General features: G+C 41.4%; 3 protein-coding genes and 1 long non-coding RNA gene across 8 annotated transcripts; 3 read left to right on the forward strand and 1 right to left on the reverse strand.

The window, feature by feature from the left end:
• Positions 1 to 2,202: 2,202 nt before the first annotated feature.
• On the reverse strand, positions 2,203 to 66,499 carry STIL (STIL centriolar assembly protein). Of its 4 annotated transcripts, none has more exons than XM_082616162.1 (19): positions 66,484 to 66,499; positions 66,054 to 66,157; positions 55,509 to 56,010; positions 53,354 to 53,440; positions 49,886 to 49,993; positions 47,735 to 47,847; positions 47,228 to 47,415; positions 46,027 to 46,274; positions 43,413 to 43,496; positions 41,790 to 41,876; positions 35,757 to 35,907; positions 32,929 to 33,038; positions 26,801 to 26,903; positions 24,440 to 25,408; positions 19,109 to 19,274; positions 17,695 to 17,926; positions 13,108 to 13,321; positions 11,355 to 11,605; positions 2,203 to 3,626 (listed from the first exon to the last, which is right to left on the reverse strand). In XM_082616162.1, the coding sequence occupies exons 4-19, from the start codon at positions 53,395 to 53,397 to the stop codon at positions 2,837 to 2,839; spliced, it is 3,858 nt and encodes a 1,285-aa protein (XP_082472288.1). In that variant the 5' UTR covers positions 53,398 to 53,440; positions 55,509 to 56,010; positions 66,054 to 66,157; positions 66,484 to 66,499; the 3' UTR covers positions 2,203 to 2,836. The 4 variants fall into 4 exon arrangements, with proteins under 4 accessions (XP_082472288.1, XP_082472287.1, XP_082472286.1 ...); XM_082616161.1 differs by having other exon boundaries at positions 13,108 to 13,318; positions 26,789 to 26,903; XM_082616160.1 differs by having other exon boundaries at positions 26,789 to 26,903.
• Positions 66,500 to 66,809: 310 nt separating this feature from the next.
• Positions 66,810 to 100,887, forward strand: CMPK1 (cytidine/uridine monophosphate kinase 1). Its single transcript, XM_082615895.1, has 6 exons — positions 66,810 to 67,132; positions 93,106 to 93,252; positions 96,982 to 97,134; positions 98,386 to 98,462; positions 98,706 to 98,802; positions 99,810 to 100,887. Exons 1-6 carry the CDS (start codon positions 66,962 to 66,964, stop codon positions 99,849 to 99,851), a joined length of 687 nt encoding a protein of 228 aa, XP_082472021.1. The 5' UTR covers positions 66,810 to 66,961; the 3' UTR covers positions 99,852 to 100,887.
• Positions 67,144 to 90,565, forward strand: LOC309801261. 2 transcript variants are annotated; one of them, XR_014293549.1, is made up of 3 exons: positions 67,144 to 67,488; positions 87,504 to 87,626; positions 90,357 to 90,565. It is a non-coding gene; the product is annotated as an uncharacterized lncRNA (long non-coding RNA). The 2 variants fall into 2 exon arrangements; XR_014293550.1 differs by lacking the exon at positions 67,144 to 67,488 and adding an exon at positions 80,912 to 81,917.
• Positions 100,888 to 130,993: 30,106 nt separating the features above from the next.
• On the forward strand, positions 130,994 to 131,947 carry FOXE3 (forkhead box E3; the record flags this gene model as incomplete). Its single annotated transcript, XM_082614506.1, has 1 exon — positions 130,994 to 131,947. The coding sequence occupies one exon, from the start codon at positions 130,994 to 130,996 to the stop codon at positions 131,945 to 131,947; it is 954 nt and encodes a 317-aa protein (XP_082470632.1).
• Between the last annotated feature and the right edge of the window lie 12,232 nt (positions 131,948 to 144,179).

The following is a 144,179-nucleotide window of genomic DNA, read 5'->3' on the forward strand; positions in this document are numbered from 1 at the left end:
AACTATGAGGATGACAATCACCAGCTGGGCTCAGCCAGGAGGCGTAAATGAACTAAGGAATATGAAGTGCTCTGCACAGCGCCCTGTGAGCATGTAGTTAAGTCTTAAAAGATGGAAGGTATCGTGATTACACTGTTGTGGCTCCTCATAGTCCGAATCACTTGTTTTGGCTTTTCATCATACACTGTCTCATACTGTTGTGCCACTGTTTCCAGTGTGTATCTGTTTTCCCTAGAGCCTTTACAGCTGGCAAAGGCAAGACTTATGTCTAACATGTCTACATCCACTTCTCTGGAGCTTATTTAGCACAGGCAGGGAAAGGCAGAGGACAAGTGAGCATAGAGTAATTAACCATCAAGGGGCTCAGAGGTTGAGTGAAGGGACATTTGATGAAGGGGGTGGAGGTGCCGACTGGCCAGGACCTAGACTAATAGGTTTCTTTCCCAGGTAATAGAAGCTCCATCACCTCCTTATTCCATTTGACGTAGCGCCCACATATCTATAAACAGTATTCTGTGGGACTGGATGAAAGAAATTCAGACAAATGTCACTTGAGAGGCAATCATCTCCAAAGTCTTTTCATCCAACTTTTCCCGTATTAATGCTTTTTCCAAAGATGCTGAAAAGCTATAGTAGATACTAATTTGTCAAATAACTTCCAGAGTGAGTTCTCTTCTTAGAGAATTTCTAGAGAGGCTTCAGTGATGGTCCCTCTTCTCTGGATGTTAGTAGGAGACATGTTTTGTTGAATTAATCTGCAGTCTAAATTCAGTCTCCAAAACTGCTTAAGTGTCTTATCAGAGGCCTTGAATTAGATGTGCTAACAGCAGTGATGGAATTAAAGCCTTGGGTTCAGTTTTTATTGCTAAAAAAGAAAAAGCCTAAAAAGCCTTGGGTTCAGTTTTTATTGCTCAGATAGAGAGCTTCTTGTTTGATGTGAAAATTACAGGATTCCCAGAGATAATGGTATAGTTAATGAGGCTGTCAGTGAGTCAGCATTCTCTCAGTTTTTTAAATAATATGCAATATAAATTGTACTTACACTCACTTCTTGGGTGAAACACTGAGGGCTAAAGTTAAACCGAACACACTTGAAGTGGCGATGACAATTCCATTACTTAAAAATTTACTCCAGTGAAACCTATAAGTGGATTTTAAAAATATTTATTAAAATAACCGAAGCCCCAGACATTGCCTATGGGAACAAAGGTAAACACAGAAAATCACCATCAGTGACATTTCTATATCTTGATTTTAACCTGAAAGAGCAATGTAACAGGGAAGTGTACACTAACTGGTGCCTGGCTCCAGTGGGGAACAGCAGAGAGCATCATGTTGCCATACTTTGGCCAGCTAAGTATAAATTGTTTCATCAGATTATTACCTTAGAAGGCCCCAGCTGGGTATTTAGAGACCCAAGGTCCATTTCTTTCCAGTTTACATATCAAATTTTGATATAAGGCAATGACGTCTTCTTAATTTAACTTCAGAAGAAGAGCTTTCTCAAGTGAATGAGGACTTTTTCATTTACATTCAGAAATAACAATTTAAAACTTATTTTTTAAGAAGGTGAGGAAAGGAAGCAACTACTGATGCACTAAACAAGTTGGATGGATCTCAAGGATATTATGCTGAGTGAAAACCAATTTCAAGAAATTACATACTATGATTCCATTTATATTAGCATTCTCAAAATGACAAAACTTCAGTGATAGACAACAGATCATTGGTTGTCAGGAGTTAGTGTTGGAAGGAGGCTGTATTTTAAAAGAGTAGAACTGGGGAGTTTCTTTGTGATGATGGGACAGTTCTGTATGCTGATTGTGGTGGTGGTTATGCAAATCTATAAGTGATAAAATTTCATAGTTATACACCAAAAAGTAAATAAATGAGTGCAGCAACTTGTGAAACCTGAAAAGTCTGTGGTTTAGTTACTAATATTGTACCCAATGTCAATTGCTTGGTTTTGACCATTTACTATGGTTATATATTATCATTGGGGGTTGCTGGATAAAGGGTACACCTGAACTCTCTGTATCATTTTTGTAATTTGGGGGGAGTCTAAAAAGTTTTTTTTTTTAAAGTGGAGAAGGATATGCTACAGCAGAGGACAAAGGAAAGCAGTCAATCTAGACATTTTTATTAAGTTCCATTAAAAAATATTAAAACATCTGAAAAACTCACAAAGTTTATAAAACACACTCATACTCAATAATTTTATTATGTGATAGCTAGTGCTATATGTTGAAAATGTTACATTAACATCAACCCACAAGAGTGCAAAAGTTTTACTTCCACGGTACTTAACAAATATGCATCTTAAGACAACATCTATACTCCTTGTATAAAAGATCTTAAGTTACTTTTAAAAATAAAACTTTCCCCTTAAATTCAATAAGGGCTGATTTAGCTAATTTACTCAGGGTCATGATAACTTTATATTCTTTTGGTGATACTGGGTAGATGCAAAATGCTAGGAAAACAGACTTACTTTTCAAAATGTACAGTATAAAAGAGCAATTCAGATTCATAGCTGGATAGCATCTGCTTATCTAAATTTGTTGAAATAACTGATCTCAGGATTTGTTTAAAAAAAAAAAAATCCAGTGATGCTGAACGCCACTATTTGAACAAAGGGCACTTAGCCCTCCTAATAGCCAGCCATCTCATAGACAATCAGGTCATTTGTTCAGCTCTTTGCCATCAGCTGTTACCAAGAAACAGAGTGATGCCTAGAATGACTAGGAATTCCAAAACTATCAAAAGGCTCTGGCTTCCATAAGTATCTTCAGGAGACATCTCATCCTCGTATCAGGAGGGCGGGGGAATTAAAAGTTTAAAATAGTTTTGGCAACTGTCTGAGACGCTTCACATCTAAGAAGGTGCCTACTGAATTCATACTATTCATTTGCTTTAAAGTATCAGAAGGTTTCAAACTTTCAGGAAAAATCGGAGCGTCCCTTACATTTTCTTTCTCAGGATGTTGGGTGAACTCTGCTTTTCCAGTTCGGAGTTTCACTGCAGGACTTGATTTAAGGTTCTTTAATATGAAATCTGGGTTTTCATTCAACTGTGGTGTTGCTTTTGGCTGAACAACTTCATTTGTAATATTTCTCAATACTGGCATATCTGTGTGGATGCCCATGGAGTCATAGTTACAACAAGTAGTTATCTCACAAGCATTCCTAGAAGGCTCTTTCTGACAATCAAGTTGTTCAGCTATGCATGTAAGGTTTTGATTCACTAAATGTTCACTCTTGGTATCTGTATTGTTTGGAGGCTCCTCTTCATCTTCACTATTGTCACTGCTTTGAATCAGTCCATATCTCTTCATGTATTTTTTGGTTGCAAATGACATGTTGTTTGGTGAAATTAAACTAAGGCCCACTGTGTTTCTGTCTGTATTAATATGTAGAAGACTAAAAGATGGGTCACAGTTATTTTGGTTTGATCGAGTGAGAGAGAGTTGTGACAGCTGATTTTCATTTAAATATTTCAGAGCTATAGCATTTGCCTCCATGCTCAAATCCACACCGTTGGGGCTTAAGCCACTCATACCAACATTACCAAATGACATGCAGTTTAATCCAGAGATCACTGCTTCAGGGCTGATGCATGCCAACACACTGAAAGACAGAACAGAGCAGGCCATCATTTATCTTATTCTGAGTACTAAACAGTGTAAATATAAATATGTTCCATTCTATGAAGGTAACAGTAAGTCTTCAGCTTTAAGCTTGATGGTGCTTTTTATCTGAGAGCTCAGACATCTAAGTCTTGATGATCCAGATACATTCAAGGGGTAACTATGATAACCTAGAAGGTAATCCATGATGCAAAGACTGAAAGTGGAACACAAATTAATTTTCCTAAATTTATATCAGTTATGGTTTTAAGACCAAATATAAGACCCGAAAATGTAAAGCTTTTTAATATTGGTAAAATAAAACAAAAATAAAATCAAACAGAAAACACATCTGATAATAACATTACAAGATTTGGTGAGTAGCTCAGAATATTACATTGTTCATAGTTGAAGAGATTCCATTTGTAATGAATGAAAAATATCAATCAGTCTCTGGATATGGACATGTATGCGTGTGTGTGTGTGTGTATACACCAATTTTCTTTTGTTAGATATAATCCTCACTCACTTTGGTTGGTTTATCTCATTAACAGTAATCAATTGACTTGTCTTTTCCTGTATATCACATATACAGTAATAGCTGCTAACTTTTATCGATGCCTTATTATGTGCCAGGCACTCTGATAAACATTCAGTGCCTCATTTAATCCTTGCAGAAACCTTTCTCTGGGAGGTTGTCCCTATCAGGTATTTCAACCTTATTCTCCATTACAACAATTCACATTTCCCTTCCCCTACTTTTCTGTTTTCTCCTCGGCATTTATGGCTACCTATATACTTAACTCACATTTTTTATTGTCTAGCTCCCTCATGAAAATCCATGAGGGCAAGGGATTTTTTGTCTCTTTCCCCCACTACTGCAGTATCCTTGGTGCCTGGAACAGTGCCTGGCACAGGGTAGATTCAATAAATATTTACTGAATGAATAAAATAGGTATTATTATCTTTATTTTACAGTTGAGAAAACTAAGGAATAGAGATTTTAACTAATTTCCCTAAGTTGAACAGCTAGTAACCGGCAAGCTGAGCCCAGGTCTGCCTTACTCTCTGGGGCTCTATAACCACTGTTTCACTATACTGTATTCAGCAATTTGTATTTTGCTATCAGTTTTTCTATTCCCTAAAAATCAGAGTCCTCTGTGTACTATTATATTATATATAATATATATATAATATACAATATATTATATTATTACTATATTCTAGTCAAAGAATATGCTATGACTTTCCATACCATCCAACGAAGAAATTCAGCTGTTTTATACATGCCAGCCACTGCCTGCATCCCTACCCTCACAAAGCCCAAATAACTATCAGGTATTTTTATTCTCACAAGTACCTGAAATTTTGAAGAAACTATTTTCAACCATCAATATCCCCTAAAACCAGTGATGTCATTACCAAACAATGGAAGAATGTGCTTAATAATGCTGTTCTTTATAACTACCTTGGAATTCTTCCTCAACCTTCTTGGTATTTACTGCTTTGGAGACTGTCTTAATAAGATGGAAGAGACAGTACCAATCTATCTAGATATTATTCTTTTATGATATATTCATAGTGCTAATATCTTCTGAATATAAAGTCATTTTTCTACTTTCTTTGCCTATTTCCTCAAAATTATAAGCAATTTGCATATTAAATCAAACTTGTACATATTAAAAATATATAATATCTATAGATAATATTAATGTAAATAATATGAAAAGGCAAATAAAAACTTCTAATTCAAAATGTTAAATATTAAGAAAAAGTAGATCTAATTTGAATTAGATCTTTTTTTTAAAACCATTTTTAAAAATTGAAGTATAGCTAATTTACAATGTTGTGTTAGTTTCAGGTGTACAGCAAAGTGATTCAGTTATTTATATATATATTCTTTTTCAGTCTTTTCCATTATACGTTATCATAAGATATTGAATATAGTTCCCTGAGCTGTACAGTAGGTCCTTGTTGTTTATCTATTTTATATGCAGTAATATGTATACGTTAATCCCAAACTCCTAAACTCCTAATTTATCTCCTCCCCCCATCCCCTTTGGTAACCATAAGTTTATTTTCTATGTCTGTGAGTCTATTTCTGTTTTATAAGTAAGTTCATTTCTATCATTTTTTTTAGATTCCACATATAGGTGATATCATACGATATTTGTTTTTCTCTGTCTTACTTCACTTAATACAACAACCTCTAAGTCCATCCATGTTGCTACAAATGGCATTATTTCATTCTTTTTTTATGGCTGAGGAATAACAGATCTTTTATAGAATGGTTAGAAGATCTATATAAATCCATGAAACAATCAATATCCGTTCAAAAGGTTCTTCAGGTTTCATTGTCTAACACAGCTAGCTAGTTTCGATTTGGGGTCTGGAGGAAACACCATTACTTTGAAAACAAAACAAATCAATAATACTCAGAACAAATGCATATAGACACTAGGGTAATTAAGATGAAAAGCAAAAGTAGGCCATTCCACTAATCAAATTCTAAAAGCCTTGATCACAGATATACTATATTAGAATCTCATTAGATATGCAGTCACAAAAGGATGATGAGAGTCTATTTATGTTTAAATATGAGTCACATGCCAACAATTAAGGGAATTATTCCAACTTACTTAAAGATGAAAACCAACCCTGACTATTGTCCTGTTTGAATCCCGATTAGTTACCTCCTACTTATCCTACATAGGGTTTTCAACTAGAGAAAACATACCATTTTCAAGTAGAGAGCAAGGAAATAACTAGAGAGACTGCTAAGGATCTGTTTTGAATTCAAAAGGTCACTCCAATTGGGAATATGCCTGTAGAGGCTGCTGCCAGTCCTCCATCTTCCCTACAATTTCTAGGTATGTATGGGACCTTCTTTCATTGTTTTCCTGTTTTTGGACCTTCTTAATCTGCAGTGTTATGGAACAGGAAAGCAGAAAGGAAATCTTCCTTCCCCTGTCTCAGCTACTCTTCTGGCTGGAAGATATGCTCCTGCAGTCCAGAACTGGAACATGAAATAAGTTTTCACATAGGTACAATGACAAAGGTAGCTGGTTTATAGAACTAGGACAACAACAGGCATTACAAGGATTATAAAGATGACTTTTCTGGAATACCAAACTATAATTTATACACTATTTCTATAGGAAAAATGTGTCTTAAATTCTAAACAACTGCCTTATGAACTTGCAGCATACCAACTATATTATACCAATTTGTGTTAAAAGATAACAACACAAGGCCATAAATACTGACAATAAGTATTACAGAGGTACTTATAAAAATAAGGCATTCATTGTAAACTTCAGTGATGACCCGAGTAGTTTGGATTTCCTTCCTTTATCAATCCATGAAGACCCACCAAATGTGGTAGAGGCAATGAGGATTCACAGATAGATAAAACTCATAATCTTGCTGGAAAGTCTATCACAAGAACTTGCTATATAATTTATTAGAAACAAGGTACTCTGAGAGTACAAAACAGCAATATTCTGGTGAGGGGTCCCAGAAACATTGACAAAGGAGGTGACGTCTGAGTTCAGCTTTGAAGGATAAGGATTCTGGCAAGCAGAAAGATAAAAAAGAGCATCCCAGGTAAAACTAACAGCAAGGAACTTTGCAAATGCCAAAGATAGGTAAACTGGAATTTCGTAGAGAGTGGTAGGAGATTATACTAAAAAAACTAAGTTCAAGACAAACTGTGAAACAATGTGAATTAATTAGGTAGGCTTTAGATAGTCTTATGCTTGGAATCTCCTCTCAGCCTAAGACTACTGACAACAAAATATGACTTATATGTGTTAGAGAAATAGTTTCAGTGCAGTCTCATTTTCAATCACAATGATATATAGAACCCATTAATAATGCATAAAATATAAATTAAAGATAATTTAAGAATTTTTGGTCTAAATTAGCACAGATCTTTAAAATGGTCAATTTTAATATAGGGTAATTATAATACAGTATGAAAATATGCTAGGTACCTCTCCTATGTGCTTCCATGATATACTATATCCTTCCTTTTCATAGCAGGTATCAGAGTATTTTGTAATTGACTATTTATTTGTGCATCTTCTCCACTGAACTATAAGATCTATGAGGGAAAGATGTCTTTCCTAGGTTATCTTGTATACCATGATATTTCTCATAGCTGGCTCACAGTAGCAGCTCATTATATATTTATTGAAGTAAAATGAGTAAAAGTATTGGTGAACTACTAATACATATAGCTGGTAGAAAGGTAAAAATCTTACTCTTTCAGAAAGCAATGTAGTGACGGCCTTAAAATTTTCCTACCATTTGACTTAGTCTTTCCACTTCTGAGACTTTATTCTAAGGAAATAATCCTAAACCTAAAAAATGCAATCTTTGCAAAAGGATGTTTATCATAGCAATATTTAAAATAGTAAGACACTGAAAACAATTTGACTCAGTTCTGACAAAAGGGGAAGGGTTAAGTAAACAAATACTATGCCCTACTTACTGGTTTATTAGTTCCCCATTAAAGACGATGCTTAGAAGATGTTACAACAACTTTGAAAACATGATTATTTTCCAGTGTAAAACCAAAAACACTTTTTTGGGAGGGTATATACAGTATGGTCAAAACACAAAGCAGCAAAATATACACCACCGTTAAGACCCCACCAAAAAATTAAACAAGCAATAAGCATAGAGCAAAATAGTAAAAAAACCAAAACCAAACAAAAAAACTATGGACTTTGGAGTTAGAAGAATAGGTTTAAAATTACAGGTGTGGGGGCTTCCCTGGTGGTGCAGTGGTTGAGAGTCCGCCTGCCGATGCAGGGGACACGGGTTCGTGCCACGGTCCGGGAAGATCCCACATGCCGCAGAGCGGCTAGGCCCGTGAGCCATGGCCGCTGAGCCTGCATGTCCGGAGCCTGTGCTCTGCAACGGGAGAAGCCACAAGAGTGAGAGGCCCGCATACCGCAAAAAAAAAAAAAAAATTACAGGTGTGGGGTCTTGAGTAAATTGGTACTTAATTTCCTCATCTATAACACATGTATAATAATAGTATCTATCACATAGATTATTGCAAGGATTAACTGAAATAATGTTGTATAAAACTTCAGCACAGTTCCTCATACATTATGAGCACTCAGTAAATGGTTGCTGTTAAAATTATTTTAGAAAAATAAAAGGAAATACAAAAGCAAAATTTTTAATAATAAATGAAGTTGGTTGGTATGAATATGTTTTGTTTTGGTTTTTTTGGCCTCGCGGCTTGTGGGATCTTAGTTCCCCGACCAGGGATCGAACCCAGGTCCTCAGCAGGGAAAGCATATAGTATTAACCACTGGACCACCAGGGAATTCCCCTGAATATGGGTTTTTCCTTGTCTACTTTTCTAAATTTTCCAAGGTTTCCAAAATAAACTTATATTACTTTGACAATGGAAACAAAACAAATATCAAACTCTATTTCCAAAGCTCTACAATATTTTACACAATTTATAACATAAAGCTTTTTAAAAAAATGTTTTCATGTGAAGATACAGCTATGTCATTGTAAAATTTTAGCCAGTTTACCCCTCTATGGAAATGATTAATTTAATATATTGTTTTGAACTGAAAACAATTATTTTCACATCAGCTTTTACTTCCTTGAGAAAATCATCTTACATGAAACTAAAATCCTATCTATGAATATATATCTATGGATTTTTCAACTTATAGGTAATTGAATTTTAAAAATGGGAACAGCCCACAATATTAAATGAAAATGTCTATTTTGTAATGGTAAGTAAAGAAAAATAAACAAAATTATATATATAGTAAAACAGCAACTATGTTTCCTAATTTTCTTTGGGTGTTATTAGTTCAGATGATATTTTCTTCACTTTGTAAAATTCCAACCCTGAGCATGTATTATTTTTATAGCATAAATTTATAATATAAACTGTCATTTAAATAAAAAGCAGAAGAATGTGACTACTCCACACATCAAAAGGCTTTACTTTCCATTTCATTATAGGCATTTAAAAACAGAATCAAGACATTAAGACATTAAAACAGGGTGGCCACTATGAAGAAATACATTACTTAAAAACTATTCCCTACAGGCAGCCATACCAAAACGTAAGGGTTCCACACAGATAGCAGGGTGATTTATGCATTTTAACAGATGTATATAGCCTCTATCCCAAGAGTATTAAAATAAAACCTTCAAAAATTCTACACTTATTCCTACCCTGCTGGTAGGCATACAAACTAGTAAAACTATTTTGGTGGGCAATGGCAACATCTATCAAAACTTCAGATGCACATATCCTTTGATCCTGCCTATTTCTAGGAATTTATCCTACAAAGACACTTGTACAAGTATATGTAGAATGATGTTCATTTAGCATTGTGTGAGATAAGAAATAAGAGATTCAGCCTAAAAATCCATTAATAGAGAACTCAGGTTCACTATATTTATAGTACATAGGCACAACAGAATATTATGCAGCTGTTTAAATGCATGAGAAATAACTGCATATACCTATAAAGAAAAGTACCTAAGATATAACGTTAAGCAAAAAACCCAAATTGCAACACTTATCACACAGATACATACTTGAACATGCCTAGAGCATTTCTAGAAGAATACCAAAGAAACAGTTAAGAGAAATAACCTAGGAGGAGTCAGACTGAGGAGTCTGGGAAGTGGGGGCTTTTGCATTCTATCTGATATTCTTGCATGTTATTTGATATTTTTTTAAATCATGAAATTGTATTACTTTTGTAACTAGAAAATCAGATCAAAAATAATAGAAAGCACACTAGCCTTAATAACATAATTTCCAGATCTTATCCTCTTTAAAAACAAGTATGTGTTGAGGTGATCTTTGATGAAGAGGAATCTAAACAGAACATGGCCAGTTGGAATTGGTGAGCAATAAGTAAGGTTCATATAACTATATTCTTCAAAACACATTTCTACAAAAAGGAATATTTTTTTAAAGGAAATAATCTTTTTAAAAAATGTATGTATTTTTGGCTGCATTGGGTCTTCGTTGCTGCGCACAGGCTTTCTCTCTAGTTGCTGCGAGAGGGGGCTACTCTTCATTGCGGTGCATGGGCTTCTCATTGCAGTGGCTTCTCTTGTTGCAGAGCATGGGCCCTAGGCATGCAGGCTTCGGTAGTTGTAGCACACAGGCTCAGTAGTTGTGGCTCGCGGGCTCTAGAGCGCAGGCTCAGTAGTTGTGGCGCATGGGCTTAGCTGCTCCGCGGCATGTGGGATCTTCTCGGTCCAGGGCTCGAACCTGTGTCCCCTGCATTGCCAGGCGGATTCTTAACCACTGCGCCACCAGGGGAGTCCCACAAAAAGGAATGTTTTTGCCTTTTAGATGGCACAACTGCATTAACTGTACATCCAGTAGCTGGCGCAGACCCCATCACCTCTGGGAAAACTTTTCCAGACATCAAAAATGAGCAAAAGCTCATTTCTCTTTCTATAAGACTCCCAGAGCATTTTGTTGGCATCTTTACCCAGGAGATATCCCCCAATATCCCTCAAATTACTTAGGTATATAACCTTCTCCTCTACTAGAAAAATCTAAAGGGTAGAAACGATCTCTTATATTTATCATATAGTAGACCCTGAAAAAAGGATAAGCCAATTGAATTGAGTGGCAAGCTTATACCTTTTCTCATGAAACAGCTGCAATACATTAAAATTTTTCTTTATCTTTTAAAACAAATTTTAAACTTACCTGGCATGATCCACTTTATGTACATTTTTCTTCACTTTAGTAGGAGAATCAATTTTTACTCCAAGGCTTCTTAGTTGCTTAAGGGTTGCATTAAGAACACAATCTTTGTCCACCGGTCCTGAATCATGTTTTTTTTTTTTAGTATGGTAAACATTCTGCATTCTGGTGCATTCGTGACTGATAATTACTGCTTTGGTAGATGGCTGTTCAGTTTCCTTGCAGGAGTTATTCAATAGGTGGTTCCCTTGACCCTGATGAAAAAAGAAAAAGGACATATTTGAAAAATCACTATTAAGAGTCTTAGGAAACAAAAATGCAAATAATAGTGGTAAGTAATGCCAGAGAAGAACAAAATATTATCCTGCTAAATTCTACAAAATATCAGATACATTTGCCAAGTTTTATGGGGTTCTTATAAAAGAAGCCCATCCTAATGAATGAATGACTTCATCAGATCCTACAGAAAACTTAGAATGTTTGTTCAGAATTTGTTCATTTTAAAACCAAAAGATTTAAAATCATTTGAGTAATATTTCAAGTTTTTTTTTTTTTTTTTTTTTGGGTTCGCGGGCCTCTCACTGTTGTGGCCTCTCCCGTCGCGGAGCACAGGCTCCGGACGTACAGGCTCAGCGGCCATGGCTCACGGGCCCAGCCGCTCCGAGGCATGTGGGATCTTCCCGGACTGGGGCACGAACCCGTGTCCCCTGCATCGGCAGGTGGACTCTCAACCACTGTGCCACCAGGGAAGCCCTATTTCAAGTATTTTTAAGGATTTATAGTAAATTCTTTATAAACAAGTTTAAAATCATGCCTTCATTTGAAAAATGATGTTTCAGAGTTATAAGTTTGATCTTTATGTTACTTTGAGAATTTGACTCCTCTCTTTTCTCGCTTTGAATGAGAATGACCTGTGATCCTATCTCTGCCTTCCTGACATTAAATCATATTTCATTCCCTTGAACACACGGCTGCTAGCACCAGCCTAGGACCTAGCAGGAAAATAACAAATACGTGTTAACTCATGAATACTTAGGGCCCTATGAAGTATGTTTAATTAGCCTTCAATTATAAATGGAGAAATCAAATGTTCCAAAGTGTACAATTGGTAAGTGACAGCCACGGTCATTCGACCTTCAAGTCCCAGTTTACATTCTAGCTTTTCCAAGATGACTGTTTTCTCCAACCAGAATTACCCCTTTTTATTGTGTGTTGCCTTTGCTTACAGCACTTCTCAGCCTGTACTATAGTTATTTGTTACTGGTATCCATGGGTTATTTCCCCTAGGTTTTCAAAGGCAGAGACGGTCATATTCATCTGTATATTATCCACTTAGTTCATTTTCTTAGACTAAGCTAAGTATTCAATAAAAATCTGCTTATCTGAACTAAAGTCAGTAAATATTATCATAAATATTCTACTACTTTCCAATTTTCAAGTTTCTTGCAAACTCTCGCTTATTTTTCTGGTACTAACTTTAGTTTGAATTTGGCATAATGTCAACATATTTTTAAAATAAGATATTTTTTTCGCTGGCTATCTAAGTATCTGATGACTGGCATGCTTACAATGAGTTACTGAATTTAGGTTATCATAATTTATGAAAAGCTAAAAGAAATAAGTGATATATCATTAATTTGGGGAAAATCTTTTTATATCAAGGTCCCAATCAGTTTAAGGATAGGAAAGGCTTAACTCGCATACCCTAGACTAAATAACCATCTCACAAAAGATGAAAAGCTTTACATTTTCTTACCAACACATCCTGGAATAGTTTCTGGTTATCTGATGGTTGATGAGGCAAGGGTTGCATTACTTGCTCAGGTTTGGGTTCCCCTGATGTTACAGAGCTATTAGTGGCAACCTCTGTTGGTCCACTTTGGAAGCACATGCTTACACTCTCTGCCAGCAGAGGATTTGGAAAGAATACAGGCACATCAGGTTCTTTTCTCACAAGTGGAGAAGAGCTGCTTGAAAGGACATATATAAAGTAAGTGTTAGTTATCAAGGTATCTTTAATGTATATTTGAAGTGCAGTAACTTTGGGAGAATGGGGTAAGACTCGGCAGCATTCTGGTTTGTACCGTCAGCTCTTAGTGATACTAGATAAGCATTTTATCTTTATAGGCTGTATATAAATGGTTAAGATGGTAAATTCTATGTTATTTTGTTTTACAACAACAAAAAAAAAAACAAGCAAAAACCTTAAAAGGTTTATTAAAACAAACACAATTCCTTATACTGTCAAAGCTCTGAAATTTGGTAGTCAACTTGGCTTTTCAGCCAATCTCTTTCAATGCCTCCTGTTTTATTTTATTTTCTGAACAAACTGGATTACTAACAGTACTCTGAATTCTGCCCATAAATTTTGTCTACAACAGAACAGTTCTCAATCTTGGCTACATATCAATATCACTTGTAAAGTTTTAAAAAATACAACTGTTTGGACTTCTCCCTTCAGAGATTCTGAATTGGTGAAGGGCCCAAATTTACCTGTATTTTCAAGTGCCATTGAGCCAAGACTTACTGTTCTAATGCCTTTAAATTGGCACACTCTCATCAAAATCCTATCTACTGTTCGAGGGACATTTTAAAACTTTGCTTCCTCTATGATGTTCTAAAACCTTAACTGGGTATGTCCTCTTGCTTCTTTCAACCCCCATTAGCACTTCCTTTTATCTCTTAGGTCACATATATTCTCATTTATAATATAGTTTGTTCATTGTGTCTGGGGCAAATTTCTTAATCTCTCTGGGCCTCAGTTTCCTCATTCATCTAATGGGAAAAATGATATCCACCTCCCTGGGTTGAAAACATGAGACAGGATTAAAGGAGATACAAAGTACCTAGCATAGTACCAGATAAACATAATGGGTGGTCCGTAATTGCTAGTTCTCTTCATCTCCTGCTGCTATCCCCTTGCTTCCTAAATATCACATTGAACCTTTATCTTCAACCATGTTAACTAATTTCACTTTAGTGAAAATACCAAAACTCAAATGTAGAAGCAGAAATCCAGCCTTTAGAGATTTTATGGCTTTTTGGGAAAGTACTTGTACTGAGCAGGATTTTTATCATGCAAACATTTGCAAAAGCACTTTATTTTTAAGGAGAGTCCATGTCAGTTACTGAGTTTGCCTTATTTTACCTTTAGCTAAATGATGACAATAATTAGGTACTAATTCTGGTACTATTCTATGTGCTTTAAATATATTAACTCATCTAATCTTTACAACAATGCTGAGATAGGTACTACTTTCACTGTCTCCATTTATAGACAGGAAAACAGAGTCATCCAGACATTATGAGACCTGCCCATGGTCACACTGCTGTGATTCAAATCCAGGCAGTTTGGCACCATGCTCTTAATCACTCTACTATATTGTATTTTCAAGAATTTAAAAATATGTGTCTTGGTGTCTAACCTACCAAACAAAAATAAAAGCTAAAAAAGAAGACAAGAACCAAAACATTAAAGATTTCAAATTTAAAAAAATTGTTTAAAGATGATTCTAATATGGCAAGTATTAGTAGGTATGTCCAAAGCACAACTTCTCAAAAAAAAAAAAGCAAACTTGTGTCAAAAGAAATATCATCAAAAAAAAAATAAACATCTACCACTCTTCCCTGGGAAAAAGCAACCAATTACCATATATGCTGCAAGCCAAAAAAATTATCTTTCACAAACTGCTTTAACATTAGACTGATTCAGCAAGACATCCAAAGGGGGCAGGGAACCCAGGTGGCCAGGTGCCATGTATGAATACTTAGCACTGGGAACCACAGCATGAATCAGACCAGATGTTTGGGAAGAATCTCCTAAAGAAGCACCAAAACCACCATATACAACACTGGAGATACTATTTAATCCAAGTCGTATATTATGCTGAACAAAGATCAGATTTACATCTGTTATATGTTGGAATCAACAGAGTTAGTTAATTGCCCTGAAAAAGAAATTAACTGCATTCTATCAATGAACTCAGATCTGTTTCCGAAGTTAAAAACCACAATGGCTTGGAGATTTTTTTTTTTGATGTGGATCATTTTTAAAGTCTTTGTTGAATTTGTTACAACATTGCTTCTGTTTTATGTTTTGTTTTTTTGTCCATGAGGCATGTGGGATCTTAGCTCCCCAACCAGGGATCAAACCCACACTCCCTATATTGGAAGGCAAAGTCTTAACAAGTGGACTGTCAGGGAAGTCCCTGGACTGGAGACTTTTTAAAGTTCTGACTTAAAAACTATTTCAGGGGTAAAACCTCCTAATTCCTGATAGTCTACAGTTTACAGAAGTTAGGGAGAATAAATAAGGATAACCACAGTTCATGCCTCTCTGTTCTCAGTTTCTATAATTATTCCAAATAAAATGTGGACTTATTTTGGGGCTCACCTCAAATTGCTCTTCCTATCACTGAACGTTTATGAAGGAGTGAACATGGGGAACCAGACACTGGGTCAAGTCCTAAAGATACAGAAATGAGTAGGATCCCTATCCTGTAGGAATTCAGTCTAGTCAGGGAGACACATATACAGATCTTTTTAATACACTTGTGGTACATATTATGAGTACTTAATTGAATTGTAAGCTTAAGACATATACTCTACTGAGCAAAGCAGATAAATATTTCTAGTTTTCTGGAGGGGTGTATTTATTGTTTTAATCATTATTGTAATCAGAATAATTTAAAATGTCAAATATTATCAAAAGGCTTATAATTTTAAAAAGTAATCAACTGCCTGCCCCATGCCACCCCCACCACTGAATTCACCTCTTTTAAAACTGTTTCATGTGATATTACCCTGTAGTGTTTTAACCTACATTATTGCTCTACCTTTAACATTTATTCTACACCTGATCCCTTCCACCACAGTCAATTCCAAGGCACCTTCACCTCACTTGGTCTTTAGTGTATTAACGAGTCTCCCTACTTCCACCCTTAATCCTCATCAGTTCACTTGCCACAAAACAGCTAGAATGGCCTTTAAAAAATGAAAATCATATCATACCAGTCCATCATTTAAAATCCTCCCTGGTTCTAATGAACACAAAATAAATTCAGAACTCCTTTTTACAACCTACAAAGCCCTACATAATTTGGTTCCTGCCTGTTATCTCTGACCATATTTCCTGTGCTCTCTCAGTCACTAAGTTCAGCCACAATGGCTTTCCTGCTTGTTTCTGGAACTCTCAAGCTCAGGCACACCTCAGGGTCTACACTTGCCATTTCCTCCACCTGGAACACTCTGCCAGATATTGTCATGGTTGGCTTCTTCTCATCATTCAAGCCACTGCTCAAATGTTACCCCCTCAGGGAAGGCTTCTTTCACCACCCTAATTAATAATGCCCCCTCACTCCCATGCCACTATCCCAGTTACACTCCACTTGGTCACCCTGGTTTATTTTCTTCAGGCAGTTGTCATTATATGAAATTATATGATTTCCTGCTGATGTGGTTACTGTTTGTCTCTACAACTCATGGAAATTCCATGATGTCAGAAGCTTTGTCTGACCTACTGCTCAATCTCTAGGGCCTAGTTCTGTGGCAGCACATACCAGAAACTCAAAGAATATTTGTTGAATTTATTTCCAAATTTGCTAAGGATCTAAATTACTTCACAATCCTTATTTTTTAAATGAAAATTTCATAATGAAAAATTTCAGACACAAGAGAGAATAGTTTAACAAATCACTATGTACCATCACTTTTTAAAATTACCTACTCAGTCTATCTTACTTCAACTATACCCCTAGCCATGTCATCCCCACCAGCTCATTCTGAAGTATATCTCAGGTAACAGGTTGTATCTCTCAGAAATAAAGACTTAGTTATACATATATAATTGCAATATGGTAAATCTTTAAAAATTTACAAAATTCAGGACCCCAGCTCCAACTGGGATCTAGTGTTATCAGAATCTCTACAGTGAGGCCTGAGCATATATATTTTTGAAATTTTCTTCAAATGTTCTGATTCAGCCAGACTGTTTTACACATCCAATGACTGACATCTGGGAATGGTTCTAGAAGGCTCAGAATTATCTGTTACAGGGAATTCCCTGATGGTCCAGTGGTTAGGACTCCTCGATTCCACTGAAGGCAGCACAGGTTCAATCCCTGGTCAGGGAACTACCATGCCACGCAATGCGGCCAAAAAAGAAAATTCAAAAAAAAAAAAAGAAAAGAAAAGAATTGTCTGTTACATAGGAATCACATTAGGAAAGACACCAATGAAAATACTTTTAGAAAACAAACAGTTTCTGAGTTAGAGTACCAGAAGGATATTAGAATTTAAAAAGAAAAAAATAGGTAAGATGAATACTGAATCAAAGAGATCTTACTTGGATATAGAAAGTTGCTGATTAAATTCTTCTTCCACAGCAATGTTGCTCTCTTCAAAACTGGGAATATCAACAGCTTTTAATGAAGATGCACTACCAGGAGTACTTGTGACTTCATTATTAATATCAACAGAAAAATTCATGTCCTCACTGGAAATCTTGGTATCATCTTGTCTCAGCTGAGATTCAGGCTCTTGATCATCACCTGCCGCATTCCAAAACAAGCTGGCACCTAGACGTTAGATGAGTTAACAGATACTGAAACAAACATTCACTTATAAAAATAATTCTCTGACAAACCTTTGTTAAGTAACACTAGCTATATTAGTTTAACACAATTACCCAGAACTGTTTTCAGATTATATTTTCTCGAGGTAAGTGAAAGGTGAAAAGAGAGAAAACTGGGGTACAAAGGGAAAGAGGACATTCTGGGCCCTACCTCTTCAAGAGGTGTGGCTCTCAAATGATGTGTTTTACCTATCAAGGTTCTGAATATGATTTGGGGTGTATGTGTGTTTTGAAAACTGCTGTTCTGAAAAACAGGAGAAAATATATAAAATGCAAATCCCTAGGCTCTCTGATTTTGATTCTTAAATACAATATTTATGATACTATATTAGAGATGTATCAGACATACATAATATCAGGCAAGTATTTAAAAATCAAATGTCGGGACTTCCCTGGTGGCGCAGTGGTTAAGAATCCACCTGCCAATGTAGGGGACACGGGTTTAAGCCCTGGTCCGGGAAGATCCCACATGCCGTGGAGCAACTAAGCCTGTGTGCCACAACTACTGAGCCCGCGTGCCACAACTACTGAAGCTCGTGCGCCTAGAGCCCGTGCTCCACAACGAGAAACCACCACAATGAGAAGCCTGCACACCGCAACGAAGAGTAGCCCCCGCTCACCGAAGCTAGAGAAAGCCCGCGTGCTGCAACAAAGACCCAACAAAGCCAAAAAAAAAAAGGCCTTCTATTTTGCTTACCAAATGAAGTAGACATGGCTTTGTGAAAGATGCAGTAAAGGCTCTCCATGACATAGTAATGTGTAGAGTACTAGACAACTCAGAACCCTGTGTTTTCCCACTGAGCCCTATTTTCTCTACCATCTGTTCTGCCATCTCTCAATTCCACCAACAAAGATTCTACATTCCCTTCAAAGCCCAGGATCAATAACACTTGCAGATGAAACCTTCCCTGATCCCTCAAACCACAGATGACTTCTCTCATTAGAACTGGGGGTTCATCTTGAGAAAGCAGCAAAAACAAACAATATATTATGTTATATGGTTTCCAATCTGTTTTCAGGTATAGTTTTCAGAAAGAGTAAAATTACACAAAGACTTAAGTTATACTCTCATCACCTTGGTTTTGACATTATGTGTACCATGTACAAATTAAAAAAATGAAATTACCTGTGCTCACAGCAATGCTTACACTTTTCCTCATGTGCAAAGCAGGGGGAGACTGGGCTTCCATGGAAACCAACTCCATTTGTCTGGCAGCTTGCACTGTGTCTTCAACAGTGGTTGTCTTAGGGGAACAGGGCTGCAGAGACTGTGCTTCCAACAAACGCTGAATCTGTATCAATTAAAAACATACTTTACACTGACAGTGAAGTAATCAACCAAACTGGCATAAGAGTTTAAAAATGAATTACAAAGTGCCCCCGTTATAAATAACTGACTTTTAACTATATTTTCTCACATTTCAACTAGATTATACCATAAAACTTATTCAATGTTGAACATCATTGTCATTAGTTATTAAGAACTTAAGTGGGCTACCAATAAATTTAAAAGTAAAAACATATAGGTGTTTAGATTAGCATTCATAAATTGACACTCACTTAGAAAAACCTTAATGTTAACACTTCAAACAAACATTTTATTCCTATTTCACTTACAAACCAAAAGTAAGATAGGAGGCATACTCTAACTCCATATACCAAATTTGAACAATTTTTTACACAAGATTCACCTTATAAAAGTTAACCAGAATTGCCTGCATTTGGTCATGCTGAAACTGGAAATATTAATAACAGTCTCTAACACTGAGTGCTTCCTGTTTACAAGACACTACAATAAGAGCTCTTATGTATGATTTTTACAATGATCCCATGAAGAATGTACTACTATTAGGCACACCTTACACAGAAAAAAACTTGAGGCACTAAAAATAAAGTTACTTGCCCAGGTCACATAACTAACAAGTAGCAAAGCTGAAGTTCAAACACCAAAAGCTTCCCCTCCTCCTTTTAAAATTGAGATGTAATTCACATACCATAAAACTTATCCCTTTAAAGTATACAATTCCATGGTTTTTAGGATATTCACAAAGTCTGCATCCATCACCACTATCTAACTCTACAATATTTTCATCAACCCCCGAAAAATCTCTGTACTCACTAGCTGTCACTCTCCATGGCCCCAGAGCCTAGCCTTTGGCAGCAACTAATCTACTTTCTGTCTCTGTAGATTTGCCTATTCTGGACATTTGATATAAATGAAACCAAACAATATGCGGCCTTACATCTTGCTTCTTTCACTTAGCATAACGTGTTCCAAGTTCATCTGTGCTGTAGTACCTATCAGTACTTCATTCCTTTTGATGACTGAAATATTCCATTGTATAGATAATGTCACACTGTGTTCATCTATTCATCAGTTGATGGACTGATTATTTCATCCTTGGCTATTATAAATAATGTTGCTATGAACATGTGTACACAAGTTTTTGTGTGAACATATTTTTTCATTTCCCCTGGATATACACCTAGGAGTGGAAAAGCCTCCCTTTTTAAACACTGTAATTTTCTATTTCCCTGTAAGTTATACTGTTGTGTTCAACTCATTAACTTTAGTAGATTAACTTTATTAATATAGGAAAATAAGTATTATCAATAATTGTTGAGATCAGCAGAAATACGACCTGCATTAATAATACGAAGTGGCATATGTACTTATAGTGGTTTGGAGCATGGGCTTTAGTGTCATGAGGACATAAGTTTAAATCCTACTCTGCTACCTTTTGGAAAAGCTATTTAGCTACTATGAGCTTCAACATTACCTAAAACTAAGGTTGTTATGAGGACTAAGAGATAAACAAAATAACTGTAATTTGTTGAGTGTTTACTATAGCCTCATCCTACAGTAAGCACTTTATCTAGACAGGTGTGTGTGTGTGTGAAAATATATACATATACATATAAATTCATTTAACCATCAAATCTATATATAATACCAATCAGTGCTCCCAATTTACAGCTGAGAAAAGTGAGGTTTAAAGAGACTGCCTAGGAAGTACTCGATAAGAGATTTATTATAAAGCTATAGAGATTAAACTGAATGGTAATAGTGCTGGAATAGACAGGCAAATCAACGGGGAACACAGTACAGAAACAGATACAAACACATGATACTTTCATTATACAATAAAAAATGCATTTCTAAATCATTAACAAAAAGATATATTATTAAGTAAATATATGGAGTCAGTCATCTAAGGATTAAAAATAAAAAAATCTTTTATCTCATATACCAAAATAAAGCAACAAATATAATCCTGGGGGCGTGGTGGTAATGAAGACTAAATTTTTTATGATCTTAAAGGAATGAGGCTCTTCTAAACACAATACAAAACCCAAAAAGAAAATGACTGATAAATTTAATTATGTCTAAGCTGGAATATTCTGTACAAATGATTAAAACACAAAACACTTAAGACAAACTGTAAGAAATACCACATACAGATGATAAAGAACCAATTTCCTCAATATACAATAAGCTCTCATAAATTGATTAGAAAAGGACTTAATAGAAAAATGGGTAAATAACACAGAGACTTTATAGAAAGAAAATACAAATGGCCAATAAACAATAAAATGATCACTCATAATAATACAATGCAAATCAAAACAGTTTCTATTAATAAAGACTGATAATAATTTAAGAGTAGATATGTCCAGTATTGGAGACATGGGAACATTTTTGAAGTATTAAATTGGTATAGCCTTTCTGGTGGCCTTTTTCACTCATTCAAGTTACAAAATATGTATTAAACAACTGTTTTAAGTGAAGTACTATTCAAGGTGCTAAAGAATACAGTGATGAATCTTTTAAGCTCCCTGCCTAGAGCTCCCTAGAGACAAAAAACTAATACATGTAATTAAGGCCTGACTGAATGATGAGAAAGAGCTAGCCATTAGTAGAATTAGAAGAATGTTTCAGGCAAAGGGGACTAGAAGCTTAAGCACATAAAGTGGAAAGATGTTTGTGTTTTTGAAGAACAAAAAGCATACCACTGAAGCTGAAGTGTAGTCAACATGGAAGACAGTGGCAAGAGATGAGCGAGGAGAGGGAGACAGAAGCTGAACCCAAAGGGTTTTGAGGGTCAAGGTAAGAAATTTTGATTTTATTTTAATTGCAATGGAAAACCATTGTGTTTTAAACAGGATCCCTAAGATCTGACTTGGGCTTTAAAAAGATGGCTCTCATGTTTCCAACTGCAGGAAAACATGAGGGAACAGTACTGGAAGCAGCATGTATGGAGAAGAGAAAATGATGGTTTGAATTAGGGTGGTAGCAGGAAAGATGGTAAAGAACATTAAGTTCAGGATACAGCTAGAAAAGTAAAAGCCTTGGTGTTTAGGCATAGGATTTTGGCCTGAGCAGCAGGATGAGAAGTGATGTCATTAACTGAGATAATAACAATAATGAAAATAATAGTAATAGTTAACATTTACTGAGCACTATATGCCAGGCACTATTCTTGGCCCCTACCTAGTAACTCATTCAGCCCTTAGAACTCCATACACTTATGTATATTCCTCTTTTGTGGATGAGAAAACTTAAGTCAGACACATAAAGTAACTTGCCCAAGACTGTATAACTTATGTCACACCAAAATTGGATTAGAACCCAAGGAGCCCACTCTCTTAAACCACTACACCAAAATAAGACTTTGAATATTAGAAGAGGAGCAAGTTTGGGTACCTTTGAACATTTAAATATGTGTTCCCTTTGACTTCAAAATTTTACTTCTAGAGATCTATGCCACAGTGGTACATGCATATATACAGGAAGATACAAGCATAAGGGTGTTCACGGCTGCACTGTTTGCAAAAGCAGAAACTTCAAACTGCTGAAATAATTGATAAGAGACCAATTAGACAATTTCTTGTACATAACAAGGGAATCCTATGCAGAATAAGATAGTTCTATAGAAACGTATATAGAAAATGTTATGATACTCTTAAAAAATTTAAATAGGGACTTCCCTGGCAGTCCAGTGGTTAAGACTTTGCCTTCCAATGCAGGGGGTACAGGTTTGATCCCTGGTCAGGGAGCTAAGATCCCACATGCCTCTTGGCCAAAAAACCAAAACATAAAACAGAAGCAATACTGTAACAAATTCAATAAAGACTTTAAAAATTGTCCACATCAAAAAATCTTAAAAAAAAAAGTTAAAAAAAAATTTTAATAAGATGTTACCTTAAAAGTTTTAAAAAATATGTTAGCAAAATACTATGTGAATTTATCATAGAAGCATTTTCTGCATCATCTTTTGTGTTCTCCAAGTATAATGACTCATAATCTACACCAGAGCCAGTAGTCTATAATTTACATTTTAAGTATATAAATCCCAAGTACTAAGATTTCTAAATAGCTTAGAAGACCTTTTTAGCTGCTATATCTTTTTTTAAAAAAAAAACAAGACCAAAAAGAAAGAAAGAAAAATTTCTTTTCAATGTGAAATATTTACTCACATTAAAAATTCTGCCAAATGTTTATAATCATTTGTTAAAATCCAACTTACATTTTACAATTTCAGAGGATATACCTGGGTTTAAAAAAAAACAGCAAAGCTGAATTTTTCTTGGGTGTCTTATCTAAAGCATTTAAAGCAGAATTTGAAAAACGTCATTGTCTTGTTTTTGCAAAATGCAAACACTATGACCCTAATTTTATAAAAGATTAAAAAAAAATCACACATGTATATATGTCCATTTTACATATATTAGTATAGTTATAGGGTCATGGAAAAAACTATGAAAGAATCTATTTCAGGTTGTTTCCATTGGTACTAGGGGGAAAGGAAGGAGTGGGGGGTTTGCGGTAGGTATGTGGAAGAAGGGTGTCAGTTAGCAAAGAAAGAAAAAGACACAATACAATGAAGACTAAACTGTGCAAGGATATAATTAAAAGACTAAGAACTTTGTCATAAAGGCCTGAAGAAAGAAAGCATTTCAGAATAAAATGAGTAGAACAAGCCTAGTATAGATACACAGAGGCACTACATATACTCTGTAAAGGTACACTGGCTAAAGGTTAGTTTACACACTATAGGGTTGACAAACTAGAGAGTATCAGAACCTATTGTGCAGGCTTTATATTTAGTTGTATCTAAAGTTTAGTAAATTAGACTTCTCATTAGAGGCAAAAAGTGAAAGAAAAATACAGTTATGTTGTAGGTTAGGATATGCACAAGACAGAGAAGAGAGGACTTGCTTTCTAGGCCTAGTTCTACTCCTAACTAGCAATGTGTCATTGGGTAAATTATTTTTTCTCTCTAATCCTCATTTTACTTACCTGTAAACAAGAGGGACTAGAATTCAGTTTCCAAGGTCTCTTCTAGCTCTGACATTCTACAGTTCTACTCCATAAACTATAATTACTGAAGAGTTGCCAGTTATTTTTTCAAAACCCTATTAATACCAAGAATTTAACAGAAGAAAGCTAGCAAACCTGTGCCTGAAGTAGTCGCAGCTGTCTGTCTTGCTCTGTGACGAACCTATACGCATCCGGAGATAGTCCCATCATTCCATTATCTGACCCAGTCTTGGGTGTGTGCACACATACTGCACAAGGCCATGGGTTACATGAGTCCACGTGTGGAGGTAGTCTTGCCACAGGCAATGGTTCTACATTGCTGTGGGAAGAACAACCCCCCATGTTTCCCTGAGGTCTCAAGGCTACAGGACTACTTGAGGAACAGAATGCATTATGATACTGAGCTGGACATCCACTTGGATGAAGTAATGAATGTTTTTGAAGGGCTTCAGACTGGAGGTCTTGAATGGATCCTACTGTATTCATTCCTTGCCAAGAATTTATTGGACTATATTGAATACGGCCATGATCCTGAAAACAACTGCAAACATTTGTGGAATAGTAAGATGGTGGGGGGGGAGTAGGTATCTGAAATTCCATCGGTCTTCCTGAATTATGGGGTGAAAAAACAAAATTGTGTGGGTGGGACTGTGGGGCAAAGGAAGACTGCCTGGAATTAAATGTGGAGGATCTTACAGGATACTCTTCTTTGTGTACATTTCCAGCAGAAACTGTTTGAAGCTTTTCAGATGCCTCAGGAGATGGTCCATTAAAAGAAGACGGTTTAACACTGCTCCTGATATGGGGGTTCCCTTTCTTACAGGCAGATGGCTGTCTTACTTTGCAGTGTCTCAAAGGAGCAGTGTCCTGATTTAATTGATTTGGTAGCCCTCTCAAGGAAGGCTCTCCAGCTTCAGCTTCTGGGTTGTGTTTCTCATCATAAAGCTGGGGTTGCAACGATTCAAAGTGTTCAGAAGGGTTAATCAACAAAGGAGGATTTTCATTATTCACCATTTCCAATGGGTTAGGTACAGGGTTTGATTCTATGAAGTTGCCATCCAATACAAGTGAAAGTTCAGGAACTGATGGCTGGATCTTAGAAACCTGTAAGTGGGAAAGACATTAAAGAGGAAAAAGTACCTTTTAGGATAATGATATATGCTTCATTTTCCTTTGATTAGTATTTTCCAAATTACATCCAGTTATTTATTAAAAAGTGTTTACTCTTTATTTAGACAGTTTACAAATATTTTCTGGGCATCTATGTGCTACTACTAGAAATGCAACTGTGAACAAAATAAATAAGGTCCTTGCCCTCACAAACTTATGTAACAATGAAACTCCTTTCATTGGAACACTGATTAATGTTGCTTAGGTCACAGAACACAATATGGGAAGCTATGTTATAACAGACTTTTTTTACCCTCTCTGCAGAAAAAATTATCAGACCTGATGCTTCAACACATCTAGTAAAGAATAATATTTCTGCATCTTAAATAAGGGTCTTCCAATAAGTATTCAGAATATTCTACTAAGTGAAATTATTCACTGCTATTTTACTGATACCAACTAAAAGAGTTGGAAGAGAGCCAAAAAGAATAAAATACTAGCTGCGGCAAATTTGGTTATAATTTAATATTGATTTTAAAAAGCCTTTCTCATTCCTTTTTCTTCTAGTAAGTAATTAGGACACAACAATTCTAAAATAACCCACTAGCTGGCCTCAATAAAAAAATTATGACAGGTTATTAGCAATCTCCAAAAGGAAGTAGAATGTTTTCTCAGAATATGGTAATAAGAAACAATGTTGAGCTCTGGTTAATGTACAGAATGTTGAGTTTATATGGGTTAAAAGCACCAGATTCTGAAACTAAACCTCCTAAATCACTAGGTTTACCAAATCCCAAACTTCCTGATTTCCAGCTTTACTACTTAATAGTTATGTAATCCTAGGCAGGTAACTTAACCAATCTGTTCCTCAGTTTTCTCTGGGAATAATAATTATATATACTTATTACAATATGTGTACATATTCATATATATTATTACATATAATAATTATATGTACCTGTGAGGAATATATTATCTCTTTATATATAGTCAAAGCCATATACATATAGGTAGCTATAGATATCTTAGAATGAACTTAAGGAAGTTTTAGGTAATATTATTGAGTGCTTTAACATGAAGAGACTTTTAGGTTTCTAATCACAAAGGTGAGGGCCTCCCTGGTGGCGCAGTGGTTGAGAGTCCGCCTGCCGATGCAGGGGATACGGGTTCGTGCCCCGGTCTGGGAGGATCCCATATGCCGCGGAGCGGCTGGGCCCGTGAGCCATGGCCGCTGGGCCTGCGCGTCCGGAGCCTGTGCTCCGCAACGGGAGAGGCCACAACAGTGAGAGGCCCGCGTACCGCAAAAATAAAAAAAAAAAAAAAAAAAAAAAAAAAAAAAATAATCACAAAGGTGAGTTCTAAGATCAGTGGTACCTTCTGACTCACTGGATGAGGACTAGGAATTGGTCTTGGAGAAACATCTTCATCTTCAACACCAGAGTCATGATCACTTATTGGCATTTTCCCTGGAGGTAACTTTTGAGAAGACCTAAAGAACAGAGTGGAGAAAATATAAGTCTTCAGTAATTTAGTTTTCATTTGTTCTTTCTTTCTGAAGCTGAATAAAGTCCTTTAATAAGCCACAATAGTAACTGGATCATTTAATTTAGTATCTGACAACCAAAAATTATTTTATTTTTTTAGGCCAGTGCCAGATGATCAGGAAAGCTGAGCCAGTCAGACTCATGCTTAATAATCTACCCTCTTCTCCTAATCATGGCAAGTTTAACCCAGTTATTCTTTTTAAATTTATTTTTAATTGAAGTATAGTTGAATTATAATGTTGTGTTAATTACTGCTGTACATCAAAGTGACTCAGTTATCTATATATATATACATACATATATACACACACACACACGCACGTGTGCACACATACATTCTTTTCCATATTCTTTTCCATTATAGTTTATCACAGGATACTGAATGTATTTCCCTGTGCTATACACAGTAGGATCTTGTTGTTTATCCATTCTATACTTACCAGTTTGCAGTGATAATCCCAAACTTCCAACCCAACCTTCTCCTGCCCCCCTCCCCCTTGGCAACAAGAAGTCTGTGCTCTATGTCCCTGATTCTGTTTCTGTTTCACAGATAGGTTCATCTGTGTCATATTTTAGATTCCACATATAAGTGGCATCATATGGTATTTGTCTTTCTCTTTCTGACTTACTTCACTTAGTATGATAATCTCTAGTTGTATCCATAACCCAGTTAATCTTAATGTCATAATAAAGCAATAGTTACTGAGCATTTTCTGATTAACCACTTGGGGGAGTATAGAAATTAATAAGATACAGAGCTTGCCACCAAAAATTTATTATCTGATAAGAGAGATGTATACTCACTGTATTAAACATACTGCATTAAACACTCACTGTGTTAGAAAGAAAAATCAAGTAAGGAATTACATTCTCCTATGTACGTATATCTGTGATGGTAAAATACTCTGAGACATTAATTGAAATACCTCCTTCCATTTAGTCAGTTGAAGTTATTGTGTCACAGGTGTCATGTCCCAATAGAACACAGAAAAATGTTAAGTGCTGGTACTGAGTTTCAAAAGCTGAAATTAGAGTTTAAGACAAATTTGAAAGACTATATGCATCCAGTTTTTTTCCATCCTAAACTAAATGAAATCTCAATAAGATGAGGTAGGGAAGACAAAGAAAAGCCAGAAGGAAGCTAAGAGAGCTTAGATATTAATGGAATTCCTAAGAAAGGGTCCTGTCTCCTTAGCAGAACAACAGAAACCCCCAGGTAGATATGGAAGATTTGACAGCAGAATAGACCTTAGTCCCAAACCCTGACAGTCTGTAGATGCAAACACAGAGTTCTTTCTGTGCCGAGGTGCTGCAATGAAACAATCTCACAAAGCTCTCCCCCCACACCCAAGAAGAACATGGAGAATACAGAATGATATTCCATATGCCTCAGTGCAGCATGGACATGACCCAGAGAGCCAGTGACGTGAATAGGGTAAGGAGGTCGCAGCAGGATCCTGCACAAACCAACTGCCAAAAACCAGATGCAAATGAAAACACCTCAGGGACTTCCCTGGTGGCGCAGTGGTAAGACTCCACTCCACGCTCCCAATGCAGGGGGCCTGGGTTCGATCCCTGGTCAGGGAACTAGATCCCACATGTATGCCTCAACTAAGGAGCCAGCAAGCGCCAACTAAAGAGCCCGCAAGCCAGAACTAAGGAGTCTGCCTGCTGCAACTAAGACCTGGTGCAACCAAAGAAAGAAAGAAAAAAAGAAAGAAAGAAAGAAAGAAAGAAAACACCTCAGCAGATGGCTGAGTGGTGTGGATGGGTGATAATCATTACCCCACATCACCAGTAGTGGCAGAGCATTAGTCCCCTCTAAATTACACATAACCTCAGAAGAAAACAGGATAAACAGACCTTGAATTAACTGAAATTTGGCTTCTATAACTGAGCAAAATGAATAGGGGCTCAAAGTAGAAATTAACTTCAATTACTTTTTTTTTTCTGGCTGTGGCACCACGCGGCTTGTGGGATCTTAGTTCTCCAACCAGGGATCAAACCCAGGCCTCAGCAGTGAAAGCACACTGTCCTAACCACTGGACCGCCAGGGAATTCCCTCAATTATTTTTAAAAAGAAAAAAAGTAGGGGACTTCTCTGGTGATCGAGTGGTTAAGACTCTGCACTTCCAATGCAGGGGAATCGGGCTCGATCCCTGGTTGGGGAACTAAGATCCCACATGCTGCACCAAAAAAAAGAGAAAAGAATAAAAACAAAAAGTTACATTTTTGGTACACCTGAGTTTGTGGCAAGGAATTAATATTTGCTACATACTTACTTATGATATACATATACAAATATACACATAGATACACACATATAAAATTTCCCAACGCTGAGCAATAAGATCCATTTCTGAGGGACTTCCCTGGCCATCCAGTGGTTAAGACTCTGCGCTTCCACTATAGGGGGTGCAGGTTCAATCCCTGGTCAGGGAACTAAGATCCCACATGCTGCGTGGCACAGCCAAAAAAACACAAAAAACAAAAAACAAAATATATCAATTTCTGAGCTTTTTTAGCACCTAAGACAAAAAAACCCCTTAATGTTGTATAATTTTAATACCAGTTATCTGGGTGAGATAAACATTTTATTAAAATTAGAAGCTAAAAATAACTGATCCTTATCAAAGGTTTGGTCAGAGTTGAAAATAGACACGGCCGGACTTCCCTGGTGGTGCAGTGGTTAAGAATCCGCCTGCCAATTCAGGGGACACGGGTTCGAGCCCTGGTCCCAGAAGATCCCACATGCCGCGGAGCAGCTAAGCCTGTGTACCACAACTACAAAGCCTGCGCTCTAGAGCCCGTGCTCGGCCACAACAGAAGCCACCGCAATGAAGAGTACCCCCCACTCACTGCAACCAGAGAAAGCCCATGCACAGCAATGAAGACCCAATGCAGCCAAACATAAATAAGTAAATAAATAAATTTAAAAAAAGAAAATAGACACGGTTTTTCAACAATGTTAAAGAAATTGCAAGTGTCCCCTTAATTTGGCTTTTTCTTCCATAAACATTCAATAAAATCTTGAATAAAACCTTAAAACTTAAGACAATGAAGGTGGTCCTGCAAGTCTATAACAATATAGTTTTCTGCTGATGTAACCTGTTTCAAAAATAACTTAAGGGCTTCCCTGGTGGCGCACTGGTTGGGAATCTGCCTGCTAATGCAGCGGACACAGGTTCGAGCCCCGGTCCAGGAGGATCCCACATGCCACGGAGCGGCTGGGCCCGTGAGCCATGGCCACTGAGCCTGCGCATCCGGAGCCTGTGCTCCGCAATGGGAGAGGCCACAACAATGAGAGGCCCGCGTACTGCAAAAAAAAAAAAAAAAAAAAAAAAAAAAAAAAAAAGGTCAAGCTAGGGACTTCCCTGTGGTCCAGTGGTTAAGACTCAGTGCTCCCAATGCTGGGGGCACGAGTCTGATCGCTGTTCGGGGAATTAAGATCTCGCATGCCAGGTGGCGTGAGATTTATCTCACCTAGAGAGGCCGCGATAGTGAGAGGCCCACGCACCACGATGAAGAGTGGCCCCCGCTTGCCACAACTAGAGAAAGCCCTCGCACAGAAACGAAGACCCAACACAGCGAAAATAAATAAATAGACTCCTACCCTCAACATCTTCTTAAAAAAAATAAAAATAAAAATAACTTAAAATGCCCAAAGATAGAGTATACCTCAGACATCTTTCTAATCCCCAGAACCTGTGAATATGTTAGTGTAAAAGGAAAAAGGGAGTTTGCAGATGTGATTGATTAAGTATCTTGAGATGTGGAGGCTCAATGTAATCACAATGGTCCTTATAAGATGGAGGCAAGATGGTCAGGCAGAGAAGGAGATATGAGGAGGATAGAAGAAGTCAGAGAGAGATTTGAAGATGCTATGCTGCTAGCTTTGAAGATGGAGTAAGACAAGGAATGCAGGTGGCCTCTAGAAGCTGGAAAAAGGAATATGGATTCACCACTAAAGCTTCCAAAAGGAATGCAGCCCTACCATCACTTTGATTTTAGCCCCAAAGATCCATTTTGGACTCCTGACCCCCAGAACTAGAAGATAATAACTCTGTATTGTTTGAAGTCACTTAAGTTTGTGGTACTTTGTTAGAATAGCAATAGGAAACCAATATGAATAAAGTCATAATTCCCATTTTACAGATGGGATAGTGATGTTTACAACCAAGACTTGAACAAATATATGTCTTACACCATAACCTGAACTCACAACTATTATGTTATGTAGCCTCTATAAATAGTTGGCATAGCTGGCATTTATTTTAAAACTGTATCATAGTTAACTTCCACCTACAGAATCAAGTGTTTAGGACAGATGAATGAATGCTATTAAAAAAAGGTCAAGGGCTTCCCTGGTGGCGCAGTGGTTAAGAGTCCACCTGCTGATGCAGGGGACACGGGTTCGTGCCCCGGTCCGGGAGGATCCCACATGCCGTGGAGCGGCTGGGCCCGTGAGCCATGGCCACTGAGCCTGCGCGTCCGGAGCCTGTGCTCCGCAACGGGAGAGGCCACAACAATGAGAGGCCCGCGTACCGCAAAAAAAAAAAAAAAAAAAAAAGTCAAGCTAGGGACTTCCCTGGTGGTCCAGTGGTTAAGAGTCAGTACTTCCAATGCAGAGGGCACGGGTCTGATCGCTGTGCGGGGAATTAAGATCTCGCGTGCCAGGTGGCGCGGCCAAAAAAAAAAAGGTGAAGCTATTTTCTCAATAATTGCAATAATCTATAATGAATGTTATATCTGCTTGTTTCTCATGCAAGATACTAAACAGATAGTATTAAAGAGGCCCAAAGATAGGTTAAGGTTATAATCAAAAAGTTGAGAAAAGGACAAATCAGTTTTAAGTGCATGTTAAAAATAACAATAGTTTCTGAGCTACAGACTCAAAGAATAAACCAGCATTCCAAAGTGAGGTTATTAAATACTTGGTAAATATTAACTTAAATTAATGGACCTCTCAAATAATACAGAGAGTTCAACACTCCATTACTGAACTATAAATTCCATGAGGAAAGGGATCGTGTCTGCATCTGTTTTTAATACCACTATATCCCCAGCTCTTAGCACATTATCAGGCACATAGTAAAATAAATGAGAAAGCTGGAATAGGGATATGAAGGGTTAATTTTATGTGTCAACTTGGCTAGGCCACAGTAGCCAGATTTTTGGTCATACATTATTCTAGATGTTTCTGTGAAGGTGTTTTTAAGATGAGATTAACATTTAAATCGGTAGACTCTGAGTAAAGCATATATAATCCTCCATAATGTGGGTGGGTCTCATCCAATCAGCTGAATGCCTTAATAGAACAAAGACTGACCTCCCCAAGAGGAGGGAATTCTGCCAGCTGACCACCTTTGGACTCTAACTGCAACTTTTCTCAGGCTGCCAGCCTACCCTGCAGATTTTGGCCCTGACAAGCCTCCCCAGCTGCACAAATCAATTTCTTAAAACACATCTCTCTGTTTCTCTGGAGAACCCTAATACAAAGGGAATATCTACTTTACCATAAAAGGTATATATGGACTCAAAAATTCACAACCATTATTTAATATTCTCCAAGTGCATTTGCTTTAAAAGGTTTCTTTTTTAGGTAGAGGAGTTATTTTTTATAGTAGTTTATCTGATAGGCCTAGGTTTAATACTACAAGGAAGGGAAGAACAGAAGGCAAACTAAACAAAAACAGGATGCTTCTTCTTAAACAAGATAATGTCTTGACAAATACTTCTGTTCCCCTATGTAATAAATCAACTCAAATGAGAACCATATTAGAGTTGTCACTTCATTAAAATTATCATCCAACTTCTGAGTATGAAGGAATGCATTTAAAGCAAGGATACCTATGGTATAAGATTTACACATAGTTTCCTCAGAAATAATTAGGGAGTTACTTTAATTACTCACCAAAAAACTAATAAAATTAATTTTAAAAGTACACATGATAATAAAATATCTTTTACCTCTTAATTGAAAGATTCTTGGAAACTTTGTTAAAAAACTCTCTTTCTGCATTCTGGCCTTCAGCACTCAGTTCAAAATAGACTGGGTTTTTGTCAGAAGGTTCAACATTCTGAAATAAAGTAGGTCATACTTTGAGATGTGACTTACATAAACACCAGATAATTCTATTTAGATGACAAGTAGCTCTGAAACACTGGGGGAAAGGCGACTTCTGATTTCTGTAACTATAATCTTTTTTAAAAAAATCATTCTTTCAACTGAGATATAATTGACATATGACATAATACTTTCAGGTGAACATAATGATTCAATATTTGAATATACTGTGAAACACACACTACAATAAATCTAGTTAACCATCCATCACCATGCAGAATGATAAATTTTTTCTTATAAGAACTTTCAAGGACTTCCCTGGTGGCACAGTAGTTGGGAATCTGTCTGCCAATGCAGGGGACACGGGTTCGACCCCTGGTCCCGGGGGTATCCCACATGCTGCGGAGCAACTGGGCCCATGCGCCATAGCTACTGAAGCTACTGTGCTCTGAAGCCCGTGAGCCACAGCTTCTGGGACCGTGTGCCACAACTGCTGGAGCCTGTGCACCTGGAGCCTGAGCTCTGCAATGGGAGAGGCCACCACAATGAGAGGCCTGCACACCGCAACGAGGAGTGGCCCCCGCTTGCCGCAACTAGAGAGCCTGCGCACAGCAACGAATACCCAACGCATCCAAAAAGTAAATAAAATAAATTAAAAAAGAGGAACTTTCAAAATACAATATAGTATTATTAACTATACTCACCATGCTGTATATTACATCCCCATTACTTATTTACTTTATAACTGGAAGTTTGTACCTTTTGACCACCTTTGGCTATTTCGGCCACCCTCAACCCCCCCCCCCACCTCTTGCAAACCACCAATCTGTTCTCTGTGTCTGTGAGTTCAATGAAATGTTTTGTTGTTGTTGTTTAAATATTGCACATATAAGTGACATATGGTATTTGTCTTTCTCTGTTTTATCTATTTCACTTAGCACAATGCCCTCAAGGTCCATCTACGTTGTCACAAATGGCAGCATTTCCTTCCATTTTTTACAGCTGAATATTTTCCCATTATATTAATATAATATGATATAATATAATATAATATAAGATAAATTACATTTTCTTTATCCATTCACCCAACCATGGACACTTAGGTTGCTTTAATATCTTGGCTATTGTAAATAGTGCTGAAATTAACATGGTGGTACACATATCTTTTTGAATTAGTGTTCTTGTTTCCTTTGGATAAATACCCAGAAGTGGAATTGCTGAATCATATGGTTCTATTTTTATGCAACCTTTTTAAAAAACTATCCGTCTCTCTACTACATAAATCAAAGTAAAAACCTAATTACCTTTACTATGTAACTTACTCAATAACCAGGGATTCAGTTAAAATAGTAACTTTAGGGCTTCCCTGGTGGTGCAGTGGTTGAGAGTCTGCCTGCCGATGCAGGGGACACGGGTTCGTGCCCCAGTACGGGAAGATCCCACATGCCACAGAGCGGCTAGGCCTGTGAGCCATGGCTGCTGAGCCTGCGTGTCCGGAGCCTGTGCTCTGCAACAGGAGAGGCCACAACAGTGAGAGGCCCACATACCATAAAAAAAAAAAAAAAAAAGTAACTTTAAACTGAGCATACAATCTGAAGAATAAAATGAGTGAACGATATATGTCTCTAAAATGGAAATAGACCTCATTTAAGATGATTATGTGTATAATTAAAATACAAAAACTTGATTCATGAATCAATACAACCTATAAATGAAATTAAAGGCACAAAATAAGATCTGAGTGGTAACACATGGTTATTTAGGGATAGTAAAAAATTTTTTTTAATTAATTTATTTATTTTTGGCTGCGTTGGGTCTTCGTTGCTGCACGTGGGCTTTCTCTAGTTGCAGCAAGCGGGGGCTACTCCTTGTTGCAGTGCACAGGCTTCTCACTGCGATGGCTTCTCTTGCTGCGGAGCATGGGCTCTAGGCACGTGGGCTTCAGTAGATGCGGCACATGGGCTCAGTAGTTGTGGCTCACTGTGTCTAGAGCACAGGCTCAGTTGTTGCGCACGGGCTTAGTTGCTCCGCAGCATGTGCGATATTCTGGGACCAGGGCTTGAACCCATGTCCCCTGCATTGGCAGGTGGATTCTTAACCAATGAGCGACCAGGGAAGCCCGAGATAGTCAATATTTTTGTAAAAAAAAAAAAAAAGCAGAATTATTGTTTATTTTTGGCCTTAGAATGTTTTTACATAATGACACTTACGGTTTCAAAGATCTACTTTTTCTGTGACCATCACCTAAATGTACTGGGTTGGCCAAAAAGTTCTTTCAGGTTTTTCCATAAGATCTTACAGAAAAACCCGAACGAATTTTTTTGCCAGTCATATTAATCTATTCTGATTCCTAGGGTTATATATTATAGACATTGACTTTTAAGTATGAGAAACCATTTGTTATACCCATACATTTAAAAATTAACAGTCAGGACAAAGAAAACACTAAGATCACAAATTAACTCTCAATATCATAAAATGATACAACATATACATTAAATTCTTGATATAGTCCTCAAAGGTTTTAGGAAAACATGAGAAAGTTACTCTGTAGATAACATTTGATCCTGCATTAGAATTTGGTTCTGGAGGTATGGCCTAAAATTTACAAAACAAAATTAACCATAAATGAATAAAGTTAATATTCAGTAAGATTGATTATAAATAAAGCCTAATAATTTGAGTACAACCCTGAATAGTCATAAGTGTGCTAGGTAATCAAATCACTTACTTTGAAAAGATGTAATGTTTCCTTACTAGTTAGTAGCTGGAAGCGAAGGTCAGATAACCTGCCATCACAAGGGAGGCATTCATAAAACTCAGGATCCTTATGTGTCACAGAATAGAGAACTATAATGAAATTTCCAGATTCTGAAAAAACCCTGGATAAAAAAATGCCATTTAATTAAAATTTACTGAGAATAACAAGAGTACACTCAAAGAATTCTATGTGAGTCTCTCAATCTAGTTAATAGACTAACTAAACAGTCCAATTTTTGGAAGAAAACTGAGGGGCAAGTTTATGCTTACTTTTCCCTGACCAGGGATCAAACCCATGCTCCCTTTAATGGAAGCGTGGAGCCTAACCACTGGACTACCAGGGAATTCCCTATGCTTACTTTTTAATGTTACTAATTTTTAATTTTTAAAATACATTTATTATGGAATACATATTCCTTGTAAATACTTCAAACAAAAACAGGAATGTATAAAATAGAAAACCATCCCACTCCACTCTCCAGTTTACCGTATTTACTTACAGAATTTTCCCCTAGGCATATGCAAACATTTTATACCATTTAACAAAAACAAGGGGCCTCCCTGGTGGCGCAGTGGTTGAGAGTCCGCCTGCCGATGCAGGGGATACAGGTTCGTGCCCCGGTCTGGGAGGATCCCATATGCCGCGGAGCGGCTGGGCCCGTGAGCCATGGCCGCTGGGCCTGCGCATCCGGAGCCTGTGCTCCGCAACGGGAGAGGCCACAACAGTGAGAGGCCCGCATACCGCAAAAAGAAAAAAAACAAAAAAAACAAAAAAAAACAAGGTATTATACACACTATTTCCATTTGTTCCTTTTTTTTTTTTTTGAGGGAAAAGAGAAATAATATTTAATTAAAAGCACACAACGTGATTACTGGTATATTTCTAAACCACATATTCAATAGGTCTGTGATATAGTTTTTTTTTAAATTATTTTTTATTGGAGTATAGTTGCTTTACAATATTGTGTTAGTTTCTGCTGTACAGCAGAGTGAATCAGTTATACATATACGTATATCCCCTTTTTTAGATTTCCTACCCACTTAGGTCACCACAGAGCACTGAGTAGAATTCCCTGTGCTCTACAGTAGGTTCTCATTAGTTATCTATTTTATACATAGTAGTGTATACATGTCAATCCCAATCTCCAATTCATCCCACCCTCTCCTTCCCCCCTTGGTATCTTTAAGTTTGTTCTCTACAACTGTGTCTCTATTTCTGCTTTGCAAATAAGTTCATCTGTACCATTTTTCTAGATTCCACATATAAGCGATATTATACAATATTTGTTTTTCTCTTTCTGACTTAACTTCACTCTGTATGACAGTTTCCAGGTCCATCCACATCTCTGCAAATGGCACTACTTCGTTCCTTTTTATGGCTGAGTAATAGTCCATTGTATATATGTACCACATCTTCTTTATCCATTCATCTGTCGATGGACATTTAGGTTGCTTCCATGTCCTGGCTATTGTAAATACTGCTGCAATGAACACTGGGGTGCATGTATCTTTTTGAATTATGACCTTCTTCAGGTATATGCCCAGGAGTGGGATTGCTGGGTCATATGGTAGTTCTATTTTTAGTTCTTTAAGGAACCTCCATACTGTTCTCCATAGTGGCTGTACCAATTTACATTCCCACCAATAGTGTAGGAGGGTTCCCTTTTCTCCACACCGTCTCCAGCATTTATTGTTTGTAGATTTTTTGATGATGGCCATTCTGACTGGTGTGAGGTGATACCTCATGGTAGTTGTGATTTGCATTTCTCTAATAATTAGTGATGTTGAGCATCTTTTCATGTGCCTCTTGGCCATCTGTATGTCTTCTTTGGAGAGATGTCTATTTAGGTCTTCTGCCCATTTTCTGATTGTTTGGGTTTTTTTGTTATTGAGCTGCATGAACTGTTTGTATATTTTGGAGATTAATCCCTGGTCAGTTGCTTCATCAGCAAATATTTTCTCCCATTCTGAGGGTTGTCTTTTGGTCTTGTTTATGGTTTCCTTTGCTGTGCAAAAGCTTTAAAGTTTTATTAGGTCCCATTTGTTTATTTTTGTTTTTATTTTCATCACTCTAGGAGGTGGGTCAAAAAAGCTCTTGCTGTGATTTATGTCAAGGAGTGTTTTGCTTATGTTTTTTCCTCTAACAGTTTAATAGTGTCCATCCTTACACTTAGGTCTTTAATCCATTTTGAGTTTGTTTTTGTGTATGGTGTTAGGGAGTGTTCTAATTTCACTCCTTTACATGTAGCTGTCCAGTTTTCCCAGCACAACTTACTGAAAAGACTGTCTTTTCTCCATTATATATTCTTGCCTTCTTTGTCATAGATTAGGTGACCATAGGTGCATGGGTTTATCTCTGGGCTTTCTATCCTGTTCCATTGATCTATATTTCTGTTTTTGTGCCACTACCATACTGTCTTGATTACTGTAGCTTTGTAGTATAGTCTGAAGTCAGGGAGCCTGATTTCTCCAGCTCTTTTTCTTTCTCAAGATTGCCTTTGCTATTCGGGGTCTTCTGTGTTTCCATATCAATTGTACAATTTTTTGTTCTAATTCTGTGAAAAATGCCATTGGTAATTTGATAGGGATTGTACTGAATCTGTAGATTGCTGTGGGTAGTATAGCCATCTTCACAATATTGATTCTTCCAGTCCAAGAACATGGTATATATCTCTCCATCTGTTTCATCTTTGATTTCTTTCATCAGTATCTTACAGTTTTCTGAGTACAGGTTTTTTACCTCCTTAGGTAGGTTTATTCCTAGGTATCTTATTCTTTTTGTTGCAATGGTAAATGGGATTGTTTCCTTAATTGTATTTGCTATTTATTATTTGACAATCTTGGATTTCTTTCCATGTCACTATTCTATATTATACCTTAGACCTCCTTATTCTTTTTTAGTGACTATCCAGTATTACAATTTATAGATGTGCTATTATTGATTCACCTAGACTTCTAAAAGTGTATATTTTATTCACAATATTTCACTACTATAAACACTGATAAAATGAACAGTCATTTTATTATTCACTACATGACTGAACAAATATCTGTAATGTAATCAAGAGTCCTTAAAATACACACCAAAACCCACTATTTAAAAATACTTTTAGTAGTTGTCTCTACTTTGTAAAATGTTGAATGAAGGATAATTTGGGGATATATTACACTATTAACAAAACAAAGCAGTGAGGGTTTAGGAGGCAGAATGCCTATTCTGCTCAATTCCTCTCTCTAGGGTCAGACAAGACCACTGATCAGAATGCTGTGAAGTACTAACCTAAGCTATGCTAAGCAGTGCTGATGCCTCCCTGGTTAAAGGCTGGCAGTAATTAAAGAGTCCAGGTATCAAAGAAATTCCCTAACGCTTCATATTAACAGAGAGAGCTTCAAAACTAACTTCACCAAGCATTTACTATCAATAAATAATTAAAGCAAGACCAGTCACTGATAATAAAACTTAATATTACTAATATGCTAAAATGAATAATTAATTTCTCTTTTATTGCAAATAAAACTAACTATATTATATAATTAAAATAAAATGTAAAAAGTAGAACTGTAGCTTCTGGAGAAAAAACAAGAGATTTTCATTTCAATAAAAATCCTTTCTAAGCAAAATAGAAAAAAAAATGGATAAATCGGACTTTAAAAAAAGCCTGGGAAAAAATATTAACCAAAATGATATGAAATGACAATCTGGGGGAAATAAATTTTTGCCACATATCTATACCAATACAAATACATATACGTATGTACACACGCACATTTTTATAACATATTTATATACACATATATAAAATCTTTGCAGCATATAACACACATATTTTAAGAAATATATACTTCTCTGTATACTTTACATATTATATAAATGTATATATACAGAGAGTGAAAAAGAAAAAGAGAGCTCTTACAAAGCAATGTGAAAAAGATACACAACCCAATAGAGTAATGGCAAGAGACATGATTAGGAGGTTCCCAGAAGATGAGATTATAAAACATCAGATTTGCAAAGATCAAAAGCCTAATAATGGGGGCATCCCTGGTGGCGCAGTGGTTAAGGATCTGCCTGCCAGTGCAGGGGGCATGGGTTCGATCCCTGGTCCGGGGAGATCCCACATGCCATGGAGCAACTAAGCCTGTGCGCCACAATTACTGAGCCTGCACTCTAGAGCCTGCGAGCCACAACTACTGAGCTCACACCCCACAACTACTGAAGCCTCCGCACCTAGAGCCCGTGCTCTGCAACAAGAGAAGCCACTGCAATGAGAAGCCTGCGCACTGCAGTGAAGAGTAGCCCCGGCTCCCCACAACTAGAGAAAGCCCACACGCCCCAACAAAGACCCAACGCAGCCAAAAATTAAAAAAAAAAAAAAAAAAAAAAGTCTAATAATGGTCTTCCAGTTACCTCTCTGAGGTCTTATTGTTTTTCCCTTCCCTCACTCCTCTCCAGCCATGTTACTTCCTTGCTATTCCTTGAAGATGCAAGGTGATCTTTCACCCACAGCACTGTACCCATCATCCTGTGATACTGCCCCAGACAGCCACATGGCTTATTCCCCCATCTCAAGTCTTTGCCTGCCTGACTGCCCTATTTAAAACTGCAACCGTACCTGCTACTACCATAGACACAACATCCACCTCCCCTGCTTATTTTTCTCCACAGCACTCATCACCTTGTAAAATACTCTTTATTTTACTTATTTTTTCTGTTTACTGCCTATCTCTGCAGGGTCTTTATTTTGTTTACTGTTTATTGCCAATATCATGAATAGTGCTTGGTACATAGTAGGTGCTCAACAAATACTTGTTCCACAGTGTTAGTGAGGGGATGGAGAAAACAGGCACTCTCAAACACTGTTGGAAAGATTATAAACTGATAGTCTTTGAAGCACAAATTGGCAATATCTACCAAAATTTAAAATTATTTACTATTTGACCCAGAAAAACCACTTTTAGGAATTTATTCCACAAATATACTAATATATACAACAAAGATGTATACACAAAGTTGTCCGCAAGCAAAAGGAGTAGTTTTTAAAATATAGTATATATTATTTACTATTCAGTTGTAAAATATGTGTATTAAATCTGCATGTGCAAAGATTTAGTAATGATTTCCAAGGTATAATGATATAAAGAAAAAAGCAACAGAGAAAAGGTAGAACAGTTTGATCCCATTTGTGATTTAACTTTTACAGACCAGGGAAGGGTGTTATTTGTTTATGCATTGGTATTTCAAGAAGGAAGCACAAGATACTCCTTTAACAGTGATTGTCTCTGGGGATAGGGTCTGGGGAAATGGGGTGGAAGAGACATTTTTATTATGTATCTTTATATATGTCTGATTTTTTGCCATGTACTTATACTGCCTTTTCATTAAAGTTTTTTTTAAAAAGTGTATTATAGCCACCAAAGCAGACAGAAACAGACTCTGGAATTTTCATTTAATAGATGAAGAAAGTAAGAGGCAAATAATGGTATCATGTACAAAATAACAAAATTAAATGAGGAGTTGAGGTTAGAAATAAAGTTTCCCTATTAGTTCCAATGTTTGTGCTTTAGTTCCAAGAACATTAAACTTCATCTCAAATGTTTCTTAAGGTACTATCAGTAGCACAGGGTAACAATAAAACACTTGAAACAAATTGAAACTCATTTTCAGTCCCTTCAATGAAAATTAATCTCTTCTTTATAAAATAGGATGCTAGAGTAGATGATCCCTAGGGTTTTTTTTCCACTCATAAAAAGTATGTCTTTTGTGTTACAGTACTGTCATTAGGCAAGGGAATTCCTTCATATTTCCAAGTATAGCACAATGTCACCTTTTTTGTCTGGTTTTATTCCCATTTAATATAATGCTTGACTTCCTTAGTGTGCCTGTTCTTCTGGTTTCTAAGTATTATAAAAGGTTAAGGCATTGCATGAACTTTAAATAACACCAGTAAAACATGAATGAAGGTAAAGATCAAAATAAAACCCTACAGAAAAAAATATCACTTACCTTTCTTGAATAGAAGAACTGAACATGTATCGCAAGCAGCAAGCCCACACCTGAGGACTATAGATATGTATAATTCCAGACAGCCAGCTAAAACAAAAAATAGAAATTAAAAACTATAGTCACTTTACAAATTAGTACTTAACATTCTTTAGATTATGTTCTTCTCAAGGTAATGTGGCAGAAATTCTTGGCATTCACTGGGAACAGATTAAAGGGCTCATAAATAAGCAATCTATGAACATTAAACCATGCTGATAATTAAGAGAGAGACTATAGATATACCTATAACCATAGACAGATTCAGAGACAGAGCACCACTTTCTGTCCTCTTTCACTGAAATGATGGTAAAACTGTGGGAAAGAAAATGGTTAACAATAGAGGTGAAAGCAGAAATCAATTAGAATCAATTAGTCTGCACTAGAAAGAATAGGCTGAATTAGGGGAGAAAGAAGTTAGCAGCCTAAAACCATAGAGTTATTGAGAGGATTTAAGTCTATAATTATACAGGTAGGCTGAAAAACAGAAAACTCTTTTTAAAAATTTTTTTTTTATTATTTTTTTAAGTATTTATTTATTTATTTTGGCTGCACTGGCTCTTAGTTGCAGCATGCAAACTCTTAGTTGTGGCATGCATGCAGAATCTAGCTTCCCGACCAGGGATTGAACCCCGGCCCCCTGCATTGGGAGCACAGAGTCTTACCCACTGGACCACCAGGGAAGTCTCAGAAAACTCTTAATAGATATTCACTTAGCAGCGATAACACACAGCCACTACCAGGACCAGAGCAAAAAGACTGTAAGGAGATTTCATGGTCCACAGAACATTTCTGTACTCTCATTTTTTAAGTCTGTGCATACTGTTCCCACATATGGGTTCCCTTCCCAGTCAATCCTCCCTTCTATTATCTACACACTTAAAGGTCCAGATCAAGTTTGCCTTCTCTAAGAAAACGTCCCCTATCATCTCTCTTGCAAACAGTAATAGTGCTCACTGTCTAAATTGTTTATTTCATAGTAAATCATATACTTTCTACTATTTATCTTTCTATGTGGGAATATTTGAATATTTTATCGCCTCACCTTTAATTATTAATTCCTTGAGGAGCTTTAAATCCCAACACAGTATGAAACATAATACTATGTATAGGGTAAGCACTCAATAAATACCGAATTAATATAAATTTCTGACTGAATAATCTATCTAAATGTCATTAACCACCAACTCGAAAAGAGATCGCCATAAACACTAAAGAGAATTTCTGCAAAATTGCCTGGCAGTGAATTTTAAACAGTGTTATCCTGAGTCCTGAGTTCTTCAAGGTGCCTTAAGGACAGGGGTAGTGAATAAGGTTAAAGAAACAGGGCTCTAAGGCTTCAACTTCAACCAGAAGAATTCAGCTTTGTTTTATATACTGGAATTCTTCCTAAGATTGGACAAAAATCTTGTTTTAACTGATTCAGCTGTTAAAATAAGAAAGCTTAAGCACCATTGGCATTTATGGTTTTATAAGGTGATCCAAGTATTAATGACATATTCATAGTACAAATGATTCACATGCTTATAATATACATTTGAATACATATATGGCTGAAAAGGTTTTCATAAGTAATGCAATACTTACATTCCCACTAATGGGAGAGAATAAACCTTGGGATCAGATTCCAGCAAAAGTAACAATTTGCGTGTCTCATCCATGGTAAGATATCTAAACAGAAGACATTCATGTAAAAACAATTGGAAATACGCACTTTTACCTAAAAGAGATAATCTGAGTGCTAAAGAAGTATATTTTAGGCAGAGGAGAGGATTCAAATGAATAATTTCTCTTACATACACATGCATACAAAGAAAACAGTTCAAAGTGTAGAAAAAGATTCTAGTAATTATGAGGATGACATGGAAGAGATTTAATATCTTAAAATTTCTATGTATTCAAATGGTCATTGAAGATTACATACCTTTTGAAAAAGTTTGCTCTAAAAGTATCAATTTTTTTAATCAAAAGTATTAAAATCAAGGCTAACAATTTCAGAACCAAATAGGTTTCCCTGGGAGAAATGAATTTCCTGTTGCTGGAAGTATTCAAGCATGCAGGTGACTTGACAAGATTGCAACAGATGTGACTTCTCACTGAAGGAGGCTGAAGTAGGTGAGGGATATTCAATCTGCCATGTACTATACTCCTCCAACTGCTATCAAAGAATTTTGCAACCATCATGATAGAACCCCAAAGCTCACTTTTCCCTAAAAGGACATTATACTACATTTATACTTCGTTAATATAATATGCTTATTACTGACAATACGTTTTAAGAATATGATAAGTACAGTACAACTGTCAAGAGTTTACTGTTATGGCTTTAAAACACAAAAGTAAAAACAATGCCATTTGTGATATAAAGTCTTAATAGTATCACTGGGTATACATTTTATTGCTATAATCACCCTAAAACACAAAGATGATGAATTTATCAAGCCATGCGACAAGATGATTAAGCCTGAGTTGGCACGAGATTTATGTATCAACAATGACACTTACACCTGCTTTGAGAGCTCTTCTGCCTTGACAACCTGATAAACCAGCTTAGGCTTTCCATGATTTTCCCAGACAATTTGGACACACCTTCCTGCTTTCCCTGCACTATATATAAAACCCTATTACGTTTATCCACATCGTGTTTACATGATAATATACTTAGTGGACAGTAAGTATGTTTTTTTAATCTATTTAATGCCAGTGTATAACACAATACTATTCCACAATGGATCCTAATAAATATTAGGGTAAACAAGTGAATGTGGTCAAAGAAAAAGGCAAACGTCATAAATTAAATAATTCTAGGTAGAAAGGGGCAAGAGGAATAGGTGATTAGATAGAATATTGAACATCCTGGGTTACTACTGGCATGCCAAGGGGTCACAAAGGAATAATTCAAAGAAAGGTAAATTCATGCTTCACTAGATGACACAGGTACTAAGGAAAATAAATTTTTTGGTTAATTTTAACACAAATTTCTATGTACCAATTGAGAAGTATTTTATTACTCCAAGAGAATTAAATGTTCAATTTAATTCAAACACTTTTTAATCACTATCACCGTCGACCATTCCATGATTTTGGAATATAGCAACGCTTTTGCTTTTGTGCCACCCCAACCAGAAAGGTGCTCTGATCAGCATGTGGGAACTTTCTTGCTGTTCCAGGGACCCTCTGAAAAGAAAATCCTTTTTCTTATCCTCTTCTGAAGAGGCATTTTTGGTAGACAAGACCTTAAGTTGAGTTTACCTTGCCAAACATTTCCAGCTCTAGAGACCTAACAGGAACTAGGGTGGAGTCAGTGGGAAAGGAAGCCAGAAGTGAATTGCTTAGACTTTAAAGCAGTTGGTGCTTACATTGTCTGACTTAGCTCAGTAGACAATGGATAAAGAAAGTGGATGAGGATTCAGGGAAGCAGCCCTGCTGAGGATCAGAAAGCAAGCAATTTGGCTTACATTTCCTAAGAAACTAAGAGTGTTAATAGGAAGCTAGAGAGAATGCTGCTTCAGCTATGTGAGGAAACTCCACCCTCAAGTGGTTGACAATTTGGTAAGCAAGAGTATCATACATTATAATTTAATAATCTCCATTATCTGCAGTGCTCATTATTCACAAGTAAAACTGCATATTATAGGGCTTCTCTGGTGGCGCAGTGGTTAAGAATCTGCCCGCCAATGAAAGGGACACGGGTTCGAGCTCTGGCCCGAGAAGATCCCACATGCCGCAGAGCAACTAAGCCCGTGCACCACAACTACTAAGCCTGAGCTCTAGAGCCTGCAAGCCACAACTACTGAAGCCTGCGTGCCTAGAGCCCATGCTCCGCAACGAGGAGCCACGACAATGAGAAGCCCGCGTACCGCAACGAGGAGTAGCCCCTGCTCACCACAACTAGAGAAAGCCCGTGCACAGCAGTGAAGACCCAACACAGCCAATAAATAAATAAATAAATAAATAAATAAATTATTTTAAAACCCCTGCATATTATAAATAATTCTCCAGCCTCCATTAGGCTCATTATCAGAAAACCATATTCAGCAAAAATTAACAATTTTTTCACCTTCCTTGGTTATTTATCTAGCTGCCACAGATCTCAGGCATGTAAACTGACCAAACAATTATTTCATATTATGTGAATAACATGAAAATATACTAATGTGATGAATATTTAAAATTTTGGATGAATAGGTCTTTTACTTACCCATATTTATAGGTACCTTGAACTTGAGAAATATTCAGATTACTGCTCAAGTTTCTTGCCAGAGCTGTTGGAATAATGGGGATGGGCTTCACAGGTGTGCATTTAAAGGTATTTGCTAGAGTTACTGCTGCCCAATCCAAGTCAAAATCCACAGTGTCCAAACTCTCCCTGGAAGTGATATGAGCTCTTAGGGAAAGCAGTTTACCACAATCCAAGGAATCTTTGCTACACACATGATGCTGCAGAGCCTGAGGAATCAATATTATACAATTATTTTAAAGCTTTGAAATTTGTCCTTATCTCTGAAGGTTTTGTTTCATATATCTTACATTAACAAAATTAAACAATTTCTGATTTGCAACATTTCAATTCTCTTATTTCTTCCATGTGACCAAAAGGTTACATGAATAATTATGTTAAAGCAAAAAAGATTTATATACCAAGCTCCATCACATATTTCCAACCTACATGTCCCAGCAGCATTTTAAACTCTTACTGGAGAATGTCGCTTTCAATAAATATTTATTACGTGGGTAAAAATGGACATAAATTAACTTTGACTCAGTCTCAGCGAATCTAAGGTCCATTCCTCTCCGATTCTTTTCTATTACTCCAAATTGTCAAGTTAGTTCTTCCTCTGTAGTTGCTCATGCAGACTGTGCCCCTTCTGGTCTCACTGCCACCACTCTGCTATAGGCTAATACACCCCCCATCTAATACACACCTGACTACTGCAATGGCCTAACTATTCTGACTTCAGTCAGCCCTCCCTATCACATTAACCATCCCTGATTTAACAGTATTTCCTCTTTTCAGAAATTTTCAATGAAAAACATGGCCCATTAGATAAAGTTCAAATTCCGTAGCCTGGCAGACAAGGCTCTCTATGATCTAAACAAACTAATACTCAAGTCTGACTGCCCACAAATCCAGCAAAAATCTCCACCCTCAATGTTACCCTGAGCACATCTTGCACTTTCCTATCTTGGTCATGTTGCTTCCTCTTCTGGAATGCTACCCATATTACCTACCTAGGATTTCTGTCCTCAGAAACCATACCTAATTGCATTTTAGGTCAACATCATTTAGTCAGAAATTAAATGAATACCTATTAAATATGGGTTTCTTAAAATATAACACAGTACACATAGTTTGATTCTTGTGTTGAATACGGAATAATCACATTATCAACAAATTTCACCTTAAAAGCTGAATTGAAGTCATCTGCATTGTGCACTATTATTTCTCTTGAACAAAGTCCTTGAGTATGAATTTTGCATGGGATCACAAAGTCCCCAGGAAGAGAAGCAGTAGGGGTTCTTTCTAAGCATTCAGGTACCTCTCGACCAGGATCAAAACGATCTATTGTCAATGTCACACTTTCTTCATCTGAAGAACAAAAATTGCAGTTATTATATAGCACGCCAATTATGAAATGTGAAATTAATCAAGCAAGCCTAGATTATAGGAAAGCATTTTGTTCATACTAAGAGTACACTAAACTTTCATTTAAAAAAAATGACTTACATATATATTTATCCACCTGACCAAACTGTAAAGTCTATGATGAGTAGTGTCAACTTTTACTCATCTTCATAACGTTGGTATACAGTAAAGAAAATTAGCCAAAGTACATTACAGTAATTGACTGAAACAGTAAACATAAAATCTATTATACTCATAAAAATAATTTTTCAAAGTATATTACCATCATCTACTGTGAGAGAACCAAGTAAAAAGCATGGCAAGTTTTCTTTATTCTGCTTAGCATGACGCCAAGCAAGTCGGATGGTCTTTTCAGTTACCACAAGCTTTGGATTTCTGAAAAATAACAAAAGTCTTTTACGAATGTGGTGGATCTGACAGCCTAAAAAACCTTCCTGCCATGAAATGTTTTCTAAAATATAATACACATCTTTTAAAATGTACAGAAAGATCACTGTTGGGAAATCCTAGGGTCAAAGGCAGCGGGTAAGGAGGGCTACCTGGAAAGCAGAATTGCAATAAGCAGACACTGAAGTTATAGTTGTTCTCCAGGCATTCATAAAATTCTTAGTTTTATGAATTTTAGGATCAAGAACCTATGAGGCTTCCTGTTTTTGTAAACAAAGTTTGATTGAAATAGTCACATCCATTTGTTTACATATGATCTGTGGACTTCAGATACTAGCATTGCTGAACACAGAATATAAATACAATTCACATGTTTAAAGAAATATAAAAGGGACTCTAGAATATGAGTAAGGAACAAGATACTATGAAAAAAGACCAGACAAATTTATTATTCTATAAACTGTGTGTATATATTATAAATAATCTTTCACATATATAGCATACTCCCACATTTAAAAGCCTAAATGAACAGATTAGATGGCAACTAAGCACAGCTAAAGAGAAAATTAGAAGAGCTGAAGAACAAAAGAAATTACTCAAAATGCAGCAGAGAAAGATGGCAATAGAAAATATAGGTTAACAGACATGTACAAAAGAATAAACAAGTCTGACAAATATTTAAACTTCCACAAGATACTCTCTGTTTTTGTCAATGATACCACCCTTCTCTGAGAACTTAAATACTTTTTTTTTTTTTTTAATTTATTTTTGGCTGTATTGGGTCTCCGTTGCTGCACGCAGGCTTTCTCTAGCTGTGGTGAGTGGGGGCTACTCTTCGTTGAGGAGCACGGGCTTCTCGTTGCGGTGGCTTCTCTTGTTGCGGAGCATGGGCTCTAGGCACGCAGGCTTAGTAGTTGTGGCACGAAGTCTCAGTAGTTGTGGCTCGCAGGCTCTAGAGCGCAGGCTCAGTAGTTGTGGCGCATGGGCGTAGTTGTTCTGTGGCACGTGGGATCTTCCCGGACCAGGGCTTGAACCTGTGTCCCCTGCATTGGCAGGCGGATTCTTAACCACTGCACCATGAGGGAGGCCCTTAAATACTTTTTGACTTATAATTTTCCTTTAGTTCCTCTATTCAGCTGATCATCAAATGCTATACATTTCTTCAAAACACCTTGTTTCATTCTTTCCTCTTGGTCTCAACACTGCTACACTGCTCTAAACCCTTATAAGAGCTAGCATTTATTGACTACCTCCTATGTCCAGGCACTGTGCCAACTGCTGCTTTACAGCCTGTCTCATTTAATCCTTACAAAAGTACTATGAAACAAGCGTCATATCCCCATTTTATAAATAAGGAAACTGATCCTTGGTTACTTTACTGAGGTCACTTAAATAAGAAAGAGTAAAATCAGGATTTGACTCTCCAGGAAGTCTGACTCCAGTTACACCACCTTAAACCACTACAGAGTAAATCTACGTTCCTTGGATTACAGAAAACCATCTCGCATTAGGCTGACTCTAGGGTCTCCCCACTATGATCCATCCTTCTTAGAACTCTGCTTTTAGCAAGTAACTCTCTTATATATAAAATCTCAGTGGATCTCTACTTTCTGTTACTTGAAGACTAAGTTTCTATGTCTTTCTTTCACGATCCTGGCCATAACCAAAATATTTTATGCTCCTTCTAATATGGTCTATTCAACTCAAAATCAATCTTCTCAGTGTTCTTCAAAGACACCATGTGGAAGCATGACGAAAAACTCAGTTTTTATTATATTTTGTCTCTTTTGAATTCCTATAATACTTAGAACTTTAGATTTGCAGAATATTTTAACTGTGAAATTACGATTACTTCTCAAAAGCACAAGGAACAGATTTAAGAAGCAGCAGAAAGAATACTTTTTATGAGGGGAGCTCCTGAATAGAAAAGTTTAAAAAAACAAGTGGGTCACTGTAATCATTGCCTTACATATTCTTTTGACTCCTGTTTAAACTGGTTTGATTTGGAAAGAGAAACGTTTTATACCTGTGGTAATTGAGATGTAAGTAGATATAATCTCCAATTGGCATTGGGTTCCAAAGTGCACATTTTGATGGAGGGAAATAGAAAGGCACCATCCTGCTTGAAGAAAACCTTAAAAAAAAATTTTTTTTTAAATCAAAGCACAATGAAAAACAGTAGAAGTTTTACAAGAAACAGTTTAACTGTAAATGATAGGGTTTTCAGATTACTTTTGTAATTTTAGAAGACTTGAAAAATATTTTTAAAAAGTAAAAAGGAAAGAAAAATCGCTTGTAACTCTACTAATCAAGAGAATAAGCACTCAAAATTTAGGTATGACTTTCTGTCCTTTTTATCCTATCCATATATATATTTATATACACGCGAGTCTTTTTAAAAAGAACTGGAAATATCAATTCTATAAAATCTTCTTTAAGTAACTGAAAAATGAATATAAACCATGAATTTACATTTAAATTTAAAATTAATATCCATCCTTCTGAACTGATTTCTAGATGATTTCTAGATAACACTTAAAAAATTATGAAAAGCACAAAAACTTTTCAGGGTTTTCGAATTTGGTATCTTGGGCCCTATCACATAAGTTTTTTATGTTATTGTCCTGTGTTTTTTTGGGGTTTTTTTGGCAGCGCCACGTGGCATCAGGCACCAGGGATCGAACCTGTGCCCCCTGCAGTGTAAGCGTGGAGTCTCAACCACTGGATGGACAGGGAAGTCCCACACATAAATTTAATTAGTGAAGCATCAAAAGGACATCATTAATAATTCCTCCACAAAGATCCCGCAAGCAATGTAAAGCAAGGCTTCAATGTTAAATCATACAGGATATCATCACAGAGTTTTTAATCACATGTAATTAAAGCAAGAAAGCTCTGACAGTGAGCTACCTACAAAAGTGCATTTGCATGGTAGTAGATTATGAAATAGTTGAACTGAAAAAATATTTATCATATCATGCACTAAGAATATCTTGCTCTAGATCTTACTTTCATGTTTCATCTGATAAAACTTCTCAACTAAAATATTAGCCCCAGGGACTCTCCTAGTGGTCCAGTGGTTAAGAATCCGCCTTCCGATGCAGGGGATGCAGGTTCGATCTCTGGGTTGGGGAACTAAGATCCCACATGCCTCGGGGCAGCTAAGCTCCCGTGCCCTCAACTAATGAGCACTCGGGCCACAACTAGAGAGAAGCCCATGCACTGCAGCGGAGGATCCCGCGTGCCGCAACTAAGACCCAGCACAGCCAAATAAATAAATAAATAAATATTGGGGGGGGGGGAAGTCAATTGCAGTAAAAAATATATATATATTAGCCCATTTACTGATCACCTACTATGTACCAGGCATCCTACTGGGCACTTTACATATACAATATTTCTCACTAAAACTGTTCCAGAAACACTTTATTGTCCATTTTATAGATAACAAACTGTAACTAAGTAGCAGAGCTGGAATTTGAATCTAAGTGTGGCTGATTTCAAAGCTTATACTAGTAGAAACTGAACGGGGTAGTGCTTTATCCACCACATTCTTAGCTATTTGCTTTCAAATCTTTGATTTGAGCTCATAATATCTATAAGGATTTTTAATCTCCCTTTTTTGAAATGAGGACACAGTCTGAAATTAAGAAATTTGTTCAAGGTCACAAAGGTAGTAAGTGACCAACTGTCAAGTTATCTATGTCTCTATATCTAATATATTTATTATTTACCAGTTGGTGAGAGGCAGTATGATATAAGGGTTAAAAGCAAAGCCTGGAAATCAACTGCTTAGGTCTGAAACCTGGCTTCAAAATTTGCTGGCTGTGTGACCTTGATCAAGTTATTTAATGTCTCCGTGCCTCAGTTTCCTCAGCTGTTAAACAGAATAACATCGGTATCTCCTGGTAGAGTTATATTGAATATGAGTCAATATATGTGAAATGCATTCCTGGCTTATTTTAAGTGTTCAATGTTAGCTATTTCTTTTTGCTCTAAGTAGTCCATTGTACCTTTAAAGCCCAACCTACACTACTTCAGGTTTACTTCCTTGCAGTACAGAGTAGAAATCATTTCAGGTTTAAGTATCGGCTATACCATTTACCAACTATATAACTTTGGGTTGGTTCATCTCTCTATGCTAGTTTCCTCATTTTTTAAAAAAAAGAGGGGGATAATAATAGTACCTACTCCTCATGGGTTTGTTGTGAGGATTAAATAAAAATAATGTATGCAAAATGCTTAGCACAAAACCTGGCAGAGCAAGAGTTCAATAAATGCTGTTATTAGTCTTTTTCTTAATCTAAGGTATACAGGTAGACTTCAGAGGCAAGAGAGACACAAACGCCCTGAAATTGGGTGCAAAATGTTGCATGTATGCACAAAAGTATTTTTCCTTATAGGGAATGAGATTAATGGCTATCAGATATTCAAAGGGGTCTGTAACCAAAAATAATTCAAAACTGCTGCCCTAAAGCCCATAGATTACTGAAAACCAGAGTTCAATAAATGAATTAAAAAACTAGAGTTGAATATACCAGGAATAATCAGTTTAAATCACACGAGTATATTATCTTCCCTAGAATGTAAGGAATGGATTTGACCCAATAACAAAATTAAAGAGAAGAACAGAGGTTGACAAATTTTCAAAGAATAAGAGGTAGCAACAGGACAGAACAGAAGGGCCAAAATTAAGCAAAAGGAATATGACAGTCTCTTTGGGTCATGTTTCCCATTGTCTTCATCAAGAACATCTGGCACAAAGAAAAATAATACAGAAAATAAAGGTAACTCATGGATGCAATTCAGTTTAGAAGAAAAAAATTCACACGTCAGCATTAATTGTTCTTCTCTGGGGGAAAAAAGAACAATAAATGATCCAAAGAGCCAAATAACACAAGCCAATTTGCCTGGTCCTCACAGTAGTGACAGATTGAGAAAATCAGGAGACAGCTGACAGCAAGCTCCTCCTTCCTACACCACTTGAGTGGGCAAAGGCTTAGGGACATGTAGGAAACTTGATACATCCAATGTGAAATTTTTCCCATCAAGGAATTAGGGTTTAGAAGAAGGAACTCAACCACTTTCCCATTTGTCTAGGATGTAAATAAATATGTATGTGATCATTAGCCTCAAAAGTTCAGGTACTATTTCATCAATAAAAAGACCCTCTGTGAAACTAAAATAAGGGAAGGAGGAAATGAGACTAATATTTACTGAGTGCCTACTATGTCCCAGATCCTTTAGTTTAGTAATCTTATTTAACGCCTCACAATTATCTTCTGTTAGAGATTACTGTCCCCAATTTACAGATGAGGAAACTGAGGCTTAGAGGAGTTAAATAACTTGATCACGGTCACCCACCTAATAAGTGGTAGAGCTGGGATACAGACCCAGATTTTCCTGGTTCTAAAGATTATTTTTTCCCCTCTATTCCAACCCAAGTTATATGAGCAGCTGTGAAAGAAAACATTTTGTAAAAATATTTCTATACCTGGTATTCATCTGGGTCCCTGTGAGAGGATACGTAGGCTCCATGATAGTTGGTGAATGATTTACTCAATTTCACATGCTCAGGATCCTAAAGAAGTAAAAAGAATATTACTAATGAGTGACAAAAATGAAAAACAAAAGGAAACATGATTTAACCACATATTAAGAAAATAATAGACAAAGTTAGGTTACTTATGTGAAGTGTCTTCATCCATAATTAATAAGATAAAGTGCTTGTGGATTCTGATCATTTTCATACTTTACAGTATTCAGTATAATTAATGTTAATATTTATTCTAGGCAGCAAAACCCACCAATATATCTATTCATTAAGGAAAGTACAGATTCTGCCCCAAGATCCTTATATGAATTTAGTGAGCTGGGTAGGGCAGTTGTATTTTGGGCATGAGATTTTGACCAAAAGCCTCATATCCAGAAAACCACAAAGAAGCAAATAGGAACAATTTGGGCCAGATGTTTATCAGGTCTATAATAAAGTCAACGAATCTTCAATCTTGTGGAGATGGGAGGCAAATGCTGCATACCCAGAAACTAACTTGTATCAGTGCCAAGTCAGTGGTGTTTCTTTGGCTCCACATACCCTCTCTGGGTAATCTCATCCACTCTCAATTGTTTCCACACCTATCTGGATATACCAAACTTTAGGCTTCTCCCTCTCTTTTGAGTTTCAAGCCCATATTTCTAATTGCCCACTGGATATCTAAATCTAGATATTATCTAAGCAAAATACAAACCTCAAAGTCCTTTCTTTACAGTTCATTATTTGCTATGTCTTTTTATTAAATCTTAGAGTTAATCTTTAGGCCCTGTACATTCTACTTCAATTCTGCAAAAATGAATTGTTTAAAGCAAGATAAGGAAGGAGAGAGTTATTCATGCTGGTGCAAAAGTCATTTTAGAAGAATTTTTTAGTTAAAGTCAGGAGCTGGAAATATTTACAAGAACAAAATCCTATTGAGAGTGCCCTTGTAAGGTTGATAAAAAGTCCCTTTTAGAGGTGTCTGGACTTCACACAGCTTCCAGGCAATGCATGTTTTAAACTCTAAAGTCCTTCTATGCTACTTGGTTGCCATGGATAACAATATTCAGATTGATAGTTGTAACTCTAGGAAGTAATAAAGTGCCGTTTTTCTTCATTAAACAAGAGTCTTAAAACTCCATATTTGTCTGCTCTTCCTTTATGCATTAGGGTAAAAAGATAATGTTGACCTACTCCTTATTTTAAAAAAACACACGAGACAGTTTATTCTGAAAGTAACACACAAGCAATTAAAGCTAGAGAAACATAACACCTATACCTAGCAAAACATATTCTCCTTGGATAACAGAAACCATCAAGTCATCCTTACCTCTTCCTTTCTCCCTCTTCCCCGATGTAAATTCTGTCTTTCCATTTCTGCTACCTGAGTTCCTGACTTCATCAGCTCTCACCAGATTTACTGAAATGTCCCCACAGTGCTGCTAGAAGGGTTATTTCTACTGATCAAGTTATTCTGCTTGAAGAGTTGATGGCTCTTCTTTATGTACAGAATAAAGGACCTTCAAAATCTGGCCCCACCCTATTATTCCAAACTTAACCCCTATTCACTCCTCCAACAACACAATCAAAGTGAACTACTTGCAGTTCCCGAGTATCTTTGCGCACAGGCTGTCCCCTTTACTTGGAAAGCTCTGGTAAACCCCCATCATCCTTCACAATCCAATCCGAATGTCAACTCCTCTGTGAAACCATTTCCTAGGTACCATGGTGGTGTTACTACCGCCTGTGTTCACATACACAGCATTTTCACGCTTTGTTTATACATTACTTCCAGTAGACCACGAACTTCAAACGTTAACTGATTCCTTACTACGTAGCTGTCCGAGCACACAGGGCTTTAGTCAAGAAATTTTCACAGTAAAAACTTTAAACGGCACGTTATCGATTCCAAACCACGTTCACACACCTACGTACAAACGATTCCCAAGGAATTCATGGTCCCCTTAACTTGTTTCTCCTACTAGCTTCCCTTCACTTCATTAGTCCAGGCTCCTGGAGGCCTGAACCCACCACTGGGCCCTGAGTGTTGCCCACCCTCCTTCCCCCCGTCCTGCTGCCGCTCCTCAGGGAAACCGAAGCACATATCCCCACTCACCTCAACCTCCGCCGAGTCGAGGTTTGTTTGTTGGGCCGGAACAGAGGTCGGCCCCAAAGAGCGCCTCCGCCGACTCCGCCCCGCCTCTGGGACGTTGAGGTCGCGGGAACCACGGCGGCAAACAGAAGCTCGCGAAACCGAAGTCCGCGCCGCGCCTGCTGACTGGTCAGAAGCCCAACCCTTCAGGGAGCAAGGGCGGCGCCGAAGGCGTCACGCACGGTCGCCGCGACACGCTGGCGCTCCAGCCAATCAGCGCCCCGCACAGGTCCCAGGCCGACCAATCCCAAGCTCCCGTGGAGAAAGGTGGGCGCCACCCGCGCTCCAGGATTAGGTTCCGGAGGATTTAAACACTTCAATTTCGTAAACGGTTAAGTTCCGGGGTGGGGCGGGCTTTGCGCACGCGCAGTGAAAAGCCCAGCCTGGCGCATGAGAGGATGGCAGAGGAAACCGGAAGTGCTCGTTGCCTTGGTCCTCGCTCGGCGACTAGAAGCGTACCAAATCCCTTGATTGGACAAAAAGAGAGGGGAAGTTCGATTTCTTCCAGTTTCTTTCCTAAGAATCGTCCTCTCCTCTCAATAACATAAAAAAATTTTAGTTCCTTCCTGTTTGGGCAGAAAAGAACGTGACAAATTTATAAGCCATTTATACTTATCTCCACAACGAAAAACGGTATTGTGTATGATGTATGGCATTGGTATTATATACAGTATTGGTATTATATATATAGCATATGGTATTAGTATTAGTGCGATGATTTATAGTTATCTCCACAAGTATTGTTGGTAATACTTCTCCATTATCGTATTCGATTGTCCTAACAGTCAACATAGGTATTACTATCCCTATTCAACAAGGGATCACACAGCTAGTTAGTGCAGAGTCCAGATTCAAAATGTCAAATGTCACTTACGTTTCTCTAGACTTTTGTTAGTTTCTTGAGCAATATGGGAGTGTCTTGAAGTCTGCGCTGCACTTGTAGGCTGTCTTGTTCTGAATATGCATCCACCCTTTTGACAGAGTGAAAACACTATCCTGAAAAATGTATCAAACTAGCCAAGAAATATATGCTCCATAGAGTGTCATCCTCTGCTTTCCTGGAAAAATTCCTAGAATCTAGGGCACACATTTTAAGAGAAATGCTGTTGAGTTCCTCAGCTCTGGTGTGAGAATAGGAAGAGCCTTAGCCAGTGATGCACGTCTGACAAAGTTGGCTGACCTAGTGGGGAACTCTGGAGCAAAGATTGCCCATTGGAGGAGTCCCACATTAGGCAGAAATGACTAGAACCCTTGTTGTGCTCAGTCATTGCCTGGAGCTTCCCATAAAGAGCAAGCACAAAATTAAGGCAGATCCAGAAGACCATAACAAGAAGCTGTCAGCCAAGTGTACTCTGCGCAGCTAATTGTCAAGTTCTTTCTAGAGAGAGATACAGGTGGCACACTTTGATGGCTGCCATGCTTTACATTAAGTGCAAAGGCCCTGGGGTGAGAGTTTCCTGGCATCTTCAAGGAAGAGCAGGAGGCCAGTATGTGCTGAGCAAAGTGGGTTAGAAGAATATCAACAGCTGAAGAGGGAGGAGGTGTTGGCAGATCAAATAAGGCATTATAAGGACTTACCTGCACTCTTCAGTTAGATTGGAAGCCAATGGAAGATTTTAAGTAGGAGAATGACAAGATCTGATTTTAGGTTTTAAAAGCATTACTATGGTTGCCACATAGAGAATAAACTGTAGGGAGCAAAGGCAGAAGCAAGGAGACCAGTTAGAAGGTTGCTGCAATAACATAAGGGAGAGATTGATGGTTTGAACCGCAATGGAGGTGGTGAGAGGTTGCTGGATTCTGTGTATAGTTTGAAGGTAAACTCAACAGAATTTGATTACAGAGTGAATTTAGGATGTAAAAGAAAAAACTTCGTGTGGGCCCCTCATGATTTATGTTTTCTTTTAAGAACTACTTTAAAATATCTGAAAGAGAAATGTAAGATGATATGAATTAGACAAAAAGGAAGGGGCAAGCATAACACACAACTCTCTATTCCTTAGGTGTAGGCTGGGCATATTGACATCTTTCCAAGGTGTACAGTATGTAAAGGAGTGGGGAAAAGAGTAACTTTACTGTGGAGAAACCTGACCATCAGTATTTCAGCCAGGTGATCAAGGCCAATAGTATGTATACTTGATATGCTGTGATGAAAATGGCACTTTACCTCTGTGGTCTTTCTTCCAATAATCTATAAATCCAGACTTATCCTGAGAAAAACATCAGACAAATTCCAACAGTGGGGAATCCTATTAAGTATCTGAACTGTACTTCTCAAAACTGTAAAGGTTATCAAAACAAGGAGAGTCTGAGAAACTAGCTAAGAGGAGCCTAAAGAGAGAACTAAATGTAATGGGGTATCATGGAACAGAAAAACAAGACTGGGTTAAAAACTAAGAAAATGTAAATAAACTATGGATCTTAATAATAGTGACCAATATTGGATGGTTAATTGTAACAATGTACCATACTAAATATAAGATGTTAATAATAGGGGAAAGTGGGTGGCGGGGGCGGGTATGAGGAGACTCTACTATATTCTCAATTTTCCTGTTAGTTCTGTTCTTAAAAAAAAAAACTCTGTTTAAAAAAAAAGAAAGGAGGGGGCAAGAGGAGAGTTGAAGTATATGCTAATTTTTTGAACAACAGCAATAAAATAAGATAAATGCCTTCTTTTTTGCTTAATAATAACTCAAAAAGACTTCAATTAAACATTTTGTTACCACTGGACTTCTAAGCAGGATATACATTAAATGCTATGGATAGAGTAGATATTTTTTGAATTGAATGAAAAGTAATTACTGACTTCATTTTTGGATTGGAATGACTCAGCCTCATATTTAGGACAACGTGGAGGAGTCCAAAGGGCTTATTCCTTAGGTATTAAAATTTTTTTTTTGAAATATGGTATGATGTAACAAGCATTGGCTTTGGGCATCTGGCCCCAATTCTGCCATTTAAACTCTCTAAGATGGATTTTCCTCATTTGTATATTGTACATTATCATAAAAGAGTCAATTCATAATAAGTGTGAAAGTTAATTAAAAGGCTGCCCATATATTATTAGTCCAGGTATACTGACAACTGACAGTGTTAATAAATTAGCAGCACATTGCTGTACATACATAGAGATTAAGGGAATTGATTTGTTAAATTAGAGAATAAGCTTAGTGAAATAAAATCTACAAATGTTCTACCAAGGATCTACTACACATTAAGCTTTGTGCTAGATGGCATAGGGAATTGGAAGGACATGACAAGCAAAGAACAAGGAAGGCACAATTTTATGGGGGGTAATAAGAGGTAATTATCCAAAGCAAATATGAATTATTGTTAGATTACAGGCCAGTTTAAATAGACTGAATATATACTGTGCTATTCTTTGATCCTTGCTTATATATATTTATGTCATTTCAGGACACCATGGAATTGCTATGGCTATTGGCCCCTACAGAGAAAAGCTACCAGTATTATTTTTCAAATTTCTAAGCACTTTAATTTGCTTCACAGAGAACCATTTCCAGTATGTCATACCTTTTTTTTTTTTTTTGCGGTACGCGGGCCTCTCAGTATGTCATACTTTTTAAAAAATGTATGAATTTGTCGCATAAACAATGCTACAAAGAAAAAAATGTAAAGGGAAAAATTAATCCAAAATTCTACATTCTAACATATCAATTGTTTTCATTTTTCCTTATTCCCTTTCAGTCCCTGACCACGTGACATACTCTTTATGATTAGACCTGGTAAATGTTCAGTGTTATAAACCCTGATGTGCCTGCTAATAGGCTAGTCGTGGGAATTAAAGAGCTATTGTTTTCACCAGGAACAGGGAAGTTGGAATCAGTTACCGGTTCTGCCCTTATTTACTAAATTTCTCCAAACACCCAACTTTCCGTTTCTGTATTTACACTTCTGAGCTAAGCTGGACAGCTGCTTTTTCAAAACAACTACAGCTTTGCTTTTAAGGAACATCATATTTCTAAGGGGGACTGTTAATCTGTTAATTTATGCACAATTCCTTTGAGACTCAAACCTCTTGGGAGAGGTAATAATAACAATTTATGTGTCAAGTCATTTCGACTTATTTTACTTATTATTTTATTTTTTTTGCGGTACGCGGGCCTCTCACTGTTGTGGCCTCTCCCGTTGCGGAGCACAGGCTCCAGAGGCGCAGGCTCAGTGGCCATGGCTCATGGGCTAGCCGCTCCGCGGCATGTGGGATCTTCCCGGACCGGGGCACGAACCCATGTCCCCTGCATCGGCAGGCGGACTCTCAACCACTGCACCACCAGGGAAGCCCCTATTTTACTTATTTTTTAGAGCTTGGATTGTTTGGAATAAAGACTAGAATGAGCAAATAATACACATCGGTAAATTCTCTGTAAGTATTGGCCACACTGATTTTTTTTACCATCATCCTGATTTTGCAGACAAAGACACTGTAGGCATAACCAAACTACCTAGGCTTGCAAAGTTAACAGGCAAAAACACTGCCAAAGACAATCTCCCTTCACTGGTCAGGCTGCCATTCTGCAGTATGGACTGAGCTTAGCTGACAGTCACTCCCAGGAGGGTAGGCATATTGTCTGTTGCCAGATTTGGCACATCAGCTTTTAAAAGACCATGTTTGTTTTAACCAATGCTCTCAGAATCTTTGATAAAAGCTCCTTTGATAAAGCAATACAGCAATAACCGTGCAAATCTGAATAACGTGAATCTTCATTTTAGAACCTCCATTAAGCATCAGGCTGTGTAATGGGCTAAGCATCCCTCCAGGAAATAGATCACAATATAACAGATGGCTATGAAGTCCCGAATGGAAAGCATATGGCCTGCCACCCACCCACCTGTGCCACCCACATGCCCTATCTTTGCTCCATCACCCAGACTGATCCTAGAAACCAGTTCCTAGGTATACTCAAGAAAAGTATTTCTGGAATTACAAGGAAGTAGTTGCCAAAGACCATTGTAGATAGAACTTGAGTGGCAGCAACCAAATTATATATTCTGAATCTTCCAAGAACCTTGGAGTTCCCTTAAGAGAGAAAATCACGTTGTAACAGTAAGACATTGTTATGTTGTACAAAGAGTAATCAGACATAGTCTCTTCCTTCAAGGAGCTCTAAATCTAGTATGGAGATACATAATACGCCACAGTGTTAGGCCAGAAGTAAACAAGGAACGGAGTGAGTGTGGTGGTGGTGGTGGTAGTGGGTGTAGAAACACAAAAGAGGGGCACCTAACCCAGTCTTGGGAATTTAGAGAGAGCTTCCCGGAGGAAGTAAAATCTGAGCTGAATCCTGAAAAATGAACAGCACATACCAGCAAACAGGTGTGGTCAAGAGTGGGAAAATGAAAGTATGGGAACAGATATCTAAAGGACAATTATGATAAATAGGACATAAATGGTGACAAGGCCCTACTTCTCAAGACCCTTGAGAGTTCACTAGGAACATAGCTATACTCTGGGAACAGTATGCATACACTGAATATATGCCCCAAAGACCTAACGTACTTGATAAATAAACTCATATGGGTAGGAGTGGGTTTTGAGGATAGCTCTTGTTATACATCTTTCTGAGATCAGTCTTCTCATCTGTAACAGAACTTACTTTGAAGGGATTTTGTGAGTATGGAACTTTTTATCTCATAAAGGGTCAGTAATATATAGAAAGAATGCATATTTTGAAGCTATACATGCTAAGTTTGAGTTTGACTTTGCTATCTACTGCCTCTGTGGCCTTGAACAAAGTACTTCCACTTCCTGGTTCTCTTTTTCAATCTGCAAAATGACAGTACTAACTTCACAGCATTACGAGCATTTCATAAGGCAAGGCTTGATGTTTAGCCAACAGACAACTGGTGAGATTGTGCTGGTGGTTAAAAGTGAATTATTTCCATATGAGTTGGATATAGCTTCTCCCCTGAGAACTTTGAATGCCCTCTTCCCCTCTCCTGGGACACCTAGGACCTCCTCAAGACCCCACAATTAGAGGACTGATGCCTGGCACAGCAAATCCCCAGCACAGAAATCTCTATAAATATTCTGATTGTACTGATTATTTAAAAGTTTGAATATCATCCAAAAACTAAGTAATATAAGTGAAATCCTTGGCACATAGTGGATATTCAATAGATATTAATCAAATTTATGTAATCTATGGATTCAATCTATGGATTTAGGTAGGAAATGGCCCTCTACCATTTACAGGTGACAGCCATTTACTCAATATATTCTTATTGAGACATTTTCTTATTGAGGGTCTGATTGTTTGCATCTAGGTGGAACTCATTGCTTCTCTGCCACCTCCAAGGAGTAGGAGCACTGATATAAGGCTAAGGCAAAATGAATTCTTTGGGGACAAATGAGGACCAAGGTGCTAAGAGTTAGACCTTCCACTCTAGACAAGCAGAGGGGTTAAATGTTCAAGCATCAGAGTAGCACCGTGTCGTTTACGGATCCTAGCCACCTTGGCTTGGCTCCATGGGACTGCCTGGTGTGGTAAACAGGTGTCTTGGGAAAACACTCCCATGTGTCTCCTCTCTCTACCCACAGCACCACTCAAACCGAACACTTCTGGTCACCAAATGTGTGTGCCGTTTGGGCTGGGGGTGGTGTTCCCACGCCAAGCATTCTTTGTTGTTGTAGTCCACTAAGGTTTGCTACGTAGGAACAGATAACCAGAATAGGCCCAAAGAGCCAACAAATAATAAACTGTCCTTTTGGCCTAGTCTTGTTCTTCCTGGAAATAACTTCCTGGAAAACCCTTGGTGGATGTGGGTATCTAGGTTTCACTTTTTTTTATATCTTTCTTCTTTAGTATTTTCCTCAGTTGCCTAGCATGGTTGGCAGGAGATGGGCAAGGTGGAGGATACTAAGGACTTAGCCTACTGTAGTCAAGTTCTCCAGGGAGTCAAAGAGAGAAAAGTCACTACATATTGCTCTAAGTATACAATGAAGTTTTGAACCCAGACTCCTATGTGGAATCATTAGTACTGGTGGACTCTATCATGGGAGCCAGAAAGACTATCTTTTTGTTTCTCTCCTAACGCATGTGAAAAGGGCACAAGGCTTTCACTAAAAGCCAAAGAATAGCTTCCTAGACCCTTTTCCACAGACCCCCATCCCCTTAACATCTTTCAACTCTGGCAATTATGCCATAAGAGGTACAGAAAAGTCACTTAAGAGAACATGCACAATGGAAAAGAAGCAAATTTGCTTCAATACGGCCCTTTTTTTTGTACTCCTACTACCTCTTTATAATATGACCAGTCATTCTTACTTTCATCTGACATGTCCTAGGTCCTCCTCCCTGGTAGGTGGAGGATTTGGAGCGTTCCTCTGAGCTTGGATTGGACTTCTAACACCAGGCATTCTGCTAGGCCAGGGGGCAGCAACTATAGCCTGTGGGCACCTGTTTTGGTATAGACTTACAAGCTAACAATGGTTTTTGCATTTTTAAATGGATGAAAAAAATAAAAGAAAGAGTGACATTTTGAGACACGTGCAAATTATATGAAATTCAAATTTCAGTGTCCATAAAAAAAGTTTTTTGGAACATTACCACATTCATTTGTTTATGTATTGTCTGAAGCTGCTTTTTACTATAATGGCAAACTTGTGTAGCTGAACAGAGATGGTATGGACCACAAAACGTAAAATACTTATTATCTGGCTCTTTACAGAAAAAATTTGCAGATCCCTATGCTAGCTACCCAGGACAAGCCCTCAAGAGGCATAGTAGCAGCAATTGTATAACTGTCCCTCTTCTCATCAAAAAACTAAACACAGTAGGATGGTTTGAGGTCATCTACACCAAGGCTTTCATTTTACCCTTCTCTCCATTTCCTAGTTGAAAGATGAAAAACTGAAATTCCGAGGTCCACAGGAGTTTCTTAAGGTTACAGCGATTTATTGGTAGCATAGGGACTTAAACATAGGTCTCCCTGCTCTTAGTCAGATGCCCCTGCCTATTAATCCTCCCTGAGTCCTAATTATTTGTTGTACTAAGTGGGAAGAGATCTTGGATCAGGAACTTACTTTCTTACCTGTTACCCTTTGGTAACATGAAGACTTTGGACTTAGGAACTCTACAGTTCCTTTCAACCTTGATGTGCTCTGCTTTTTAAACGAGATAATGCCAGCTCTATAGCAACAACAACAAGCTGAATTCCAGCTCCTGCTGCTTACTGGCTGGCTGTCTTCAGACAACTTTTGGCTTTGGTTTCATCTGCAAAATGAGTATAATAGTAACACCTATGTCACTAAATTGATAAGATAGTAGCTATGAAAGGTGTCATAAACAAGGAAAAAAGGGATAATTTTGAAGCTAAATGAATAATAAGTTATTAATAATAAGACTCCTCTAGCTATGATAATCAGAGATATTCTACTCCTTCTTCCATGATGGGAAGGGAAAGGTAGAAATGTGGAAAGGAAGAAAGCAGGAACTGAAGGGAGAAGGGATTAGAGGGGCAAAGAAAGAGGGTGGGGAGAAGAAAGGAAAAGAGAAGTAGATGGGGAGAAGGGGAGGAAGTTAGAAATGGGAAAAGAAGGGGAGGGGAATGGAAATAAGTAAAATAAAAAAGAGTGGAGGGCTTCCCTGGTGGCACAGTGGTTAAGAATCTGCCTGCCAATGCAGGGGACATGGGTTCGAGCCCTGGTCTGGGAAGATCCCACGTGCCACAGAGCAACTAAGCCCGTGTGCCACAGCTACTGAGCCTGCGCCGTAGAGCCCGTGAGCCACAACTGCTGAAGCCCACACGCCTAGAGCCTGCGCTCCACAACAAGAGAAGCCACCGCAATGAGAAGCCGACGCACCACAACGATGAGTAGCCCCCGCTCACCACAGCTAGAGAAAGCCTGCGCACAGCAACGAAGACCCAACACAGCCAAAAATAAATTAAATAAATTAAAAAAAAAAGAGTGGAGGAGTTGGGGCAAAAGATGGGGAAGAGGCTGAAAATACTGTGTGAGGGAAGAGGAAAGGGGTAGTACAGGGAAAAGGAGAGTGGTGGTAGCCAGACAGGAGGCTGTACCACTATCCTCTCCTGTTTGTATCCCTTCCTGGCACTCTGCCCTCAACAACTTAGTTTCTCTCTTGTAGTCTCTCTCTTCACGCCAATATTATCTCACTTAAACTTCTACTTGGATAATAAATTGAACACCCCTGCCTCTCAGTTCTAATAACAGGGTATGCGTCTGCTTCACTCTTCCACTCCCATGGACTCACCCTGGATCTCAGCATCAGCAGAAACTCACAATCTCTGATACCTCAGTCCAAATATCCCACTCAGACCATCAGCATCTGTACTGCCTGCCTGCTCATGTGCTCAAGTACTCCAACCCAACCATTCTTTGACATCAATACTTCTAATACCTTGGCCCCTTTCCTGGCTTCCCTCCACATCCCCACTATCAGACCTCACATGCCACCATTTGCTTTTCTGTATGATTTTGATTCTGCATACATCATCATAAACATTCTCTTGCAAACACTCCCTTAGTCTTCTCTCCCTCTGTTGTACTTCCCTGGCAAACCCCCAATCCCAGATGAACTCAACAGTCTGCCTTCTCTCTGCCTGCACCTGAACAGTCAAATATCTTCAATTATTTTAAACCTATGGTCTCAAAAACCAGATGAGCTCTTAATACTTCCCAGAAGTCCTACTGATTAGTTTTCTTTAGAAAAACATATTTTCCACTCTCAAAGATGTCTACTTCATACCTTCTCTCTCCTCAAATATCCTAGTCCCTTCTCCTTCCCCTCAGGTAATATTGCCCTTTCTTTACTGAGAAAATAGAAGTTATCAGACAGGAACGCTTCCTACCTTCAAACCTTCCTGCGACTCTACCCTTCTTGTAACTCCTGTTACAAATGAACATCTTCCTCTCTAAGACCTTTTAAGTCATCTAAGGCCCTCCATGTGCCCTTTGGACCTGCCCATCTGATTTTTCTTCTCAAGGGGTTACCTTTCTTCCTTTCTGTCAAATCATTCCTAGCGGCTTAAATACAAGCTTGAGTACAGCATTGACCAATAGACCTTTTTATGATGATAGAAAGGTTCTGTATGTGTGGTGTCTAATACAATTTCCACTAGCCATATGTGACTATTGAGCTCTTGAAATGTTGTTATTGTGACTGAGGAACTGAATTTTTAATTGTTCTTAATGTAATTAATTTAAATTGCCACATGTGGCTAGGGGCTACCATATTAGACAGCATGGCCCCTATCTCCCATCCTAAATGAACTTTGCCTTGACCCTTATTCTCAGTATTGTTTTCATTTACTCATCTCCTATCCACTTCTTTTTCAATCGGGATTCAAATTAGATATATTGTATGATTTGCTTTGGGCAGAACTGTAGAGTTCATAAGTCTCCCTGCTGCCAAATCCAATTTATCTGTACTCATTTGTTTTTAACAGTGTTCACTAATACACCACCACAATCCCACCCCAAACACTCTTTGCTGGAACACCACATTCTTCTGGTTTTCCTCTTACCTTTCTGGCTCTGCCTTCTCAGGTTCCTCCTCCTCTCTCCAACTTTTAAAGGTCTGTTCACTAAGACTCATTCCTTGGACTCCTTTTGTTCTCAAGGTTTTTCCCTAATGCAAGGGGCAGGGAAATGGAGTTATAGTTAAAAGGGCTTGCCGTTGCAATTAGAATATAATCCAAACTCCTTTTCTTAACCAAAGGGCCTGACTGATCTGCCGTTGGCCAAACTCTCCCACCTTTCATTTCCTCCTTCGTTTCACACCGCTCTGATCTCACTGGCCTTTCAATTGCTCTAACAGTTGAAAGTTTTAGGTTTTTTGCACTCGCCTTTTCTCTCTTTGTGGGACACTCTAGCCCAGTCTTTGCCTAGTTTTGCTCTTTGCTATCCTTATGCCTTCGCTTCTATGTCACCTCTTCAGAGATCTTACTACCTTACCCAAATTACATTTATCTCTTGTTATTCCTCTGTTTGGTTCCTTCAAAGCCGGTATTGCTATTTGCATTTATTTATTCGTGTGTTGACTTGTTCAGGTCGGCTACCTGGCCTCTGGAAATTTAAACTTGCGAGCAGGGACAATGGGCTTTGCTCTCCCTTGGGTCACATCCCAGACGCCAGCACAGGCCCGACACCAGGAGGCTCAGGATAAAGGACCCGCGGACCGAAAGAATCAATGAGCCGGCAGAGGGGCGGGGAGGACGCGAGCGCGGCCCCGCGTGGGGGACGTAGGGGCGCGGCCAACGAGCAAGCAGCGGAAGCCCGCCCCTTCCGGCCGCGGCGCGGATGCCTCGGCAGCCACGGCGGCTGGACCGCGGCTGGCGCCGGCTCGGCCCGCCCCCTTTTCCGTGCCCCGCTCCCGCTCCAACGCCTGCCCGGCCGCTGTCAGTTGCATCAGCGTCCTACCGAGCCACGGTGCATGCTTCGCCGCTGCGGCCGCCGGCTGCTGTACGTCCTAGGCCTTAGCTTCCCGCTGCTGACCGGCCGGCCGCTTTTCCTCTCCCCGCACCGCCTCATGAGGCCGCAGGTCGTGTTCGTCCTCGGCGGTCCCGGCGCCGGCAAGGGGACCCAGTGCGCCCGCATCGTCGAGGTGAGGCCCGGGCAGCCGGCGGCTCCCTGTGCTTGACCGGACGCCGGGCCGGCTCGTCCCGCAGCGCGCGGCTGTCCGCGCCTCCCCCACCGCCCCGGAGCCGCGGACTACGAGTCCCGGCGACCGGCGCACCGCCGGCGTGGCGGTGGTTCGAGGGTCCGCCGGCGCGCGGCATGTCGGGACTGGTAGTCCACGTCCGCCCGCCTCGGGGGGACCCAGAAAGGAGGGGGGCCGCTTGGGATTGCTTTGTTCCTGTGTCCCTCTTTCCTTACATTTTGGGGACCAAGTTCGTCTCGAGAGTGGGCTGGGAGAGGGATCCCGGGAGGGTCCGCTTCCGGGGACCCCAGCGCGCAGAGGTCAGTGTGTCGCTGGTTGTGGGGCGGTCGGAGGTGGCAGTAACGTCGATTTGGGTTAGAGGCTGGGTGCGCCCACCGCTGCCTGAAGGGGAGACCGTTTTTTCCACCACGCCCATTCCTGCAGGCCCTCTAAACTCTGAACCGTCTACTAGTCTTTATTCTAGAAAGGAGCCCCGGGCGACAGGACGTTACTTTAGGTGTACTGAACCAGTCCAAGTCAGTACCAGCCCTGAGGCTCAGCCCGGGTTTGTGTGGTTGGAAAAAGCCGTGGAGTATGAGATCAAACTTCAACCTCTGACCCGGCTGCCAACTTACACTTAGTCCATGGCCAAGTCACTTCCTTTCTCCGAGTCTCGGTTGCCCCCACTAGAACAGTAGAGGCTCTGCACAAAGATTTAAACTCAGTATGAAATGCCTCCCAAGTCTAAAATGGTGTTACTTTTTTTTTCCCCCAAAGCGTGGTAAGGTTAATGGTTCAATTCCGTTAACAGTTTTCGAACAGATACGTGGTTAGCTGCAGTGTGGGTGAAAGGCTTATTGGAGAATCTGGGGAGTGTTTGGGAGAGAAGGAAAACAGAAGATATCTAGAAACAGAAGAGGAGACCAGTAGTGCTGTAAAACACCAAAGAATCCTTGTGAAACTCGGTGACCAGCAAAAGTTTTGACCCAGAACTTCTAAAATAGTTTCCTCCTTTTTTCCAGGATATGGCTTTTATTAGCTTTGGGATTTTACTCCTCTCCCAGGCTCATACAACCCACTCCTGTCCTATATTTTATTCTCTGAAGAGCATCCAGAAAAAGTCGGATGGTAACATCTTCATTATGTGTTTGACAGCTGTATTTATAATTGTTGATCATTTGTGAGACTATAAGTGGAGCTTATACAAAAAGATACATAAATATTTTTCTCCTTATTTTTGTTCATTCTTTTCACTTTTTAAAAGACATGACAATTGGATGGTTTCAGGTTTTTGTTGTATATATGAAATAACTCTTACATGTAAATAGCATAGTAGGGGAAGGAGAAAATACTTTATTTTTGTTTGTTTTTTGTTTTTATTTTTATTGAAGTATAGTTGATTTACAATGTTGTGTCAGTTTCAGGTGTACAGCAAAGTGAATAAGTTATACATACACATATATCCACTCTATTTTAGATTCTTTTCCCACATAGGCCATCACAGAGTATTGAGTAAAGTTCTCTGTACTATACAGCAGGTCCCTATTAGTTATCTGTTCTATACACAGTAGTGTGTAAATGTTAATCCCAATATCCCAATTTATCCCTCCCCCTCCCTTACCCCCTGGTAACCATAAGCTTGTTTTCTACATCTGACTCTATTTCTGTTTTGCAGATAAGTCCATTTGTACCATTTTATAGATTCCACATGTAAGAGATATATGATACTTGTTTTTCTCTGTCTGACCTACTTTACTCATTATGACAATCTCTAGGTCCATCCATGTTGCTACAAATGGCATTATTTTGTTCTTTGTTATGACTGAGTAATATTCCATTGTATATACAAACCACATCTTTATCCATTCCTCTGTCAAGGACATTTAGGTTGCTCCCATGTCCTGGCTATTGTAAATAGCACTGCAATGAACATTGGGGTGCATGTATCTTTTTGAATCATGGTTATCTCTAGATACATGCCCAGGAGTGGGATTGCTACATCACATGGTAGCTCTGTTTTTAGTTTTTTAAGGAACCTCCATACTGTTCTCCATAGTTGCTGTACCAATTTACATTCCCGCCAACAGTGTGGGAGGGTTCCCTTTTCTCCATACCCTCTCCAGCCTTTATTGTTTGTGGATTTTTTGATGATGGCCATTCTGATGTGTGTGAGGTGATACCTCACTGTAGTTTTATTTTGCATTTTTCTAATAATTAGTAATGATGTAATGATGCTTTTTAGCCATCTGTATGTCTTCTTCGGAGAAATGTCTATTTAGATCATCCACCCATTTTTTGATTGGGTTGTTTGTTTTTTTAATATTGAGCTGCAGGAGCTGTTTGTATATTTTAGAGATGAATCTGTTGTCGGTCACTAATATTTTCTCCCATTCTGAGGGGGAAAAGACTTTACTAGAGTCAAACAGATATGGGTCCAAACCCTAACTGTTCCATTTACTATCTCTTTAGTCCCAGAGAAGTTGTTTTACCTTGGGTTCCTCTGTAAGAAGGAAGAAATAATACCTGTCTGGTATGGTATTTATGAATATGAAATGAGGTAAAATATCTGGCATGTATAGATGCAAATAATGTTTTCCTCTGTTTTAGAGTTCCTGTTCTTAATTTATGAGATTCGTTGTTTTTACTTTGAAGTGCACTGTAGTTTTACTTTTTAAAAATTGGTTTATGGGGCTTCCCTGGTGGCACAGTGGTTGGGGGTCCGCCTGCCGATGCAGGGGACACAGGTTCATGCCCCGGTCCGGGAGGATCCCACATGCCGCAGAGCGGCTGGGCCCGTGAGCCGTGGCTACTGGGCCTGCGCGTCCAGAGCCTGTGCTCCACAACGGGAGAGGCCACAACGGTGAGAGGCCCGCGTACCGCAAAAAAAAAAAAAAGGTTTATGACTGATGTATTGGAATGTATTTAAATATTTTGCTTTTGAATCATAATGTGACTTTAAGTGTTCACACCCAAACTGATAATACCCATATTACTCCACTGGGTTAAAAATAATCTCCACATTCTGTAACTAGTATTTATTCTTTACTCTGTTTGATAATGGTGGATAATATTTTAAACCTGTTAATTAAGAATTATAAGATTTCCATGATGAGATATGTTCTAAAATGTATTATCTTATTCTTTAAGATTTCAACACTTATATGAGCTTAAATTCAACTGTTTTCTTACAATTCCAAATAGCTTATAATCCAGCAGTTGCTGTCTTCTAGTGGATTAAACAATGGAATGTCCGTGGTCAGTTAAGTCAGAGGATTTTTTGTTTTGTTTTGTTTCTTTTGTGAGTCTCTTGCATTTTGACTCAATGTTTTATTATACAGGCAAATGTAAGCTGAATCCCAAACGATTGTAATTTTTGGAGCTAATTTTTTTTCTGTAGGGGAAAAGTTATACAAATCAAGGTTAAATTCCCCAACTATCATGCCATTACTAATTTAGCTAACAGGGTACCTGAAATGTGGCTGAAACAGAATTGTTTCTTTGGGAAGCTTACATTAATTTCCAACTCAGGCCACCAGAAGTACATCTTTGGACCCTTGCTACAGAACCTGAGAATATCTGGCCCTCTGATATCCTGGGACATTGCAGTTATGGTTGAGGGTGTCACCACAGGGAAGCTGTTGCTTGTTTGTTTTGTTTGTTTGTTTTTCGAGCTGTGAATTCTACCTGTGCTACTTGCTCTCCCAGACCTTGAGGAAGAAAAGGCAAATCTGATGCAGCATCTTCTGAAAGTGTTGTGAACTGGAAAGGAAAGGTTTTAGGGAGGCTTTGAGATTGAATTTTGCCCATTTAGTTGAACTGATCTTTTTCAGTTTTGTTTTAGTTTCTAACTAATTTTTAAGTCTCTTCTCATACTCAAATTTGTTTTTGAAAATTAGCCATTTTCTAAAGCAGTGCAATCAGGAGTCACGTGCTCAGAGTGGAGTTATTTTTGTGGAATAACTTGTGACTAAAAAATGATGGAAGATACCGTGTCATTTTTGAATTTTTTAAATTAAGCTTTATGTGTATTGTTTTGGCCCAAGAAAAATTATGGTGCCATAACCTAAACTTGTCTGAAAATAACAACCACAGTTTTGCATGTGTTAGCTGGGATATTTAAACCTACTCTCTTTTAAAGATGGTGAACATTCTGCTTAAATAAACAATTATGCTAAAGTTTATATCCATGCCAAATTGCTTCTGTAGCACCCCAGAAGCATTTTTATCATCTTGTGTTTTAACTTCCTCCATGACCTGTATGGGTAACTTATACATTGTATCCTACCTGCTATGCTTAGAAAGTTTTGGGTGATACTGACTTTAAGTATGTAGAAATCAGAAATTTGATTTTATCTTTTTGTCTCTAGTGTTGAACATTGTGCCTGACATATAGGTGCTTAGTAAGTATTCTTTGAATGAATATATAGCACACCAGTTTGTCCTGAAGATGTAAAAAAATTTAAAATTCGGTCTCCAGGGGGCGCCCAAGGAGCAGTTAGTACTCCCAGTTTCAGGACCAGAAGTATTTGAATGAAACCTCTGTCTTACTCTGATTTCTCATGTAACACTTCAGTTTACTCTCAGTGAATAAATGGTATAGTTGTAAAAATCTGATGAGCATTCTAACATTTTTAAGCTCCTGATTACAAATCCCTAAAGCAGACTACCACTCATTAAAGAAACGAGATAGGAAGATCCACTGGACATTAAGCTTGCTTCAGAACAGGCCTTTCTCCTTTTGGTGGGATGGGCTGGAGTAAGAGATAGCTTTTCTGGGGTTTTTTGGGTTTTTTAAAGTTTTTTTTAAAGTTTAAATCATCTGTAAAAGAGAGTCCACAGAATCCTCGACTCTCCTGAAGCACCACCCTTTCATTAAGGTAATGGTAATGTGGGATTTTTGTTGTTGTTGTTAAGAACTTGGAGGAGGGGAGAATATGTTCAGATTATTTACTATTCTTTTGAAAACTTCATTTTTTTCTTTCCATTTTAAGTCACAGTAGTAATACATATTTGTTGGTGACCTCTAACCCTGAGGTCACCAGTATTAACTGTACGATATTAACTCTTTCTCAATATTTTTACAAATAAAAGTGCATATAGTTACCTTTTTTACCTCTAAATGGGATTATTCTGTGTTTTGTTTTTTTTTTTACTGAATGTATCATGGCTATCCTCTCAGGCCTCTACACATAGACTTAACTCATTTTTATTAGTAGCTGCAGAATAGTCCATAATATGGATGTTACCATAGCATAGTTGTACCATCCCCCCCTTTGATGGACATTCAGGGTAGTTTTCAGGAAATTATTCTGCTATTGCAAACAGTGCTTCAATAAATTTCCTTGTAAATATAATATTGCATATGGATGCTTTTATTTTTGCAAGCAAAATTCCTAAAAGTAGGATTGCTAAGTCAAAAGATAAGTGCATTTTTAATTTTAATTGATAATTGTTTGATTACTTTTCAAAAACATTATACTTACATTTCTATCAGCAGTTGTATGCTTTTTTTTTTACTAGCACTGGATGATTATCAATCATTTTAATTTTTTCAAATTTGTTAATCTCCTCTTCAAAGTTTTTCTGAGTAAATTACTCATTTTTTCCAAGAAGTCCATTAAAGTGAAAGGCATAATTAGACTTTAAAAAAAATTTCCCTTGTCGTTTATTCAGAAAACATTCTTTGAGAGCTAGGCACTGTGATAGTTGCTAAGGTGAATAAGACACCCTACTGTCAAAAGTTTACAGTGGGGGGGCTTCCCTGGTGGCGCGGTGGTTGGGAGTCCGCCTGCCAACGCAGGGGACACGGGTTCGTGCCCCGGTCCAGGAGGATCCCACATGCCACGGAGCGGCTGGGCCCGTGAGCCATGGCCGCTGGGCCTGCGCATCCGGAGCCTGTGCTCCGCAACGGGAGAGGCCACCACAGTGAGAGGCCCGCGTACCGCAAAAAAAAAAAGTTTACAGTGAGCTGTGGGATATGGAAGTTAAACAGTGACTATGACAGGACAGAGTGGTAAGTCCTATGACAGAAATAAACACACAGACCATTTAGATAAGTTTGAGTTACAGCTCAGTGGGTCAGGGAAGGCTTCCTGGGGGGCAGTGATATGTATGAGCTGAATTTAGAGGGACAGTAGGAAAGAAGCAGCCAGGAGATATGGGGGAGTGGAGAACACTTAAAGCAGAGTTACCCTTGCATAGGGTAGTTGGAGGTTTCAATTCTGAGAAAAGGCTAAGGAGAGTAAATGGACACAAGTGAGACTGACCCAGAAAACACTTCCTAAATGCAAACTATTTGCTCTGTGTTGGGGGATACTGCCTTCTAGAGGTTCTCAATTTAGAGTAGAGATAAGACACATACTTAATAGAATTTCATGAGAAAAGATATGAAAGATTTTTGCAAATATTAAAGTTTAACATTAAATTGTTTTAAAATTGTTTTTCAGGAGTTCCCTGATGGCCTAGTGGTTAGGATTCTGCGCTTTCACTGCCATGGCCTGGGTTCAGTCCCTGGTCAGGGAACTGAGATCCCTCAAGCCGTGCAACGTGGCCAAAAAAACAAAAACAAAACAAAAACTGTTTATCTTTTAGATTTGCCACCCTAACTAGATTGTAATGTCTTCAAGGATGGGGACCCTGTCTTTTGCTCCTGTTCATTCTACTGCATGGTGTTTGAGGTGCCTACTTATCCTTCAGATCTTAGCTTAATACAGAGATTCCCAAACATTCTCAGTTCATGGTCCCCTTAGTGTCTCAGTAATTTTTTTCACAAACACCTTAGTCCAAAATAAGTTGTGTTTATTGAGTAATTGGATCCAAACAATACTTAATAAGTATTTTCTAACAACTTAGTAGCTGTTTAAAGAAACAGTACATATACATCAAAAGAAGAAGCAGCAACTTTCTTTCATTCTTATGTAACCACAATCACTTACTAATTGGATGTAAATGCCTGTTGACACTGCCCAGTTTCTCATACCTTGGAATCAGGTTAGACGCTTCCATACTCATTTTATTTTCCACATTAATTTTCACGTGGTACTTATTTTTATCACAGCAGCTGCCCGCCAAAAAGTCAGCATCATAAAGATGTGTCTTCGAAAAGAATGTGCATGATCTAAAGTTGAAATTGTGAACTACCCTGAGCTGATAGCTCACATGCTATCTAATAGATGTCCAGTGTTGCTCTGTTTCCCTTTAAAATGTAAACCCAGGGCACTCTTGTGAATTCGCTGCAGTGCTCCAGGGTACTTTGGCATTCAGTTTGGGAACCATGAGCTAAAAATGATTTCCTCAGTGAAACTGGCCCTCACATTTCTAGACTAGGTCAGATTTCTCTATTATGTGATCTCAAAGCACTTTAAAACATCTGTCAGTTTGTTATTCTTTTGTCCTTTCAGTTTTTAATTCTGTTGTCCTTTATAACATTTATCTGTTTGTAGTTCACGTTTAATTTCATGATTATTGGATTGTCTCCCTCATTACGCCATAAGCTCCATAAGGATGAGAACCTTAGATTTCTAAATTTACTCATATCTTCAGTGTCTATTACAATGTCTAGCATAAATTGATGCTCAATAAACATTTGTTAAGTAGATCTTGAAGCCAGTCATACCTGGATTTCTGCCATTTAGTGAGTTATTTAAATTTTTGGCTCTTTGGTTTTCTCCCCTGAAAATTTGGGATATTAATCTACTTTACAGGGTGATTATGAGGATTAGCCAAGAGAATCCATGTAATAAAATGTCTGGCACAGTGCCTACTGTGTGTTTGGCACTTCATATATGTTAGCATCTCTATCCTTGCCTATTCTGTGCTTATCTGTAAGTAGTCAATGAAAGAAATATCTTGAGCAGCGTCAGTAGCTACAGTTTGGTGGTCATTCTTAGTAGACTGAAGAAAAATTGATTTGCAAGGATATGAACAAATGTCAAAGTGTCATACCAGTGTATTGTCTACTAGGCAGTATGTAGAGTTCAGACTCCGGAGTTAGACTGTCTGGGTTTGAATCTTATCGTAACACCTACTATGTGTGAGATCTTAACAAAGGTTTAGTCTCTCTATGCCTCAATTTCCTCATCTGTAAAATGGGAACAATAATATATAATATCTACCTCAGAGGGGTGTTGTGAGGACTAAATGAGCTAATGTATATAAAGTACTTAGAGCAGTGCCTGGCATGTGATAATTCCTATATAAATGTTAACTATTATTTTTATTATTATCATCATCATCGTACTTTTTCTGTGTTAGTTTTGCCTACCCTCCTGCCACCCCTAGCTTGACCTTCTTTTGACTTGCTTAAGATTTTTTTCCTTCCTGATTTATTCCTTCGTACTTTGGAAGCTATACAGTCTGTTTTTAGTGGATACCCTAGAAATTTTAAGCACACATATTATTTAACTTAAGTCTAATATTAATATTTTTACTCTCCCCCAAACAATACAAATACCTTAGGACACTTAACTCTATTTTCTATCCTATTCTTTTTTTTCGGATTTTAATTCTATATTGACTTCTTTTTTAATCCCCACAAATGACCTGTTAATGTTTTATAACAAATGTTTGTTTAGAATAACTTACATACATACCATTTTCTTTACTAACCATTTATTTTTGCACCTCAGATCTTCCTTCTGAGATCATTTTCTTTCTTGAAGTATATCCTTCAGAAGGTTCTTTAATCAGTATGGGCTTGTGGTTAGGAAATTTTGCTGTATTCTTTACATGGTAGGTTCTTTTTTCTTAGTTCAAGCACGTAGGGTATCATCCTTCAGAGGTCCTGACTTTATGTGGAGCTCGTTGATCTGACCTCCAATCCTATTTAGGTCTCAGTCTTTGTCTCCTTTCCCCTCTCTGTGGCTGATTAAATCCTGGGCTCTAGCCACCTGTGATTTGGGGATGGGGAAAGTCCCCAGGGCAGCCATAGCTCCAGCACTCTCTCGCTCCTCTGGCTTTGTGCTTTCTTTTCTTTTTTCTTTTTTTTTTTTTTTTTTTGCGGTACGCGGGCCTCTCACTGCTGTGGCCTCTCCCGTTGCGGAGGACAGGCTCTGGACGCGCAGGCTGAGCGGCCATGGCTCACGGGCCCAGCCACTCTCGCAGCATGTGGGATCTTCCCTGACCGGGGCACGAACCCATGTCCCCTGCATCGGCAGGCGGACTCTCAACCACTGCGCCACCAGGGAAGCCCTGTGCTTTCTGGATTTATCTGAATTTGAGTTACTCCTTTAATTTTTGGCCAGCTCAGTCATACATTAAAATAATAATAATAAAATTATATATTAATAAATATACAAACATTAGAGATTTTATATATATATATATATATATATATATATATCCAACTACATGGGTATGCTGTGCTGGGAGGGGTTCCTCTCTTTTTTAATAAGTTTTATTGTTTTATTTATTTATTTATGACTCTGTTGGGTCTTCGGCACGAAGGCTTTCTCCAGTTGCGGCAAGCGGGAGCTGCTCTTCATTGTGGTGTGTGGGCTTCTCATTTCGGTGGTTTCTCTTGTTGCAGAGCACGGGCTCTAGGCGCACGGGCTTCAGTAGTTGTGGTTCGCGGGCTCTAGAGTGCAGACTCAGTAGTTGTGGCACACGGGCTTAGTTGCTCCGTGGCATGTGGGATCTTCCCGGACCAGGGCTTGAACCCGCGTCCCCTGCATTGGCAGGCGGATTCTTAACCACTGCACTACCAGGGAAGTCCTGGGAGGGGTTTCTCTGAATGAATGTATATATTCCACCCCCATCAAAATTAGACGCCTCTACCTAAGTCTGCCCTAGCTCAGAACACCTCTTCAATGTCAGTTCTTCCCCTTATCCTTATTCCTATTGAAATCTACTTGATTTACATCCTTTGGATTAAAGTTTTAGTGATGGTAATCGATTAAACACCACATCCTAGTTAAGATGCTAATAGGAGAGGACTGTAGTCACGAAAGACCTCCGAAAGTCACATAGGAGTACAGTATTTTAATGGTTGTCCTTCTGAATTGAAATTGAGAGCATTTCAGAGAAACCACTCTAGTAGTGGGACTTTTAGACTAGATAAGAGAGAAAAGGTGGAGACGGGATAACCGTCTTACTCTGTGTCATGTTAGCTTGATCACACTGACTCCTGCTAACCTTAAAGCTTGTACTTTTAGCCCAGTTGCCATATGAAAATGTATTTATTCTAACATTTCAGTTAAATTAAGGACATTTTTATAGACTGAACATGTGATAAGAGCATTTAGAACTTAATAGAGAACAGGTGTGACTGAACACACTGTTTGCCGACAGTTTCCTGCTGCTGGTGAACAAAGCTAACCAAACAGCACTTCGGTAAAGGAAGAAGCCCCAGTTATTACGTACCATTCTTAGACACTTTCACTTTGAGGAACTGGGTCCCCCAAAAAACACATGTTCCATGCTTGGTTTCCATCCGTTTTCTCCAGAAGACAGGTAAGTTGGTTCCATTTATCATTAGGGAATATTCTATACCAACAAACAATTGAATATGCTTGGTTTGGGGCTCTACAAAAGACTGCTTCTTTGCTCACTTTGTGTTTGGAATTTCCCTGATGTATTAGTCATTGATGTTTGCCACTGAAAAGTTCTATGTGTTTAATTTAACCTATAAGACTTTAAGTATAATTAGGTAGATAATAACATGAATTTCTGTCCTCTTGGTGTCTACTGGGAGTACAGAGACAGTCCAGAAGATGTTTTATTGATATTATATAATTGGGAATTGACTTGATGGTTAATTTAGGTTTTTAAATTGGAAATTTTTATTTGCTACTTATTTAATGATTGTTGGGTGAGGCAAGTGGAAATGGAAATGGTGTCACAAGTGGAGAAAGGCAAGAACGAAGCAAACGAAGGGTGGTCAGAATCTGGCTGAATGGTGGGTCAGATATGCCTGGCTCTGTGTGTGGGTAAAGTTCCTGATCTTCTCTCCATGCTAGGATACAACACAATGGTAAAGTCCATGAACTTGGAGTCTCCTTTTTAATTTCCACCAGCCGATTCTGTCATGCGAAGGCCATAGTAGCTTGATGGCAAGACTGTATTTCCATGTCTGTCACCTAGGAATTCCCTCAGAGGCCCACTGTGGAATAATCGTCACTGAGAGTCAGGAGACCTGGGTTCAAGTGCCAGTTTCCTTTCTGCTAACTAGCGAGTCAGCTTATCTCAGTTTCCCCTTTTGTAAAATGAGAGGTATGGAAATAGATGGTCTTGCCAGCCCTAAAACAGTTCTGTAGACTGAGACTTCATTGTTAGGTAGTATTGTAATCCTGTGTAGTCACATTCAAGAGGCATGTTATCCAATCCTTATGAATATGTGTATCTTCTTTGCCATTCTATGCTGTATGAATGGGAGCACCAAGGAATTGTATTTAATAAATTCTCACTGTATTTCATGTTTACATAGAACTTCAGAGTGATAACAAAGAATGTGTAAAGGTAGGAAAAGGAATAGTTTTTTGAAGTAGAACAATTGTGTATGTATGAATTTTTTTAATTAAAAATATTTAAGAAATGGGACATTGGAGCCAACTTTCTCACAATATAGCATAGTAGTAGAAACATTGTAGACTTTGAAGTCAGTTGTTGGTTCACATCTCAGTCTAACACCTGTGGCTATGTTGCTTAACTTTTCTGATTCTGTTATCTTCATTTGTAAAGTGATGATAATAATGACCACTTCACTAGGTTGTTATAAAGATGAAACAGCATAATGCTTCTACAGCGTTCAGCACAGTACATGGCACTCAGTAAATGTGTAAAGGTTAGCATTATTTTAGAAAAGATCTACAGTGAAGAGATCAAAGAGTAATTTAGATTAAAGTAGTTTTGGGGAGCATTGTATTCCCATTGTTTACTACAGCATAAGGAAATGATTACCCACACTAATCAGTTTACAGATTTTTAAAAACCCAGGATGGTATTTTAGAGTTTATCAAATAAGAAAGGTCCTTCTACTTAGAGAAAATGTTTGGAGTTTACTTAGATTTAAAAATCCTAGAAAGGGCAAGTGGATTTAAGGAACAGTTTATAGTATACATGCTCTTTATATTCAAAATAGGTTACTAGTTGCCAGATGGAGCTAATGACCTAATGATTGGATAAGTTTCATAAGCCTGAATAAGTACCTTAACTGTCCTGTTATTAAAAATATGCATACTTTTACTTTTGGTTACTTTTTTAAAAAAATATTTATTTAATTTATTTGGTTGCAGCGGGTTTTAGTTGCGGCTCATGGGCTCCTTAGTTGTGGCATATGAACTCTTGGTTGCGACATGCATGTGGGATCTAGTTCCCTGACCAGGGATTGAACCTGGGCCCCTTGCATTGGGAGTGCAGAGTCTTAACCACTGCACCACCAGGGAAGTCCCACTTTTGGTTACTTTTTTTTTTTTTTTTTTTTTTTTTTTTTTTTTTTTTTTTTTTTTTTTTTTTTGCTGTACGCGGGCCTCTCACTGCTGTGGCCTCTCCCGTTGCGGAGCACAGGCTCCGGACACACAGGCTCCGCGGCCATGGCTCGCGGGCCCAGCCGCTCCGCGGCATGTGGGATCTTCCGGGATCGGGGCACGAACCCGTGTCCCCTGCATCGGCAGGCGGACTCTCAACCACTGCGCCACCAGGGAAGCCCATTGGTTACTTTTTAATTATACAAGTAGTACACGTACATTACAGAAAAATTAGAAAATACAGATGAGTAAAAAGAAGAGTGTAAAAATTACCAGTAATCTTACCATCCAGAGAAAACGACCATCAATCAATATTTTGGCACATATTTTTCCAGAGGTTTTTTTTTTTTAGTAGGGTCATACTCTGGAAACCTGCTTTTTACTTATAATAATATCACAAACATATCACCATGTTAATAAATGCACTTTTACCACATAATCTATATGATATTGTACTCTGTAGATTACATACATTATTTAATTAATTGATTCCTTGTTTTGGAAATTTTGTTTCTGATTTTTCAAAAGTTGTATTCTGTGTTTTTTAAAAAATACTTGGAGATATAATTTATATACCATACAACTCATCCATTTAAAGTGTAGAATTCGGGACTTCCCTGGTGGCACAGTGGTTAGGAATCCGCCTGCCAATGCAGGGGACACGGGTTCGAGCCCTGATCTCGGAAGATCCTACATGCTGCAGAGCAACTAAGCCTGTGCACCACAGCTACTGAGCCTGAGCTCTAGAGCCTGTGAGTCACAACTACTGAAGCCCGTGAACCACAACTACTGAAACCCGTGTGCCACAACTACTGAAGCCCGTGCGCCTAGAGCCCGTGCTCCGCAACAGAAGAAGCCACCACAGTGAGAAGCCCACGCACTGCAATGAAGAGTAGCCCCCACTTGCCACACTAGAGAAAGCCTGTGCTCAACAATGAAGATCCAACACAGCCAAAAATTAATAAATTTATTAAAAAGAAATAAAATTTAAAAGCATAGAATTCAGTATTTTTGGTATATTATGTTATTAATTTTTTAAATTTTGGTAAAATATATCATGAAATTTACCATTTCACTTTAAGTGTACAGTTCAGTGGAATTAACTTCATTTACAACGTTGTGCAACCATCACCACGATTTCTAAAACTTTTCCATCACCCCAAACAAAAACTCTGTTAGGCAATGATTTCCCATTCTTCCCTTCCCCCAGCTCCTAGTAACCTCTAATCTACTTTTTGCCTCTGAATTTGCCTATTTTGGGTACTTCATGTAAGTGGAATCATACATTTGTCTTTTTTTTTTATGGCTTATTTCACTTAGCATAATGTTTTCAGGTTTCATCCATGTTAGCATGTATCAGAACTTCATTCCTTTTTATGGCTGAATAATGTTTCATTGTATGTATTTATTACATTTTGTTTATCCATTCATCTGTTGCTGGATAAGGGCTGCTTCCACCTTTCCGCTATTGTGAGTAATGCTGCAATGAACACTGGCATACAAGCATCTGTTTGAGTCTTTTGGGTATAGAGCTAGGAGTGAAATTGCTGGATCATATAATAATTCTGACTTGTTGAGGAACTGCCAAACTGTTTTCCACAGCAGCTGTACCATTTTACATTTCTACCCGTGATGTGTGGTTTCTTTATCCTCACCAACACTTATCATTTTATGTTTGTTTGTTTGTTTGATTATAACCACCTTACTAGGTGTGCAGTGGTATCGCATCGTGGTTTTGATTTGCGTTTCCTTAATGACTAATGCTGTGAGCATCTTTCATGTCTCACATGTCCTTTTTTTTTTTTTTTTTTTTTTTTAAATAACCATCCTGAAGGGTGCACTGACATCTCATTATGGTTTTGATTTGCATTTCCCTGATGACTAATGAGGAACTTTCCCATACTGGCCATCTGTATATCTTCTTTGGAGAAATGTCTGTATGAATCCTTTGTCCTTTTTTTTTCCCCCAGAATATTGCATTTAAAAAATTGTCTTTTGCAATTTTTAAAATTGGGTTATTTATCTTTTTATTGCTAAGTTGTAAAGTTTTAAAAATATATTTTTGGTACAAGTTCCTTATCCAGATACATGATTTGTAAATATTTTCTCCCATCCTGTGGGTTGTCTTTTCATTTTCTTGGTAGTGTCCTTGGAAGCACAGAAGCTTTAAATTTTTATGAGGTCTGATATCTTGCACTTTAGAACATACAGTATGCTTTCTATTGCCTGTGGTGCAGAGATTAAAAGATTGATAAAGTGAGGCCAGAACTGTAAAAGAGGTATAACTGGTAAGTGTATTGTCCCTGGGACTGAGAGTTGAGGGTGGAAGAGAGAGGAGATAGTGGTAGATGGAAAGGAAGAGTGGGAGCAACAGATTCTTGTTACTTCCTTGACTGATTCCAGGGCATAATTGGCTCCAAGATCCTCTCTCAGGCTAGAGAGGTGGGAGAGGTTGTCCATTTTGCAAAATGGTTTCCAGCATTCTTCCTGTTGTGTAGTCATGGCAGGAAAGAAAGCTTTCCATAAAAATTTCCCATAAGCTTACCACTTTTTAGGACATTTCCTTTGTGTGAAGAAGTTAGATTCTAATCAAGAACCAGTAATCCCTTATATCCTGTTCTACATTATATAAATGGGTACAGTTGTCTATGGTCAACATTGAATCCCAGGCTGGGCTAGGATATGATGGCTATACCATCAAAAATGTATATTCGTAGACTGACTTTAATTTTAGATTGAGAAAAATGTAATCACGAAGGTAAATTTTACACCAAAAAATTTTGGAAACATATACTATTTTTTAAAGCCAAATATTGATTTTCCTCACACTTTCTCCTATTAGCACAGGTTGATGGACAAAAAATGAAGATGATTCTTTGTTGTCTAAGCTAGATTAATTTTCTCTTTTTTAAAAAAAAAGTCAGTTGAGAGTGGTTGGCACAATAAATTCTGAAAGTGCTCCAAGGGGTCATTCTGGAGACTAGAAGTAGTGTGGGTACATTGTCTGTCATGGAGGTGTCATTTCCAGAACATCTTGCTTATAATTTTGAACTCTAGTGTCTAGAGTAAGGCTTCACTGAAATATGTTTCCTTTTAAACTTTTGCTGCTGTGCCTTTTGGATCCTCTCAACTGAGTATGTCTCTAAATTTCCATCTGTTTCTAGGCTATAAAACTGGACTGTTTTCTGTCTCCTTCTATAACTCTTGACTTCATGCCCATGCAGTGTGTTTCAGTGTTGCTATATTATACTTTTGTTTCTCCTTTGTTTAAGGAATGGATCACTTTCCAGAGAAATTTTTACCTAAACATTTGACTTGATTTTTGCTGCTATTCTCTACAGTGGTTTAGTTTTAAATTTTAAATAAGTTTGTGATTGTGCAGGTACTGTTTTTCTCTTTTCTTGAACTTGGATAATGTTTGTTTTTTTTTTTACACCATTCCATTACACACATTATTGATGGAGTATATTCTTTTATTTATTTATTTATTTATTTATTTATTTATTTATTTATTTATTTATTTATTTATTTATTTATGGCTGTGTTGGGTCTTCGTTGCTGTGTGCAGGCTTTCTCTAGTTGCAGTGAGTGGGGGCTACTCTTCGTTGCAGCGCGCAGGCTTCTCATTGCGGTGGCTTCTCTTGTTGCAGAGCACGGGCTCTAGGCACGCAGGCTTCAGTAGTTGTGGCTCGCAGGCTCAGTAGTTGTGGCACACGGGCTTAGTTGCTCCGTGGCATGTGGGATCTTCCCGGACCAGGGCTCGAACCCGTGTCCCCTGCATTGGCAGGCAGCTTCTTAACCACTGCACCATCAGGGAAGCCCATAGATAATGTTTTTTCTGTAGGGATTTTTATTCCTAATGTGAGGCAGTTCATTTTGCTGTTCTCTTAGGATTTGATATTAATAAAACACTTAAATCAACAATCTTACTTTGTGATGCTGTATAAAAAGTAAATAAATAAATTAGTTAAATTAAATTTTTAAAAAACCCAGTCTTTGTGATATTTGCCATTTAGAGATGTGTGGATAGAATATATGCTTTTTTTAAATTAAAAATTTAGTAAGTTTATATACATGTACATTGAGATTCAAACAATTCAAAAGTACATAAAGTAAAAAGCGAAAGTTCTCCTTAACCTTAGCATACTCTTTTTTTTGGTTGCTTTGGATCTTCATTGCTGCGCACGGGCTTTCTCTAGTTGCGGTGAGCAGGGGCTACTCTTCGTTGTGGTGCGCAGGCTTCTCATTACAGTGGCTTCTCTTGTTGTGGAGCACGGGCTCTAGGCGCGCGGGTTTCAGGAGTTGTGGCACACGGGCTCAGTAGTTGTGGATCACGAGCTCTACAGCACAGGCTCTGTAGTGGCGCACGGACTTAGTTGCTCTGCCGCATGTGGGATCTTCCCAGACCAGGGATGGAACCCATGTCCCCTGCGTTGGCAGGCGGATTCTTAACCACTGCGCCGCCAGGGAAGTCCCAGCCTACTCGAGTTATGTAATCACGTACCAACGTTTTTGTGTGTGGCTTTTTGGTCCTCTTTTGATGTATTTATACACAGATAAAAATGCACGCACACAAACGTTGCCTATTGTTATTTTTTTGCTTAACAGTGTATCTTGGATAGCTTTCCATATCAGAACATGCAGATAGTTCAACTCCATTCATAATATATACAATAATCTATTTAACTATTCATATATTTGTGGACATTTAGATTTTCTGTTTACAGATGATGCTGACATAAACATTCATTACATATGTCTTTGTGCACATGTGCAACTATTTCAGTAGCACAGCTCCTAGAAATGGAATTACTGAGCCAAAGGGTATGCAAACTTAAATTTTATTAGACTCTGCCCTCTAAAAAGGCTGAACCAATTTACACTCCCACAAACTGTCAGGATGCTGGTTCTTCCCCACCCCCACCCTTGCCATAGCCAGATATAAGTCTTTATTTTAACCAATCTGATGGGTGAAAAATGAAATCACATTGCTTTAATTTGCATTTTCATGATTACCAGTAAGGTTGAGCATCTGTTCTTTTCTCTGAATTGTTTCTTCTTTGCCCATTTTTGTATTGAGCTTTTTTTCTTTGTTAGTAGGATCTCTTTGTATACAACGTATATTACCCTATCACCTTTGTATGGTGAAAATATTTTCTCCCAAGCTGTTGCTTGTCATTTGGTTATATCTGTGATAAGTTTTTATTGTTCACGTGGTCAAACATAAATCTTAGCTGTTTTGGTTCTTGTTTTGGAGTGTCTTTCTCTATCTCAAAATTATCTTCCCCTGGTACTATCCTAGGGTTGTTTTGTTTTTGTTTTTGTTTTTTGCTTATATTGTATTGTTTTAGAACTCTAATTTACCTGGAATTTAGTTTTGCATATGATATGATGCAAGAGTCTAATTTTTTTTCAGATAGGTAGCCGGTTGCATAGTATCATTTATTAAATAGTTCATCTTTTCCCCATTGATTTTTAGATGATGACTCTATCACTTATTGAATTCCCATTTACACTTGGGTCTGTTTCTGGACTCTGTTGAATTTCATTTTTCCATTTGTCTATTTTTATACCAGTATCATGCTGTTTTAATTACTGTAGCTTTATAATATTTTATGCCACCTGGTAGGACATGTTCCCATTTGTAGTTGTTAATATTATTTTCGAATTTGGTCATTCTCTCACATTTACCCTTCCTGATAAGCTTGAGAATCAACTCATCAAGTTTCATTAAAAAATAAATAATCCCAGGTGAAGTTTGATTGCAGATGCAATCAATTTATAGATTAATTTGTGGAAATTTTAAATATTTACTGTATCGAATGTTTCTGTCCAGGAACATAGAATGCCTTCTTTTTATGATACTGATTTTAAGTGTTTCTAGTTTCTTCTTATAATTCTTACATATTAGTTTTAGATTTATCCCTAAATTTAAGTTTTTAGTACTGTTTTGAATAGGATTTTTAAAATTGAGGTACAATTGACTCGAATAGGATCTTTTAAAATGTATATTTTCTAATTAGCCATTGCTAATTGGTTGGAAGGCTATTGATCTGTTTGTTTATAAGAAGATAGTAAGCAAGATAGATACATTCTTGTTCTCATAAAATTTTTAATGTACTCAAATACATCTGTGATGCCAGTTTTTGGAGCCTGTGTATTGGAGGGTATTTTCATAGTGAATTGCATTTTTTTTTTTTCTTTTTTTTTGCGGTATGCGGGCCTCTCACTGTTGTGGCCTCTCCCGTTGCGGAGCACAGGCTCCGGATGCGCAGGCCCAGCGGCCATGGCTCACGGGCCCAGCCGCTCCGCGGCATATGGGATCCTCCCAGACCGGGGCACGAACCCGTATCCCCTGCATCGGCAGGCGGACTCTCAACCACTGCGCCACCAGGGAGGCCCGTGAATTGCATTTTCATGTATCATATCTTCCTTGTTCTATAGTTATTCTTTGATTTCACTCCTTTATTGCTATGTAATTGGTAGTTTAGCCACTGATTATCTTGGACTTTGCTCCAGGAAGAGCCGATATGAGTTAGTCTGACTCCTCCCTGACCCATCTGAGTGCTCTCACAGTAGGTCTTGAATCTAGTAGCGTAGACCACGTTTTTAGGAGTATGTTCTTCATACTCCTAGTTTTAACAGCTAATAATGATATTTGGCTGTGGCTGATAGTGTAATGTAGTATAGATATGATTTCTGGTAGTATAGATATTATTTCTGTTTTACAAATGAAGAAACTCAAGTCTAAAACAGGTTAAATCAATTTCCTAGAGTCACACTGGATTGTGACAGAGTTTAGTTATAAAACCTTATCTCGGGCTTCCCTGGTGGCGCAGTGGTTGAGAGTCCGCCTGCCGATGCAGGGGACACGGGTTCGTGCCCCGGTCCAGGAAGATCCCACATGCCGCGGAGCGGCTGGGCCCGTGAGCCATGGCCGCTGAGCCTGCGCGTCCAGAGCCTGTGCTCTGCAACGGGAGAGGCCACAACAGTGAGAGGCTTGCGTACTGCAAAAAAAACCCAAAAAACAAACAAAAAAAACCTTATCTCAAATTATTAGTTAAGTGTTCTAAGTTTGTGACTTCATGCACGGTTCTTATGTTCTTCTGATCCTTGCTGAAGCCTCTGTGTTTCTCTAAATGCATTTCTCCATTTGTTTGATAATGTTGCAGGTGCTCAAATTTTATGTTTGCATATATTACTGAATTCAGTGTTTGGTATCCTTTGCACATTTTTCTCGTGTTGATTGGTAAATCCAAATAAATTTTAGTTCTTAAAGAGAGCCCAAACTGTTAAAATGTTGTGGTTATTTTGTAGTGAGGCTCTTTACAAGTTGTATTCCCAAGTAGTTATATTTCTTAGGGTGACTTTCTTACTTTTGGTATTCCCTGGGTAAATGATATTCTCATTTTAATGTTACTTACCTTTTTTAAAAAAAAAATAAGTACAAAAAAAAGAAAAAACAAACAAAAATAAAAAATAAGTACAGTTGGTACTGTACTGCTTAGTGTTTAAAAAACCTCTCTTTCATAAAGTGATTAGAGGCTAGAGATTCATTTGAGTGGTTTGATGTATATCCTCTGAGTGTTCTCACAGGAATTGAATTAACTGTGAATTCTAGGCTCTTAGGCCACCTGCAACAGTATTTGTGTTGTAGTGATGTGAGTGTGTTGCTTGTAGGCTCTGCAGTGACTATAAGAATTGATCATTTAATTAACAAGATGAGATGAGTGTTTCTTAAGATTAACAAGACCTCTGTGCCTATCCATTAATGTTGGAAATTTTCGAATTATTGCCTGTGAGCTCCTGGAATCCCTGGAGGCTTCTGGGCCTCATTTCCATCTTTGACTATTTTCCATCCCTTTCTGTTATAGGGAATGTGGATTGATTCAGAATGGCTGAGATGAATTAAAAGAAGTAAAAATACTGGAAATGACCAACTGGAATGAAATTGGAGTGTGAAAATTCCAATTCACAGTTGCTATAGGGGCCATTTGGTATGTAAAACAGATGCCAAAATCCTCAGTATTCTGAGAAGTCTTCTGCAAAATGTCAGAGGCATATTGAGGCCTTACACAAATGAGAAAACAGTCTATTTCATGGCTTCTAAATCACCCTTTCTTTAAGTTTTATTTATTGTTCTACCTTCTTGTCATTGCCTCTGAAGAATCACCTCTTCCCCAAGCAGACAGTGCTGGTAAAGACTGAATTCCTTAGGAAAAGTTAATGCAAATATGAAAAATTGACTTTATTAATTAATAGTAGGGCTCAAGTCACTGTAAATATGTAAGTCATTATTTCATCCTTCGTAAATATAACCTATTTATTTCCCCAAATTAGCACATTGCCTGGCACTTTATAGAGACTTAATAAATATTTATGGATTTAAAATAAGTTCCATGTATTGCCTGAATTGAGGTTTTCTTACATGAAGAGCAAAACATTGAGGAAAACAAAATAGTGCTGTAATTGTCTGCAGTTGAATGGATTATATCCCTCCTCTTTTCTCCTTTGCAGGATATAAGCTTTTAAACTATCACTCTTTAATTAGAGAAAGAAATATGCTTCATGTTAATTTGGAGTCTGTCTGCTAAAGATTTTGCCTAAGAAAAGATTTAGCTTGGTTTATAACTTTCATAGTTTATAGTTAATATGTAGATTTGTAATTAAATAGGCATGGTCAAACGTGATGTATACATTTGGAAATACAATGAGGGCACACTAAAAGTGAGATTGGAAATCAGCTAGCAATTTAAGTCAGATATTATATTTAACCTTTTCCCCACTGTCTTCTTTCCTTCCTATGCCTCCTTTCCTCCTTCCTGCCTCTTTTCCCTACCCCTTCCCTTTCTCTCTATCCACTCCCATTCCTCCCTCCTTCCCTCCCTCCCTTCCTTTCTTACCTCTGTAAAATGGTAATTATAAGAGAAATCCTTTTTCTAACCCTCTGTGGGTAAAACTGGAAGGAACCTTAAACAGTTCACCAATTTTAAGCATCTGGGCACTGTACAGCAGTTCTTACAGTCAAAAGTAAGTTCTCCAAGACTGGCAGATAATGTTACTGGAAGTGCTTATCAGACATCTCAGAGTAATTGGAAAAAGTTCTGTTGGAAATGCCTTTTGAAATAAATGATAGCCTTACATGAAGTGTTGCTGGGATGCTGTAAGCTCTAAAGCCATTGTTTGCAACAGTGCCAAACTGGTGAGTCTGGATGGCTCCGGATAGCATTTCCAGGTGTTATGCTGAAGGTGCATTGTTGACAATACATAATCGGAATTAGATTTTTAAGTTTCACTACTCTTACGGGGAATGCAAAGTAACTTAGTCTTAGATGTTTCATAGATGTGTCAGCTATTTAAAGGACACCAATAGTTTTAATTCAGTTGCTTTAAAAATATATTTATATCTGCTATCTCTGCTGTGTTCCCTCTATGTATGCTCAAGGCTCAGTAGCAGTCCAATGGCATTTCTAATTGCCATACTCACAGGAGGAGGTGCCTGGCATGTGGATCTCCTCTGCCCCCAAGGACTTGCCATTTACGCATCATTTGTACCTTGAACTCTTTTTTTTGCTATTGTTTTGGTTTTGATTCTTTTTGTTGTTGTTTTTATTCACATAGAACGACATTACCTAAATTTAGAAAGGAGGAAAGAGAATTGCTAAAGGAGAGAAGTTATCAAGATGATTTGAGATTTGATACCGTAAAATTGTCAACATTTGCTTAGTTGTAGTAACAGAGTGCTGTTCTGTACTTGTTGAGAATATGATGCATTTTTCCTCCCTCCAAATCTTAGTGTCTAATTCACAGAAGTTATTGAGTTGTTTTTCAACTTCTTAAAGGAGAAAATGAAAGTAAAAAAATTTAGACGGTTACTCTAAATGAATTTATACATTTGTCACTAGAAAACTACTATTTTTAGCTGAATAGTGGCTTGTAATTGTAGTTATTATAGTTTATAGTGTTTATAATTTGCTGTGGTTTAAATGTTGGTCTTAAGACTGTAATTAGTGACCCACTAGATTTTAATTGCTAGGAAATTTCAGAGAATGTGAAAAAGTTTGGGTTAAGCCTGGGAAATATCCATTCTTGCTTTCCTCAAAATTGGCATCAGTGACTACTTAATGACAGCAGAATGCTTTGAAAACATGCTCTTTAAAGTCTAGCTATAATTAAATACCATAATAACTAGTGTGTAAGTGATAGTTGCTTTTTTGGTGTAGAAACTCTGTGGTAAGAGGAAAGCTTCAGCAAAATCCTTAAGAAAAATATAGTATAAAAAAGTGGTAAATAGAGGATTTTAAAAAATGGAATGTGGATGAGAAATAGAAAGACATATATAGATTTGACATGATTATATTTATTTAAATTCCTTATCTCCTTGGACTTTGCAGATAAGGTTGTTTTCTGTATAATTTTTAAAAAACATATCATTTGTACACTTCTACAATTTACAACTAGTCTCTCTTTTAAAAAAGTGATGTGCCAAAACCCATTGTAATGTAATGTAAGCTTGCAAATTTGAGCTCTTCAAAGTCAGGAAACAAACAGTGTGTGTACTAATTTCTAAATTACTAGCTGGGTTTCTAAATGTATATGTTGTTCATACAGCCAAGGCAGTCTGTACAGAGCAATCTGTATTGTTGGTGCTTCACTGAGCATTTGCCATTGTTTAGTACTGTTTGTCTCTGCATTTGTTCAATATTACCATGTGCTATAATCTCTAGACCAGATGAGAGCATCCAGCAAGCATAAACTTCCAAGCAGGAGCCAGAGTAAGCAGTGGAAAATGAAGCTGCTGTAAAATTTTGTGGACAGCCGTTGCAAAATGCTTTCTGAAAATTGTACATAGTAAATGGGAAAGTAGGTCGCATCTCATTTTTTATAAAGTGTTTTCCATATCCATACCCGTCTTTCAAAAGTTTATACTTGGTGATAAAAGTAGGCATTTAAAAATGGTATGGTGTGGAAATAATTTTAAAATAACAATTTAAATAATTAAGTACTTTTGTATTTATTTCCATTTTCTGTAAATGATGGGAATGTTTTTAAAAGCCTATTACAACAACTAAATACACTTTTGATCGTTTCTTTTAATGCAATGAGCTGTATGCCTAAGAGAGACATGAGTGATACTGTGGTTTTTGTTTATTCTCCTCAAACTTTATATCCAATTTTAGTCAGCAAATAAACTATTTAGTTTGTTTTTCTTTGCTGACTACCTTATTGTTGGCTTACTTTAGTAATAAACAAGAACAAGTTTAGCCAGCAATTTTTAGAGATAGAAAAGGAGTAAAGAATGGCTTCTGCAATCTTAAAAAAAAGAGAGAGACAGAGAGAGAGAGAGAGAAAACTCACTGTAGCCTCAGTAATTGAGAGAGTTAAGTTTTGTAAAATGTGCAGTTGAAACATTCTATTCTGGAAGGAGGGGTGGGAGTGTGGGCTGCCTCAAATCTTAACATTGAAATTAAAGATAAAATTTAAGTTATCAAATATTTATGGTACACTTACTATGAATGAGATAAAAACCTATTTAGGGAATCTTAAAAATTTGGGATGAGATGATTGTTGTAATTGAACATTGAATATAGATCTCAGTATCCTGATATTTGAGAGTAAAAATAATCTATTTTATTATTATGAAAATTATTATTATGAAAATAGATTTTATAGTTCTTTTTTTTTTTTTGCGGTATGCGGGCCTCTCACTGTTGTGGCCTCTCCCGTTGCGGAGCACAGGCTCCGGACGCGCAGGCTCAGTGGCCATGGCTCCCGGGCCCAGCCGCTCCGCGGCATGTGGGATCCTCCCAGACCGGGGCACGAACCCGTGTCCCCTGCATCAGCAGGCGTACTCTCAACCACTGCGCCACCAGGGAAGCCCTATAGTTCTTTTGATTTAATAAAAGGGAACAAGCTAGTTCGTGTGGAGGAAGAAGCTTTTCAGTATTCATAATTGTCTCTTAGATCGTATTGTTTTCTCATTCCAACCACGGGGAAATGGCAGAATAACACTATAGCATCTTATGTGACTTAGTTCAACTATTACCCTATACCCTGACCTAATACATCATTTGTAAATCCTTAATAATGACCATCACAATTGTAATACTACTATACTCCTGACCTTTCACAGTGTATTCATATCTGTTATCTCACTTAAGTCCTTTGACTGGTCTCTCTGTCAAAACCTTTAAAGCCGGACTTCCCTGGTGGCACAGTGGTCAAGAATCCGCCTGCCAATGCAGGGGACACGAGTTCGAGCCCTGATCCGGGAAGATCCCACATGCTGCGGAGCAACTAAGCCCATGCGCCACAACTGCTGAGCCTGTGCTCTAGAGCCCATGGGCCACAACTACTGAGCCTGCGTGCCACAACTACTTAAGCCCGTGCGCTCTGAGGCCCGTGGTCTGCAACAGAGAGAAGCCACTGCAGTGAGAAGCCCACACACTGCAACAAAGAGTAGCCCCCACTTGCCACAACTAGAGAAAGCCTGCACACAGCCATGAAGACCCAACACAGCCAAAAATAAATAAATAAATTTTTTTTAAAAACCTTTAAAGTGAATACATATATACACACACACATGCACACACATACATATATGTAATAATATAAAAATGGTGTGTATATATAATATAAAATTCCAGATTATTTAAGATAAGTATCTTCATGATGGCAAGGAGGTAATTGATGGCTTTTATCTCCTACTACCTGTCAGGCTCTTTGGTAGGCATTTTATATAAATACATTATCTCATTTAATCATCACCACTGAATTATAAAATAGGTATCTATATTCCCATTTTACAGATGAGACCTCTCTAGTCACAACTAGAGAGGTAGGAAATGGACTTTTGAGAGTGGTAAAGATGGAGAGACAGTGATATTCTAAGACACTATTTGATTATGTGTCCATTCTCCAGAGTGGTCAGGAAAGCTAATTTCATGGAGGGCTAGGACTTGTACTGTTTACTGAGAAAGGGAACAAAACAGAAGAGTGGGATTTGTGTAAGTGCTGATGAGTTCACTTTAGATGTGTTGAGTTTAAGGAAGGGAGGATCTTATAGAAGGTGGGTACAGCCAACTGTGGTAAGATTTTGGGGGGTTTTGCCTTGAATTATATAGATTTTTGTTAGACATTTCTTTGAACATTATTAATAACATTTAAACTTTGTGTTTGTGAAGGAATATGTTGAGCTGTTAATGCCTTGAATAGTTAAATAAGTTTCGGGTTGATGGCATGACTTGTGAACATTATAGCTACCATATGCTACATAGGTTAAGGATATTTTTTAAGCAAACTGGATTGTATGAAATCTCTCTTCAATTTTTCTTTATTATTTATTTATTATATAAGCAAAGCTTGTTTATTATAGAAAAATTAGAATATAAAAGTTACCATGAAGGGAAACAAACAGTAGTCCTAACACTGGGCTGAATGTATTTTGATTTTTTTCCTATGTGTTTTTTCTTTCAGAAATACGGCTACACACACCTTTCTGCAGGAGAACTTCTTCGTGATGAAAGGAAGAACCCAGATTCACAGTATGGTGAACTCATTGAAAAGTACATTAAAGATGGAAAGATTGTGCCAGTTGAGATAACCATCAGTTTGTTGAGGAGGGTAAGGAGTGTGAATGCCAACCAGTTAAAACCAACAAGGAAATGAGAAATTAAATCTGCCTTCCCTTTGAGTAATGAAAAAAATCAGAGTATTGAATTTCTTGCTTGTGGAGGGTGGTCATGGTGTTTGAGAATGGCAGAACTGGAAATTCCACTTTCACCTGGGAAGAAATTGGACAGTAGGAAACATTCTCTACCTTGGTCTAGGATCAGCTACAACTGAACATTCATATGTGTACATTTGACCCTTCCCAGCAGCAGACAATCCATCCTCCTTCCATTTCTATTTCTTTTTCCTCCTTTCCCTTTTCCGTTTTCTTCCAGACTTTGTCCCTCCCTCCCTCTTTCTTTCCCTCCCTCTTTCTTTCCCTCCCTCCTTCTTTCCCTCTCTCTCTCCCTCCCATGACCCTCCCATTGTTGCCATTCTCTCAGTCATGTTTCCTTTTCTGGTGCATGCATCACCATCTTCAGTGTGAAATGCTGAGACTAACAGCTATCAAACTAAAATAGGCCCCATCTAAAAACATTTACCTTGCATTTACATGATAACTCTCCACTATAGATTCTCAAGATTATAGTCATTAATAGATATTTTCACATATAAGAAACGTGAAGGAGAAATGGAAGAGTGAGAACAGCAAGAAATAGTTGAAGCCCAATGGAAAAGAGATACATGAGCTTCTGATTGGAACCAGAGAAACTTGAAGAGTGGCTCATTCACACACATTCTTACCTCTTGTCTCAGAGATTGGAGTAACCTGCTTCCATTCAGAGTAACTAAATCCTCTCTCCTTATTCTCTGGATTTAATGCCCTTTCTCCACTTTTATGCTCAATTGTGAAAGAATAGTCTACATTTTTTACTTTTTCATTTTCTACTCTTCAGCTCTTTGCACTAAGACTCTATTTCCATCTTCATTGAAACTATTCTTGCTGATATTACCAGTGATCTCTATCAAATCTAGGGGATATTTTCAGTCATTTTTCTTGTAGCCTTTAACTTCCTGTCTTTTTGAAACTCGTTCCTCCTTTGTTCTCTGTGACACCGTTTCTCTTGATTCTCTTCCTCCTTCAGTGACTGCTATTTCTTAAGTCTCCTTTGATAACTCTTCTTCTTCTGCAAGTTTCTTAAACCATGATGCTTCTTGGGGTTTCATCCTTGGTTCTCCTCTTATTTTATACATTTCTTGCTGGATGTTCTTAGCCATGTCCAAGGTTTTCACTGTGCTAATGATCCCAGAATCTATCTATAACTGTAGCACAAATCTCTTTTTCTGAACTCCAGACCTATATTTCTTTTTTTTTTTTTGGCTGCACTCCGCAGCTTGGAGGATCTTGGTTCCCTGACCAAGGATCGAACCTGCACCATCAGCAGTGAAAGCACGGAGTCCTAACCACTGGACTGCCAGGGAATTCCCGAGACCTATATTTCTAACTAACTATTAGGCGTCCATCTGAATGTCTCACAAGTATCTCAAAATCAACATGTCCAAGTCTGACTGTATCATCTAAAATGTGATCACCCTTTATTTCCTATCCTGGTTAATGGTTCTACCATCTACCCAGCTGCCCAAGCCAGAAATCTGGGAGCCATCCTATGTTTTCCACCTCTTCCTCACTTTCCCAAATCCACTCATGAGCAGATCCTTTCAATTATCTTTCTCTTTATCCTCTTCTATTTATTAACAGTTTTTTTTCTCCTCTATTACTACTGTTATCTTAGTTCAGATCCTCTTTTTTTTTTAATAATATTGGGAAGAATGCAGACATTATGTTGGGAAATCAATCACTGAAATACATTTTTCATTTTATTTATTTTTTGGCTGCGTTGACTCTTCGTTGCTGTGTGCAGGCTTTCTCTAGTTGCGGCAAGCAGGGGCTGCTCTTTGTTGTGGTGTGCGGGCTTCCCATTGCAAGCCCGTGCACTTGTTGTGGAGCATGGGCTCTAGGCATGCGGGCTTCAGTAGTTGTGGCTCGCAGCCTCAGTAGTTGCGGTGCTTGGGCTTAGTTGCTCCGCGGTATGTGAGATCTTCCTGGACTGGGGATCGAACCCGTGTCCCCTGCATTGGCAGGTGGATCCTTAACCACTGCGCCACCAGGGAAGTCCCAAGATCCTCTTTTTTTCTTATTTGGACCATCACTAGAGCCTTATCATTAGTCTTTTGCCTTTAATCCATCTTTGTCGCCTTCTAATTCATCCTTCATGGTACAGTCAGTGATTTTTTTTTCTAAAGGTGATGGGAGCATGTTCTTCTACTACTTAAAATTTCTCAGTGGTCCTGTATTGCTTGCAGAATAAAAACCAAATCCTTAGTGCGGTATAACAAGTTCTTCATTAATTTTGGCCCTACCTACTTTCTAGTCATTTCTCCTTCCACTCTCTACATGCATCCTAAGGTTCACCTCTACCAGCTTGTTTCAGATTCATCAAAGCTGTTATGCTTCTTCATTTCTGAGCCTTTAACATCCAGTTGACAACATCCCTGTCTGCCTGCCATTTCATTATTCAGAATTCAGCTCCTCTGCTACCTCTTTGGTAAAGCTCTTCCTGGCAGTTTCCCAGGTAGTTTGTGCTTGCTTCTTTGTTTTATCACAGCATCCTTGCATACCTCAGTATAGAACTTAGCACATTTACTTACACATATTTGTTACTCACTGGACTGTGAGCCCGCCAGGGGCCATGACCTTGCTCTTCATGTTCCCTGATGGTAGGCCTTGAATGAGTGTATGTTGAGTGAGTAGAATATTGATGTACCCCTTCAGATATCTTGTACTACCATAATTGGGATAGAAATGCTATAGCAGGGGTCCAAAAGCATTCTGTGAAATTTTGTGAATATTGGAGAAGCTAGATGCTGGGTTAAAGCCAATCCTCAGATAAAGGAATTAGGGGGTCCTGACAGCCATTGTTCTTCTTGAGGAACCAGGAAGGTTTGAGCACTGAGGGAACTGGATGTCAGTTTGCTTTAGAGTAGAGGCTTCTCTGGAGTTTGTCAAAGGCATGCATCTGTGCTTATCTCATGGTGATTGATAGTGGTAAGGATTTGGAGATTCGAGATCTGCATCTCCCAGTCACATGTTTCCACATTCTACCTAAATTCAGACTTTAAAAGAGGTTGGTGAAATGTGCAATTCTTGCTGTCTTTCTGAATGTATTGTTTCCTTTGCTACCTGTGTTTTGGGGTGGCCAGTGGCATTTCGGTTTAAATTAGCTTCAGTTTAAAAAAAAAAAGAGAGAGTATTGACTCCTACACTAATAATTAATGCTAGCAATCTCTTTATATATCCAAAGCTTTTTGCAGTTGGACTTGAATTATTGCAGAGAATCTGAGTACCTGTAGAAGCAGCATACTTCCTACCATAGCAAAATGACTTGGGAAGAGGAAAGGGAAGGCAAGATAAGGGTCTCTGTTAAGCAAAGATATTGGTTAATGTTTATTTTTCTCTTTTTGCTGTTTATAACTTCATGAAAATAATATATGCTTAACTGTAGAAAATTTTAAAACTACAGAAAAAAAATTGTGTGTGTATGTGTATAAAATGGGGGATACATAACCATAACTCTACCAGCTTGAGGCAAACATGTTATTTCCTTTAAGTCTTTTTTTTCCTATGCACCCTCCATGCTTAATATTTAAAGAATAATAATAAAACACACCCATATAGCTACCACTCTGCTTAAGAAATTGCATTAATATAGTGTTGAACTTAAATCTTCGCTTTTTCATTAGGAAATGGATCAGACAATGGCGGCCAATGCTCAGAAGAATAAATTCTTGATTGATGGGTTTCCAAGAAATCAAGACAACCTCCAAGGTTGGAACAAGACCATGGATGGGAAGGCTGATGTATCTTTCGTTTTGTTTTTTGACTGTAATAATGAGGTAATGAAAATCTTCATCTGCCTATATGGGCTTTAAACAGCTGATGGTCAACTATTAGAGAAAAAGAAAGTGATTTGTTTCACTTATATTTACATTTTATATTGACAGCAGTATTTTTTGAATTGGTAAGTTGGATGCACAGAACAGCACTGTCTTAAGCTATTTGGCATCAGCAATATTGTGGGCCTAAAATTTGCTTTATTTTCAAAATAACAAGAATTTGTGTTTTGCGTTAAGAATTGACTCATACCATGTTAGGTAATGAAGCTGCATTGTTACTTCTTGAGTAGGCACTATTATCAGAGAGTATCTTGCCTTAGGATGTCGTTTACTGGAAAAGAAACACACATTTCTGGGAAGTTGGGAAAACTTTCTACTTTAAAGAAACATGTATGATAGCCTGATTTGTCTTCTAAGAGTGAAATAAAAAAAAGCAGGAAAGCAGTCTTTTTCTTTCTGGTACTTCTAATAACATACCCAGACATACTTTTGAATAACTAAATGAATTTCTCGGTATCTTTTTTTTTTTTCCCCCGGAACCATTTAATTAAAAGGGCTGACTCTGTATGACAGCTGTAATATAAACTTTATTAAATTAATGCCAACGGCCTGAAAGAATAAGAATCAGCAGTACTGCCTTGAAGGAAGTTGACTATTCTTAGGTTGAATTGCAAATGTGCCTGTGGTGGAGAGACTTGCTGCAGCCTTTGAGTTGTTTTAAAATGTAACTCTCTTTTTCCAACCCCCAAAAATATGTTTTCACTTATTCTTCAGAGTTAATTTTAGAATGTTACCACAGCTTTATAACTAAGGAATGTTTATTCACGATTAACAAGGGATACTTTATTCAAATGCAAATATGTTAACTCTTAAATATTTGGATATTTATGGAATTATCAAAAAGTAAGCAAAAATGGAACAAAGTTTGATGCATGTAATTCATACCTATTAAGTTAATAATAGATGGAACCATACACATAGAGATCATCTCTTTATTGCGGTTTGAAAAAAAATACACAGGAAAAACTGAGTCATGAATGAATTCTTATTATGCTCTGTACTTATTTAACCTAGTTTATATAAATTGAACCACATGTTTCAACTTTGCATGTTGATTAATGAATTAAACACATTGGGTTTAATGCAGGGTTTTGTTGGTAATCTCTTCGAACTTTCTTCTCTTTTCAGGTTTAGAAGACTGGCAAATTCATATATTTTTAAAAATAACTTTTTATATATTTCTCTTTTTAGATCTGTATTGAACGATGTCTTGAGAGGGGAAAGAGTAGTGGTAGAAGTGATGACAACAGAGAGAGCTTGGAAAAGAGGTACTTTGCAGTTTTTACACATTGCCACCACGTCTCAGTTTGGAACTTGAGTAACAGATTAAACACGTGCCCCATTTTGGACCAGAAAAAGAAAATGTCATGCTTAAATATGTAGAATGGCTTGTCTAAAAAGCTGATAAGGGAGGGAGCCAACTGGGTTTTATTCTGTATTGTCCCCCGATCTGTCCTATAACAGGGGAGAGAAGTATGCTTAGAACTTTGCAATATTTGCTTCTGTTGCAGAATTCAAACCTATCTTCAGTCAACAAAGCCAATTATTGACTTATATGAAGAAATGGGGAAAGTCAAGAAAATAGATGCTTCTAAATCTGTTGATGAAGTGAGTATCCCTAGCCTGCCTAATAGTTAAGTAACAATGTGATTTGGGGCAGGGAGGGGAGCAATATGCAGGAGAAAAAGAAATACCATGCCAGATTATTTTGCTTTTCAAAACACTGGAGACTGAATGAAAAGCTAGGCTTTTTCTTCTTTTTTTAAATTAAAGTATGTATATTTTATCAATTTACAATATTGTGTTAGTTTCAGGTGTACTCCTTCTTGAATAGAGTCTAAAATGGGTTTTACAATTTCAGACTTGTTCTTTGTAAAAAGTGGGTGGTGTATTAATTCCAAACCTCTTTTCTCAAGCACTGGAAAATTGGCATTTTCAGAACTGTGATTTGGACCATGATCATTTTTTAAAAATCTGTAACATGAATAGCAAATCATCTAGCTGAAGAGCCCCAGGTTCTTTCATCTCTTCCATCACGTAGCACGTAGCTCCAGAGGTACAGGGTTTCCACGACTCAATGCTTGCCTCTTCCTTCATGAATCTTGGGTCTCTGTACTGTGGTTTGCGGACTCTCAGTGCCCAGCCACTACTAATTCACCTAATCTTTCCCTGATTCCCTGAATCATCTTCCCCTGGACCTTTTTTTTATCATATAATCATTTTTGGTTTTTTATCCACGGTCCCTTCCTGTAGAGGTGAGGTAATACAGAAGACTTAGTGTTTTAGAATCAGAACTAGGAAGATAAGCCACTTCAGTTTACTTTTACTTTTTATAATATTGGTAGCCTATCAAGAAGTTTGCTTTGTCCTAAAAGTACTAGTAAAATTGAAGCAACATGTTCATAATTTTATATTGAAGCAACACGTTCATAATTATTTACGGTATTGTACTACTGTCTAAAGTAAAATAGATGGAACTAAGAAATTATAATGTGTTTTTTTAATAATCCATTTTGAAAAGTCATGTAAAATTGACTTTTAACAGGAACTTAGCCATATGGTGTTTTAACAATATTTGCCTTTTAAATTATTATTATTATCCTTTTCCTTTACAGGTTTTTGATGAAGTTGTGAAGATTTTTGACAAAGAAGGCTAACTCTAAACCTGAAAGCATCCTTGAAATCATGCTTGAATATTGCTTTGATAGCTGCTATCACAACCCTTTTTAAGGCAATTTTAATCTTTCATAATTACATCTCAATTAATGGCTGTAAAGTATGTAGTAAGACAAATTAAATTTTTTATCTTCTTTTTTTTTTTTTTGGTCACAGGAGTAGGCAGTGAATTCGAGTCTAACTTCATCTTAGCTATGGTGCTCACAAAACAAAGAAGGGTGTTAGCTAGTTCTTTGTTTTTATTCAAAAAGAATATCCCTTTTATAGTTTGTGCCTTCTGTGAGCAAAACTTTTTAGTATGTGTGTATATCCCTTAAGCAATTACAACATGTTTGGATTAGGGATTCCCCATGTCTTCTTTCTCTTGCAGGTTTTAAGTTTCCAACCTGTTAAGTGAATTTATGGACCAAATTCTAAGGAACTTTTTGTGTAGTGAGTTCTTGGACAATGTGTTTGGTAAACAAACTCATGAATTCCTAGAAGTATTTTAGTATTTATCAAATAGCTGACCATTTCCTATAGAAAGGTAAGAAAACTTAGGCTTTGTTTTACTACAATTTGTACAAAGTTATTTGCAGGGCATAGTCTTTGCTTCCAGGGGTTGGGATGGGGGCACTGGGGGTTCAGAGCCTGGTGGAATTGTCAGTTTTATTCTGACATAAATCTGGGGTAAGGGGCAAGGATCACATCTAATGACATGTGTTCCTTTTGCTCTATTATATAATGTTATTAATGATTAAACTGATCTTAACAAAATTCCTAGTAGTGGAACCTTGAAATGCATGTACTTAGTAGATTTACGGTAAAATGATTTGGTTAGTGTTTTAGTAAGACTTCGAAGTTTTTTTTGTTTGTTTTCTAGACTAAGCATAGGGTTAGTACAAAGCAGAAGAAATCTAATGGTTAAATTTCCCATTTGTATTTTATTTTCTTGAATACTTTTTTTCGTAGTTGTTTAAGAAGATTTAAAAATTGCACTTTGGTCAGAAAAATAATAAATTTATCTTACAAATGTTTGATTCCCTTCCTGGCTACTTTTATTCAGTATTTTCTTGGCATCATGTTGAAGTATTAAAAGGTACAGAATTCTTTAAAAAGTATAGAGTCCAAAGGAATTTTCTCTTACATTCATTCTTCCTTTAAAAATCTCTGAAAAATTTGTTTTCTCCTTATCTTTTTCTGCCATCACTAATGCAAAGTGGTATCCAAGGTTCTTAATGTGAGATTTAAAATTTTTCTCATTTTCAGCACTTACACTGTTTGGTATACAGGGTTAAACTGGGCAAGGAATTTTGATTTTGTATAATTACATTTTATATTTAAAGTCATTGGTAATAGTGAGGACAATTTATGGATGTTCTTATATTGTAATAGATTTATTTATTTCTGTGTGTGTTATGAAATTCACTTATTAGTGATGAATTTTCAACATACTTGCCATAGAAAACAAAGTATCCATAAGTACTGTAACATATTAGCCACTAAAATCTGTGTTAAGATCATCTTGGTTTCTTGGAAGAGATTGTAATGAATTCTTATCTAGTGATTTAATCTAGCCAATACTGAGGGATTTTACTGGTAGTGGTAGTTCAATCAAACAGCTGTAGTATGAAGCAAGAGTAAAGACCAAGATTTTGAGAACATTCCTACTCACATAAGTGAAGAAATCCATTGGATGGGGATCTAAATATTTATATTGTGAAAGCAAACTTAAGGTTTTTAAGAAGACTGCTGAGACTAGGTGCTTTGCTTCCTTTCATCAAATATCTTTCTGTGGTATTTGAGAGCAAAACCCCAGAAACATAGTAATTGCTAAATTACGAGGCTTTCCTTTTTGTTTGCTTTTTAAGTAGAAAAACATGTTGGCAATATTGAGTTTAGGAGTTGATTGAGTTACATCTGACTTCACTAGTTTTGGTCATTTCATTTATTAAAGATATAGTCATCAATGTATTTTTGACTTTAAAGACCCCAATGGAAGGCTTGCTGTTTTTAAAAAATTAACTAACATTATTTTTATTCAACGATGTTGGATGTGTATGAATTGTCAATATTTAGTGAGTAATCCCAATAAATTTTGCGCTATGGGCTTTGCTGTTTGCTGGTTCAGATTTCTATTCTCTCAAGCATACTGAAGATCAAGAAGTATCATATTTAACATGTGGGTCCTCACAGGGCAAAAGCAGAGTTCAGGATCCAAGAGAATTTTCCGCTCTGTGTATGATGTTTATGCATCTTGAATTAAGCAGAAAGCATGACTTTATCCTGTTCCTTAAAGAAGTAATCCAGATTGAGGCACAAGTAGCCCAATTCATTACTGGCCTGCAGCATTAATTGCTTGTCTCTTTGAGGGGGAAATTGGCAGCAGGCAATGTGTATCAGGATGCGGGGTTTTTTGTGGCCTTGTAGCTTTGTCCATGTAATTTAAGTGGTTGCCTGACATTCCAGTGGTCCCTGGAGATAATAGTGGTTGACAGTTTTGGCCAGACAAGGTCAGCATCTTTTCCCTGGAGGTTTGGTCCTTCATCTGCAAACATATACTAATTGCACAAGCCACAGTGCTACAAACACATACTCTGCCTTCCAAGAGTTTTCTATCTAAAACTAACACTCTGACGTGGACAGACCTTCAGATGTCTTCTGTTGGCTAACTGCAGCCATTTTTATATAGCTTATTGCAGTTCTCCCTAGCCTTCTTGCATACTTCAGCTTAATTAAGTACTCCTTAATTCTAAGCAATTTTTTTTAAATGAAAGGAAGGAATTTCATACATTGTGTACCAAAGGAAAAGGTAAAAATGGTCCTAATCACTTATCCCTTTATTTCTTCATCTCTGACTTCAGTGTGAGTACTCTCTTGGATTCAAGTCTGCTTTCCTTTGAGGGGGTGTGGTTATTTTGATTGTGATGTTAATTCTGGACTTTAGCTAAATTCTGCAGGTCATCATCTTTCCTCTTCTGGGGAGAGCTGAAGGACTAAGTTGAATTTCTGGCTACCACACTATGCCCTATGTCAGCCATACCAGCTCCAGGCTATAACCAGGGCTCAGGCTTCTATGGGATCTCTGCCATCCCATTCATTCTTCAAAGACACTTTTCTTTTCATGACTTTGTCCTTCTAAGACTCAGGCATAAGAGAAGCGGGCTCAATTATTTTGTACTGTTCAGTGAGACAGGGGTAATAAATCAGCATTTCTCTAGGTGGTGAAGTTCTTGCAGCCACAGAAAATTGTTTTTTATTTTGTGATACATTTTGAAGTAACTTTATGCAACTTCTTAGCACTGGTCTTTGATGCCCTAACCAACCAGAGGAAAAGCATCTGCAGAGGTGGGTTACTACATCCCAACCCTAATGGTAGATAACCCTAAGAAATATTAAGAGCTGTCTTCCCCACAGTGAAATCAAGCAGTTAAGCAGCATACTACAGAATAGCAGATGTATTCTTGTTTGGTTGAGTAACCACATTTAAAAAGAGAATGTAAAATTTTTAAAAAGCCATGTATGTGAACTTTGGGAACACACATATAGTTGCCTTTAGAAGGCTCCCTGGAAGAAATATGCTTTCGGTGGCAGTGTCTATGAAATTAAGGGGAAAAAATTGCTACAGTGGACTCAGGATGGACTTCCAAGAAAACTCCTGAATTGGATAAGTTTCCCTGCTAGTTGGTAAATAGTTGCAGCCCTTTGAGGACTGCGGGTGGAACTGGCTGTCTCACAGCCACCTGGCTCCAAGGGCTTCCTGAGCCAGAGGGGAAAGATGTTGAATCGGTCCAGCAGTTAGTACTGAAAAGCACAAAGCTCTTGTACGTGGCTCACCCTAGATTGTTTATTAGTTTTATAAAGAAGCATTTTTATAAGTGGCTCCAAAGCAGCTGCCAGAACTTGGCCAGAGTACCTATGAGCATTGCAAGGCTGCATCAAAGTGGCTTTGTCAAAATGTAAACCTCTGTTTTTTTTTTTATTCTATTATTTAGTTTTGGCTGCGTCAGGTCTTAGTTGTGGCACGCAGGATCTTCTTTGAGGCGTGCAGGATCTTTTCTTGCGGTGCATGGGCTCTTCATTGCAGTGTGCGGGCTTCTCTCTAGATGTGGCGTGCGGGTTTTCTCCTAGTTGTGGCGCGCAGGCTCCAGGGTGCGTGGACTCTGTAGTCTGTGGCACGCAGGCTCTCTAGTTGAGGCGCGTGAGCTCAGTAGTTGTGGCACGTGGGCTTAGTTGCCCCGTGGCATGTGGGATCTTAGTTCCCTGACCAGGGATCAAACCCACGTCCCCTGCACTGTAAGGCAGATTCTTTACCACTGGGCCACCAGGGAAGTCCCAACCTCTTTTAAGTTATCAGGTAATGTGCGCAAAAGGCACAACTGTCATCCTATCCTCAACTGGGATGGTGGTCAAGATGAACACATTGTTTACATTATTTAAGGGGAAAAATGCTAAAGTTTCATGGCTGACTTTTCGATTGAGTCAATATTCCCACATCAAAATGACCAAGTTAAAACAGCGGCATCAAAACCCCTCTGGTGTTGGAACTTCCCCAGTGGTCCAGCGGTTAAGAATCCACACTTCCACTGCAGGGGGTACACAGTTCAATCCCAGGTCTGGGAACTTAAGATTCCACATGCTGCGTGGTGGGCCAAAAAGTGGAAAAAAAAAAAGAACACCTAGTGTCAAATTCTGTGTCAGAATGTCTGTGTCATATCCAATATCAAACATGACTGAGCAGAGACTGTATCTGTATTCCTTCCTCTATTTAGGGCCTTTACTTAGGTCTGGATAAGTGCTGTTTAGGGAAGGAAGGTAACTGCTGACTTGAGGCTGCTACTGGTACTGCGTACTAATGGAAGATTCAGAAATTTAGGGGATGGGATGGGATGGGATGAGGGTAGGGAGAATAAAATCATTTGTATAGAGAAGCAAGAGCTGGTTGAGCCCAGTTCTGCTTCATACATAATGGGTTTCAGGTGTTAAGGTGGTGTCCTTAACACCCTCTATCTTTATTTATCCTGTTGTTTGAGTAATTTCATGGATATTTCTGAGTTTAGGTTGTGTATTTGACTTAGGAAAGGAGTTATTTAATTTACAGTCATCAGCTAAATCATTGTTTTATATGACAGTACACAGATTATGGCCAGTTGCTGAAATAATAGATGCATCTAGGAGGCATTATTACAGTCTATAATCACATTCATTCAAGGATCTGCCATCTTAATTGAGCTAACTGGTCACATGAGCAAGCCACATTTCAGAGATGCTAGCCCTTGTGACTGAGATCAGAGGGTTAGTTACAGGAGATGACAATAGCACTAAAATGATGACATTATAAACAAATCGGTTGGCCGTTCCTTCAAAATATGTTGGACGCAGGTTTGTGAGGAATACAACAGTATACAACCTTTGGTTTCTTAACTGTATTGTGTTTCTGTAGAGTGCTTTTAATGCTGGCAAACTTTTTTACCTCTGATCTCATTTTGTTTTCCCAACAAGGCAGGCTGCGATGATTCTCTTACTGACCTGTTTCATGGATGATTAAACTGAGGTCCAAGGGGCCCAAGTCAGTTGCCCCACAATCTTTACAGCTATATAGTTGTGCGTCTGGAACCGGAGCCCAGACCTCTGGGCCTTAACACATCTGCCTCCTGTCTTTCTGGTAGTCCATGCCTACCTGTAATTAAGCCCAGTTTTGAAGTGTGACCTCTAATACCCCACCAGACTTCCTCTGTCTCTAGCCCATTACCCACATTTATCTTCTCTATTGCACATATGCATAATTTATGAAGTTTCTTTGTTTACTTCCTGTTGATCTCTGCTAGATTATAAGTGCCTGGAGAGCAAAAATGTTGTCTGTCTTGTTCATCTCTGTTTCCCAGTACCTGCACATAGTAGTCACTCAATATGCATTGTAGTTCTTGATCAATGGAGTCTTTGGGAAAGAAGTTTCTAAGAGGTCTTAGTTGTATTTTTTTATTCTCTTACTGACTTGGCACAGAGTATATTCTCAATAGGTTTTATTATTAATACATTTTATTGGCTATTGATGTAGCAGGGAAGAGAGACTGAGGAACGTGATGAGAGTCTGTGCCTTCGCATAAGAACTCAAATACCAAGAAGTTTCCCTAAGCTTTCTTTCTGCTTCCTGGGTCCCCTCCCCAGTGCCTGGGATAGGTATTCAAAGAAGTTTGCTGATGGTAATGCTGTTGGTGGTCAAGAGGTGCCTGGTTGGCATTGGAGAAGAGGAGAAGTGTATTCCAAGAGAGGGAAACAGCACTAGCAAACCCACCCAGATAGAAGCAGAACTAGGCCTAGAACCCAGCTCCCATTCCTTAACACCAATATGCTTTTACCTCTGTCATTACTAACAAGGATTTGGGAAGGCAAAGTAATATCCTGTGATGCTTCAGAACCAGTGCTTTTTAATGGATTTCATTCAGTGTGCTGAGCTTTTAGTCAATGTCTTTCAAACCATTTTTTAAAAACCAATGCCTCAGGCTCCACCCCAGAAATTCTGATTTAATTTTAAAGGCTCCCCAGGTGAATCTAAACCAGTGGTTCTCAGACTTTCAAGTGTATGAGAATCACTTGGAGGGCTTCTTAAACCCAGATTGCTGGGCCTACACCCAGAGTTTCTGGTTCAGTAGATCTGGGGTATGGTCCAAGAATTTGCATTTCTTTTAAAGTTCCAGGTGATGCTGATATTGATACTTTGAGAACCACTGTACTAAACAGAGTGGCCAGAGGCAATATTGGAAACTTCCAGCCTTGCATCTTTATGGGCAAGGGACTATGTGTTCTTGGTCTTTGTTTCCACGGTGCCTAGCATAGTGTAGGTACTCAGTGCATGATGAATTGACAAATTGATTAACAACCTTAATGGAAGCTCATAGCTCAAGCAGTTGCCTAGCCTGCCATCCCTGAAGCTCATGGGTTGAGGCAGGAGAAGTACTTCAAGAAGATCACGAGTGTTCCCCCACTAAGGAAGTTGTCCAATGGCCACCAGCTTGACATAGGAGAGCTGCCTTCATCTCTCTTTGTAGCTGCCACTGTCTTGAAAGGTGAGGCGAGCCCAGGGGGCCACTGTCACTTTCTCTAGACTTCTGAAGAAAGATGGAGTAGCTGTGTTCAGTGTGGGCTTGAGGGCAGAGCAAGGGCAGCAGAAGCAACATAAGGAAGACCTTTGAAAGTCAGAGCTGACCAACATTGAATTGATCTGCTTGAGGACCTGATGAGCTCCCATCACTGGAGGAAGCAGAGCCTAGGACTCGTCTCAGTGGGATGCTTTAGTGTCTTCTAGCCCAGCGATTGATTCTTTCACAGACCATCCTGTTCAAGTTGTAGTCTCAGTCTGAAGTCCACCTGGCAGCTCAGCCACATTCTCTGGTCCTGAAACCCAGGACACAGAACAACTCTCTGTCCATAGTAGCAGGGAGGAGAGACTGAGGAACATGATGAGAGTCTCTGCCTTCACATAAGAACTCAAATACTGAGAAGTTTCCGTAAGCTTTTCTTCCTGCTTCCCAGGTCCCCTCCCCAGTGCCTGGGATAGGTACTCAAAGAAGTTTGCTGATGGTAATGCTGTTGGTGGTCAAGAGGTGCCTGGTTGGCATTGGAGAAGAGGAGAAGTGTATTCCAGGAGCGGGAAACAGCAGTAGCAAAAGGATGGCAGTGAGAATGCGTGAGGCATAGGGGAGACCATATTCCAAACAATGGGAGATGGGAGTATGCAAAGATAAGGTGGAGAAATACAATGGACAAACCTTAAAGACAAGTAAAAGAATGTGGATTTGTCCTGTGTCTGTTTAGCTGGGTCTAGACCAGAACGCTGGGTAACTGCTAGGCTGGATGAGCCAGTGTGACAGAGTCTTCTCAGATTTTGGAAGCTGCACTTTTCCTCCTCTCACCCCTCCTCTTTATTCTTCTCTTTCTCCTCCTCACTGTAAGCTGTCCCTTGAGTTCTATTCTGAACTCTTAATGGTTTTTCCATCTCACTAGGGACAGTGTGCAAACCCTCCTTGGCTTGGCCTGGTTGGGGCTGGGCCCGGGGCCGGCTCAGGCGAGCCGGGGAGAGGAGGCGGCTCCCAGAAATAAGCAACCCACAGAATTGTGTCTGTTATTTATGAAAAAGTTTCTGGGTTTTCGGCTAATTGCAAAAATACATAATGGATGCTTTTCGCATCTGCTAGTTATTCTGGAACAGGCCTGCATCCAAGAGCAAACTTTAAACAAACAATAAGATTATGGAGCTTAACTATTTCAATGTGTGACAGAAAAGAAAGCCAAGGCCCCAAAAGTTGCATTAATACACATGCACTCAGACACAAGCAAGGGGATGACAGATACACATACATACAAATATACAGATTCACATCCTGGCACCAGTGCACACAAATGCGTGCTTGGGTACTAGCACCTAGTACATGCGTGGACGTACAACTCGAACACACGTGCCCAGTCACAGGCACCAGTGCACATACTCAGACACGAAGACAAATGCACATGCATGCACTCGTGTATATATATACCCCTATACAGTTGGGCAGCACAAGCACACAGACACAAAAGCACACAGACACACAACCCCAGACACCAGTGCAACAAGTGGTCCTCCTAGGTGGGTGAGTGGGTCTTCCCAGTCCAGAGGTAAGTACTCAGCTGGGCACTGGCTGTGCCTGGGTGGTATCGGGTGTAGTTATTCGGTGTGGCCACCAAGGGGCGCCCAGGATCCATACTGCGTCCACTTTTTTGCTGGTTCTGTCAGCCCGTCAATCGTTTCTGTACCCACAAGCCTGCATCTTCCTGTTCCAGATCCCTGAACAGAGCTGAGAGGGTCCTTGCTCCCAGCTCCAACCTTCTAGGACCCACTGTATTTATTCTCACCTTGTCCCTGTCTCAAACCACTGAAACAAGCACAGGTCTCCATCCCTCCTCCCTCCCAGCTGGACATACACTTCAGAGCCCCCTGCTCAGTCCTCAGACTGCTCTTTGGAGAAGTGGATCTGTCGGGTCTTGATCATAATGTGGCCTCCACCAAAGCTTCTCTCCCAGGAGCAGCTGTGAAAATCCCACCTATTTTTCAAAGTCTAATTCAGCATCTCCCTGTGCAGGACTGTCAAAGTTAACAATGTGTGTTAAAATAATTGAATGGATGAGTTAATGTCCAGCTCAACACCTGACTCTGCCTCGTCCACTGACCCCAGCTGGAGAGGTGTCTCACCCTCTAGCACCTGCCTTCTGGCTTTTTATGTGCTTTTATGAAACAAATCCCAGCTTTAATACACAGCAAAGCAGAAGTCAACCCCTTTCAGCATCCCTGACAGGTAGCTACCCTAGTAACAGAGAACTCACCCCTCCCTGAGCAGCCCCTCCTCACTGGGTCTAGAAAGTTCCTCTGTGTTCCTTCTCCATAAACATTCTCAGAGCTCCTTCTTCATGACAGGGGCTGTGGCAGGCTCCGAACAGACAAGATCTCTGCCCTTCAACAAATTAGTCCAGTGAGGGCGTTTAACCAGTACAGCATGAAGCATGCAATAGTACAGTAAGTATAAAGTGCAGGGGAGGGTGTGATGAACTTTCCAGAGGAGTAAGGTGGGGAGTCAGGGAGACATTTACAGAGGGAGTGAGAGCTGAACTGAGACTCAAAATGAATAAGAACAATCATTATAGTTCTGTATACTGAATGTTTAGTGTGTTTGTGACTGCTCATCCTCAGAGGTGAAATTCTAATTCTAACCCGTGTCTGCCTATCTGCAGTCTGAGAGCTTAGCCACTAGGCTAAAACACCTCATATGACATAAATAAAGTAAGAGTTTGGGGGCAGCAGGGAGGGGAAGGGCATGCCACGTGTTTTAGTTTTCTATTGCTGCCTAACAAATCATCACAAACTTGGTGACTTTAAACAACACCCACTTGTTACTTCAGTTTTGTAGGTCCGAAGTCTGGGTTCTCTGCTCACAGTATCACAAAGCTGAAATCAAGGTATCATCTGGAGGCTCAGGAAAGAATCCACTTCCAAGCTTCCATACTGTTGGCTGAAGTCAATTCCTTGCAGTTGTAGGACTGAGATTCCTGTTTCCTTGGTGACTGTTGGTCATGGGACACTCTTGGCACTAGAGGCTGTGCTCAGATCCTTTCCATGTGCCCGCTCCGTTTTCCATCCAAGAAAGGCAAACAGAATCTTCCCCATGCTTCAAACCCCTGACTTCTGTCACCAGCTGGTCAAGTGAATCTTTTATGCTTTGTTTATAGATGCATCTGAAAACTTAGAAACTAGTAAACTTTTTCATGTAATTGTGTTATTGTTCATTGCAGATCTGGGGATTCCTAGATTGCATATTCTTACTTACACCACTTTTTCTTTTCCTCAAATTCCTAACTGCCTTTATCTCTCCCTCATATTTATCCAGTCTCTCTTTCATCCAGTCTTCCTCTCTCACCAGAGACTTCCTTCCAAGTCCCTCTATTCTCATGCTGTAATGTGATCAGCTAGTGTCCAAGCCTGCTGGAAATCCATCACTTTAACTTCCTTTCACAGCTTTCTGTGTGGGGGCCACCCTTTTTTGAAACATGTTTCCCACTTTCATGGTTTATGTCCATGTTCGTCTAGAGCACACCCACACCCTCCAAGTAACCACCTGAGGAAGAATGCATAGGATGTAAGTATTCTCACTCCTGGCATGTCTCCCTATGTCTTTACTGTATCTGTATAGTTGATGGTTCATACGACTATGTTCCCTCAGCACTTTGAAGCATTTCTCTACTAACTTCTAGCATCCTGTGTTGCAGCTGAGAATTCTGAAGTCACTCTGATTACCATTCCTTTGTGACCTTTTTTCTTTATTTTTATCTTTCTCCCATCTGAAAGCTTTTAGGTCTTCTCTTTATCTCCCTGTATTTAAAAAGTTAGGATATGGTACCCAAGGGCAGGTCATTTTTTCATTCATTTTGGGTGCACATATTGAGCTCTTTTTAATATGGAGACTTTGTGAACTTTGTTCAAGGGAAATTTTCTTAGTTAACTTTTAAATAATTTCTCCATTTTTATCTGTTTTTGCTAGAATTCCCATTTAGATTTTTAACTTCATGTATTGATCCTTTATGTCTCATATTTTCTACCTTCTTATCTTTTTATTTCACTCTCTGAGAAATTTCCTTAACTTGAAAACATTGAAACCTACTAAAATTTGAAATATATATTTAAATTTTCAAGAGCTCTCTCGTTCTCTGGTTGTTTCTTTTTTCTTCATACCATCTAGTTTTTATTTTATGGATACACGATCTCCTTGAATCTCTATAAGGATTCTATTGAGTGTTAAACTTTTTTCATTTTTTTTTAAGTTCTTTTCTGGTCCTTGCATTATTTCCATTTCCTTTGGCGTCACTTTATTTGTTTGTCTTACTCTTTCAGTTTGGTGGCTTTCCTCAAATGTTTGGTAATCCTTGGCTGTCCATTCATATTTACAAATGAAGAACTAAAGAGCTTGCTGATTAACTAGTGTGCATGCCTCGGGTTGACTGAGCAGTCAGTCAGTCTATAGTAGAGGACTTGCTTCCCCTACTCCCACCCCGATACCAGAACATGAAGGTCTTTCATCTGGGGACAATAGATTGCTCCAGAACCCGCCACCCCGCCTGACCTCCCCCTGGAGAGTAGACCCTGACCTCTTGGTGCTCTGTGCCTGGGGTTGGGGAGAGACTGTCCAATGTTGATTTTTAATTAATCCCCTGTTTTAAGCTCTGTGTCTTGCTGGTTCTGCCAAGACAGGCTGCCTCCTTCCTTGGCTGTATCTTCCTCTCCGCACACTCTGTCCTAAGACTTTCTCTGCCGTCCTGCATCACTTACCACTCCTCCACCTGCTTTCTATTGTTCTGTTGTAATAGCTTGTCTGCTGAGGTTACCTCACCCATTATCTTTATTGTTGTGGTTTGCATCCTTTGTATTCCTTAATAGTCATTTTATCAATAGAAGTCTCTCAAGCAAAAGGGGCATAAAACAGGCAGTCAATTTATCATCCTTAAGGACATGTCAGCCTAAGCTCTTCCTTATTATCCCTCTAATTACAGCACTGGCCCAGTTGTGAGGTCCTCCAAGTGTGTCTCCTGTGCACACTCTCTCCTCCCCGGCCCCAGGCACCTCTTCCTCACCTATCAAGGCTCTCTCCTCCTCAGGAAAGGACCGTAAACTCCTTTACTCTGAGGGTGCCTGTCAGAGGGTGAGAACTTCAGAGAACACAGTCCCCGTTGGTTCAGACCTAACAAATGAAGAGAGAATGGTGGGATCTCAGTTCTAGGGCTTAGTTTAGGGAAGTTCTACCTCAGGTGTGAGTGCGGGTCTTCTATGCCTCGAGGCCCTAAAATGCTCCCATGTTACTCACTGGTGATAATAGTACAAATGTGACTCTCCCAGAGGACTGAGACGGCCCAACTGTGGCTGGAGAGAGCGGCTGCTGCTTCTCAGCACTACAACCCCTGCCCCTGGGCCTGGACTTCAACAGAAAATCCAACTCACTCTGGCTTAAGCCTTTAGAACATTATTTGCTTACTTAAGTCCAGAGACTGTGTGGTGGCTTATAGGTAACAAGGACCATGACCCTTTCCATCTTCCACATCATTGTCCTCAGGGTGTAGGTATGGTAGATTACATTTTCCAAAGATGGAGGCAACAATATCTCCCATGCCACTTGCTCTTCTGCAGTGTGACCTTGCCATGCCTTCATTAAGAGGTGGAGTCATGGATAAAGAAGATGTGGTATATATATATATATACAATGGAGTATTACTCAGCCAAAGCAGAGTGAAATAATGTCATTTGCAGCAACATGGATGGATCTAGAGATTATCATGCTAAGCGAAGTAAGTCAAGCAGAGAAAGACAAATGCCATATGATATCATTTATATGTGGAATCTAAACTATGACACAAATGAACATATCTACAAAACAGAAACAGACAGAGAACAGATTTGTGGTTGCCAAAGGGGAGAGGGAGTGGGGGAGGGAAGGATTGGGAGTTTGGGATTAGCAGATGCAAACTAGCATGTATAGGATGGATAAACAACAAGGTCCTACTGTATAGCACAGGGAACTATATCCACATCCTGTGATAAACCATAATGGAAGAGAATATGAAAGAGAATGTATATATAACTGAGTCACTTTGCTGTACAGCAGAAATTAACATTGCAAATCAACTATACTTCAATAAAATAAAAGAGGTAGAATCTAATTCTCTTCCCCTTGAATCTGGGCTGGCCATAGTGACTAGCTTAACCAATATAATGTGGTAGAAATGACATTTAGAATTTTCAAGGTTAGGTCATAAGCCTTGCAGCATCTGTCTGGGCCTCTTAAAATGCTTAGTGCTTGAAACACTTGCCCTTGGAAACCAGCAGCCACGCTGGGGTCACCCAAGCCACATGAAGGGGCCATGTGCAGGTGTCCTGGTCAAGAGCCCTGGCTGAGCTCTCACTGGACATCCAGCATCAACCGCCAGCTATGTGAGTGAGCCATCTAGGACATCCAGACCAGGTGAGCCTTTAGATGACTCCTGCCTGAGCCTCCACCAGATTGTAACCTCATAAGAGACCTCAAGTGAGAATCATCTAGTTGAGCCCAGTCAACCTACGGAATGGTGAAAGATAATACCTAATTGTTGTTATAAGATACTGAATTTGGGGAGGTAATTTGTTACGTAGTAAAAGATGACTGGAACAGTTGGCTTTCTTCCTCTCGCCTGTAGCCTCAAGTTACAAGATGGCCTCCTCAACTACGAGCATCATTACAAACAACCACATCTAAAAACAGAAGTAAGGAAGTAAGTACAGACCAAAGTCTTTCTGCTTGAGTGACTTTAAGGGGGAGGAATATCTTACCCAGAAGTCACCCAGCAGAATCCCCCATATTCTCATTGGCCAGAACTGGGTCACACAGCCTCTCCTAACCACTAGACAGGCTGGGTACAGCCTCTTTAGTGGGAGGTAGGCAAAGGAACAGGAGGCTGGGAATCACTGTCGTTTGGGCAACCAACAGCGTCGGCTATACTTTGTTGATGTGGTGGTTGTTCTAGGGGGAAGAACAATCAGGTGGGAAAATGACCCCATGCTAAAGACGGAACCTTCACTGCTCCTTCCAGAAGCGAAGCTGCCTCAGTGGGAATAAGTTTATTGAAAACTCCTTCTTCAGGTAGGAAGCATGGTGTACTGCCTAGAGTCCCCCCGCTGGGAGGCAGAACCTGGCTCTAGGGCTTGCTAGTGGTGCGGTATTAGTGGGTTAGTTCCCCATTCTGTGCCTCAGTTTCCTCCTCTGCACGCTGAAAGGATTCCTTCCAACTCCTTCACGTTAGGAGAAGCTGGGGCAGAAGGGAAGTGCTGGATGCTTACAGTGTGTGGAGGCCATGCACTGCCCAAGTCAAGCTCGGCAGAGCCTGCCTCTGGCCACAGATGTTGGGATTTGCCAAACAAACCCTAATCACTTAATGAGAAATGAAAATGGTGCCTGGTTCCTCCACTTAATTGCCCCTTTGAAAACAACACACGGGAGATTTACAGTAATCACCATAATCGCCTCGTAAAAACCCAAGAATTTGAGGACTGACATGCCTCATTTCTGGGAGGAATTAGAGGCAAAAATTAAGGTAAGGAATTCCTGGCCTGCCTTGGCCTTGGCTCCCTGGAATCCAGGACTCTGCCCACAGAGAGCCTGCCACCCTGGACAGCCTCCTGGCCCAAGCAAATATGGCTCCAAACTCTCCGCAGCAGTGTTTCCTCACAGGGCCTGCTCCCTGGACCTCTTTGTCATTGGTACTGCCTAAGGAAGGTAGACCATATGCCAGAGGGCCTGACATCCCTGAGGGTCAGATGGAGGTCCTCAAGGAGGAGAGAGAGGAATCTTGCTGCACCCACTAGCGACATCTGAGCTGAAGGACGGGAGGGGAGGGGAGATGAGGAGGTGGGAGCACAGGCTGTCCCTAGTCCCTGGAAAGCCGCAGCTCTCAGGTTCTCCTGAGCCCATCCATCTTGATTTGCACACCTCCCATGACAAGGTGTTCTGACCTCCCAGGACATCTACTAAGGTAGCCTGGCAGGGAGAAGCTTCACACTCAGCTCAGCAGAAGTCTCTTGCCTTTCACTGCCTCATAACTGGACTCAGAATCACTGAGTGTCAGGGTTAGAACTGTCCTCTGGGTTTGCGTCTCCAGCTTCTCCCCTCGACAGCAATTCCTTTCTTTCTTCCCTCTCACTCTCCTCTACTCATTCATTCAAAAATATCTATTAAATCCCTGACGTGCGTCAGAAACTACCAATTCTTACCACAGTAGCCAGAGTGGTGCTTTTAAAACCTGAATCAGATCACTCTCCAAATCAAAGGGAAGGCGGCTCCTACACGGCTCTCATGCCCTGCCCTTCGCCCACTCTGCTCCAGCCACGCTGGCCCTCCTTGCTGTTCCTGGAAAACACCAGGGACCCTCCCACCTCAGCGCTTTTGCCCTTGCTGTTCCCACTGCCAGGAAGGCCCTTCCCCGGTATATCCAAATGCCTCCCTCCCTCACTTCCTTCCAGGCCTTTCCTGACCTCCCTACATAAAATTGCACCCCTACGCTCTCTATTATCCTCCCCAACTTTATTTCTGTCCATCGTGCTCATTACCTTCTGAGACACAGTCCACTCTAAGATTTGCTGATTGTCTCTCTACACTAGAAGGTAAGCTCCAAAGGGTAGAGATTTTTGTCTTTTTTTTTCACGATTATATTCAAACACTTAGCACAGCAGCTGTCACACTGTAGGTGCTCAATAAATATCTGTTGAGTGAATGAACCATGTGGAGAGAGCAGAGAAAAAGATAAAGCCCCCACCCTCGTGGAACTTAGAGTCTGGTGGCAGAGGCAGACGTTAGGCAAATAGTCACCTGTAGGACTAAGTGACTCAACTGTGGTAAACGCTGGTGGGAACGCGGCAGGTGGAATGAGGGTGATCTGACCACAGGCCAGACAGGCCAGTTGGCGGAAATTTGGCACAAAAATCCTCTGTTTGCGAGAGGATTGGGCACGTAGGGTGATGAGGGTTTGGGCCACGAAGCTTCGGGAGGAGAAGGTGCTGGAGAAGTTTGGGGTGCCACCTCTAGACCCTCTAAAGGCAACGGGACTCCGTGACGAGAGGGCGGCCGTCCGCCAACTGGGTTCAAGTCCCCGCTCCTCTGCCTCTTCCCAGCCACTCACCCTGGGGCAAGCCACCTCAGGGCCAGAGCGCTAGGTTCCTTGTCTGTGGGCTGGAGAAGGGACAACTAGGCCTGCCGGGAGGAAGGGATGAAATATTTGTTAGAGCCGGAGCCTGTAGGTGCTTGGTGAGTGCCAGCTCCTTTCCGGCCCCTCTCTTCTTTGTTGAACTTTTCAACACCCAATCTCTGAAATCAAACGGCTGCTCCGCCTTCTCTCCTGGCCCCTCACAGCTTTGGGGAGCAGTATGAGGAAGGGAAGCACCTAATCAACCTGCATGTCAACTGCAGGTTAACGGAAATGAACAGGACCTTTGGGGGCAGCATGTGAGAGGATTAGACTGATTTCTGCTGAGCCCCAGCCCCTCCTGGGCTCCGGGCCAAACAGGGTTGGCTTTGGAGCTATTAACTACAACTCCCATCAGCCTCCGGGCCAATGCCTGCTGACCCATCATGGGACCATGTGACTAGAATGAAGCTTGGGGGGGGGGATGGCTGACAAAGCTAGTGACACAACTAGTGTTGCCAACGGCCAGGCTCTGGGAGGAGCCCTCCTTGACTGACAACCTAGAGAGAGCTCCCAGCACAGGCCCATGTGCGCACACACACGCACACGCATATCCACACACAGCTCCCGGCTCCGCAGCCCTCCCACCCCCACGGGAGGCTGAACTCCCTGCTCCCTCACATCCTGCTCTCTCTCCTGATTGGTAAGTGGGGGAGGGAGGTCGGTAGGAGGAAGCAAACACATCACTTCTTCCCATGGTTAGCGTGGACAGTGGCTACACTCAGGCGTGTGGCAAACTCTCCCGTACTGTGGACCGGCCCCAGTGTTAAGCAACGGAGAAGCAATGGATCAGATCTGAGCCTTGGCCTCAGGGATCACATTCTATTGGGGACAACAGACACTTGCACAGATAATTACTATATAAACTACACAGTAGAGGGTCCAAGAGGGAACCTGCAGAAAGAAAACCTGGATTACACTTTGGGGGTTGAGGGTGGTGACAGGAAAGGCTTTGGGATAAGGTAGCCTTTAAACCGGGCTGAGATTGGATGGAAGGGCTCCTAGGTTGGCAGAACTGCGCAAAGTCACAGAGGAGGGAGAGTGAGGGGCCCGCAGGAAATGGCAAAATGCCTGATGTCAGCCTAGAGCACAGGTGGGATGTAATTGCTTTCATCACAGCGATTCGGTTTGTAACCAGCCCTGAGGAACCCTCCCAGGGGCTAATGCCTCCCAATCCTTCCCTGCATCTGCCGGACACCTCGGATGGCTTTGGATGGCTCCTAGGGGACCAGAAGACCACTGTCTTTCTTGTTAGCTGCTTCACTGCCCTGCTTGGCCCTACGTTCGACTCCTTCAAATTAGCCTCTCTTGCATCATCTCAAGTGTCCCCTGGAGGTGCTCCTGCCTCTTCTCTCCCTGCTTACATGCATCTCATCCTTCAAGGACGGAGGAGTCCTGCTTCCTCCAGGGAAGCCCTCCTAACCACTCCAGCTCACTCTGGCCTCCTCATCAGATCACCTGAAATGCCTGAAGTAACCATGTGGCTTCACTCAATGACCCCTTTTCAGTAAAGGTGCTTTGTCATATGCTATAGAATGATGCTATTTTCACAGCAAGAAATTCACTAGAGTCTGTTTAATATATGCATATGTATAACTGATTCACTTTGCTGTACAGCAGAAACTAACACAACATTGTAAATCAACTACACTCCAATAAAAATTAATAAAAGAAAAAGAAATCCACTAGAGTCTGTTTAAACAAAGAAAGGGAGATTGATTACAAGGGACTTAAGAGTCTCAAGTGACCTAACGCAGGAAAGGACTTGACCTAGCTCAAGACCCCAGGGGGGTGGTTCTCCCCACCTCTATCTCTACCTCTTTGCTCTGTTCTTTTCCCAGACAGGCCTTCTCTGCCCTTCCGATCAGATGGGGGAAAACATGACAGTTCACAGCACCCATCATGTCCAGCCATGTGGAAAGAATCTCCACATTTCCAAGAGAGGGTGATTGGACCAATTGGAGCAGGTGTCCCACTCTGGTCCAGTCAGCTTTGGGAGGGGAATGGGGTCACATGCTGCTAATATGGCTGCCAGGCTGCCCCTCTGGGAGTCATTCCTCACAGTCCTGGGGGTTGGTGAGTGGTCTGTTCTAAGAGAAAGGAATTGTCATGAGCAGAGCAGATACCCCAAAGATGCCTGTTACGTATCTAATAATGTAATGTGACTATGCGCTCATGAATTCCAGTTCCAGACTATCGTACTGACCTACTCTGTGACTTCAGGCAAGTCCCTACCCTCCTCTTGGGGTTGCAGTTTCTCCATTTGTACACAGAGGATGGTGGGTCTAAGTGTTCTCTTGGGCTCCCTAACTCTCTTGGACTTTGGGCCAATTAGCCTTTTTGAATCTCAGTTTTCTCATTTATGAAATGGGGTAGTGACAGCTACCTCACAGTTATTGGAAGAGATTGAGCATGAACATGTCTAACAAGGGTTGGGTACGGAGATGCTCAAGAAATGCTAGTGACCCTCGTAGATTTAAACTGGGGGGGCTGCCCTGCTCACAGTGATTTCCCCCAAGGGTCATGGCTGTGATGCCCTCATGTGTTTGGGAGAATTGCTCCTCCTTTAGCTGGGGGGCTGCCATCCTCTGATAGTGATTTGCAAGGACTGAGCATGGGTCCCCAATTGGATCATTCAAAGTGCTTCTCGGGGGCTTTTTTCCAACTGCCGCCCTTTTGTCTCTGTTTGCAGAACTGTGAGAGCAGGAAGCTTGCCAACAGCCAGGTCCCCAACCTTGTGGAGAAAGTGGTCTGGAAAAGTGATGCTGACATGAAGAGGATGTTTGAGTATTTGGTTCCAGACATCACTAAACCCAGTTACATCCTTGCCATGAACCAACGGCTCCTGATAATACCTTCTCCCTCCCCTTTCTAAGCCTCAGTATCCTCATCTATAAAATAATGGGGCTGCACCCTTCCCCCTTTATCTCTGATGCTCTATTACTATGTTCATTAATTTATTCTTTCCATCAATTAGTCAGTCAGCATCCCTTGTGCATCTGTTCTGTCCCTGGCCCTATGTTGGACACTGGGACTCTTGGTAAAGGAATAATTCCCATCCCCGGTTCTCAAGACTCAGAGTTAGGCAGGGGAGGGAGTTAAGCAACCATTCAGTACTGAGTGTGGTAACGGCTGTGACAGAGGGAAGCACAAAAACTGGGGGGATGTCAGAGAAGGAGACATCCTCATTTGTAAGTCTTCCTGGAGGAGGTGGCAGGAGCTGAGGTTTTCAGATGGGGGTGGGTGCGGAGAGAGGAGGAAGAGCATTCCAGGCAGAAGAACCTGCCTTTGTAAGGGTCCAAAAGAGAATGAGAGAAAGTAGCTGCCTGGGGCCGGAGGGGAGGGGACACAGGAGATGACCTTCTTTGTATTTTCCACCCATGTAACTTCTGGGAAAACAAGAAAAAACTCCTTGGAAAATCCCCAGGGTGGAGTCTTTAAACAGGGATGAAAAGAAGTGACTTCTGACCACAGTAAAGCCCTGGAATGAATGATTCTTCCCCTAGTAGGCTGCCCTATTGGTCCTTGGTCCCATCATGAAATCCACGCTCACAGTTGCATTCAGCGGCTGGTCCTGAGGCTGTTGGATCCATCTAAAAATGGGAAGGCCTGGAGCCTAAGGCCAAGCAGATGACAGAAGAGCAGCCCAGGAAGGCCTGGGAGGAGTGTAAACATCCCCACCTCATAGGAAACACACTCATTACATTCTGAGCAAAAGCGGTTAATGATGCACCCTGGAGAAAATATGCAGTTATTGCCCCCAAACATGCCAAAGCCTTCCTAATGACTGCACGCCTGCTCAAAAGCAGAAACTGTTCCAGATGCTGCTTCTTGTCTCTGGGAGAGCCCTTCCTTCTTCCTGCCTGAGGTTCCGGAATTTTCCTTGGATTCTAGTCCCTTAGGGAGACATATGGCGGGCTGGGGTGGGCTGGGGTGGGGAAAGTGATTGCCCTCCTGGGCCTCATAGGGGCAGTCTAGGGGATCTCTGCCTTACAGACTGCTGTGGAGGCTGTGCCTTCCTGCCTGCCTGGTGCGGTGGGGGAAAGAAGGGTGCCAGGCGAAAAGCTGGGAGCCAGTGCTCTAGATGACGCTGGGGTGAGGGAGGTGAGCTCTAAACTTGAGTATTTTCAGCTTCTGCATTTATAATGAGTAATGAGTCTATAGGGAAGCAGTAATTTGCAAATTTGAAGCCCCAAACACACTCAGCGATGGCTACCACTGGACGAGCCCCGGGCTTGGAACTATCTCCTGGCTGGGTGACTCTAGGCAGTTGCCCCACCTCTGTGAATCTCCATACCCTCATCTGTAAACTGCGGATGGTTTTGGAAATTAACATTTTTTTCTCTTGTTAAAGAACTCATGCATGCTTATTATCTATTTTTTAAATATGTAATCAACCCGTCTTTGTGATACACTCATATGATTTCAGTTCAAGAGATGCAAACGGGGGACTTCCCTGGTGGTCCAGTGGTTAGGACTCTGCGCTTTCACTGCTGAGGGCCTGGGTTCAATCCCTGGTAATATCTTCCTCTCACTCCTGTTTTATAACCACACCATTCTTCTTCTACCTTGGCAACTGCTATTGGTTTCTGGTGTATCAAATGTATAAATTTTAAAAACTTTTACATGAGGTATTAGCACATATAAACATGGCAAAGTGCATATATCTCAAGAGCAAAACTTGGTGAATAATGTCTATAGTTTTAATTCCTAAAAAAAAAGAAAGAAAGAAAAATGACCCCAATCTATCACCTGGAGATAAAACTGTTGATATTGTGGTGTACTTTCTTCCCATTCTTTTTCTATGTATGTATACATACATAAGCATTGATACCATACTGTGTGACTTTTGTATGCTGTTTTTTATATCTAACATTATATAAAAAATATTTCCTCATGCCATTAAAAAGTCCTCAAAAATGTTCTACTTTCAATGTTTGCCCAATGTTTCAAAGAACAGAGCAAACCTACTGCAGGACATTAGGTTCAATTTTTCCCCTATTATAAATAACACAGTGATGACCATCCCTGAATGAACATGCATCGTTGAGCACATCCCTCAAGGTGAATTCCTAGCAGGGGAATTACTGAATCAAATAATATGAACTAAGTATTAGAACTCAGGATAAAATGGAGGGGGAGGGGGAGGGCGAGCGGTCAGGTCTGGCTCACAGAGCTGCTGTGTTAGGGATGTTCTGTAAGTCTCTGGCCTAGTGCTGGACACAGACACAGGGTTCCAGGAGTGTGAGCTAAGGGGTCCCAGAGCGAGGACAGGTCAATGCCTGCTCCTCCCCCTCCCCCAGGGCCCTGCCCTCTAGGGCCTCCCTCCCTGGAGCCCTCTGACAGCCACAAAGTAGAGTCTCAGCCTTGTCTGAGCTTTATTATTTTAATCACTGGTGCTTTGCCAAGTGGTGGGCTGGTGAATGTTTAACAGCTGGATTGGGGGGAAGGGGCACAGAGTAGAGGGGAGTAGCTTCTGATTTGTAGCGTTTGTCAATTTCTGGTGTAAAACCTCCCACCGTGACTGATTCCAAACTACCAACATGTCACTGAAAGCAGTGCTGGGAGGAGATGCGCTACTCTCACCAGCTGGTTGGAGCCAGCCCCAGAACTCCAGTTCTAGTCTTTCTACCTGCCAGTCTCCCACTTTTCCCTCTTCTTAACCCCTCCCCATTCCTCCCCCACCCTGAGGCTCATCCAAGGTGATAGAGAAGGAAGATTCTGTGGGACGTGAATGTGGCTAGAGAGCAAGAACATCCTCTCCCAGGTCCTTAAAGGAAAAACTGAGGCTCAGGGAGGTCAAGATGATGGCCCCAGCTCACCCAGCCAGGTGATCCTTCACTGGGTGTTCTTCTCTGGACCCTGCTTGGGGGCACTTCTCAATGTTAGCCTGTGCCTGCTACTGTGGGAACGCTGGCTTTTCTAACCACTCCTCTTCCTCTCTGGTGACTCCAGTGCCTGGATCCACAAGAGGTTGGGTCCCAGGCCTTGCCTTCAAGGAGCTGAGAGCCAGGTAAGGAGGCAGACACCCAAGGCAGAGAGGCGAGCGCTCTATAGAAGCTGCCCTGTTCAGTGGACTCCAGGCTGGGCTTCCAGCCTCCTCGCTTCTCTCTTTATAGCAGACTTTGTCCCTTCCTCCTTCTTAAGGGAACCTGTTTTATTTTAGTATCCACTCTCTAACACACAGCAACCCACTTGATGTGAAAGTGACACATTCCCAGTTCCGGGAGTAGGTAGGCTCTGATTAGTCCTAGTCAAACCTGTAATTCATTCCTCCTTGCCAGTGATTGGTTTAGGAGTGGGGAAATGATCCAACTCTGGCCAATGAGAGCTGAGGAGACATTGGGGTAGGGGGAGGGGAGCTTTTTCCTCCTAAGAAATAGGCAGAGAAAGAGACAACCTCTCTTCTTCTGGATACTTGGAACTCGGTGTTGTAGTTCTGGGTGCTGTAATTATCTGTTGCCAGCCTGAAGATGAAGCCAACCCATGAGGGACCACAGAGCCAAGAGAACCACAGAAAAGGGGAGCCAGCGCCCTAACTGTATCCTGCCTCTGACCTTCTTGTTAGGGAGAAAACATATTTCCCTACAGCCTAAATCACTTTGAGTTGAGATTTTCTGTACTTAAAGCCCAAAACATCCTAAATGATAAAAACCCTTCTGGTCTATCATCCACATTGCAAATGCAGTGATTACTAGACAACAGCAATCTTATCATATCACTTCCTGATTCCAGTCCTCCCATGGCTTCTTTGAGGAGTTAGGATAAAGTCTTTGTTCAGTGTCTCCTCTCCCTGACAGATAATGTCAGCCCCTCAGGATAGGACTGTGGTTCTCCATCAATGGCTCCCTGGTGCCCAGCATAGAGTCAGCCACAGGCAGGTGCCAGTAAATACCGTTGAATAAGTGCAGAGAAGGAGGAGTTGGGGGACAGAGTCCTAGGACCCATTTCTGGCTTTGCACTGACTTGCTTTGAGACTTTAGGCAAGTCTCTCCCCTTCCTGGACCTCAATATCCAAAACTGTGAAGAAGGTATATTGGACTAAAGTGGTAGTTTAAGAATGGGGATTAAGGGACTTCCCTAGTGGCGCAGTGGTTAAGAATCCGCCTGCCAATGCAGGGGACACGGGTTCGAGCTCTGGTCCCAGAGTATCCCAGATGCCGAGGAGCAACTAAGCTTGTGTGCCACAACTACTGAAGCGGGTGTGCCTAGAGCTCGTGCTCCGCAACAAGAGCTACGAGAAGCCCGCGCACCGCAATGAAGAGCAGCCCCCGCTCGCCCCAGCTGGAGAGAAGTCCACGTGCAGCAAACAAAGAACCAGTGCAGTCAGAAAAAAAAATAAAAAAGACTTTAAAAATGGTCCACCTCAAAAAAAAAATCTTTAAAAAGGGACTTCCCTGGTGGTCCAATAGTTAAGACTCCACACTCGCAGGGGGCCGGGGTTCGATCCCTGGTCAGGGAACTAGATCCCACATGCTGCAACTAAGACCCGGCGCAGCCAAATAAATAAATAAAATAAAACATAAAAAAAAAATAATCTTAAAAAAAAAAGAATGGGGACTAAAAAATACCTCTCAGCTACTCCATATGATAGTAGTTGTGCTTCTAGTTCCCACCGGTGGATTACAAATTAAAATGACCGCAAAGCTTTTCACTGTGGGTATTTCTCAGTCACAGCATCTTCAACATCCATTTGCAAAGCGTTCATACCTGGGTGTGAGATACATTGTGCGTCCTCTTTACAGACAGCACAGGGTGCCACGTGGTTTCCAGATGCCTTGCTTTAGCTAAAGGGCCTGTAGGTTGGGAATCAGTGGCCCAGGTCCTCTCAGAGTTCTCCAGGCCCTGGGTTTATGTGTCTAACATGGACCACAGGAGCCGTGCAACTTGCTCAGGATCACACAGCGAATGAGTGGTTGATTCTAACTCACTCTTCTCCAGCCCGACTCCCTTGGCTCAGCCGGCCTGGCTGACAGCACCGCTCTCCCTCAGCTACCCTGGAAATGAGAAGCAGGGAGGCCCAAGAGCCCTGAGATTGCCTAGGGTGCAGGTGAGGTGGATGGCAGAACGCCGACAGTCCCAAATGACACGGAACATGCTTCAGATGCCAGGTGTGTGGTTTAGGAGCAGCCGGAATTACACGCTCAGGGCTGCACCAACATTGTCTGCGTCTGAGCCTGAACCGAGTCTGGACCTTGCAGAGGCAAGGACTGCGCTGGGGGTCTCAGCCCAGGGCCACGGAGCTGAGCAGAGAGGCAGCAAGGGCAGGAGGCAGATTCCTAGCTGGAAATCAGGCACAGGGATCTTTTCCCTTTCCAGACACTTGTGGTCATTTGTTTGTTCGTTCGTTCGTTCATTCATTCATTCATTCAGCAAGGTAGTCAGTCGGTCACTCAACAATGCTCACTGAGCTGTGCAGCTCTGCAGCCTGGCACAGGGTCCAGGGATGAACTGGGCACAGAGGAAGGCAAACGCAGAGCACGTGCTTAAGGCTCAGTCAGGCCAGAGGCGTGGGTGGGCCTTTTGCCTGCCGAAGGAGAAATGGGGAAATGTTTTCCGGAGGATAAAATGATTATCTTCTGTGAGTGGTTCTCAAAGGACAAGGAGGAGTCCACCAGGCAGGTTAGGTGGAATCTTTCAGAGGGAAAGATGGGCCTTCCCGTTAATTAAAGTCTTAGGAGATTGAGGGGCTGGCTGGAAAAGTAAATGAGACTGCCTTTGTATCCAAGCTGGCAAAGCGGGTTTGCTCACTTCGATTAGCAAAGGCTCCGAGTGGGAGAGGACCTCGCACTTTGCTGAAAGTGGCTCTGTAGAGAACGTGTGTGTGCTGAGGGGGAAACAGGGTGCAGGGGGACGGGGGAGAAAGGAGGCGGTGGGGCCTCGGGTGGGTCAGGTCGTGCGGCCCCTGCCAGCCGTGTTAAGGATTCAGCTGACTTCTGAGCTGATGGGGAGCCAGTGCACGTGTTTAACCGATGAGGCATTGCTCCAGCTGCTGAGGAGAGAAGGAATCGGAGTGGGAGGTAGGGGTCCCAGCCAGGAGGCTACCGCAGTCGGTAGTGTGAGAACTGACACTGGCCTGAACAAGGACTGAGACAGACGGACGAGAGAAGGGACAACAAATGAGAGAAACTTCTGAGAACCAACAGGTCTTGGTGAGCGGAGGTGGTCAGAGAGGGAGAGAAAGGAGAAGAGGGTGATGGCCAGTCCCTGGATGTGTGACCAAGTTGAGGTTTAAGGTACCATCTGAGATGGATGCTGGAGGCCCTCTCTCTGCCCTGGTCTGAAGTGAATGGGTGTGAAGGGTCTGATGCTTTCGCAGAAGCAGAGCCTCGGTTCACGTGGCATCGTATGCTCAGTCTCCCATCTGGTCTCTTAGCCTCCAGCCTCTCCACTCTCCAGTCTCTCTGCTGCCACACTGATCTAAACAAGGAATCTGATCTTGTCACTCCCCGGCTGAAAATTTTTCAAAGGCTTCCTGTTGTCTCTAGAAAGAAGTGATCTTCTTAGCCTGGCAAATAAGTCATCTACAATCTGATTCCATCTACCTTCTTTGTCTCAGTCCCCTGACACTCTACGCTAGCCACAGTGAACTGTAATAGTAACAAGAAAAACAACGGCTACAAAAGCTCCACACAGTATTGATATGTTCCAGGCAGTGTCCTAAGAACTTTACACATATTAGCTCATCTAATTTTTAGTAGAAAAACACTGAGAGTCTTGCACTTCCTAGAATGGACTATATCCCCTTGCCTCGAGACATTTGCACCTGAGGTTTTCTTGTCCTGGTAGCCAGCCATCCTTCCAGCCATCTGATTCACATTTATCTGCCATCAACTTGTGCCAGGCACTATACTAAGTGCTAGGGATCCAAATATGAGTGAGACACGGTACCCTCCCTCAAAGTATAGAGAGTCTAGTGTGGGAGACAGACACATGGAGAGTCAGTAAGGTAAGTGCAGTGATGAGATGAGATGGGACACAGAGAATGAGCCTTCATCCAGCTTGGGCCTGCTCGCCCCCACCCCCGCAGCTGGAGTTCTACCCCCTCCAGGAAGCCTTCTGGCTTTGCCAGGCTGGGTGGGCTCCCTTTTCTGTGTCCCTGCAGTCCCTTTTCTGCCTGCATCACACACTGACCACACAGTGAAGGGAGAGGACGGTCTGATTCATCACTGACTCGGGACCCAGGGCAGCCTGGACACAGATCCTTGGGATTTGCTGAATGGAAGTGCTTGAGGTATGAAGAGGCACCAGGAAGAGCATCCTCCTCCTGGGTTCTTCTCTGATGCTCTCTCCAGAGTCAGGCCTGCCCTTGTTCCCTTTCCCGAGGCTGGCGCAGGTCCCTCAGCCCAGAGAGCACTGCAGGAGTCAGGCTCTGCGGGTAAGGCTGGGGCTGCTGCTTTCATCCCTAGTTCAGGAGAAGCCTGGTTAGAAAAGGCCACACCAAAGTGGGCACCCAATATGCCCCCTCGCCAGGCTGCAACTGTCTGCCCCAGGCTTCCCCCACTTTTTTTAAATTTAATATTTATTTATTTCTTTAGCTGCGTCAGGTCTCAGTTGCTGCTCGCAGGATCTTTCGTTGGGGCACAAGGGCTCTTCGTTGGGGCACACGGGCTTCTCTCTAGTTGTGGTGTGCAGGCTCAGTAGTTACAGCACGTGGGCTCTAGAGCACACGGGCTTAGCTGCCCCACGGCATGTGGGATCTTAGTTCCCCGACGAGGGGGTGTCGAACCTGCGTCCCATGCATTGAAAGGCAGGTTCTTAACCACTGGACCACCAGGGAAGTCCCTGCCCCAGGCTTCTGAGGAAGGAGCACCATCTTGGACAGCTCTGGTCTTGGAAGAGAGAGGAGGTCCTGCAGCAGCCCTTGGGACCCCTGGGTGGCAGGGGTTGAGGTGAGGGTGTCTCAGAGTTCCTGAGCCCCTTCTGCAGCCTTCTGTGGCTGCTATGATGGACGGCTTTAGAAATAAATGGCTCTAGAGTGGTCTCAAACTAGGGGTATTTGAGAAAACCTTCTGGGAAGCCTTATGGGGTCTGGTGACAGCTCAGGCTGGTCCCTTGAACCCTCATTGGGTTAACATAGTTCTTTCTCTCCAGAGCTCTGGAGAGGCAGTCAGGGGGCCCTCCTAGAGTGGCTGTGAATCTTGGGGCAAGGACCTGAAATGACTTTCAGCCTCAGCCCTCTCTCCCACGCAGAGTGGCTGGGAAGCTCGGTCCCCCACCCTCTGCTCCTTGCCTCGAAGTCCATCTTGGTGCCTCTGTAGAGGTGGGGCTGGGGGCAGGGAGCCTTGGGGGCTGATGCTAACAGCTTTGGACAGGGTGGGAATTTCCACTCCTATCTAGGGAGCCATCAACACTGTGTGCCCTGACCTGGGCCTTTGGCCTCCAAAGGGCAGTGGGAAGGCCGGCCCCAGGGCCAATCCCTGGCCATTAATCCCTCCTGCCAGCCTGAATATCCACCCAACGTGGTCAGACAAAGGCCTGCCCAGCCCAGCCACTGTGTTCCTCCCGCCCCAGGGGCTCCACTCAGACGCTGGGCCGCCTGGAATCCAGGCCCATGAGAAAGGGGCCGCCTTCACTGGCCATCTTATGCCCGGATGCTCAGCCGCATCCCGTCCGGCCCAGGGCCTGTGAAAAGAGGGCCCAGCCACGCTGAAAACAAGGATTAGCCCTTGGGCCACTCCCTGACACCGGCCTGCTTGGCTCCGGGAAGCAGGCCCAATGGAGGGGGCCAGGCAGACACAGAGAACTGGAAAAGTCTGGGTTCTCACCCCTTTGGCCCAGCTCCCTGCCCCCACCCTTCCCAAGAGTAGCACAGCCGACCACACATTCAGTATCATTTATTGAACATATACTATGTCCCAGTCTCTACACATGGACTGGAAAATTGAAAGTATAAGAAAATTGTAGTCTGCCAGGGGAGGTAATAAGAGCCATTCTCCACAACCCGCCCCCTACCCCAGGAGGCTGTGGGCGAGGCATCTGGAGGGGAGCTTCAGCCCTAAGGGAAGGTGAGAAAGATGGTGGCTCTGGTTCTGTGCCTGAGTCTAGCTGCAGGGTTCTGCTGCACCTGGTTGAAAACATGCAGGCTCTGAGATCACTTCTCGGGCTCTGCCTCTCTCCTTCCCTTCCTGGTTTAATACCAGACATGCCAGGTGTGTAGTAGAAAGGAAATCTCCTATTACCAGTTGCCAATGTGGGCCAGGCACTTTCATACACGATCTCATTTGAACCTCGTAACAATGCTGAGAGGGTCCATTATTGCTCCTCTTTGGCAGGTGAGGAAACTGCGGCTCAAATGAGCAATTGGCAGCCCAGGTCACTCGGCTCTTGGAGCCAGGTTCCCTGCTGCTGCCGCTGCTTGTCTTGCCTTCCTCTTTGGTGAGCTGTTCATTGCGACGGTACCATCTTATGCTCCTAAGGCCTGTGTCAGGCAGTAGGATGCAAGGTGGAGAGGGTACTGAGGTCAGGTCTGTTTGTGTATAAGCCAGGCTGACTCTTCACTGTTGTGAGTGTGGTGGGGGGGGGAGGGGTTGTCTCTAGATCTCCGAGTGTCATCTTCTCCTTCCTCTCTGCTTCTACAGCCCCCTCTGCCTACCTCTCTCCAAGTTGTAATTGTTTGTGTGTCCATCTCTCCACCAGATTGTGAGTCTCTTCACCTCTGTCTCCCGAGCACTGGCAAAGGGCCTGGCACAGAAGTGCTCGATGAATGATGTGGGCTAATGAGGCCAAGAGAACTGATGGAAGGACGGATTTGGATTCAGGTGGAACTGACAGCACCTGCAGATCGCTTGGATGTGGGGAGTGATGGGGGAGGTAGGAGCCCGAGATGGTGTCCATATTTCTGATCTGGGTGGTGAGGGGCAAGGGGTCCACTGGCTGAGATTTGAAATGCAGGACGGGGAGGAGGATGGGGTCGGGGGTGCACGAGGTTGAGCGTCATGCCCAAAGCACACTTGGACATGCTGACCTGGAGGTCAGCAGAGCGGCTAGGCATCAACTTTGCAGCTGAAGTCGTGAGAGCTGGAAGGCCTCCAGAGTAAATTATTTCTACAGTCTCAGCTTTAAGCTACGGTGTTCCTAGTCTTGGTGCCAGGGCACTGAACTCTGGGTTTAATCCCACTTGCCACCTACTAGCTGTGTGAGGTTAGACAAGTCTCTTAACCTCTCAAAGCCTTAGTTTCCTTATCTGCAAAACAGGGGTATTAACAGTACCTACCTCTCAAGGTGTTCACGTTTAAGTGAGCTAATGTGCATAAGTGTTTACCACATACACAATGCTCTGTAATGGTGGCTGGTATATTATCAGCTGAGATTGGAGCTGGAGAGAGCGGTGTCCTGGAGCTTCAAGTTTGGAATTTGAAGTCCTAGGCCCTCTGGCTGCTATAGCTAGTTTTGATCATCTGTACCCAGGGGCACTCCACATCAGGGCCAGAACTGGGGGGAGGCACCTGGGTCCCCAAATTTAAGGAGGCACTGGCTCTCAAACGCCGACCCTGCACTTGCACCACCCCAAGAATGAGAGGCCCCTTAAATCTGGGCCACTTCAGTTGCCTTACCCACTCCCAGCCCTGTTCCCTTGAACTTGCCTACGTCTAAGACAGACAAGTCTCTTTAAGACAAGCCTCTTCCATCCTTTAGTTCTCTCCAAGCCAGGTCTGGCTTTCCTGTCACTTTGGACCAGTTTCCTGAAATAAGCTCAGGGTTGCATCTCTTCTGAACCGTGTGGTGTGTGGTGGTATTTCCTAGAGCCAGGTTTTAATAAAGACTAAGACCACCCCGCCTTCCCCAATGAGATGCAAGTCTGGCATTTCTGGGCCAGTAAGCAGCTCTCTCAGACCTCCAGTCTGTGGAAGCACTTGGGGGTCACTCTCTGACCCAGTAACTGCTCCTTGGAACTCTGGGCTGTGCAGGCTGTGTTTTGTGCATCTTCCCAGTGTGCATGACATGAGTGTGTGAGAAAGGGAGCCCTTTCTCTAGAAGAGAAGATGCATGGAGAAGAGGCAGCCAGAAGGCAATTCCAAGTTATAGATTTTCTAGGGGGCTCTTGATTTAAAGTAGTCAGTCCTCCAGTTCCCAATTCTGCTAGCTGGACCACTTTTCACGATTTTGTTTTTTCAAAGGATGCTGGCCTGGATGGGACAAGATTGTGGGGGAGATAGCAGAGATCGGAGATGCTGACCCTGGAGCCAGGAAACATCCTCCCCTGAGACAAGCCTGCCTCCTGCTCTCCCCTTCCCCGACCCTACCTTTCTCCATTGCCTAATGTCCCAGGGTGGGCCTGGCACCTCCCCGACCAGCACAGTAGCAGGATGCTGAGGGCTAGCAAGGCGGCCCTGGGCGGCTCTCATCTCTGCCCCAGCTGGGGTTGGAGGGACAGGGAGGGGACTAGGAGAGAAGAAGGATGGAGGGGACAGGAGTTGGCTGGGAGAAGCATAATGGGGAGGGGGGCCAGAGAGTGCTCTGAATGGGTGGATTTGTGATTGGCATTGAGCCAAAGGGGTGGAGGTTGAGGGAGGAGCGGAAAGGGAAGGGGGCTGACGGAATCTGGTGGGATGGGGCCAGGGCCAGGGACTGACCCCATGGAGATGAGGAAGGGATGAGGCTGGGTCTGGGACTGACTGACCCAAAGGGACGAGACCAAGGGAGGGGTGAAATGTTGGGGGGTGGGGATGGGAATGGGGGAGAATTGTCAGCATCGTAAGAGGATTGGGAAGGCAAATTAGAGGGGAGGCGCTGGCCAGCGGAGAAGGTCCGAGCCCTCGCCCCTGGTTTGGGGCACAGGGGGAGGGGGCCGTGTCCATATAAGGCGGGTCAGCGGCCCCAGCTCCCTCCGAGAGCTCGGGCAGCCCACCGCTTTCTCATGCCTGGGCTCAGCGACATGGAGCCGCCCGCCGCTTTCTCGGGCTTCCCGGCCCCGCCCTCGGTCGCGCCGTCGGGGCCGCCGCCGTCGCCGCTTGCCGGAGCCGAGCCCGGGCCGGAGCCCGAGGAGGCGGCCGCAGGCCGCGGGGAGCCGGAACCTGCGCCGGCGCCGGGCCCGGGCCGCCGCCGTCGGCGGCCCTTGCAGCGAGGGAAGCCGCCCTACTCGTACATCGCGCTCATCGCCATGGCGCTGGCTCACGCCCCGGGCCGCCGCCTCACGCTGGCCGCCATCTACCGTTTCATCACCGAGCGCTTCGCCTTCTACCGCGACAGCCCGCGCAAGTGGCAGAACAGCATCCGCCACAACCTCACGCTCAACGACTGCTTCGTCAAGGTGCCCCGCGAGCCGGGCAACCCGGGCAAGGGCAACTACTGGACGCTCGACCCGGCGGCCGCCGACATGTTCGACAACGGCAGCTTCCTGCGGCGCCGCAAGCGCTTCAAGCGCGCCGAGATGCCCGCGCTCCCTGCCGCGCCGCCCGCGCCCGCCGCCGGCCCGCCGCCCTTCCCCTACGCGCCCTACGCGCCCGGCCCCGCGCTGCTCGCGCCGCCTCCTCCCGCCGCTCCGGGCTCCACACCGCCCGCGCGCCTCTTCAGCGTCGACAGCCTGGTGAGCCTGCCGCCCGAGCTGGCGGGGCTGGGCGCCCCCGAGCCGCCCTGCTGCGCTGCGCCTGACGCCGCCTTCCCGCCCTGCGCGGCAGCCGCCTCCCCGCCTCTCTACTCGCCGCCGCCCGACCGCCTGGGGCTGCCCCCGACGCGTCCTGGCCCCGGACCGCTGCCCGCCGAGCCGCTGCTGGCCTTGGCAGGGCCGGCGGCCGCGCTCGGCCCGCTCGGCCCGGGGGAGGCCTACCTGCGGCCGCCGGGCTACGCGCCGGGGCTGGAGCGCTACCTGTGAGCCCTTCCAGCCTGGCGGAGTGGCTCGGGCCCCTCTTCCCCAGGACGGGGCGCTGCCTGGGAGCCCCCATCTCTGCCCCCTTGGCTTGGAGCGCACCTCGGAGCTCCCAGTTCTGCTTGATGGACTGAGCACACCTGTTGCATCTGTCTCTGCCCCCCGCATCTCTGGGGAGCCTCCCGCTGTCGCTCCACCGGACTGAATCCCCCTCCCCACCGCGAACTGTGAGGCCCCCGTTTCTTCTCCCTCCACTGTGCACGCCCCCCCACTCGCCAGCGCTCTTTTGGGTCCCACGTCTGGGGACCCTGGATCACCACCTGTGAGCCCTCACCTTGGGTTTCTGGTGAATTCCAAGCCTTCTGAAGCCAGACCTTCTATCTCAAGCCACTTCCCGACTGGCTCCTCACTTCTTTAACCTTCCCTGGTGTTTTTATAAGACAAGGCGTCAAACCCAGGTCAGACTCCCGGGTTTATGACTCCCTTGCTGTTGTCCCTTCATTCCCCCACAAGTTTGTCCCCGCACCCCCAGTTACCTGTACGTTCTCGGTTTCTTACTGGGAGAGCGCTCCCCTTCCACACAGACGCACCTGGCTGAGCTCTTGCAGACCCAGAGGACAGTTCTTCATCTCTGAGACAAGCAGCACCAGGGGTTCCTTGACTGCAAGGGGAGTTAGTGGGCTGCCCCACCATATGGAAAACTTGGGACTTGTTAGGTTATTATTATTTTTAATTAAAAAGAAAGAAGAAGTCTTCCTCTGGGTCCGGTGTGTCGGCTGGTGACTTGGGGGAGTGGTCTGGGGAGGCAGTGGTCTGGGGAGGCAGTGGGGGAGGCAGTGGGGGAGCTTTGCTCAGGATCTTGGGTCACCACATGGGGTGAGCCCCTTGTGAGTTATTAGGCAGAGGTTCATGAAGTAGGATTAGGATGTGATTAAGCCATAGCTGTGCACATAGTAGGCCTGGTAAAATGCCATCACCTGCCGTGGAGGCTGGTAGAGATGAGATGGGGCGTGCAAATGAGTGTATTTGGCCAGTGGGTTTGTCTGCTGTGTGGGGTTATTCCCAGCTCCCATGGATAAGGGAGCGTTGGCTACTCCTCCAACAAGGACTTACTGAATGTGCCAAGCACCGGGAATATATCACTAAACAAATGGGCAAGATCCCTGCCTTAAGGAGCTTACGGATCCGTGGGGAAGAGACATTACCAATCAGTTCTCAGATAAATGAGACAAGAGCTCTAGAGCCTTCCACTCAAACTGTGGTCCAGGTCCCAGAGACCTGGGAGCTCGTTAGAAATGCATAATCTCAAGCTCTAGCTCAGATCTACTGAATCATCAGATTCCACATTTTAACAAAATTCCCGGGTGATTAGTATACGCACAGTATTCTGAAGGAAAGGCACCAAGGCTGGGGCTCAGTTTAAAAGTCCACTCCCTACTTTAAGGAGTGGGACCAGGCTGCAGAACCATACATGCCCCGCTGGATGAAGCTCGAGTCTGCACCATCAACTATGGCCCCTGTTTTACCTCCCCTGCTGGATTGGGAGCTGGGGCAGCAAGGACCTGAGCTGACTCATGACTGTCCCCAGCACCAAGGACAGGGCAGCACTGAGCAGAGACTAGGAGGTTGCAGCATGAGGGAGGGAGTTGGCCTTTGACCCTATCCTGCTCTCTGGTGCTGACCCAAATGCTAAGCATCAGGCTTTTCCAAGCTCCTTTGCCCCAGGGTTTTCAGTCTAGTAGGGCCTGGATTAGGTGTGGGGAAGGGCGGGGGAGGGGATCAGTGTGACTGAGCCCAGGGTGAACGTGATTTGCATGTTGGACGTGCCTGGTGCTCCTCTCTTAGATACAAGAGTTTAAAGCTCCGGGGCAGTGATTGAGGGTGAACATGGAGCGGAGGCAGCTCATAGAGAAGACTGGTTCAGGAAATCTGAGAAGGCAGGGCAGGCCCTCTTTGGAGGTAGGGCAGTAGGTATGCACAGTCTTGGTATGAAATGCCCTGGATAGACCCTGCTCCCTCAGCTATTAACCCCTGTGGGCAAGAGTCAGATCTAATTTGCCTGATGCATAGTCGCCCTTCACTTAATATTTGATGACTGACTGACTGAATGAATGAATCCCTAGTGTCTAATATTGTGCCTGACTTACTGAATAATGATTGGGTTGACAGTACTTTGGCATCTTCTTACCCATTCTCACTTTTAGTCCTCATGGTGATCTGCAAAAGAGCTGAAAGAGGTGAAAGAGGTGGAGGTGGAGACTAGGTCCCCATTGGTCCAATAAGAAAACTGCCCCTCCCTGGGGCCCAACAGGTATCGAAGCTCCTGCCCTCAGTTCTCTAAGGAGTAGAGCTCCACAGAGATGAAAATGCGAACTTTCTTCTTCTCCGAATGGTGTTACAGCCCCTCCTCCCGCCTCACAGCACTTCTTGAAAAATTCCTTCTAAATCCAAAAAATTTCCACGGAAGGGAAGGTGAGGACCCTTCTTACTCTACCGAAGCCAGGAAGTGCTTCTTGAGTTCTGAATTCAATTCCTGCCTCTGCCACGTAGGTCTCTGTCCCTGGGATCTTGAAATAGTGAGGACAAGATGGGAAATGTCTGCACAGAAATACTAGAAAGGTCACTGCTGAGCTGGAAAATCAGAAAGATTTTATTTCAAAAATGCCTCTTTAATTTTCCTTTATTCAACAGCATTGAGGGCTTACTGTGTGCCAGGCCCTGTGCTGGGCTCTGAGGCCAATACAGATACAAATACGAGAGTGTTTACGCCCTTACAGAGTTCATTGTCTGGAAAGCTACATATCATAGAGTGCCTTAAGAATTTTGACACCTTGGGAGGTGTTGAAAAAACAAAACAAAACCCTAATTCAATTGTGTCTTTAAAAAATCACCAAGTGGGACTTCCCTGGTGGCGCAGTGGTTAAGAATCCGCCTGCCAATGCAGGGGACATGGGTTCGAGCCCTGGTCCGGGAAGATCCCACATGCCGCTGAGCAACTACGCCCATGCGTCACAACTACTGAGCCTGCGCTCTAGAGCCTGTGAACCACAACTACTGAAGCCTGTGCACCTAGAGCCCGTGCTCCGCAACAAGAGAAGCCACCGCAATGAGAAGCCCATGCACCGCAATGAAGAAGCCCCTGCTCACCGCAACTAGAGAAAGCCCGAGTGCAGCAGCGAAGGCCCAGTGCAGCCAAAAATAAATAAGTAAATAAATTTATTTATTTAAAAAAACAACTGATAAAGAAGGGGTGAACACGCAAAATACAGTCATTCTCACATACGAAAGAAGATGCAGAGTTCCTCAATGAAATATCAGCAAATTGAAGCCAGTAGTGTATTACAAACATGCACAATCAAGCAAGTACAGTTTATTCCTGGAATGCAGGATGGCATTATTAGAATTCTTAGCTCCACTTAATAGATGATGAAATTGGGGCTCATAAAGGTTAAGTGACTTACCCAGGTCAAGCTGCAAAGTAACTGACTCAGAACTGGACTCCAGGTTCCCCTGGCTCCAAAGTCACTCTCTTCCTCTGAGAAAGAGGCCAGTGGAGGTGGAAACTTAGATGGAAAGGCCCAGACACCAATAAAATTCCTCAGCTCACCCCAATATCCATGCCCCCCCAACTCACACCCACAGTCCTGATCTTGAAAGCTACTTTTCTAAGCCAAATGACAAGTTCTGGTTTCCTTTTTCTTCCAGTTTTCCACTTCCTCCCTCTTGGACACTTCCCCTCTCTCTCTCCTTTCCCTGAACTCCTCTCTCTCTCTCTCCCCCCTTCTCCCCTCATTAATTTTGTGGAGACAAAAGCGCCACCTATTGGCCACCTTGTATGCACCTGATTTGAGCAGGAAATCAGTGGAAGGAAGCCAGGATCCATTTGGATGCTATTTTGGGCTCAGGGTGGCTTCCCGTGGCTGAAAGGCACTTGCTCATGGGGAGCCCAGAGATTTGTTTTAGAAGAGGAAAACCGGCTGTAGTTCCCACCTACCCTGGGAAGCCCTCCCAGATCTTCTGTCCTCCCCCATTCTTCTTGGTAGCCCTTGATGCTGACCCATTGTAGAAGGGCTTGGAAAGTGGGTGGGGTGGGCAGTCCTAGGTGCAGAGGATTGATCCACTCTGTAAGAGGGAAAGAGAAGAAAGCATGCTGGGCTGGGGTCAGAAACCTGGGGTCTAGTCCCAGGTCACACGCTTAGGCAAGGCCTTTCCTTTCTCTGTCCTTCACAGCAATTCACAACTCTCTCCAAGCTCCCTGATTGTGTGCCCCTCCCCAGCTGAGGACTCAGAGCTGAATCAGACACTGCCATTCAGAAGAGTCAAGTATCGGCGGGTGACAATATAGTGTGCAGAGTGCTGACAAGATGAGGGAGCTATGAGGTCACCTTGGTCACTCACTGGTTTGGGTCTCTGCCCTGAGCTCAGCCTCAGGCTCCTTTGAAACAGGGGGAATGTGCCCTGGCCTCTCTGCCTGGGTGGGATGGCCTTTGTAACCAATCAAGCCACTGCGACCGTGGGTAAGGATATTCTGACCCGCCCGGCTGGGGGCTTCCCAGGACAGGGTCTGTGTCTTTTCTGTCCACTATCTCCCTCACTGGGCAGCCTGGCCAGGGCTGGGCACACCTGGCTTTGGCCTGAGATATCCCTTGTCTAGAAGCTGGACTTGGGGTTTAGAGGATGAAGAGAATTAGAAACAAGAGGCCTGGACCCTGCTTCAGGGAGACACAGGCCCCACCTTGGGCATCAGACCACCTCCCTGAGTTGAGGAGGGGCTGGGGCTTGGTGAGTTTCACAAGGAATTCTTCCTGGAGGAGGTGAGCTTGGTTTGGGTTTTGAAGGAAGGGAGGGGAGAGTCTGCTGCTCCAGTTCCTATGAAATCCCCTTTCCTCAATCCTAATCCTTGTCCAGACTGGCAAACTGAAAAAGTCTGACTACTTCCAAAGCCATTTAGGTGGGACCAAGAGGTCCCAAAGATAGAGGGCTGGGAACAAAAGAGAAGGAGGGCAAGGAAGAAAGGAAGTCTGGGGTCCTAGCTTCCAGACTCCCTACTGCTCTGCCTGAGGGTGGCAGGCCAACGCTCACAGGTACCCACTAGGTGGGGCTCTGACGCCCCTGCTTTCCACACTGCAGCCACCACCCATTTCCTCAGGATGGAGCCCAGAGAAACTGTTCAGTGCACAGTAATGGTTTTTATTACTCTTATGTGCTGCACACTCAGCCTTATTTATTGGAATGATTCCACTGTTTCTTTTAAAGTATTTATTTAATTGTTAAATAGGCAATACATTTACTTGGCTTTGAAAGTATAAAAAAGTATTCAGTGAAAAGTCTCTCTTCCATTTGTGTTCCGTATTTGCCCCAACAGGTAATCAGTTATTAGTTTTCAATTCATCCTTCTAGATATTTTTGTTGCATATACAAAACAAATATACATTATTTTCTCCTTAAAAAAACAAATTGGTAGCATAATATTTACACTGTCATGTATCTTGACTTTTTTCACTCAACAATATATCTTAGGGGACTTCTCTGGTGGTCCAGTGCTTAAGACTCTGCACTTCCACTGCAGGGGACACGGTTCCGTCCCTGGCTGGGGAACTAAGATCACCGCATGCTGCGTGGCACGGCCAAAAAAACAAAAAACAGCAACAAGCCCCCCCCCACACACAAATATATCTTAGAACTCTTTCCAAATCAATACATAAAGAACTTCCTTATTCTATTCTACACAGCATACTATTCCCTTATGTAGATGTGCCGTTATTTGCTTAATAAACCCACTATTGATGGGTATTTGCATTGTTTCCAACCTTTTGACATTCCCAAACCAGCCACGAGATCTCGTACATATATCATGTGTGCAGGTATATTTGCAGGAAAACTTCCTAGAAGTGCATTTCCACACAGCGCTTATCAAGACACCAACCTCCCTGTGTGGTCACAATGGTTCTTTTGGCAGCTGTCCTCTTTTATTTATCAAAGGGACCCTTAGTGACTATGGTCAGAATTTCACCTTCTCAACCCTCACTGCCCTCCTCCCCAGTGGCCTTCCCGCAGATGCTTTGGCTTCTAGATTTGGGAAGGCCGGGCACTTGCCACCTCCACCTGGGTGGGGTCTGTGCTCTGGCCATCAACTTGTGCAGGGTGATGGCCCCTTCTCCCTTCTAGCCCCCAAGCCCTGGGCATCATTGACAGGTGCAGGGAGCTAGCTCTTTGGACCTCTACTGTTCCAGCCTCCAGGCCTCCTGCCAGATGCTGCCAACTCCCCTCCTGGCCCTCCCCATCCGGGCTCCAGTCATGACTCCCTTTTCCTGATCATAGAATCACATTCTAAGATCTGCTCCTCTCTGGCCTCGGATTTCCCATTTCATTGCTTCTAATCCCGGAAATCTGAGTAGCCCCTGCTTTGTGAGACAGAGTGGACAAGGGAAGATCAAACAGAGCCCCTTGAGAGGCAAGCATGTGACTAAGGGGAGACAAACTCCTGGCTGAAAGCAAGTCCCTCCACAGCCTGGGAACCTTGGGGGTCATCCCAGACCTGTGACCTCAGCTCATGTGGCAGACAGCGTGCCATTCGGGGCTGACCTGGGCTGGAATGAGAAAGAACCTGGGTGAGGCCAGGCTGTGCAGAAACATGATAATTAGTATTGCTGTGAATGGTAATTGCTCACATTTGGAATTATAGGTAGGGCACAGTAGTTAAGAGCCCTGATTCTGGGGCTTCCCTGGTGGCGCAGTGGTTAAGAATCCACCTGCCAATGCAGGGGGCACGGGTTTGAGCCCTGGCCTGTGACGATCCCACATGCCGCAGAGCAACTAAGCCCGTGTGCCACAACTACTGAGCCTGTGCTCTAGAGCTCGTGTGCCACAACTACTGAGCCCGTGCGCCTAGAGCCCATGCTCTGCAACAAGAGAAGCCACTGCAATGAGAAGCCCGCACACCACAACGAAGAGTAGCCCCCGCTCACCGCGACCAGAGAAAGCTTGCACACAGCAACGAAGACCCAACGCAGTCAAAAAAAAAAGAGCCCTGATTCTGGATCCAGACTGTCCAGAACAGAAGATGCACTTCTCACATGTCAGATGAGGATATTGAGGACCTGGGAGGGACAGAGGTTACACAGGAAGAAAGGGGCAGGACTGGGAGAAGATCCCAGGCCTCGGGACTCAGGTGCAACTGCTCTTCTCCAGTCTCATGGACAAACCGGGGTGGGGGGGGTGCATTCTCTTGGCAGGTTGGAGCAGGCATGCTCAAAAATGTCAAGGTTGAAGAGAGCGAGGAACCTCACAAAGGCCTCCTGACTCATAGTTCGCTCCAACTAGAGTACTAGGTCTCAGGAATCCCTGTGAGGTGGCGCTAGGAAATTTCCTTGGTCTCTGTCTCCACCCCAGCTACCTGGATACTTTACAAATGAGAAAACTGAGGCTGAGATTATTTGAGACAAATAAGTGGTGAGAGCACAATGAAAACCGAGCTCTAAGACCTGTACTCCTTCTGCTACACCTGGATGCCTCTGAGATTCCTGCCCAGTGATTATCCAGCCTCTACTCATGCATTTCCAGTGATGCGGAGCTCACTACCATCAAAGTAGCAGATCGAATCTCTGAGGGACAAGCCCTGTTGGAATTTTTTTCCTTCCATGGAGTCACAGAAATTGAGTCTCTTTACAACCTTCTGGCTCCCTTTTGCCTTGGCCTGTGTTCCAGGTCAACCCTGCAGAGGTTTGGAGATGGCAGCTGTGTCAGCCCCGAGCCCTTTATTCTCCAGGCTAACACCCCAGACCAGGCCTTTATGTCTATGGGACATTCCCCCACCCCTCCCTGTATTAATTAGGGTTAAGTTCAGCTGTGACTAACAGACACCCCTCCCCCAGAACCTCGCCTACCAAAGAAAATTCCACAACAGTGCCTTAACCAAGATTGAAGTTTGTTTCCTTTTCACATAAAAGTCTGTGCAGGCAGTTCAGGATGGTGTGGCACCGCAATGGTCTCAGGAACCCAGGATCCGTCTTTCCTGTGGCTCCGCTGTTTGTGAAGTTAATCTCAAACAAGCAGAAATTTGATGCAACTACCTTAAGCAAAAAAGGGGAATATCTTTAGAATATGTGGGAAGTCTAAGGCTTCTAGTTTCAGGCAGAGCCAGAGGACTTAACATTGTTACTAAGCTGTGTCCCTTTAGGGTGTTTTCTTCTGTGGATGGGCTGTCAAACAGCACTCTCCACAGGACAGGAAGGATGGTTGCTGGAAGCTAGGCCTACCTGCTAATCTTCTGATCCAAAAGGAGAAGCGCCCCTCCCAGAGCCCCAGAGTCCTTATATCCTGGTGTCTCAGAGTCTATAAATCGAATCTTGTAGAAGGAGTGATTGGCTCAGCTTAGGTCACTTACTCCTGCCTAGACCTATCACCAGGCCTTGGACGGGCAATGCTATGTTTGATCCAGCCAGGTTGCCTGTCTGCCCCTGGAGGTAAGTGTGAGGGGTACAAGGATTGGACAGTCCCATCAGGACCACATGGAATACAGGAGGGGAGGTGTTACCCAACAGAGAGGTGGGACATCTCAAAACAGAACATGTTTGGCTCACCATGCTAAGGAGACTGAGTTTTGTCTCATAAGCAATGGAGAGCCCCTGGGAGATTTTGGTGGGGTTTGGCTGGTTTGATTGGTCAGAACCATTTTAAAAGAAGGAAACTGAGGTAGAGAGCATGAGAGAGAAATCCAGTGACTGCTGGGGTCAGGGACCAGGGAATAACTCTCTCTGATGGGGGCACACATTCTCCTCCCTTCAGGGATGGGGACTGATGGGGGAGAAACAATGTCTGACCTTAGAGAACACATATCTCTGTTGATGACGTAAGCTAGATACGACCTTATCTAGAGTCGCAGAGTGAGAAGTATGTTGTATGATTCACTCATTCACTCATTCACTCATTCATGTTTCCACATATCTAACATTAATTGAGTACCTATTATGTGTTGGATTTTGTGCCTGGCAGGAGGTAGAATGTTTAATGATGATGAAGATAGTGATAAGAAACATTTATTGAGCTTCTTTCAAAGTTTCAGGCACTGGGCTAAGTGTCTTCTATGCATTATCTCATTTAATCTTCACAACAACAAATGAGGTAGGTACATTATTGTCCCCATTTTGTAGAGAAGGAAAGATGAGGATGAAGACCATATAATGCCTGTTCTCAAGGAGCTCACAGTCTACAGAGGGTGACAGACTAAAAAACAAATCATGACAAAAGAGGGAATTAGCATTTTGTGAGCAGAGGCAGGGGCCCCTCACAGCCTGGCCAGTGTGGGGGTGTTATGGGGGAAGCAGCTTATAAAACTTGACATTTGAAATGGACAAAGGATTAGGAGGAATGAGCCAGGAAGGAACGAACAGCATGCAAAGCTGAAGAGGTGAGAAAAAGCAAATCAGAGGTAGCGTAGTGCAGGGGTTGGAAATGAGGCTGGACAAGCAGGCAGGGGCCAGGCTGCCTGGTAGCCTGTGCAGAGAAGCACATGATACCCAGAAGGAAAGCATCTCTGAGGAGGCCGCAGGCTGCCAGGCAGGTATCACTGGAGCCTCATACAAATTACATGCAAATCACCACCCTCCCCCCACAGCTTCTCCTTTAACTTTCTAACTGCAAGCACCAGAAGGCCTCCTCCTGCTGATCTGGGATCTCAGAAGCACCCTCTGGGTATTTATTAATGCCCCCTCTCTCCTTTTCCCTGGCAGAGGGGAGGGTGGTATTTGCCTGAATTGAAGCTGTTTGCAGCCTCCAGCAGACGTGCCTGCTGATATAAGACACTCAGCCAAGCCCTGAAATATGCAGCCCTTCAAAGTGGTTTGGGAGTTGCGGGAAGGAAGAGTCTGACCTTCCAGGGCAACTTTGCCCTCCCTTCCTTCCTTACTGCCCGGTCCTGGAACAGGAACCCGCCCCCTGCCCCCCCACCATACACACATACAGACACACATACACACACACACACACAAAGTTCCTTCTTGCATTTCCCCTCCCCATTCCGGTGAAATGGAGAGGGCTCTGGGCTGAGTAATGGGAGACTAGGGATCTGGTTCCACCTCTGCAATCAATTTGCTGTGTGACCTTGGGCAAGTAAGCCGCTCTCTGGGTCTCACTTTCCCCATCTGGGAAAGGAACTTTGAAAATCTACAGTCCAATTTTGGGATAAATGACTTCATTCTTTTTTTTTTTTTTTTTTTTGCAGTACACAGGCCTCTCACTGTTGTGGCCTCTCCTGTTGCGGAGCACAGGCTCCAGATGCGCAGACTCAGTGGCCATGGCTAAAGGGCCCAGCCGCTCCACGGCATGTGGGATCTTCCCGGACCGGGGCACGAACCCATGTCCCCTGCATCGGTAGGCGGACTCTCAACCACTGGCCACCAGGGAAGCCCCTTCATTCTTTATTTACTGGTGGGGTGGGGAAGAAAAACAGCACATCCAGCGAGGAATGCAAAGGGTGGGTGGAGTGGATGGACGAATGGTTTCTTTGGAGAAGGGGAGGCAGGAAGCAGGTGGGTCGTGTAGTGCAGTGTACTGCTCGAGTAGAGGTTTCGGGCTTTAGGTTCTGAGGAGCTCAGAGCAGGAAGAGAGGAAGATGAGTTGGGCTTTCAAAAAGGCTTCTTTCTGGAGAAGGCGGGATTTGAGCCAGGATTTGAAGCCTGGGTACAGGCTGGGAAAGGAAGCAAGCATGCGCAAAGAGGAGTCTGGAGGTTATGAGTCTCTGGGTGACTTTGCCAAAGGAGTAGGGTGGGGAAGGGGCGCTTTGGTCCCAGACACGGTGGTTCAGTTCCTGCCTCTCTGCGTGGATGCGCGGTTCCTCCAGAGGTCGCTGTTTCCCAGGAATCCGTCACCAGCGTCCGCGCCGCAGGGCCAGAACTCCCGCTGGTCCCCTCGCTTGGCTTCTGCGGGGCTTATGTGACTCCGCAGCAGCTTCGGAGGGCTCAGGCCCGGCAATGTTTCCCCGCCCGCGCGGGGGCTTACGGCCTCACCAGTTATCCTGCCGGGGGCTCCGAAAGGCTAAACGTGACTGCGTGTGTGTGCGTTCGTGTGTATAGGGTAGGGGACCGAATTCGGACGGCTCTGCACGCCCCGCCTCGCTCGCCGCCCCAATTCCGGTCTGCGAAAGGCCGTCCGGTTCCCGAGGCACTGCTGCCCTCGCAGGCGGCGAGGAATGGGTAGGAAGGAGACGGCCGCTGCAGTTTTCCTGGCTCTCCGCTCGAAGCCCCTGTACCCTCTCCTCCCTCTCCTCGCCACTGTCCCAGCCCCCTGCCCAGGCTCGCATTCTCCCATCCTCCTTCCCCGCCGGGGTCACGCTGTGGCCCGAAGTGGGTCTGCAGCCCCCGACCAGGTCGCACCCCTTTAGGACCCGAGGTGGAGCTGTGGGCCTGGCTGGCGAGCCTTCCAGGGCTGTCCCCGTCACAGATGTGCGGTCGTGAAGGGAGAACTCGGCACCGGCGCCAGTCGCTCAGGGACGTACTTGGGCACACAAAGCCACCGTCGCCAGGAGGAGCAGTCACACGCGCGCGGACCCGGCAACCCAGGACGCACTTAGACAGCAGGACACTTTGACCTGAGGCCCACGCTCTGACACACCTGGAAGCGTCCCCTACTCCCCTGGCCCGGCGGCACATTTCCCACGCGTGTGGGGCCTGCCCTGCCCCGGTCACTGCGAAGCCGACGCCCCAAGTCGGGAGGTTTGGGAGCCGCGCTGTTTTCACCCTCTCCTAAGCCCGCAACCCTCTTCCCGCGAACGAACGAGAGTGCACAGGCTCCGAGGCGCCCTGGTCCAGCAGCGACCGCGCAGTGCTGCGGCCGGAGGGTGCTCGCGGGGGCCCCAACCACGTAGCCAGGGGGCGGTGGCCGTGCACACTGGAAGAAGAGAAAGACTTTTCCTCCAGGAGGTGGAGGGTAGCCGAGCTGTGCGGGGCCGCAGAGGCGCCGACCCCTGAGCCCGCGCCTGGGGGTGAAAGAGCACACGCGGAGGCCCTGCCGTTTCTGTGCTCGAAGAGGGGCCGGCCTCTCCCTGAACTCCTGTGTGTGGGGAGCCCCGCCGCCTGCAGTTCGCCCCTGCAGGTCACACAATCTGGAGTCTCCCGCCTCCCACTCTGGGCCAAGAGAGCCGATCGCCTTTGAGCAGGCGAAGATCGGGAGGAGAAAGGGGTCGGGAGATGAACCCGCTGCGGCCGAACAACCGTCTTGCTCCAGAGCTGCGGCCACAGGG

Source organism: Mesoplodon mirus (assembly GCF_964341445.2).
Source record: "Mesoplodon mirus genome assembly, chromosome: 3".
In the NCBI taxonomy this organism is placed as follows: domain Eukaryota; kingdom Metazoa; phylum Chordata; class Mammalia; order Artiodactyla; family Ziphiidae; genus Mesoplodon; species Mesoplodon mirus.

What these genes read in the sequence shown, in the direction of transcription:
- CMPK1 (XM_082615895.1), top strand. Translation starts at nt 66,962, where the DNA reads ATGCTTCGCCGCTGCGGCCGCCGGCTGCTGTACGTCCTAGGCCTTAGC. An exon ending in AGTGCGCCCGCATCGTCGAG is followed by an intron (nt 67,133 to 93,105) that starts GTGAGGCCCGGG and finishes TTTTTCTTTCAG; the next exon opens with AAATACGGCTACACACACCT. An exon ending in CTTCTAAATCTGTTGATGAA is followed by an intron (nt 98,803 to 99,809) that starts GTGAGTATCCCT and finishes TTTCCTTTACAG; the next exon opens with GTTTTTGATGAAGTTGTGAA.
- STIL (XM_082616160.1), bottom strand. Translation starts at nt 53,397, where the DNA reads ATGGAGCCTACGTATCCTCTCACAGGGACCCAGATGAATACCAG. An exon ending in CTCATCCAGTGAGTCAGAAG is followed by an intron (nt 25,409 to 26,788) that starts GTACCACTGATC and finishes TCCCACTTACAG; the next exon opens with GTTTCTAAGATCCAGCCATC. An exon ending in TGCGACTACTTCAGGCACAG is followed by an intron (nt 19,275 to 24,439) that starts GTTTGCTAGCTT and finishes TAATTGATACAG; the next exon opens with ATTCAGCGTTTGTTGGAAGC.